The sequence below is a fragment of the Lissotriton helveticus genome, chromosome 9, assembly GCF_964261635.1.
Source record: "Lissotriton helveticus chromosome 9, aLisHel1.1, whole genome shotgun sequence".
NCBI classification, from domain to species: Eukaryota; Metazoa; Chordata; class Amphibia; order Caudata; family Salamandridae; genus Lissotriton; species Lissotriton helveticus.
In genome coordinates, this window is record NC_136070.1 from 55,859,139 (window position 1) to 56,003,317 (window position 144,179).

Consider the following 144,179-nt stretch of genomic DNA (forward strand, 5'->3'; position numbering starts at 1 on the left):
CTGATGCAGGGATGTAACACAGGCCCCCGCAGCCCCTGCGGTGCGGGGGGCCCCTGAGCTGCAGGGGGGGCCCTCAGCACAGTACTCCAGGTTGCAAGCTCCGGATTAAACCCAGAGCAGGGGGGCCCTCTGTGTACCCTGCAGGGGGGCCCCCCCAACTTTCTTTAAGCCACTACGCTGATGTGAACCACATTGTCAGTTTTGGCACCATCTCTAATTCGGTGTGTACTCCTAGATACCTTTATGAATTCTACAGGTGTGCAAACCTACACCAAACACCATAGCAAACCATCAGGTGCAGACTGACATGTCTTAATACTTAGGTCCTAAACACTCCCTCACATGCACCCTTGGTTATTTTCCTGCCTTGCTCATTTGCATGTCTCTGCCGCGCACTCTTTTGCCGTAAATTCCCAGGGCCAGGGCTGACGTATATCCATTTCAGACTTTCGAACTGAGTTTTGCTGATACCTTCCTAAGAGCATCCATCTCAAAAAGGTAACGCCTTTATTCTTGAGTCAAATACCTCAGTATGATGAACACTCTCAGCAGCACTTGTTTCTTTCAGAGCCTGATGATGAAAGATGGATACACCCTCTCAGGGACCATATTGAATTGATTTATTTTGCTATATTGGGTACGTACTGCTGCAAAATGAATGAACACTGTGTTTTATTGGTAAATTAATGGGTCACGGAATGCTACTATGATGTAACCAAGATCACACAATCTGATCAAGGCGAGAAACCTGGATTTGAGCACAGGCCTCTGTTTATTTACGCATGGGAGATCTATTAGACCCCACGTTCATCCTGTTTCCTATGTTAATTCCAGACATTAGGTCATATCTTTTGTCCCTCCCATGTGCACTTAAATATAGACTTCTGCAGCAGATGTCAGAGTACCAATACAAGGTCACAGCTCTTCTTTTTGCCAGTGGGGGGGGGGGGGGATTAAACATTTCAAATAATTATGACGGGGCTTCAGGATAGCAATGGTGGTGAAGGAAGAGGGGTGGGGTGGAAAGTACAGTCAGTAGAACAGAAAGTGTTTTTGAAGCCTTATCCTCATGCCAGCATTTGGGGTACACACAGCTGCCAAATTGTTCCACTTCGTATGGCACTTTCAGCCAGTTCTGGCCCTCTACAGGGGGGAACATCGTTTACAACGCGGTGTTTACACCGCAGTACCTTTACAACGGTGCCATTACAACGCAAGTCGTTACTACTGATAGAGCGCGCGAGGCCACCCGGCCAATAGTTTTCGCCGTTTCCGGCTTCAGGGCCCATATACTTTCCAAAATCACCATATACATCGATCGGGTGACTTCACGAGCTCTACCAGGTTGAGTGAGTGTGTGTTCCCTGCTACCAATTTTCGGTGCACCCGACTTACCATCCACCGATGCGGGTGCCTAATGACCACAATGAATCAGGGAGCTAGCTGTAAAAGAAAGGCAGCAAAATACAAACCCAACCAATAACATTCAAATACTGTTTAAATGACCACGGACAACTGGAAGTTTTAAATTGTTTATCTAAAGTTCAATATTTTCTTGCATGAGGTACAATAAAACAAGGCAATCAATAACCAAGATAACGTAAATCACATAAGCATAAAGAAATAATGACAGAGTAATCATCAAGGTACTAAATAAAATGTAGCGAGAAAATACTATGCAAGTCAGTATTATCTAGACAGGGATAGACTAAGTGTGGGTGACTATAGGAGAGCTTATAATGAATAACACGCTTCACTTAAGGTGAAGGGGCCTTTGAACAATCTAGGCAACGAAGTTCTAGACCATATCAGGAAATGACACACTGCTATGCAAAATATAATTTCTAACAAATGAGAAGGCATAGGAATAACTTTGCAAAAATTATAAATGACTTTCAATAGTTGCAGAAAGGCATGGAAAATATCACATATGCAATGTTGAACTTTATTAAAGCAAAAGTTAGAAATTCAGAAGGTGCAAGAATTTCAAGAGGTTCAGAGCAATATTTACCTAGAAAGGTGTGGAAACCAAACCCTGGCCACGGGTCAGTTAAGGACAGGAAACCCTCAAGGAAGGATACCCCTCAAAGGACAGCAGGTGCAGAATGGACACCCAGGACAGGACAGGATACCCTCGGAAAACGAATCAGGACAGGACCCTCAGGACAGGACAGCAAACCCTCAGGACAGGACCCTCTTCAGGACAGGACCGGAACCCACAGTTCGGAAGCAACGCCTGCGCTCCACCCGCTCTGCAGCTATCGATCAAGACCCCAATTGGGTCAGCAAACTCCCAGCAAAGTGCTTCGCCAGCACTTTAAGGTTCAGTAGAACCTTAGTCTATGGTCAAATTCGGACAGAGAGCTCCGCAGCGCTCTGTATCTTCAGTCACCTATTGAGTGCGTTGGGTCAGTGACAGGTCAGCTAAACCAGACAAGTCGGACGGTTCACTAAGTGAACCCAGGGTAGATATACAGTTTGGGGACAGTGTACCACCCCCCAATGTTGCAAAGTGTCAGAATCCCTCAATTTCGATTGGTCCTAAGGTAGGGTTTGGGTAACACACCAATCACAATACACGATTTGAAGCCTTCATTAACATATTTGGGTACCGCCTAGCAGGTTTGGGGTTTCTCATGAGAACTGTGCAGGAAATCAACAATGTAACACATGAGGAGCAACATTCGCCGTTCTAGTAGCGCAGAGGTGGCTTTCCCAGGCGCATCTTGACTGTGGCTGCCAGCTGGCTGAGTTCCACTGTCGAAAGTGGCCACCTTTCAGTGCTCCCTGGTCATGCGCAGAAGAGACCGTCAATATGGCTCCCAATCAGTTTGGACCCCCATTCCCCGCGGTACATGAAAAGTAAGCGAAAACAAATTAATACATAATAATGTCATCATGAAAACACATCACAGGGTTTGTACTTTTAACTCATCATCAAGAAATAAACTTATGCATTTAAATGTTAGCTACATTGACACGGACACAAGAGCAGTGGCACGAGCAGTACCACATGATAAGCACAGCTATGAATTACGCATGCGCATAACTTTCCCTCCACTTCTGCAGACGCGTCAGGACACGTGAGTGTGGCTGACGCATGCGCAGTAACTAAAATACAAGCGGCGGCCATTTTTTAAGGACACGGATTAATTCATTAGAAATACACATAGGCAAGCTTCGGGAACTTTGCCTAAACAAAATAAAGGTTAGTAAAACATACATTTTTGTTACCTTATTACACATAAACGAGGTTCTTGATTTCGGCAAGCCGCAAAATATGCGAAGCTTTGCTTCATCAATCCCCTCTTTGATGATATCTACTATCATCACAAATTATAATGGAACCAGATGCCAACTTTCTTTCACACTTTATAAAGTTCTATTTCTTCCAGCAACCGTTCTAACTTTTCTCTTTCAGTTTTAGCAGGGTGAGAAGTCTTCACCTTTTTGTATATCTGATCATTCACTTCCTCTAATTCCATCTCATCCACACTTCGTTTCACTCCTCTTGCATTTACCTCGTGCTTTTTGGTGCGCTTGCGGTATTTACAGCATAAGAAAATGGAAAGTATAATAAGACCTATAATACCAATTGGCATCAGAATTTTGAATAATAAGCTTTTACCTATGCTAGCAAGCCAATGACCTACATTTGAGAGACCATCTACCAGTCTCTTCCAGGCACTATCAACCTCGAGTGGTTTGAGTTCCTTTGCCAAATTAGTAATGTTTTTCACATATCTTTTGATCTGCACACTTTTATCCGGAATATAAGTGCAACAATGTTGCGCCTTCAACATCCGGCAGACTCCGCCCTCTTTCGCTAATAAGGTGTCAAGAGCAAGTCGATTTTGTAAAACCATTGATCTGATCGCAACCATTTCGGTATTGACCAGCAGAAATCCATGAGCTGTTTCAGTAGACAGCACATCTACTATAGTAGACAATTTGCAAATTCTGTGAGTATTCAGAACCACTCCCACTCCAGGTATCAGTGCACTGAAAATACTACCCATAATTTCACCTATACTTTCTCTTTTACTACGCACTAAGCCATTAGTATCTTCATTGCTTCCAGCTTTTCCATTCACATGGTATATTTTCGGGAAAACAATGCCAAAGTAGCAGCTCCCATACCAGTGATCCGGCAATTTGAAATAAGCCTTGTCCCCACAAATGTAATAAATTCCAGGAAACACAGGCTCTGACCCATTTTTGAAACCCCAACCTCCAATTACCTTGTAATTATGTTCGCATTCACTGGAACCAATGAAAACATTATTATAATAGCTAGTCTTCTCGCGGTGAAGACATAGCTTGCCTTTCTTTTCAAAATCCAGCAACAGAGCAGGACCCGCTCCACCAGATGAGGTGCCTTCCATGTTTTCTGCCCACTTTGGTTTTTTCTGACTTTCGTCATTAGCCTTCTTTTGAATTTTAATTCTCCTTTTCTCTGCCATGTTCAGGAACATCTTTTCCTGCTCACGCAAAGAACAAGTCAAGTTATCTCTGTGTGCGTCTGCTATGTCAATGTTCCCTATAGTCAGAAAGTAGTCTCCCATATATCTTATGGTGTCAGTTTTGGTATGTACAGGATTCAAGTTCCCACGTATAGGAAGTTCAGAAAAGATCACGTCATTGTTAGAGTAATAATACTGTAACGGTCCCCTTTTGTAAAATAAACTAGCTAAAATGCTACAGGAAATTCCATATGTCAATGGCAGATGATGGTATGTCACGCCTTCAGCCACAGAAGTAGGTAGCTTCATGCAGACATAGCAATCTTCAATTTCCATAGTCTCTACATAGTGTATTAACAAGTTTGCGAAAACATTTAAGTGTGTCTTGTTCTTAACTCCATGATAATGTAGTCCTCCCTCATCTGATGCTTCTAAGTCTCGTTTAGTTTGTCTCAATGCTCTCTCATGTCTTTCTACACTCTGTGTTGTTAGCTCCTCATTGTCAGTATTTACAACTTCAGCAGGGACAATGTTAGTATCTTTACTTACAGCAAAGGGAATGAAAATTGTTAATCCTATCCAGATAACTATCAGTACTACTACACTACATATACACACCTTGCAACACGTCTTAAAACGGCTGCAACTAGGTCTACCATTCACTGTTGAATCAGACATTTTGGCTCAGAAGGAGTGTTCTCACCCCTCTTTTTGGCTTTTTACACAACTAGCTTACTTTGTGCAAATTCACGGTGGTTCGTCTTCCTCTTCAGCTGAGTACTCTGGGACAGGCTCCCCGTCGCTCACGTCAGTTATATCAAGATCTTCAAGTTCTTCCAAAACCAGTGTCCATTCAGGAGACTTGTACTTTTTGTTTTGTCTTTTTATTCGCTCACTCCTTCTTTTGGAAGAGTCTTCTTCTTGCTCTGCTATCCGAGCACTTCTTCTTGCCTCTGCACGTTTTTCTTCCACTGTCTTTATCCTAAGTCTCAATCTTTTTACAAACCTAGGCTCAAGGTTGTTTCTTTTCTTTAGTCTCTTAGTCGGTACTTGGACTTCACTTTCTTTTCTTATTCTCTTGTTCTCTTTATCTTGTGGTAATTCTTCTCCACTTTCTTCTCCTACTTCCCTTATCTGACTAGTTCCAGGGCTAGCATCAAATTCTTCTGCCTGGTTGCTAATCTGGCCTTGTTCAGGAATATTTTGTTTTTGGCTTTCGATTGTCTTTATTTCTGTTTCTGTTTCCTGAACCCGTTCTTCTAACCCTCTCTGATCCTGTTCAAGCACTTCGATCTCTTGATTTTCTTCTGCTCGAACTATCACTCTTTTTCTAGTCTCTCCCTTATCTGCATCAGGTGTGCGCGGTGGTGTATCAAATACCTGCTCTGTCCCTGTCTGACCTTCTCCTTCCTCAGTTTTGATTTGAATCTCAAGCGGCTGAGGTTCTTCGCCTGTGCCTTGCTTTTCCTGACTAGTCCACTCTCTACCTTCACTAAGTCGTTCTCTTGTTCTGATAGGATCTTCAGTCAGATCAATCATCGGTATCCATTCTTCTGGCCATATGCTTGGCAGCTCGTCTTCAGCTACTCCTGGCTCAGTTTCCTGGACCTCTTCAGCAGGCTGGATTCTTGGCAGTTCGTAGTCAACTACTCCTGGGCCAACGTCTGCTGTTCCTGCAACCTGACTGGTGCTGGGCTGCTCGTTGTCAGTTGCTTCTGGTCTGGCTCCTTCAGGGTCCTCTGCTGGTTGCCCTTCTTCTTCAAATCCTCTGTCTGGCAATACCTTCTGGGTGTGTCCAGCGTGGATCCACTGAGGAACACCTGCGACCTTCACTGCAGTGGTTGTCACCAGGATTACTTGGCGTTTCTTTCCCCACCTTGGTGCCAGACAGCTTGATCGAGTGTGCTTCTTTATTTTGACCCAATCTCCTGGAACCAAGCTGTGGAGAGGAGTCGTTGGATTGAGGATGCCGTCGTCTCCAATCTGGCGAGAGATAGAACGCACTTGGTCACCCAATCTTCTGCAGTATTCAAGCACCAAATCATCAGTAATACTCAACAGTTTGCTTCCTGGCACCCATGCTTGTCTCATCACTCTTCCCATAATGATTTCATGGGGACTTAGGCCTGTCTTGCGGTCTGGAACACTTCTCAGTCCCATCAGGACCAGGGGCAGGGCCTTCACCCAGGTCATGCCAGTAGCATCTGTCAGCTTTGCTAGTCTGTTTTTGATAGTTCCATTTACTTGTTCCACTATTCCAGAAGCCTCTGGGTGGTATGCACAATGGAGTTTCTGCCTTATTCCAAAGGCCTTACAGAGTTCAGCCAGTATGTCATTCTGGAAATGTCCACCCTTATCTGATTCAATAATGCATGGTATTCCGAACCTAGGTATCAGTTCTTTTAGTAAACACTTCGCTACTGTCAGTGCGTCACTTTGAGGAGTAGGGTAAGCTTCTACCCATTTTGAAAATACGCAAACAATGACAAGGACATATCGTTTCCCTTCACAACGGGGCATGGTGATGAAATCAACCTGTATCTTTATAAAGGGACCCCCTGATCTCCCAATCTTGCTCAGTTCAACCATTGTCCTCTTGCCTGGGTTCATCTGTTGACATGACAGGCACCTCTGGCAAAGGGACTCTGCTACCTTCCTGAACTTTTTACTGTACCAAGTCTGTTGAAATACCAGAATCATGGCATCCCTACCAATGTGTGATCCTTCATGTATTAATCTAGCCATTGTGCCAAGCAAGTGTCGGGGTAACACAGGCATACCAGTTGGGCCCAAGATGACACCATCCACACGTCTCGGTCTACATCCATCCTCCTTCCATTTCTCTCTTTCTTGCCAAGGAGCCGACTCCTGCCACTCTCTCACCTCATCCCATGTAGGCACTTCCTCAAACACCTGAAGCTGGCAGCTGGTTCCTGGCCCCCCTCGTTTTGGATTTACAATATACCGATCTTTGGCACACCATTGAGCCACTCGATCAGCATAATCGTTTCCCAGTGATACTCTGTCCATGCTCCTTTGATGAGCGGTACATTTTACCACTGCCAGTTCTTTGGGCAACTGGATGGCCTCTAAAAGGTCATGAACAACTTTTGCATTCCGAATGGGAGTACCTGAGGAAGTCATGAATTCCCTCTGTAGCCATAATTGGCCAAAGTCATGCACAACGCCATAACAGTACTGACTGTCAGTATACACTGTTATGCGTAAGTCCTTCCCAATTTTGCAAGCCATTATCATGGCTATCAATTCGGCTACTTGTGCAGACTTGATGTTATATAGGTAACCTGCTTGTTCAATTTTTGTGAAAGACACTACTGCATAAGCAGCACTCAAGCCTCCTAATTCATGTCTTAGACAGGAACCATCCACAAATAGTTCTTTATCATGCTCAGGCAATGGTACTTCTTTTATGTCTGGGCGTGGCTTAGTACTGAACTCTGTCAGGTCAATACAATCATGTTCATCATCATCCCCACCTTCCATTTCCAAGGGGTCGGGGAGTAAGGTGGCAGGGTTCAGAATACCGCACCTAACAATGCTTACATTTGCTGCACCCACAAGAATCCTCTCGTATTTAGTCAGCCGACTAGGGGTGAGATACTGTGTTTTAGTTCTGGTCAATAGAATTACCACTCCATGTGAAACATACACGGTCACAGGATGTCCCATGACAATGGACTCACTCTGTTCCAAACTTGCACAGGTAGCAGCTACTGCTTTCAGACAGCCTGGTAACCCAGCAGCTACTGGGTCCAGTGTGGCAGAGAAATAAGCCACAGGCCTTCTGGTCGTGCCATGTTCTTGAGTCAGGACAGACAATGCGCAATTATCGCGAGTGTCACAGAAAAGGGCAAACTCTTTGGAATAATCTGGCATTCCCAACGCAGGGGCTGTACACAGACAGTTTTTCAGTCTTGTGAAAGCCATTAGACTTTCATCGTCCCACTGTACCACATCTGGCATTCCTCTCGTGGTCATTTTTATCAAGGGCCTGGCTAAGGCTGCAAATCCCAGAATCCACTGCCTGCAGTACCCTAATACACCCAGGAACATTCTGACATCTTTTTGAGTACGGGGCAACTGCATTTTTTGAATTATTCTCACTCTTTCTGATGTGACTTTTCTGACACCCTTTTCTATTTGGTGTCCCAGATATTTTACAGATTTCGCACAGAACTGTAGTTTGTCAGGGGCTACTTTATGCCCTTTCTCACACAGATGATTTAGGAGGGCAATGGTGTCAACTACACAGTCCCGGTGACTTTTAGACGCCAGTAGAAGGTCGTCTATGTACTGCACTAACACAGAGTTCCCAGGTAAGATCAAAGTCTCTAGACATTTTTTCAAGATCTGATTAAAGATAGAGGGGCTCTCTGTATACCCCTGAGGGACCCTGTTCCAACAATACACGTGACCCTCGAAAGCAAATGAGAAAAGAAATTTGCTGTCGGGGTGCAGGGGTATCGAAAAGAATGCATGACACAAATCAATCACAGTGAACCATTCAGCATCCCAAGGAATCTGGTACAATATCACTGCAGGGTTTGGGACAATAGGGCAGCAAGGAACCACAATTTTGTTAACCTTTCTTAGGTCCTGCACTACCCTATACTTGCCACTAGGCTTTTTGATGCCCATAATCGGTGAGTTGCATGGGCTGCTCATCACTTCCTGTATGATGTTTCCTTCCAATAATTTTTGTATTTCCAGAGTGACACCTGCTTTCACTTCAGCATTCATTCGGTAGGGCCTAGTGTTAGGATATACTGCATTGTCCTTGATGGCTATTTGTATGGGGTCCACATCTTTCATCAACCCCACATCCTTTCCAGTGAAATCCCACACCTCTGGCTTTACAGCTTCCTGTAGTTCTTGGGGCAAGTCCTGCAGGGTCAATCTTTTAATTTCTGAGTCAGGTCTAAGCAACAATAATTTATAAATGCCGTCTTCATCTGGGGTCTGTATTTCAACACCCTTTGGTGTGCAAAAGATGGTACAGTTCATTTTGCACAGCAAATCACGTCCCAGTAGATTCACTGGACTGGTGTCACAGACGACAAATCTATGCATCTGTTTAAAATTTCCAATTGAAATCTCCATTGGTTCGGTAACAGGAGTACTAATCAATTGATTAGATACACCTACTACTTGGATATTTTCTCCCGAGAGGGGTAGGTTTGGAACGTCCACTGTTCTTACAGTAGAACGGGTAGCGCCAGTGTCCAACAGGAAGGTGACATCATTTCCGTCAACCTTTCCTTCAATATATGGTCCAGACTGGTCTACCGGCAAGGAAGCGCCAAGTACGCACTCCTCGTCCTCCCCTCTCAGGCCCCGTCAGTCCTGATCGTTACAAAGGAAGGTATCATTTAGCAGATACTGCGAAGTTGCTGTATTTCTGTTCTCCCCGCTTTCCCAAACCTCTATCTCTTCATTTTCTGCCTGTCTTCCCCTGTATACCTGCTTGGGTGCTCGAGGCACCTGAACTGTTTTTACCTGGGGTTGAGTCTTTCTTGGTCTTTCTTTCTGCGTCTGTGGAGTTAAATCAGGAGTTTTCTCATTAACATCGACTAATTGGGGACACTCGTTTCGCCAGTGTCCAATTTCGCCGCACTGATGGCAGGGAAATTTTTTCATAGCCTCTTCCCTGCTAAATTTGGGCCGGGGCTTTCCTCCACCCCCTCCCCCAGGACCTTTGTTCTCAGCATTTTTAACCATGTTACTCAATTGTTTTTCCTGTTGTTCTGCGAGCTTCACCTGAGCCCACATAACCTTCTCCTTAAGGGCCTTTTTCTTTTCTGCCATCTCGTCCTCGCAGTACTTAGCGTACCGCAGGACCTCATCCATTTTCTTAGTATGCCAACAGATTTTATTGTCTTTTATCCACTGACAAATTTCAGGTCTTAAACCATTTACAAACCTGTAAATAAAGTGCGTCATATCCTTCAGGTCGATGTTATCAATACCACTGTATGTTTTAAATACCTGCAATAACCTCTCATAGAAGGAGTGCACTGTCTCGTCCCTTTCTTGTGTTGTTCTATCTATTTTTGTCCAATCAGTTTCTTTTGCGGGCACCTTTTCTTTCAAGTGCTGAATTACCTGCTCATATTTTCGCATGACATCCTTCGATGGCTCCCCAGTTTCCTTGTTTCTGGGATACGCCTCACTGGGCCAGTCTATGGCTATTTTACACTGGGTCCATAAATCTACTGGAACCACAATGTCGAAAAACCCATCCAGGTCTTTCCACAGACATTTCTGTACCTTCACGAACCTTTCCACCTGCCTGTACCAGTCAACTGGTTTCTCTCGTAATTTTGGAAAATCGTTCGTGAAGGACACAATATCCTGCCTAGACCAGGGAACATGTACATATTTCCCTCCTGGAACTTCGCGCATGGGACATAGCTGCTCAGGTTTTTCTACCTCTCTTAAAGCAAACTCGGGAGTCACTTGTCGGGAGCGAACCTCTTCCCTCTTTTTCGCCCACCTGCTTCTCCATTTTTCCACATCTCCCCATTTCTGCAGTACCCCCATTAATTCTTTAATCTGCAACTTCTTCCCTGCCACATTCAGGTGTTCTATATCTTTGTCTGAGAAGTCTGCTCTGTACGGTTTCTGTAAGGGCTTGGATTTTGAGATATCTACCCCCATACTAACTGCTGTTTCGGTCAGTTTTTCGTGGAGCACTCTGGTGTTCCTTGTAAAGCTTTTACATATGAACGACAATTCTTCTTCAGAGTAGGTATTCAATCGATCCAACCCCACATTTCCTGCCATTAATTCTTCTATTTCGACCCTCAGCTTGTAGAGGTCTAAAGGTTTTGTTTGCGGAGTCTGCTTCTCTAATTCACGACTCCAACTCTCAATTTCATCCGGAGTTACCAGAGAGACATTCCTAGTACCTGTTGCTGTCTCTAATTTAATTTCTTTTGTATTAAAAGGGTTATGCCTCTGCTGTATTCCCTTTCCAGTCTGTTTGTTTGGTAATTCCAAGAACGCAACTTCAGACTCGCACTCACTGGACTGATCATCTATGATGATCGGTTCCTGTCTCGGGGTTGCCATGACTGGGGTCATAACTGGAGTAATCGGATTTCCCTGACCATTTCCGTATAACGGGACCACCGGTCCAATAGTTACTGGAATAGTCAATGCCTCAGGACTGGTATTTAACTGGGAAATTTTCTGAATTATTTCTGTCCTTTGTCTAGCTAGAGCCTCTTGCTCCTTTTCCACTAGTACCCTTCTTAAAGTTGTGTCATGTAATATCTGTGGGGTCAACGGAGGAGTAAAACTCGGGGCAGTAGGATGCGTTTCACTTGGTCCTCCCCCATAATTTGGTTTCGGGAATAAAGTTCCAGTATTAAAGGACCTGCGCTCTTCCCCATATGGAGGTTGAACAAAAGGCAGTCCTGAATTCGATGGTTTCTCTTCGCTTTCATACAAGGGTCTGGGAAAAAAGATTTTCGTACGTGAATATTTTTCTTCCTGGCTTGCGGGCACTTTGGGATATATATCCCTTGTTTCCGTCGGTTCGGGTTTTTCAGGATAGGGCAATACTTGACCACCCCCTCCCAGTCCCAGGGACCTGTCTTCTTCCTTTAGGAAGTGGCGTCGGGGAACATCTCCTACACTGGAAGGTCGGGTTCCCTCATTGTAAGGTGGCGGACTTCTGGTACAGATGTCATCTATTAGTTCATCATCTGAATCCCCCAGGGCCCCCCAATGCTTACATTTTTCAGTACTTTTCTCACCCGCTCCAATGTTATGACATGCCGGCATCATGGGAAACAGACCCTCAACAATCATGCTCTGTCTCCACTGTTTCATCCTTTTATCCCTGGACTCCTGTTTCTGCCTGGGGTACCACTTGGTCAAACCCTTGTCCATTCGGGGTCTTTCTCTTTCAAAAGCCTCAATCTCCCATTCCTCTAATGCCTCATACTGCGTTAGTCTTGGTCTGGGATGCAGTTCATTCATTCGGGTTCTTAAATTAAATAAGATCCTACCATTGAAAGTACCATCTAACGGAAAAGCCAATACTCCGTCATCTTTTGTGTACTTCACCCAATTCTCCAGCCACACACAGGTATTGTACCCTCGGTCAAACATCATGAATGAGGCGGGAGTATTGGGTGCTGGGACAAGAACACCTTCTCTAGATTTAATCGGTTTGTCCGTTTTAAAATAATTTTTCACCTTACTTACAAGGGACATTTTTCTCTTGGTTCCGTACATAATATCGTATCTATTAGCCTTCCACTGATCCCTTTCAAACCCTAGATGCCTTGGATCAGGTCGAGTCTCTGTAGTCTGCGAGTGCCACATACGACTTCTGCGCTAACTTTGTTTACAAACTACCTCCAATCAGAACGCGCTTCAGAAAATTCGTGCAACCAATGGGTGCGCGACACAAAATAAGCTCCGCCAATGGGTGCGCGGCCCCTTCGTGAGACAGTTCCCACGCTCCGGCGCTCACCCCTCCTTTACAATTTCAGCTCCGCTACCCGCCCGCTGCTTCTACCAATCCCAGCGCGGCACAGAGTGACGTCAGAGGCGCTTCGCGACTGACTCCCTCCCTTCACAAGGTAACGGAAACTTTCTTTCTTTTAAAGTGCTCAGTGCTTGGTTATTTTACAACAAATACACATTTGCCACAGTGCTCAAGTGTCTAGACAGAGAAAGAATTCTTTTACTGCAAGTAAACTACTTCCATTTACTTTTCACTCGCTGCGGGCAGATCTCTTCCGCCTACCCTTCACTCTAGCATCGGTGAACCTGTTATTCCCCTAAACTCATCCACTTCTTTCCGGGATATATTCCGAGTTTAAGGTTTCTCAGCGGACCCCTCTGCTTTCACGCTAGCTCCGAGGAACCTGCTACTCTTCCGATGTGACCCTTACTAGGTTACGCCACTATGGGAATTTTGCCAATGAACCCCGTTACTGTCATTTATTCACACATGTATTCAGAAAACCCTAGTTAGTGCTTCCCGGTTATCCTAACCTGCACCTAACTTTCCTCGAACCTGTGACCTCAGGACAATGGATTCTATTCACCACTTGCCCTTTCAATTCCCCGGGGAGTTCGGACAACACCTAACGATTCGATTTACAAATGCATGGATTAGTACATATAACAATATAAGAACAAGAATAATGACAATACAAAAATTCATGAATTATTTTTTTTACAAGATATTATTCGTGCGTATTCACAAGAGATTGATCAGGTCTCTTAGAACAGCCGCTCTTATAGCAGCATTAATATAATAGCAGCTTCCGACTTAACTAGTCCAACTAATCCCTGCCTTACTCTCAACTAGTCCCTAACCATCCTCTAGCTACCAGAAAACTGATAGAGCGCGCGAGGCCACCCGGCCAATAGTTTTCGCCGTTTCCGGCTTCAGGGCCCATATACTTTCCAAAATCACCATATACATCGATCGGGTGACTTCACGAGCTCTACCAGGTTGAGTGAGTGTGTGTTCCCTGCTACCAATTTTCGGTGCACCCGACTTACCATCCACCGATGCGGGTGCCTAATGACCACAATGAATCAGGGAGCTAGCTGTAAAAGAAAGGCAGCAAAATACAAACCCAACCAATAACATTCAAATACTGTTTAAATGACCACGGACAACTGGAAGTTTTAAATTGTTTATCTAAAGTTCAATATTTTCTTGCATGAGGTACAATAAAACAAGGCAATCAATAACCAAAATAACGTAAATCACATAAGCATAAAGAAATAATGACAGAGTAATCATCAAGGTACTAAATAAAATGTAGCGAGAAAATACTATGCAAGTCAGTATTATCTAGACAGGGATAGACTAAGTGTGGGTGACTATAGGAGAGCTTATAATGAATAACACGCTTCACTTAAGGTGAAGGGGCCTTTGAACAATCTAGGCAACGAAGTTCTAGACCATATCAGGAAATGACACACTGCTATGCAAAATATAATTTCTAACAAATGAGAAGGCATAGGAATAACTTTGCAAAAATTATAAATGACTTTCAATAGTTGCAGAAAGGCATGGAAAATATCACATATGCAATGTTGAACTTTATTAAAGCAAAAGTTAGAAATTCAGAAGGTGCAAGAATTTCAAGAGGTTCAGAGCAATATTTACCTAGAAAGGTGTGGAAACCAAACCCTGGCCACGGGTCAGTTAAGGACAGGAAACCCTCAAGGAAGGATACCCCTCAAAGGACAGCAGGTGCAGAATGGACACCCAGGACAGGACAGGATACCCTCGGAAAACGAATCAGGACAGGACCCTCAGGACAGGACAGCAAACCCTCAGGACAGGACCCTCTTCAGGACAGGACCGGAACCCACAGTTCGGAAGCAACGCCTGCGCTCCACCCGCTCTGCAGCTATCGATCAAGACCCCAATTGGGTCAGCAAACTCCCAGCAAAGTGCTTCGCCAGCACTTTAAGGTTCAGTAGAACCTTAGTCTATGGTCAAATTCGGACAGAGAGCTCCGCAGCGCTCTGTATCTTCAGTCACCTATTGAGTGCGTTGGGTCAGTGACAGGTCAGCTAAACCAGACAAGTCGGACGGTTCACTAAGTGAACCCAGGGTAGATATACAGTTTGGGGACAGTGTACCACCCCCCAATGTTGCAAAGTGTCAGAATCCCTCAATTTCGATTGGTCCTAAGGTAGGGTTTGGGTAACACACCAATCACAATACACGATTTGAAGCCTTCATTAACATATTTGGGTACCGCCTAGCAGGTTTGGGGTTTCTCATGAGAACTGTGCAGGAAATCAACAATGTAACACATGAGGAGCAACATTCGCCGTTCTAGTAGCGCAGAGGTGGCTTTCCCAGGCGCATCTTGACTGTGGCTGCCAGCTGGCTGAGTTCCACTGTCGAAAGTGGCCACCTTTCAGTGCTCCCTGGTCATGCGCAGAAGAGACCGTCAATATGGCTCCCAATCAGTTTGGACCCCCATTCCCCGCGGTACATGAAAAGTAAGCGAAAACAAATTAATACATAATAATGTCATCATGAAAACACATCACAGGGTTTGTACTTTTAACTCATCATCAAGAAATAAACTTATGCATTTAAATGTTAGCTACATTGACACGGACACAAGAGCAGCGGCACGAGCAGTACCACATGATAAGCACAGCTATGAATTACGCATGCGCATAACTTTCCCTCCACTTCTGCAGACGCGTCAGGACACGTGAGTGTGGCTGACGCATGCGCAGTAACTAAAATACAAGCGGCGGCCATTTTTTAAGGACACGGATTAATTCATTAGAAATACACATAGGCAAGCTTCGGGAACTTTGCCTAAACAAAATAAAGGTTAGTAAAACATACATTTTTGTTACCTTATTACACATAAACGAGGTTCTTGATTTCGGCAAGCCGCAAAATATGCGAAGCTTTGCTTCATCACTACGACTTGCGCTGGATGGCACTGTTGTATAAGGAATATTGTAATTTTATATTCCAACACCTTCCCTACTGTTACGTGGGCTGGTGTTAGAATATAAAATTATAATAATCCACAATCCACGCACACCAACGCAAGTCGTTGTAACGACTTGCGTTGTAAAGGTAGCGTTGTAAAGTACCGCGATCTAAAAGATCGCGTTGTACTAACGTACATCCCTCTACAGGCATGCTGCATTCTTAAAGTTGTGTTTTATTTGTAACATTTACCAAGGAGTTAGCGCCGCCACAGCATAATTTTGCAGTGGCGGTGCAATCAGTGCTTCACACTGCTCCATATTTACAAACTGAAGTTTTGGGCACAATGCGTCAGTATGCAGAGACCTGCGTCACATTATACCTGCGCAGGTATAATGTATACAGAGTAGAACTGATGCCGTGAAATGTACAACTTTTCACTGTGTCACTCTACAACTTGACTGCGTCTAAATCCCTATGACTTCTCAAACCAGGCGTAAAGATTAATGCAGAGCTTTTAACATGGGACTCGCCTCTGTGTTCTGACGCATTGCTGGAGTTGCGTCAGTCTGACGGCCAACTGCAGCAATGCGCCACTTTAGCGTCAAAAGATGTGTCTGAATTTCTGATGCATCCATGAATCCTTGTGCCGTGGAGCACTGTATTGTAAATACAACACATCCATTGCGTCGTTAGGGCATGTGCGGCAGGCGTACGAAATCTGAGGCATCGTTGCTGATGCGTCATTTCTTGTAAATATACACCTAAGTATGGACTCAAAACATCCAGGGGCATATATGTACGATCCCCATGCACCTTCGGACCACCTTTTGTGATGCTCCGGCAGCGCACATCACAAAATCATATCAATGAGGTCAAGCAAAGCCACTGTGCATTGCTTTGAATGGCCTTGTAGATATGGAGCAAGGAAAGGTAGTGCAAGTCGCTGCATTGCCCTACTCTATGCAGGGGAGGTATTGCATGGGTGTGCAGTGGGTGTTCCTGCACAACTCGCATGGTTTTTGCGCATTCCCAGATTTACAAGAGCATGTCAGTCTGTGGATGCACCAAAACCTTACACCTCCCGAGGTGAGGCCTAACGAGGAGAAATGTCTTTATTTTTCTTTGTGTTTTCCTCTTTCTATGTGTGTTGCATTTTACAGCACACATAGAATGCGGAAATGCCTCTATGGATTGTTTTTGTGCAGAAAGGAGCCCCTTCCTGCACGAAGCAATCCTGCCCACAAGACAGGCACCCTTTCACTATGGTGCAAGGGCGTTTGCGTTGGTGCTATGCTGAGGAAATGGCGCCAACGCAGGGGGAAAGGACAGGAATGTGCCATACTGGATAAACACGGTGCATTCCTTCCTTTTCACTCTGATGTAGTGCAGCGCTGCGAGGTGACTTCCTGCGCTGCCCTACGTCAAAACCCCATAAATATGCCCCTTGGTGTCTATGGCCTGGCTGTTGGATTAGCCAGTGTGTCATGGTCCCTAGTTCAGGGAATGAAATGAGCCCCCTGGCAGCTCTCTGAATACAGCAATAATCAGGGTTCCGTGGGCCTCTCAAACCTCTGGGCCCCGGTGCCACTGAGCCTGCTGCACCAATGGAAGCTACACCCCTAGACCTGGCCTTTCTTCCCCCCTGCTCCCACACCTACTTTCATAGACACTACTTCACCCTGCACCCTGGACCCAGACATACGAGTCCGACAGAAGCCTTCATACCCGCGCCAGCCCCGTCACTAAAGTGCAAACTAAAGCATCAGCTTGCAGTGGGAGGCTGTGAGCTACCATCACACCTTCACAGCGCGCTCACACCTGCCAGGCAGGCGCCAGCATTCCATGTGTGCATCTGATCTCCCAGGTGCAGAAAGACTGTGTTAACACTTCGTGGCGCACTCGTCTCTATTTATTTATTTATAAAGTTTTACATAGCTCGAACTTGGCCCAAGAGGGTATCAGAGCGCTTTACATTTAGGATCGTTGCATTACAAGTTACATCAGATACAAGAGCATAGTAAGGTACAGTACACATAAACAATGTTTCAATAATTCGAAGGAGGGAGGGGAGGTAGGAGTAATAGCGGGGAGACGAGGAGGAACTATGCCCAATGTCCGGCTGGGTAGGTGACAGTCAAGGGGGGAACCAGGGCCAATTGGGAAACATCGTTTACAACGAAACTTTTTCCACGCAGTACCTTTACAACGCAGGAATTACAACGCAAGTCGTTACAACGACTTGCGCTGGAGGGCGCTGTAGGATAGGGAATAATTTAATTTACTATACAAAACCTTCCCTACTATCCACGGGGACTGGAGTTGGAATAGTAAATTAAACTATTCACTAACCAGCGCCCCCAACACAAGTCGTTGTAACGACTTGCGTTGTAAAACCTGCATTGTAAAGGCATGCGTGGAAAAAGCATGCGTTGTAGCGACATACATCCGGGCCAATCTCCTCATTAGCTGTCAAGCAGCTCCACTGCTCATCAGCCATGTTGCTCAGGTCTCAGCGTTCAGGAAAAAACAGTTGTTTCGTTTATTTGATTTGCGAAGGTTCTATAGCTCTATCTAGTCCCGGAGGTATCAGAGCGCATAACCAGGGCACGCGTTGCATTAGAAGGTACATCAAAAGGATTATAAAGCGCTTGCAGCTTGCAGCTCCTTACCCCCGCTCCCCACCCTTCCCCCACCACAGATTTTAGTAAAATAACAAATAGACGCCGGGACAGTGTGTGCTAAGGCGCAGTCACTGACTGGGCGCCTTCGCCACCCATGGATGACTCACGCCAAGCTGTTCCCTGCTTGGCTCCTGTGGCACCCGCTGGGCGCTTGGGAGGGGAAGCCAAGTCAAGCTGGCAGCAGGTCTCGTGCCATCAGAAGTGTGGGCAGGCTGGCACCCTGCTAAAGCTGCATGCCTTGACTCGAGGGACGAGGCCCGGCCAGGTGGTATGGTCGCCCTCAGTACAGGGGCAGCGCTACATTAGGGCTGCTGCAAGCAGCTCCTGTAGGGAGCCACCGCGAATGGCCACCAGAGGGCACCAGATCACACCAGATGTTCTAAAAAAACACATCTGAATGCGAGAGAAAAGAGAGCGCATGAACGGCAAAATATTATTTCGCCTGGGTGTTTTGGTGAGACAGCCTCGGAAAATCGTTGCGGTGGGGCTGCAGAGTTGTCGTGGTCCCTATATACCTGGCAAACTACGAAACTCATTCCATATATCTATATCTTTAACAATATCGAGATTTTACAAATGTCTTCTGTGAAAAATCATTGTGTGAACCAAACTGAACTAAATGAACATTGTTCTGTTTCACTGGACATACTCTAAACTGAACACACGTTTTGTTGTCCTGTGTCACCTTTGTGATGACCTTGATTTTTTCAACCACAAATCACACCCCTTGTTCTGAGGGCGCACATTTTGCCCTTCTGATCACATCTAAATGAAAGTGGTTTTACCATATAGCACGCACCCATTTGAAGCATTTCCCTCCCAAATCTCTTCGGGTGGGCCATTCTCCCCCCCTAACCCATGTTCAGCCCCTTCCCTCCAAACCCCTGCTTTTGATCCTGGGGCGCTGACCAACATTTGCCACATAACTGGCTTCCCCCTCCCTGTAAAGTCTTTGAGTGATATCTGACAACATGCTTGCCATATTGAGCTACCCTAATCGACCTTTAGAGGGCGCTGCAATACAAGGTCACCGCCCTTGATTCCAATCAGGACATCTATTCGATTCTTAATTTGCAGAAAAATAAATGCAGGGCCGGGGGTATTTTATAGGAAGCTGTTGCAGGTTTCACCCCCGTGCCCCTGCCAGCACGCCCGAAAGCCATAACATTCCCAAAAATATCCCCACTTGACCTGTTTCTGGTCACATAAAATAGTCCTGAGTGCACTGGTATTGAATTAATAAACTCTGTGATCACGTCCTGTGTTTCAAAATAGCCAAGCAGCACCACCATGTGGAAGACTGTCATAAACAAATGCCAGTGTTGACAATTAGGTGCCGAGCACCAGAAAACCCTGGCACAAATTAAGCACTGCATCTTTTGCAAACTGAATGTCTTCTGTTGAATCTCTCTTTGGCCTGTGTTACCTTTGATCATAATGCCCTCTTCATCACCTTGCAGACCCCGATGAGATTCACGAGGCCGGTGCTGGGATGTTATGCTTATGTCTTTGTCAATCTATCTCTTTGTGTGTCCCTGTTCCTTTTTTTTGGATCCATTCTCCATCCTGTTTGTGCATGGCACCAGAGAGGCGCTCAGCAGGTATGTCAGAGGTTTTCGTGGGTCCAAGATCAACAAACTGAAGCAGAGCCCCTTGTAGGATGAGTACTTGTTTTAAAGTTTAATAAAATCTCCTTTTGCAAAAAGATAAAACATGACTGGTCCATCATCTGGGAGCCATCTGGTGGCAATGGTACATTCATATCATCTAAAAATATAGTGCAAAGAAATATTGTCTGACCCAAATGTCGTCAAAATGACAGACAGCTCATGATGACAAGAATATCATAGGATAAAATATTGCATGCAAGGATATCTCATTACAAGTGTTTAATATCTCTGTTTGAAATATATTTATATATAACTGTTTCATAGTTTTTAATGTTTTACCACATTGTACATTGTAAAATTAGCGATTTCACTAATGGGGGCGCAAATTACCATGAAGTTGAACTTCATGGTAATTTGCAAAACATTTGAAAAATGCACTTTTGTGCATTTTTCAAAGTTTCATATTGCGCACACATGCGCACACACATGCCCTTAGGGCATGTGTGTGTGCAACATATGTGCACAGATCAATTTCAGGGGTGCAACAGGGTGTCATTTTGACACCCTTGCACTCTGAAATTGCATGTGCAATTTGCGAGGACCCTTTGATACTCGCAAATTGCGCATGCAATTTCCCATTCATTCCTATGGGCCTGAAGGCCCATAGAAATGAATGGGAAGCCATTCCTTATTTGCGACTCGCACTTTGCGAGTCGCAAATAAGGAATGTGTAAGAATCGCTATTTTTTACAGCGATTCCTACATGCATAGGCTTTTGCGAATCCTTAATTGCGATTCCTTAATTATCGCAACTAAGGACTCGCAAAATCCTACCTTGATGCATGTGCCTGTAAGTGATTTGCCCAGAATCACAGGAAGTTCAGCTTCATTGCCGAGACTCGAACCCAGTTCCCCACATTCGAGGTCGAACGCCCTAGCCATTCGGCCAACTCCTCGCCACAATATTGCTCTCTTCTACTGTGGTGTTGTTCGAACAGGAACAGACATCAGCACGCCTCAAATGAATTAGGAGTAGTGGGGTGCTTGGTCCAAATGGCACCTTCAGGACTGACTCAGATGTGTACTCACTCATACTGACTCCTCTTTATAATGAAATCATCTTGACTCAGACCATTTCAGAGTCATGGACAAGGACGTATCTTGTAACCCATCTATAAGAGCTGCCCACTAGGATCTCCATCAAATTATCGTTTAATTGCTCGAACAGATGTAAACGTGAAAGTTTTTGCCTCTCGCCTGTTGGAGGAGCTGGACTCCTGGGCAGCTGCAGCCCATTGTATTCCAACGAATCAAACTGGATTTCGCAAGGGCTAGTCAACTACCACAAACTTGCTCCCCCTGACGCTCTTGGCTGACTTCAAGTAGAAAAATATATGATATCCCAACTGGTATTATTTAAAGGCAGTTAGCAAGGATATGCGTACGACATTATCCGAAAGGAGGCAAGGAGACTCTGTATGACTATGACATGTGCTCAAGGCATCGTTTATACAAATGTTCAAGGGAAAAGGTAAAATAAAAGGAATAATTTGCAGTTATTGCAGCACTGCAGTATACAATTAACAGAAATGGAGAACAACCCAAATTGTATGTGGTGCTCTAGGTGTATCAGTGAAAACCAAGGTAGCGACGCATGGGGCAATGTGAAACAGCGTGGGTGGTGCAAGGTGGCTGCTGCATAAATATACAGTGAAACATTTGGTACACGGCGGTTCCAAGAGGCTTTAAAAGTTCATATTTAGTATGTTCAATGTGGTGAGCCGCTTCGTGCGTTGCGCCTGTATTTGCACTGGATGGTCGATGGCGTTTCGATCCAATTAAATCAGGATCTTCATCAGGACTGGGTCGAGGGCAGTGCTGAGGAAGGGGCTGAACGGTCGACTCAATGGTCGATAGGCATCAGGCATATATCAGACGTTGCTCTCGATCGGTAATTGTGCTTTGAGACCCGCTGATGAGGGGCGGGGGGCAGGATCCGGAAAGGCTTCCTTGTTAGGACAAGCAGGGGTTGGTACTGTCTTGGGGGGTCCAGATGGGCAAAGAGTTCCTTTAATCCGATTTGATTAGTGGTTGGCATGTAGAGAATAAATCTCGATGAGAGAGACAACCTCGGAGTGTGTCCGTAGGGATCTGAGTAACCTCTGAGTTCGCCATATCAACGAAACACAAGCTTTACCTCTGTTTCATTGCTTTAAAGGCAGCCTTTGACACTGTTCTCAGACAATTGCTATGACAAAAGTTAGCTTCATGGGGTACTACACCAAAACTCCTGGACCTCATAACATGTTTTTATTCAAACATTTGGGTCCAGATTAAGATGGGGACGAAACATCCCTCACTCAGAGATTAGAAACATCAAATGGCCTAAAGCAGGGGTGCATTCTCGCCCCCTGTTTATTTGCTGTTATTATGGCGGAATCCTTAGTCAATATTTGGAAATATCTAATTCTCATCCCTTAAGCTATCTAATATTCCCTTAACATTCCTTCCATATGCTGAGAATATGGTTTTACGTAGTCAGACACCTATAGGTCTGCAGCATCTAATCAACTCCTTTGACAAATACGTATTAGCCAACCATCTTGAGCTTAATGTAAAAAAAACAAAGATCATGACAACCAGAGCATCTCCATTCAAATCATGGTCCTGGTACTCAAGAGGCAAACCAATTGAAGTAGTTAAAAGCTATAATTACTTTGACTTCTTGTTTGATAGCAACTTTTTCTACAGAAATCACTCTGATTCACTAAGGGCTAAAACTGCTACTAACATCTTCACCTATAAAGCTCTTTGTGACACACTGTAGTACTGAAAATTCTGGACTCGTGTAATAAACTTTGTCGTAGCATGACGATTTTTATATCAAAAGACCGAGAATGGCTAGTACACTATGTACAAGCATTTTCGTCATATTCCAGTAACAATTTCACCTCGAAATCGTCATTTTCGTTCTGAAACCCTTGGCATCCATTTTGTGTTGCCCTTTACATAGGCTATAACACACAGCTAAATTCGATTCCAAAAGGCCACGTACACCTTGATTGACTTTCCCCTGACCTGAGCATGTTGGAACCATTGCCCCAGGCCGGACCTGTTTGGTCAGTTCCTCCCCCAGTGGCCGAGCAAAATAGCATCATGCCATAAATCTTTTCATCGCGCACACACCCTGCCTTATCTTACTTCCATCTGTTCCTGCTCCTGCCTCCACGAGCTATTCATGACATGGGCTGTGATCTTACTGTTTTGGGGTTAGCCAGCCTTGTCAGCTAAAGAATGTATTCATTATGTGGACATTGTTTATGGCCTGGACTTATCTTGAAAGTGGGTTTTGCATCTGTGTGCACGTTCTGGAAATGTACTTCAAATATGTGCCTAGGGCATAATAATTTGTATAAAGGGCCTGTGCTCAGACCATCCAGCAGGCTATCTCATTCAGTCGCTTTTAGGCGTGGCTGGGCGACGTAGCCTCACAGTTGTATGTAATAAAGATGTCTTTTCATATTTCAGATTCTCTGTTGATTTCTTTGCTGCTTTTTGAATGGACTACTTATGGGTAAGACCCCTGAGAAGGATATTGGGGATTTCTAGTACCACAAATGGCGCACCAACGAGGGCTTCATCAAGAAGTGACTATCTGGAGAAGTAACTTTTCAGAGGACAGAAAACTACTGGGGAAGGCAAGACAGAAATCTACTAAAAGAGGTACTCTGTGCACAGAGGTTCTGGGGGATTCTCTGTCTTTGCGGCCCAGTATATTTTTGATTTTTCTGACTTAAACTCTCCAAAAGATGTCACTCACGACTGAGCAACCCATTTTGGCTTAAGTGTGTTTTTTGCAGTTAGAACTTGGCAGTTAGAATTTGGACAACTATTTGTTTGCTATAGCTTTGAAGGTTTGTATAGGTTTGGATATGCGAATTGCAATTTGTGTAGGCAGGTAGTGAAGACTTTTTGTCTCCATCTGTTTTAGTTGAAGTATAAGTGGGTCGCTCCCAGTCCTTAGTTCTTAGTTCTTTTGGTCCTTAGTTTTATTTGAATATTGCAATTTTCAATAACCGAGGGTCTTGTAAATTTACGAGTGTATCGATAGAGATAGCCCCCTTGAAGTTTGGAAGCTAGATTAGTGAGCTATAAGATGCCTGATCTTAGCATATTTGGAGATTTGTGTTGGCCAACTTTGGTATACGTTTGGATTTGCCGGTTTCCCCTAGGGAATATCTAAATAGGTTTAGATATACAAACATATTTCTTCCTTGGTGATTTTGTATTCCCAGGGAATTAAAATATGACATAATGCAAAACAAGGATCCTTTGCTCTGGGCAAATTTTACATGCAAAACGATTTTTGGTGTTCTGCCACCTAAAGCTAGTGTATTGAGTGTATTTTTGGTTTCCTGCACATACAGTGGTCTGTTGAGCTGTTTATGCAGTCTTTTTGAACACTATTGAGAAGTGTTTCTTGTAAATATGGTCACAGCTACACTGGTTGGGTTTTGAGTACAGTCTGGGCTGTCCTGTTTCCGTCCTATGTATTGACCTGTGGGTTCCATGTGTGTTTAAATGTGGTTTTTGCCGTTACTGTAACTTCTGTTGTGAATAGCGTTGGCGCGAATTTATGAAACAAAATGCCGAAAAGCGCTGTATTGTGTGTCCTGAATGTTTTGAACACTTTCTGTTTCTGTTTGAAATGAGCTCATGTGTGTATTAAGAGTTTTGATGTTTTTCAGTTTGTTGAGTGAAATGTTGGATTAATTTATATTAGGTCGAAAATTACATGAACATGAAGCTGTTTACCATGCGACATGCTAAAATCGCTATATGTTGCTATTTAATTTATACATTAAGTAAAACGCATATGTGCAAAATGTTAAAGGATTGAAATTAGATAAAGTTAAAATTCGCATTTACTAGGAATATGAAAGGCCTCAAAAATAAATTGTGTGTTTTATAGAAAAACGAATTTATAGCATTTTTCGTACCTACATGCATTAGTATATGCACGCATACAAAACTGCCGTTACACGCTTAAAAAGGATAAAATTAGGAAAAACATTCAATGGATATAAATAAGGCCCCAAAAGGAAAAAACGAAATTGTCTATTTTTTTCAAAAATAAATAAATTTACTGCATTTTTTCCTTAGATGCACTGTATTAGATGGTCACGGGAAAACATCTCAGCTAAAGTACATTTTTTCCTTGTCAGATTTAAATGCATCTTTTTGCACGTGCATTTTTTAAAAAAAACTTAAAATGTCTGTTTTCAGTAAAACTAAAAGCGTGCTCAGGTTTCAGCATTTCTTTCAGGTTTTCAGCCTTTCCTGCCTTAAGGCAGCAGATGTTGTTTTTTCGAGGGCCATAAATTGCATTGGAACGTTTTAGCACAGTTGGATCTTTTTAATTTTTAGATTAGTGTTTTAGAGGGTTACAAAATAAGGTTCTGTGTATCACTGGAAAAGATCCAAATGTGGTTTTATTCTCTTTAAGCAATTTTTAAAAGTATATTTTTGGTTCTTATGCTAAATACTGATGGCCTTTTAAAATATGGCGCAGAAATGTGACGCAGGAAAATGTCATGTTTAAAGTTAAGCTTTTGTGCTTCGGCGCATAAATGAACTCATCTAAAATTATAGGCAAGGGATGCAACTTACCTTTATATGTGGAATTCTCATAAAAAGGTAATTGGTTTCGTTGAAAGGAAAATTATTAATTATGGAAAAATTATCTGAAGAAAAAAATAAATAAGTGCTTTTTAATATCGTTTTTTGATATTTATAAAGCTTAGTACTCATGCTATGACACCCTAGCATTAACATTTGATTTAAGTTATGTGTTACTGAAATAATTAGGTAATTTGCATGTTGGTTTTCGCTTGACGCAGGCGTAAAACATTTTTCCAGGATTTACATGAGAGATGCCCAATGTTCAACCTCTGTAATGTGTAAAGGACATTCTGGGATGATTAATATGTAAAGCAATAATAGGATATTAACTTTTAAGTTCCCTAAAATCCAAAGTCGAAAATGGGTAAATTAGACTATTTAAAGAGGCATTCTTGCCATTAGAGTAACTTTCACAGTGTCTTAGGCTTTAGTAAATACATACATTTAGGTATCATACAAGTTTGCCAGTTATTCTTATTTGGGCTTGCTATGCTGCCGCAGTGAGCCAATGTGACTGGTGCACGGGTTTTGTTTAATATCAGGATTGAAGGTTCTAGCTTTGGCAGGGCCTACTTGGACATTCATGTTTAGGGTTGATGAAATTAGTATCATTGCATAGGGTGGTAACAAGCAGTTGTTTTAAGCTGGTATGTTGTGTTGTTGTGCTCAGCAAATTCTTCACAGTGAATGTTTTAATAATCTAAGCATAAATGAATTTTTAGCCACTAAAAGAAGTCATTTATAAACATGTGTGAGGGTTAAAAAGAGTTGGACAGTTTTTGCCTTTGTCAGCACGAGAGACGAATAGGAGGGTGGTCAAGGAATGCACGGAGTATGTCAGGCAGAGTTTGACCTGAAGGTCAGTGAGGTGGGGGTTTAGGAGTAAGTGAAACAGGATGTTCTGCTGAGGGCCTTTCGGACCTCAGGGCATTCTGGTGCAGGAGACGTAGAGTGTCTGTGAATGTGTTTTACTTTTGGAAAGTTGGAATTTAGTATGTTTATGGAAGTTGGTATTTTGTATGTTATGGCAAGTCAGCAGTATGTTGAAAAGAGATGGGTTTTTTTATTATGACTTCTTTGCAAGGAAATGTTTGTGTTTTTTTCCATGATTTAGCATTTTCCCCTTTATGAACGGTTCCTGCTGTAAGTTTTATTTGACAGTTCAATCTCCAGTGCTGGTGATGATCTCCTGTCAAAAGGGTGGGAGTAGGTGAAAGTGTAAATTTTGAGATTAAATGAAAGTATAATTTTGGTGCAATTTTGATTTTTGATTCTAAACCTGACAAATTAAGCAGGCCTGCATTGATTGGTTTTGGGCTGCATGAATACATGCGTCACTGTTTCCTTACATGTGCTATTGTAATTTGTCCATGCCTTTTTGTGCTTGCTATACTGCATGTATATTTGATGGCTTGGTATATGTTGGTTGTGTTTTATGTTGCTACTTAAGAAATTATTACAAGTTTGCCTGTATTGTAAGGAGGCATGTATGACGATATGTGTCACTTTTACAATAATTGGGTAAAATTTGTATTGATACTACATTTCACAGACATGATGTTTGCATGCTGTGGACACGAATAGACAACACCTCACCAGTGTATGTCAAAATTTGGCCATAATAGTATTGAAGTAAAATAAAAGAGATATACAGGAGTCATGATATTGCCCTCTCCCTCATGGACCAGGTAATTCTAAATTGATGTATCCTTGATTGGACCTAAGGATGAAATTATAGATTTGTGGCTCTTGTTAAAGGTGACCTAAACTTTTCATTTTTTTCTCTGCAGAAGGAACTGGACCATTAACTGACATTACTGTATATGGTGTAAGGGCCAGTGGTAGAGTCCAAATTTCTGCACTATTTGTAACTTTTGTGTCCATGCTTTCCCTTTTTCATATTCCTTTCACCAGTCAGCCCATTTATTATTATGGGTGTATTGTTTATGCGCACACTTTTAGACTAGAGTGATGTATCAGGGATCCCCCATGTTATGTAAAATGTTTTTTTCAGACTGATTGTCGGGGTAGTGACATGCTGGTTAACTGACCCGATATTATAGTAAGACATGTTTTCCATCTCAATAGGAGATATCAAATACCAGGACTTTCTAGTGTTTGTCCTTTGTCTGCACATTTGATCATTAGCCTTTGTATTGCATAGTGCACTTAATGCACATTTTTAAAGGGATTTTTCTTCATGTCCTTGATAATCTGTATTATGTCATTTCTCTATTTGAGATGTTCTAGATAAGGAATTTAGAACACCTAGGCTTAATCATTGAGGAATACATGTATTTGCACCATTAGACAATGCCACCATATGTAAAAACATCCATTTAGATAGAATTTTCATGTAGTTATTTACCCTTCGATGATGAAGGATATGCTCTCACACGAAAACCCAATTGAAAAGCCCAGAGACACCATTTTGCCTACTGCCTTTATGTTTGAAAATTGCTTTTTGAAAATGACAGTGCATTCTAGACCAATGGCGTGTGGCCACTCCCTTGCAGATTGCAGGCCACCTGCTTGCAGCCCCCTTGTTAAAACCCATGAACTGTTTCTGTGCTTGATTTGAAGGAAACTAACAGTTGTGTCACATTTCCTATATCACTAGGTTCTGCGGGATCTTCCAGAGTTGTAGTGTAGTTCCTATTTTCCCAATAGGCTCTGCGCATTGGAATAGTACCTACAGCAGTAAAGGCCTAGGCCAGACGTTAACTAGGTCTACTACTGTTGATACTAGACTTAAGTTTTGGGTTTGCCAGCGTAGCTCAGAGTTCGCTAGAAACTTTCTCGAATGTTCAGGAAAGAATTAACTCCCCTGATTAGACAAGAAGGGATTTAGTTTCTGACAACCATAGAACATGACAACTTTGCTCTCCCCTAATCAAGAGTCAATCTCAAGAGTCGTGTGAGCACAAGGCAATTATTTTACTCAGTCAGTACGTGCATTCTTAGTCTCATCAGATTGTAGAGAAAAGGAAGAGACGGGCGTGTTCAATAAAAAGGTGTTATTTATTGATCAGTCTCTTTTCTCGTACAAGAGAAATGGATCGATATTATTGCAATACTTATAGTTAAGTAAAGTGCATACATTAAAAGCAATAGTATAAAATAATACTGTAAAAACATTGATATGGTTTCTGAGCCATATGATGTTTAAAATGATTAAAATATATTTACATACACATATACATTTGACTAAACGTACTCAACTGGTGTTTCTAAATACGCCTACCCCGTGTACCTGACCTAAGTCTAATGCGTGGGCGGGAATAGAAAGTTACAGTTTTAAGTTAAGTTTGTTTTTGCCAAGTGAATAACTAAAGAATTCTCTGTGAGGGGTTATTCAGTTCTGTACCTGGAATTTAGGATGAATGAGGAATGGTATCTCTTTCTCTGCTCTCGATATTCCAGGCTGCCTGCGAGGGCTGCCCGAAAGCGCCGGTGCTGGGTCTCTCGGCTTGAGATAGCAGCACGTCTCTCAGCGCGTCAGGAAGGCGGGGCTGCTGCCAGCGGGGTCTGCTTCTGCTCTCGGCTTCGGCAAGTATGGCTGCTCCGTCTCGTCACCACGCGTGTGTTTGCATAGGGCAAGATCGGCAATATTTATACCTTAAAGGTGCCGAGATTGACGTAAGGATGGACATAGATACGTCAATAAAGATGTCATACGACTTGCTCGTTAGCACATTCTTTTACTGAAGTTCTCTGTGAAATCAAAACAATGGCCGCACGGATTTTCCAGGTTGTCATAGGTTTGATTTGTTATGAGAACGTCGTATGCCTTATCAGGGGCTGGAGGAATGTCGCTTGTCTAATTAGATCTCAAGCGTTATGACCTAATCAGATAACACGTTCCTGTGCCGTAGTGTGACTGCGTCAGATAACGGTATCTGCATCATGGGGGCTGTTCTTGCCTCATGGGCTGACTGTTAGTTAACTTGATAGTTAGTTTAACCAGAATAGGGTCAGGAATAGGGGGATCGATTCAGAACCTATAGGAATACATGACAGAGTCAAAGGAAGAGTGATACCCTGCAGACCTGTGATCGAGACTAAGCCCACTCTCCATCAGTGACAGATGAAAGACAGACTTCTTGGCTCTACAATTCCTGCAACCAGAAAGTAGTGTGACAGCAATCGTCAGCGTGACAGCGATCATCAGCGTGCCCCCAATGGTACCTCCCAAGCAAGCCATTTTGTTTCATCAGAAGGCGTTGTACAAAGAAAAGAAAAGAGGAGCTGGTTTCAAAGATGCGAAGGATCCCTGTTGTTGATGGCAGGGCTGTCATCCAGTTTGTTCAGTTTGTTCAACTGTCATGTGCTTGAACCTCTGACAGCGCGCGGTCCCCTGATCCCCTTGGCCTGAGTCTTTGGCCCCCACACACCTCTTTTCCTTTGCTCCAACGGAAAGGCAGTGCACCTGAGGATAAAAAGGCACTACATTCCGGTGCCCATGAGAGAGCAGCTTGAGCGTCCTCTGACACTCTGATGAGTGTTGGAGTCTGAAAGTGCTGCTGATCTTGCTGGGTTGTTTCTCAGTAGTGCTTGGATCTGCATGAAATGCTTTGCGCCCTTGATCTATGAAGGGCACATCATTTGTAGTGTCTGCCACGAAGAAGAGACACTGGTGCACTGCCTTGAGACATTGAGACTTTGTAATTGAGCTATGAGTGTTTGCCAGGAGGGCACTCCAACGGATACTGAGTCTTGAAGAGCCTGAATGAAGAGGCCCAACGCGAAGAAGACACTGGAAGCGGATTTGATGGACAATAGAAGCCTGCCAGCAGAGGCTTTGACGGACTCTGGGTATTTTCTGTGAGCTTGTATAGAATTGGAGTTTGGTAACTAATTTTTTGCAGCTTTGCTGGCATTGTTTTAAAAGTACTATTCTGTTTAGTAAAAGCGGAATAACATCCATTTTCTGTGAAAGAGTATTCCCTTTTCACCTCAGAGCATTAATGAGAGTCACCACTGTTTCACTTGAGCATATAATGAATTACAGAAATGCTTTGGAAGACCTAAAATGTACAAGATAATTTTAGGATTTACGTTTGCTTAGGGTTGTGGAAAATTATGATTCATTTGTAATAGCGGTCACCACTTTGTCTATATGTTCTCAATGACGTGTTTTCTAGTGTTTTTAAACATGGCCTTGTCTTTTATGGGTGGGACTGTTTTTGCTGCCCAATTCACATCTGCACCCCCCTCCCAAACCTATGTCTTTTCCTACTTCTACTCCTTTGCATCTTTCCAGATTTTACCCCAACACGGATAAGTAGGAGATCAGAGTTTACTGATTTTCCTCTCGTCCTCTTGTGCAGTTTCTGCATCAACACCAGTTAGTAGTTGAACATCACTGATTGTTGGGCGTGTGGTCCTGTACCACATACTACAGATAGGCCTTTGTGCTACTGCGTGTGTAGGGAGACCTGTCCCGAGAGAGTCGCTAGGTAATAGGATTATGCTTCAGTAACATCTTGAGGATTTTTATAAAATATAGATCTGGACTCAGACTAGCGTGAGTATAGGTTATTGCCTATGTAAGGGCAAAAGGTGCGTCTGTAGTACTGAAAATTCTGGACTCGTGTAATAAACTTTGTCGTAGCATGACGATTTTTATATCAAAAGACCGAGAATGGCTAGTACACTATGTACAAGCATTTTCGTCATATTCCAGTAACAATTTCACCTCGAAATCGTCATTTTCGTTCTGAAACCCTTGGCATCCATTTTGTGTTGCCCTTTATATAGGCTATAACACACAGCTAAATTCGATTCCAAAAGGCCACGTACACCTTGATTGACTTTCCCCTGACCTGAGCATGTTGGGACCATTGCCCCAGGCCGGACCTGTTTGGTCAGTTCCTCTCCCAGTGGCCGAGCAAGATAGCATCATGCCATAAATCTTTTCATCGCACACACACCCTGCCTTATCTTACTTCCATCTGTTCCTGCTCCTGCCTCCTCGAGCTATTCATGACATGGGCTGTGATCTTACTGTTTTGGGGTTAGCCAGCCTTGTCAGCTAAAGAATGTATTCATTATGTGGACATTGTTTATGGCCTGGACTTATCTTGAAAGTGGGTTTTGCATCTGTGTGCACGTTCTGGGAATGCACTTCAAATATGTGCCATGGGCATAATAATTTGTATAAAGGGCCTGTGCTCTGACCATCCAGCAGGCTATCTCATTCAGTCGCTTTTAGGCGTGGCTGGGCGACGTAGCCTCACAGTTGTATGTAATAAAGATGTCTTTTAATATTTCAGATTCTCTGTTGATTTCTTTGCTGCTTTTTGAATGGACTACTTATGGGTAAGACCCCTGAGAAGGATATTGGGGATTTCTAGTACCACAACACTGACATGTCTATCCCACGCCCACCTCATGAATATAATGTCTGCTAATTCCAGCACTCACGTATGGCCTATCTGTTTTTCGAGGGAAAGATGCCAATTTATGGGGCCTGCAACAGGTAAAGGTGGTAAAATAATACTTTAAGAGTCCAACATATCTTTGCCAAGTGCAAATTCGACTAGAGTTTGATCTTCGATGGCAGGATCTAGCATGCCAAGCCCCATTTTTGTACTAATCTAATTCCTTCGCTTCATCAGACAGACAGGATCCCTTGCTAACATATGCTGGTTATCAATCACCAACTCTGTGCATACTGGCCATGGCGGGCTTATACAATGGACTTCCTTCAAGCCTTAGGCCTAAAGGGTCAATGAAGCTTGCTTCAAGCGCTCCGTGAATCATTCAAAAAAATGTTTTTCATTTTAGTCGGATAAAGGGGCTATTGCTGGTCAACTATCAACTGCTGTGATTCTCTGGATATTCAGCCTTACCTTTCCTTACCTCGCATTTCTCTCCATGCATGCATGATTAATTTCTGAGGCTAATATTTGGCTTTTCTCCAGCTAAGGAGAGGACCCCACTATGGCTGCATGGATGGTCAAACAGTAAACATAGACTCTGGACTCAATTACAAGTCTGGCGGTCCAGGGACCGCCAGAATCGTGGAGGTGCTTCGGCGGCGGTCTACCCACCACCCTATTACGATAAGGGCAGTTGAACCGCCATTGCCTCACTGCTGCCACCAGGGAACTGCCATTCCCTTGCGGTGTTGCGGAAGTAGAGACTACAATATGCTTGGCGGGACTGCTGCAGTCCATACCGTGCAGGAACTGGTTTTGTCGTTCCCTTTTTCAGGGCACCGCCGTGGGAACATCAAAAACAAAGCCCGCCAGACAGGAGGAAACTCCTAATCTGGCGGCGACCTGACCACAGCTTTGGTGGTGCGTCAGCGTGATGGACCTGGTGCCGCACCGCCAAAGTCTTAATCAGGCCGCTAGTGTTATTTGGAAGAAATCCTACGCATACAGTATACTTTTATCCAAACTTATTAAACTCCAGTTGAATTTTGCTGAGACCTTTTTTCTTAGAAGCAGGGGTAGGGACGTGCCCTCAAGCTCTGATTTTGATGTTTATCTGGCAATTCTATTCCCTTCTCATTTGGTTTGTTAAGTTTTTGGCTGAGGCTGAGAAAAAGCTGTCTGTTTCAGAGCCATAGCAGTAAGGTATGCTTTGTATTTTTACTTGCTTCCTAAATGAGAACTTTTTTCTTCTACTCGCTAATAACTAACTAGCTGAATGCATTATTTTCTCGGCTCATTAAGTCTCTGCATTTTTAGTTGAATTTTATGTTATTGTAGAGTCGAATAGAGTAAATCATTAAATAGTATGTACCTCAGCACATTTGCACATGTTTTGTGAATGTTTTGCACATGTTTTTGCTGCCAAGCAACGTCAGGATATCATTTAGTGGACTCAGAACTTTGGTCTCATTTGATTATAAGAACGGCCGCAAATTTGTATAATCTATTGTCTCAAGATTTAATTCTGCTGCTAAGTAATGTCTAGTTTATCCGTTGATTTCTATGTATTTGCACTTTCGTAAGTTACACTTGTTCTACTTACTTGTTGAGTTGGAACAATGGAAAAAAAATATTTTGCTCTTTTTATGTGATTGTAATGATTTTAATTAATCAAACAAAGAAATATTTACACCTCATTTAGCACCTTTTAATTTTCTACGCCTTAATAGGTCACTAAGATAACAGGCGATCTAGTTCTGATAAAACATGGGCATAGTGGAGAAGTGTGGCTCACTGGTTAGAGGCGGCAGACCCTGAAGCAGAGGTCAGACCCGGGACCAGGGTTCAATTCCCGACGCGGCAGGGTCTTGAGCCCAAATATCCACGGACTCGATAATTCTCGTTTCGGTGCCTACTCGAGTCACAGGTTCACACTCTGGTGCTCTGGGCATTAGCTTGCTTAATCTCCACTACGGCCCCCCCCGCGGCAAGATGCCTGGCTTTCACCTTGGGGATGCCCAGTACGGGTATCTCACAGGGAAAAACCAGGACGGGTTCCCAAGGCAAGCGCCGAGATGCCTACGGGTAATCGAGCGCTATATAAGAACGCTTAATAATAATAATAACATATGGTAAGCCCTGCTCCTGTGGGAGAAGGAGACACTTATAATGTGGAGTGGGGTGGGGACAGCCTCGAGATGTTAGGTCACTGCCACCCGTCTTGCAAGTAGCTTTAGCAGACGACACTTTCAGGTGTAATTGTGTGTTGTCAGTGTATTAATACATGGAAATGTCTTGTAGGCTGAGGAGGAAGCCATGTTGCTCCTTATATAGGTTAAAAAACGTATGAGCAGCAATAGACCCTGGTGGAAATCCCCACAAGCAGGGGTGGCTCCTCCGCTAAGATGGTAATAACGTAGTTATTCTCACTTTATTTTTTGTAGCTGCGGGGCTGGGTTAGGGTGCATGGGGCTGATGGCACAGGGGGAGGAGTGGCTTGCACACATATCTGTTTGGCCTCCCTCTTGGATTACACAGCCTGGTGAGGAACATGCAAAGCCTCCCTGTCTCCGCCTGAGCGCCGAACCACGGCACTCAGACCAATCACAACGCTGCAAGGCTCAGGGGAGCCCAGGAGCAGGGTGCTTCCTGCTGCCGGTACTGCAGAAAGTAGGAAGCTGAACAAGACAGAGGAGAGGCAGCAGCTGGTAAAAAAGTAAGTGGTATTTTTTTTCTTCTCTCTTCCCCCCTGCCACCCCTGCCACTCCACTGCCATTCCCTGACAGCCGCTACCGCACACAAAACCGGAAGTGGTGGAGATCTGGTGGACTCAAACAAGCCAAATTGACTCACTGGGCCTTCTTGGCAATAAACATGAGGATTTATTCTACGGAGGGAGGGAGCCGTCCTGGTTATTCAGTGACACTATAAACGGCGTGGGTCTCAGATGTCTCTCAACAAATGTAAGATGGATGAATTGCTTTGTGTTAGACTACCACTGCTCACAGCAGGATACGTTTGCAGTTTTAAGGGTGTGCCAGATTTAGACTATGTGTGGTACAGGAGTAAGTGTTGGTATGTGCCAGCTCTGACACCCTCTCCTACAACCCTAGTCTGGTGGGTTTCATTGAAAAGCTCCATCTAGAGAAGAATTTGCATTCTGTAAGACCACGCTTATAGATCTGGCTATTTGGGCATCATGAGTGCTCCTGCAAGCAATACAGACAAACATGCTTACAGACCTGGGCAATTAGGTCAAACATCCTTACGGCCCTGGGCAATGGGGTCAAACATCCTTACAGCACTGGGCAATTTGGACAAACATCCTTACATCCCTGGACAATTGGGTCCAACATCCTTACAGCCCTGGGCAATTTGTACAAACATCCTTACAGCCCTGGACAATTGGGTCAAACATTCTCATAGCCCCTGGCAATTGGGTCAAACATCCATAATGCCGTGGTCAATTGGGGCAAACATCCTTACAGCCCTGGGCAATTCGGTCAAACATTCTTACAGCCCTGGCAATTGGGTCAAACATCCTTACAGCCTTGGGCAATTGGGTCAACCATCCTTACAGCCCTGTGCAATTATGGCATACATCCTTACAGCCCTTTGCAATTGGGCCAACCATCCTTACAGCCCTGGGCAATTCGGTCAAACATTCCTACAGCCCTGGGCAATTGGGTCAAACATCCTTACAGCCTTGGGCAATTGGGTCAACCATCCTTACAGCCCTGTGTAATTATGGCATACATCCTTACAGCCCTTTGCAATTGGGTCAAACATCCTTACAGCCCTGGGCAATTGGGTCAAACATCCTTACAGCCCTGTGCAATTATGGCATACATCCTTACAGCCCTGTGCAATTGGGTTAAACATCCTTACAGCCCTGGTCAATTTTTTTTTCTAGAGTTTTATATAGCGCGAACTAGCCCCAAAGATATCCAGTTTCAGAGCGCTTTGCATGAGCACCAGTTTTGTTACACAAGGACACAGTACTTTTTGTTAAGCGCTGGGAGATTAAGTGATTTGCCCAGAATCACAGGATGTTGAGCATCGTTGCTGAGAGTCTAGTCTAGTTCCCCAGCTTCAAGTTCGGCCGCTCTAGCCGTAAGGCTACATCCTCTCAAACATCCTTACAGCCCTGGTAAACTGGATCAAACATACTTACAGCCTATGCAATTGGGTCAAACATCCTTACAGCCCTGGTAAACTGGGTCAAACATCCTTACAGCTTATGCAATCGGGTCAAACATCCTTACAGCTCTGGGCAATTGGGTAAAAAATCCTTACAGCCCTTGTTAATTGGGTAAAACATCTTTACAGCTCTGGGCAATTGGGTCAAACATCCTCATAGCCCTAGGCAATTGGGTGCTCAGAGCTCTCAAAGTTTCTCATGCCAGGTGTGGCTGGGTCACCAAGTCTTGGCTTTATTCCTTGCCCTTCTGTGTAGTCCTACATTTAAATTGGAGGAAAACAAACCCACAATTAGCAGAGTGAAAGGAAACTAGAAAGAGGACTGTGTGGACGACCCTCTCCTGGTACAAGTGAACCCCTGGGAGAGATTAGCATTGGCTCAATGAATAATATGGCATTTCCCTGGACAGTGCACACTGGAAATAAAGTGCTTCCAAGCACTCCAACGTTTTAGCAGGTACTAGAATGGAGACATAATTTATCTGTCTGTTCTTGTTGCTAGGTTTGTTTTTAAGTGGCTAAAAGCTTTGTCCTTCCAAGTGACCCGGCAGAGAATTGTTAACGACAACCCACAGCTCATCGCACAAGATGGGAACATGTGATAAATTCACAGAGAGGTGACTTCATATGGTAAATACAGTATTTTATGTTCTTTCCTATTGATGACAAAGTTCTTAAAAAACAGATATTTGCCAATTATCTTTATCTCTTCAACAAAGTTGGCATATTTCAGCAACCAATATTAGGCTAACACGAGGTTTTATATTGTTCCACTCTTTTTCTTACAATTTTGTGTTTAGTACTTGTAATCTCCTTAGTAGCAGTACTGTATTAGGTAAATCACGTACACGTGAAACGATTTTGCCGCTGCTGCTTTGCTTTTTTATTACATTTTGCATTGTGGGCCTAATCTCCAATTTACAACTTGTTTTCCATCATTTTCTGTGGGTCACAGAACAAAGAAAACTTGTCTTTATTCAGAAAAGTGAAAATGTGAAGAGAAAGGCAGATAAATAACTTTCAGAAATCAGTGTTTCAGTCATAAGAGGAATGTTGTTTCTTCTGTTCTTTCTCAATGTTTTAGATTGAAGCCTAGCAGACAGCTGCAGCTGTCTGGCTTACTAAAGACATCTTGGGGACATTCAGAAAGCTTCCCTGGGAATGCATTCCATCCATTGCTTACCATGCTGTGGGATTTGTAACTCACACTTGCTTGCTTTCCATTTGCTGCCTCTATTTATTTTAGGCTGTTCAGGTTGAGTTTGTCTCTTCCATGGCCCAAACTCAGTAAACAATGTCTTTAAATAGACCTTTAATTCTTGTTCTTATCTTGCCACTTTTGCTGCACATTCAAAGACAGAGGTCAGGCTTTTGTGGCACTCAAGCTGGCTACTGGGGAGGTGCTTGATGAAGGCTGTTGTTTTTGTAGCGCAGATCAAAATGTAAATGTCTGTAAATGAACTGTGCAGATATTTCAGAATATATCGGAATTAAAAAAGCAACAATGAAGCACATTTCTTTGTAATTCTGAAGTGTGATGGAAACAAATTCAATTCAATTCTATTCAAAGAATCTTTATTTCAGCGAAAAGCCATAAAAGAAGACAGCAGCAGTATATAAAAAACAGTGTAAACAAATGACAGTAATAAATAGTACAGTACAGTTAGCAGCAACGAAATAATTAAAAAAAACAGGTTGAATCATTACCTAGCAATGCGACACAATTTACATCATACGCAATTAAAAAAATAAATACATTTCATAGTGTCAAATAAAAGCAGATAAAAAAGCATTGTGGAACCGTAAGCAAAACCAGCACAAGATCAGGCAATTAGGAGCCTGCGCTTATGCCACATGGCAGCAAGAAATTTTGAGACGGCACATACAATTACGCCAGTTGTGTCGATTTTAAATATTCTAAGTGCGTGCAAACATTGTTTGAGGGCCAAATTTTTACAAAGTGGAACTAGCCAGTAGTTCCTAGCCTTATAATACCCTGGGCAGAAGAATAACACATGTAATTCATTTTCTTCTTCGCATTCACAGGCCGGGCAATTTTTGGGTGCGTTGGGTAGCCACCTACTAGTAAAAGCTCTCAACGGGAGCACACCATGCCTCCACTGGACATACAGCTTTTTCGCTAAGACAGGGTATATATCATCAAGAAACTGCTCAAATAAGTAAGAGTCTTTGACTTGCAGGAATGTAGCAGTGATTGAACCAATTTGAGGATTGGATAATGCAATATTCAGTCTGTCTGCACGAAATATATGCGTCAACTGGGAGCGAGACAGTCTTTTACATCCATCCTCGGGGTCAAGCCATAAATTAGGGATCTTTAGCCTAGAGAATTCCTTTTTAGGTTTTGCCTGGGGCACGGAGCTTTAGCTCCGCCCCCAGGAGAAATCTGTAGTCTTCAATAAGGGACACTTGAATCCGCCCTCTGTTCCATTGGCTAGCTCCATAAATGGAGGCTAGCCATTGGAACAGAGATCTGTCCGTCATTCACGGACCAGATTCGGGGGCGTTCCCGAGATTTTTTCCCTGGGCGTTCCCTCTGTGTAGTCATGCGGCGGTGGGCGGGGTTATTTTTTTGCTTTCCTCAAGTCATGTTTTTGTCATTGCGCCGAAGATGGCGCCGGGGCCCGTCGACTTCTCGTTGCTCCAAGAAGTCCAGGTGAGTGCTCTGCCTTTTGATTACCCTTTCCCGCCCCCCTCTCCCCGTGTGTCCGTTCCCGCCCCCCTCTCCCCGTGTGTCCGTTCCCGCCCCCCCTCTCCCGCTGTCGGCGTGCCCTTTCCCGCCCCCCCTCCCGCGGTCTGTGTCTCCGGCCCTTGTTTCTTCCGGCCGGCCAATCCCTGCGCGGCCGGCCGGAAGTCCCGCCCCCGCAGCCCGGGAGACAGAAGAACAACCATGGCGGGCGCTCTGCCGGGCTCCCGTGAGCTGAGGGAGCCCGGCGGCATCAGAGGCGGGAGAGCCCTGCAGCACCACCAGTCGTCAGTCGTGAATACTAGAGCTGCACCCTGACAGGTATTTCTAACGGCAAGAGCACCGAGTCTTTAAAACTCCACTGAAGTGCAGCACTTGGAGTCTGTCGGTGCCTCGATTTAAAGCGCCGTCGCCTTGAAGTGCAGGGCGGGCCGTCGACCTCTGCCGGTGACTTTACTGGGATGAATAAAAGGGTCACGCCCTCCCTCGGCTCTAGGATTGCTCGAGCAGTAAGCTGGGCCAAGGTCACTCCTCGGACATCCCGCGCGTAGGAAGCGTCATTGTTGTAAGTGCCCGCGCGAGCCAAGGGACGGGAACCGCTTCACAGGTGGGGCGATCCGTGCACGAACTAATCACACTGTACACACAGAGCACGTCAGAGACGGGGGGCCGGTATGGAACACGCTGTACATAAAGCACCACGCATCAGCCGCACGCCCAGTTCCTCACACCGGCTGGTACCGCCAGGCCCCGTGCAGCGATAATCCTTGATTTTACGTAGGACGCTGCAGAGCGACGCCGCTGCGCGGGGCAGATGTGCTTCTAATGGTGCAACACTACCTATACCACCGTAGCTATAAGGGCACAGCATCCACGGGGCAGCAGGGCTCAATGAAACACCAGTGCCGCAAAACACACCGGACGGCACCAGCACTACTCTGCGGGACTGCTGCTATACGTTTAAAGGGGTGGTGCAAGCACTTCTCAGCAGTCATAATACTTGCTATACATCCGTTTAGGTAGTCTCAGCACATGTCAGCGGGGCTACTGCTGTGCGTTTAAAGGGTAGTGCAAGCACTTCTCAACAGTTATGCTATACATCCGCTAAGACAGTCTCAGCATTTCTCACCGGGACGGCTGTTGTACACTTACTGTGGTGATACAGGCACTTCTCACCTATTATGCTACACCTCAGATCCAAGCGCTTCTCGTCGGACTCCTGCAGTATGTTCAAAGTGGTGGTTCAAACACTTCTCAGCAGTTATCCTATGCATCTGACAAGACAGTCTCAGCACTGCACTGCGGGACTGCTGTTGTATCCTGAAAGTGATACACAGACACTACTCACCTATCCTCCTACATCTCAGGTTCTTTGATAAAGCAGCATGAGCACTCCTCAGAGGGCCTGCCTGCCACTGCTGGTTTAAAGTGGTAGTGCTTGCACTTCCTAGCTGTCCTGCAACACTTCAAGTCCTTTTATAAGGCAGCCCCACTACTCATCGGGACTGCTGCTGTGTGTTTAAAGTATTAATAAAGGCACTCCTAACCTGCCCCGTTACGCCGCAGATACTTTGATAAGGCACCTCCAGCTATTGTATGTTTAAAGTGGAAGTGCACGCACTTCTCGGATGCCCTGCTACACACCTGATAAGGCAGCCCTAGCAGTTCTCAGAGGGGTCTGCTGATGTATGTTCAAAGTAGTAAATCAAGCACTTCTCAGCTGCCCTTCTATACATATAATAAAGTACACCCAGCACTTCCAAAGAAGGGCGCCATGTGCTTGGTGGGGCAGTTCAAGGAAGTCTCGCCTGAGCTGCCATATGTTTGGTGGGACAGATGTGAACCGACACTTCTCAGCAGCGTAGTGTACATACTTGTCAGTGCGGCTGCCTATACATCAACTAGTCGAGAGCAACAACACGTCTAATCAGGGTTTTTAATGCATAGGACAGAGGCGGCAGTGTTGCTGTGCTTTCAGGTGCCTAGACCCAGGGCTTCTGGCAGACAGCTGAGCTATTCGTTTACTGGGGCTATATACACTCAGTAGAGGCGGACAGTAGTCGCACTTTATAGGTTTAGTAGGACAGAGAAACCCTCCTCGCCAGGGCTGCTCTTTATCCATGGGTCACTGAATGTCCTCTCCAGCTGTCTTCGTCTGCTTTTCGTTCGATGGGAAGCCCGTCTCACTAAGATTAAGAACGTTCAGCACAGCAAAGCCTGACACCTCAGCAGGGAAGCTCGAATAGGATTTTTTAATGCAACAGTTCAACCCAGAAGATTTGCGTAAGCCAACGACGTAAAATCATTATTTAAAAAAAAAAAAAACGTGTTTATAATATACTGAATAGGTGTAATTATGTTGATGGGACAGAGTGAAAACTTCAGCGGGGTTGGTAAACGTTTAGCGGGGTAGGACTCGCACTTCATGCCAGTGATGCTTGGCCCCAGTGGGACTTTACCTGCGCTTTTTGGATGCCCTGTTATTAGTGGAGAGCGATAGCTGCTGCACACCCTACAGAGAAGTGGATATTGTGAGATGATGTACTTTATTCACGTTTCAGGGGTTGCATAGATAGAAGCCCGCATCGGATATAGCATGTCGACCGCCTTGCTGCAGAACAGCACTGTTCAAAGCCATACACCACTGTCGAACTCCCAGTAACGAGGCATTATGCGGACACTTCTACAGATTCAAGTTTAGCAGCGGAGGGTGGAGTTCACCGAGCGGCACAGGTGCCTGTGGTAGAGGAAGCACAGGTGCGCGGACGGCAATTGTCAGCTCAGGTACCACTCGCAGCGCAGGGCAAGCTCCTACCTGCTGCCGGACGGACGCCTGCCGCTCCTTGGGCCTCATTTATGAGGCCTTGCGTCAGTTTTGCGCTTCTGATGCGTCACTTTTTGTGACGCATCGGTGGCGTAAAACATGCCTCCTGTTGCGCATTATTTACAAAGTGACGCATCTAAGCAGATGCATCACTTTGTAAACCCCTGCGCTACATTATACCTGCGTCAGATATAATGTATGCAGGGGGGCGTTTCCCCGCAAAAAGCCTCGTAATAGTGACGCAGTGAAATCTATTTTCACTGCGTCACTTTTAGGACGCTGTTGCTTCAAAATCTTGCGCCTGCCTCACAGCAGGCGTTAGACTAATGCAAGCCCTTTCACATGGGGCTTGCCCCATGTGAACGGACGCATTGCTGGAGTTGCGTCACTTTTGTGACACACTCCAGCAATGCGTCACTTTTGCGCTTACAGATACGTCAGAAATACTGACGTATCTGTAACTCCTTGCGACATGATGCGTCATATTATAAATATGATGCATCAGGTATGTCGCAAGGAGGGCGCACTGAGAAGTGACGCATCGCTGCTTTCACGCAGCGATGCGTCATTTCTCATAAATGAGGCCCCTAGAGGGGGAGTCCCATGCCTGCCCCAAGGCTGCCGCAACTTCCCTGCCCGAGCCGCAGGAGCGCACCTCTGAACTGCCCTGTGATTCTAGTGAGAAAACGCCAGGGCAATTGATAAGCAGTGTAGAGATTGCTCATTTTATTTCATTAAGGAGAGATGGAAGAGCTGCTTGAATGAGTAAAAAAATCAAGACAAACATTAAAATATAAAACAAGTGCCATCCATCAACTTTAAGCTTTCTTCTTCCCTGGAGACAAACCGATTTCCCTTCCTTTCCTGCGCAGAATGTCCTACAGCCTCTGCTCACCCCCCTTTCGGATCACAGAAGCAAGACAAGCCTGCATGCATACACACTGGATTTATTGCTTTCGAGATTGCGGTGCTTAAATCTTTCTGTATTTTATCTGTGCATGTGATCGAAACAAATGCATTGAACTTCAATGACCCCCCACCTTCACCCTTTCTTTCCACATGAACAATCTGCTCCGGGCTCAACATTGGACATTGAGTAGAATAAATAACCATTCTTATTCTTAAAATGTGCATATCCACGTCCGCTAACGTGGCAGCAGTTACCAAGAGACTGCTAAGGGTTGACATGTTAATTCAGCAGTTCGGTAGAGTTCACTCCTACCTAGCACTGAAGTAAACAAGTAAAAATGATTTTTGAGCATGGGCAAGTTCAGGCCAGCCAAGGCTGTTTGCTTCTGAAAAGCAAAAATCACAGCAGCTCAGAAGCTGAGTATGGGGCCATAGTTGACTTTTTCGGCCTGAGTCCAGTATGCCTGGATAGGGACAATCTGCATTGGAAGGCCAATTCCAATTATCGTGAACCTCTCAATTCAGAAGATGCAGTAAGTGCCTCTTTGAGGACGGGCCTCCAACAAGGACTAAAAGCTCCAAGGACTGTTAGCAGTTCTCCTGCCACGGTGGGAACCTTGCCATTTGTGCAGAGAATTCTGTGCTGACTAAGCCTAAAGGAGGTCCTCAAACAATATTGTTGCAGCACTGGAAATTAAGAGTCATGCTTTAGTATAAAGATTGAAGAGATGGCTGATGACCCTGTTTTCGTGCCTCTGTTGCCTGCTTGTTGTGTATTTCTTCCCTCTGTCTGCCTGGTGTTTTGTGCCGTTCTATCCTCTGTTACAATCATCCCCCCCTCGTTTTTCTGTCCTTCTGCCCTGTCTGCCTCGTGATTTGTGCCATTCTGCCCTCCGTTACAATCATCCCCCCCCCCTCGTTTTTGTGTCCTTCTTCCCTCTGTCTGCCTGGTGTTTTGTGCCGTTCCTCCACCTGAACTGAGCCCTTTAAAATAAGGCCATGCTCCAAAAAGTACTGCAGCCCCCTGCCCTGAACCATAAAAAACTGCCCCCTACCTCCGTGAATTACTCTGACTCTGCTCCCTACCCTCCCTTGGCGCCTAAAACTGTCCCCTGCCATGCGGCCTACAAAGCCTCGACTTAGTAAACTGTCCCTTTTCTGTGTGCTTCGAGGCCGTAAAATGGAAGCCTAGGCACAAATGGATGGTTGGATTTGTGGGGTAAAGTTTTATTTAATGTGATTTTATGTAGCGCGAACTTTACCCGAAGGTGTCAGAGCGCTTTACAGAACAACCAGTTGCCAAACCTAAGGACTTTGATTTACATGCGTTAAGTAAAAGATACAAACAAGAAAACAATTGAAATGTACTACATGTAGTCACACAAAGAGACTGTTGATTCTCGTTATATTTCTATATACATATGGAAGGGATATGAATAGATGTACTGCAAGAGTCACATAGGAATGTTAGAGTAGAAAGGTCTACTGCATATACTAGTGAATACAGTCATCTCTATATACAGAAAAAATGAGTTATATTTAGAGGGGTCGGAGTGGGACACAGTGGGTGGATGGATGCATGATGGATGAATGTATGCATGATGCATGGATGTATGGGTGGATGCATGGATGGGTTGTTGGTTGGATGGGTTGGTGGATTGCATACATTGTTGAGGGATTGGCTGTATATATGCATCTATCCATCCATCCACCCATCTGTGCATCTATCCATAGACACATCCATACACCCATCCATGCATGCACCCATGCATGCACCAATGCATGCACCAACTCATCCATGCAAGCATTACAACAAGAGCCCGCAGCTCTCCTTCGTCTCTCCTCGCCCCCCCTTCCCTGAGCCCGCAGCTCTTCTTTGTCTCTCCTCGCCCCCCTTCCCTATGCCATGCCTTTCTATTGTAAATGACAATGCCATTTATTTATGTTAAAAAAAACATAAATAAAAAAAAATGTCAAGAACAATGCCAATAGCTCTAACTTTAACAAAGGCAAAACCATTGTATTGTAAATGCTTGTTTATATAAGCGAGCCAAGGAATATTTCCAGAGCCATTGGCGGCCAATATTTCCTTCAGTTCCTCTCTGTAGGGTGCCAACTCTGGGGTAACCCATAGCCTACGCCAGAATCTCAGCGGTTTAGGGCTAGTTCTTCATCAATAGGTCTAATTCCCATATCTAACCTTAGGGGCAACAATGGGGAACTGAGCGGTAGAGCCAAGAGCCCCCTTAGAAATTTATTCTCAGTTTTAACAAATACAGACCTGATACTAAAGCCCCATAGTTCACCCCCATACATTATAGCACCTCTTGCTTGTGTTTTGTACACCTCCAGTGGTGGACGCACAGGTTTAATAGTGGACTTATTTGATAACCTGAGAATTCCGCCAGAAAGTTGGGCCAATTTAAGTTGTGATTTTACCTGCTGGGGTTCCCATGTCAGATTTTCATTTAGAGTGACCCCTAGGTAATCAAAAGTATTAACCCTTTCTAGCGTTGCCGACCCAAGGTTTGGATTCGGGCGTGAGGTTCTTGGTGGATTAAAGATCATATATTTAGTTTTTGATGTATTGATCTCTAAACCTCAAGCAATACAAAACTCACCACAGCCGTCCAGAATTCTCTGTACACCCATTGGAGATTTAGAGAGCAAGAGGGTGTCGGCAGCGAACATAATCGCCGGAACCCTGTTCCCTGCCAGTTTCGGAGCATCAGTATTTTCGATCCTGTTAAGGTGCTCAATTACCCCGTTGACATAGAGGCAAAACAGGGTCGGCGCAAGTACGCAGCCCTGCCTTACCCCCCTGCCAACGGGGAATTTAGATGAAAGCCTTCTGTTTTTCCCGCATCTGACTTGACCATAATTGGCCTCATGCAGCCTTATCAAAATAGTCGGGAGATGAGTGGGGACACCGAGGTCTGAGAGACCAGCCCAGAGTTTCCCCCGAGGTACAAGGTCAAAGGCCGAACGAAGGTCGACAAACACCATATAGAGGCTGCCACCCTCTAGTCGCACCGTTTTCCAATATAATAGTTGTAAACGGAAAATTTGGTCCACGGTGGAGGTGTTCTTTCTGAACCCTGCCTGGTACGGACTGAGAATGTCTGACTCATCGATCCAGTCCTGCAACCAGTCCAGTATGAGTCTTGCAAAGATCTTTTGTGGGACATCAATAAGGCAAATCGGTCAGTAGTTGGAGGGGAGCAGAGGAGAGCCCTTCTTAAAAATGGGCACTATCTCTGCGCCCAACCAAGTACCCAGAACCGACATACCACTCAAGACCGCATTAAACAATATTTGAAAATATGGGCCCCAGATTTTAGGCTTTTGCTTGAAAATGTCCCACGGAAGTTTATCCAGCCCGGGGGCTTTCCCTGCGGCAAGCTTAGAGATGGCATTGCAGACTTCAGATACCGTGAACTCTATGCCTTCCGTGTCCACAGACGCTGTCGGAAGGGCAACTGGATCCTCAGTACTCTCACATAGTCCCTCCGTCGAGTATAGGGCCCGATAGTGACCTTCCCAGGCCTCTGGGGATATGTTCGATTCTAGGGCCGCCTTTGGTTCACTAGACCCATTATTAATGATGGACCAAAATTTACGAGAGTCTTTAGTTACAAGTGCCAACGATAGGTTTGTCCAATTCTCATGATCCCACTCTACCTTGGCACAATTGGTCAGATGTTTATATTGCTCCCTTCTAATTTTAATTGTTGGTCTGTCATTCTCCTTAATAGCCTGCAACAACTCTGTTTTTGCCTTCCTGCATGCTGTATTGTACCAAGTGTGGGGGGGTGGCTTTTTAATTTTCCCTGTAACCCGGGGGTTTAAAAACTCAGCCAAATCATCCAATAGGGTCTCGTGAAGAGACTCTAATTTAGTGAAATAGTCGGGTATTGGTGGTTGGCTGATTAATGCCACGACCTCCGTAAAAAGGGGAACTATAGTGCTATAAAGTTTCCCTAGTTGCTCCGGGTGTTCCACTAGGTAATGCCATTTGACTCTACGCCTGTTATTAGAAACAGTGAGATTATCATCATTAGCTCTGGAATCCGATAAGTCCTTTCTACCGCTGTAAGGTGAATTGAGTTCTAAAAATAATGCATTATGGTCACTGTCTGCTCTAGTAAGAACAGTGAAATCCTTAACTAGTGGCCATAATCTTGTTTCGACTAAGATATAATCGATGAGACATGTGCCCAGATTTATTATACGTAAATTTCGCTGGGTTATCAGAATGAGTTCTGCCATTACATGCTCTTAGGGAATTATTTAGGGTCAGTGCCGTGATTTGGATAGCCAGCGGCGTCCATGCCTTTGGTGGTGGGACTTGAGACAGGGTTACAGACCAAAGATCGTCCTCTGCTGATAACGCTTCATCGTTTATGCCCTTAAGGGATTCAAAATGGCAGTTAAAATCACCGCCAACCAGCAAGCGAGTATCACTCGGAATAGTGGGGATAAACAGAGCTAGATCCTCGATGGTAATGGACTCGCTACACAAACCTACGGGTCGCGAGTAAACATTTATCAATGGTAGTTTGAATGCATTAGGCCAAGTAAGAACTACACATAAAATGTCTCTGGAGTGGGTGTCTATTAGTTTAGCAGTGCATCCGAGGTGTGTGCCAACCCAGATTGCTAGACCCCCAGAGGGGCGACCTTTCCCTCCCCAGGTGGCCGGTACATCAAACGTAGCAAACCCGACCCGGTACTGCACAGTTCGAGCCCATGTCTCCTGGAAGAGACACACATAAGTGTTGTCAACAAAAGAACCCCATTCTGGACAGCTCATCTTGTTAAGGAGCCCTGCCAGATTCCAAGATAATATTTTAAGTGAGTCTGGCTCAATACCAGCATCATTGTCTCCAATTGGATCCATATTTCCTACATCTGTCAGGGTATCTGGACGCACTAAAGAAACCAATGGATTATCGACAGATGTAAGAAGAATTCCAGGGTCTCTTCCGCTGTCAGAAAAGAGTTGGTTATTAGTATTAATTAATGGGGTTATTCCAGAAAGCCCATTCAAACCCGCCTGCTGGGCCCTACCAATGCTCTCGTCATTCCTTTCTTGTGGGCGTCCTCCCAGCATCACCCCTGCCCTGTCCTTTTCAATCAATGCCCAATTTGATTCTCCCAGGGGATGCCCTAGTCAGTCGACAAAGTCCAGGCCGCTGTATCTATTGCGTAAAGGTATTACAGCAGGGCCTGTAGGGTCGCCCGTTTCACGATGGCTAGGTCCTTCACTCTGGCGACCTACCAGGGTCCATGATTGGCCAGAGCTAATATTGGTATTAGTATGCGGACGCCCTGGGGGATAGAAATGTGCCAGGGGAAGTGGCTGGATAATTGTGGTGGGGCAAGAATGGGGCATTGACAAATGAGGTGCACTGCCCGTGGGTCTCTAAAATTTACCAGGACACAATCGCCCTTTATATCCTTTGGCCTTTATCCCACCCAGGTCACCCTGCGGACAAGTAATATTTCGCTGGTCACAGTAGGTGGAAGAGGTCTGTTTTTATTTAGCCAGTCTGTGACCCTATTCTTAAGTGAGGTGTGGGATTCCTCACTCATATTCTTCAGCTCCGCGACTGCAGTTAAGACCACAACATATGGGCTGGATTGGGGCGGTAGGTCGATTGTTGGAGGCTTTGGGTTATTAGGGGGATATGTCTGGTTGGGTATGATTGCTATCCGGGTATGTGGTGGAATTATGTCTAGGGTCAGAACTCAACCCCATATTGAAGGGCGTGTCTGCTTTCCCAACTCTAGCCAGATCTGCTCTCACAGCAGTCAGTGCTGTAGGAGCTGATGCAGCCAAAGTGCCCATCCCCGCATCACTGCGATTTATTAGGGTTGGGGTAGGTATACCCTCGTTATTGCCCCTATTATTTAAACCATCAAAGACTGCGGGTGCAGATTTGTCCTCAAGTTTAGAAAGTTTAGCTACATCCCCAGCTATGCAATTAGAGACATTGGTTAGAGATGCTAGACTGGCTTCAAGAGCGGTCAGTCTACGAGTAAGGGGCAAAAGAGAATCAGCAAGCAGAGACCCAAGTTTGTCCCAGAATACATTATTCCCAAAAGATATGTGGGGAGTTAATGGATCAAGTGTCACTGGTTGTGTTACTGCTGCCACCGCTTCCGAATCTTCTGGGCAAATTGGAGCCGCCCGCACATCCTCATCCGTCTTTTGGTCAGTGGGTTTGCTGCAACAGTGTCTCTTTATGGGTGCCTTGTCTCGTTTCTTTTTAGTCACTCTGGACAAAGGAAGTTCTTTCTTACGTGTTGGGTCGGTGGTCATAGACTTTGTTTTGGGAGGAGAAGCCTGGGTTAGAACGACCATCTCGATAGCTGGCTTTAAAAAGGAATCCACTGTTGGGGTGGCCACCGTGGAAAGGGAGTTACTGACACAAAGTATATTGTGTGTAGGGGAACTATGCAAGGAACATGTACAAGGGGTACATGAACGTCAAGAGATAGCCTACGTTCTGCTACCGCTATCTCGTGCTCCAGCACGTTCGAGGCTCTAGTAAAAAAATAGTCCAAGGTTCCCATCATTCCCGCGCTTTTAGGCACTTGGTTATCCTTGAATGAACCTAATGCCATCGCAGGTATTAAACAGTTATTCTCCACAATGCGTGTACTTAGAACGGGGAAGATCAACTTACCGGGAGGCAGACATTTGAGGATGGGCCCGGTCCGGTCTGCTCTGGTCTCGAACGGGCTCAAACGGGCCCGCCCTTGGCCCGGGCTTAGCCCGGCGCGGCCCGCGCGCGGTCCCGCGCCGCGGCAGCTGTCCTCAGTTTAAAGCGCCTCCCGGCGCGGAAATGGCGGGGGCGGCTTCCGCCACAAAGGAGCCTGGGGGGTGTAGTCCCTCTCCGCACTACGGCCGCGAAAGATGAAGAGCTGCGGCGGCGGGCGGGAGACCAGGCAACCAGCGGCAAAGGCAGGGAGCAGAGGTAGGTTTCAGAATGCCCCCACGAGTGTCCACGAGTGTCCAGAGGGCGCCCGCGGCACCGGGGCTGTCCTCAGTTTAAAGCGCCTCCGGGCACGGAAATGGCGGTGGTGTCTTCCGCCGCAAAGGAGCCTGGGGGGTGTAGTCCCCCTCCGCACTACGGCCGAAAAGATGAAGAGCTGCGGCGGCGGGAGGGAGACCAGGCAACCAGCGGCAAAGGTAGGGAGCAGAGGTAGGTTTCAGAATGCCCCCACGAGTGTCCAGAGGGAAACAAATATTTTATTATGATCAAAGCAAATCAATGCAATAGGTAATGACATTTTCACACATTATGCCACTCTACGCCATTGTTCTCTACTTCACTGCACTCTATGTCACTCTATTCTATTCTGCATCACTGTACTCTACACTACTACTCTCTATGCCAGTCTACTCTGCCCCACTCTACACCTCTGCACCACACACCAATACACTGTACACCACTCTATGTCATGCACTCTATGCCACTGGGCTCTATGCCCGTGCTCTCTACTCTGAAAAAATCTACTCTATGCATTCCACTCTATGCCACTCCACTCAACACCTCTGCAATCTATCCTGAGCCACTTCAAGCTATTCTATGCAGCTACACTCTACGACACTGCACTCAACACCAATGCACTCTACACCACTTTATTCAAAACCAATGCACTCTGTGCCACTGCACTCTACAACAATCTACTCTGCACCACTGCACACTATGCCGCTATATTCTACACTGCAATACTCTATCCCACTTACACAGATCCACTCTACTCTACTCTGCACCTCTCTGCTCTATGCCACTCCACTATAAACCACTGCACTCTATGCCAATGCACTCTACACCACTTTACACAAAACCAATGCACTTTACACCAGTCTACTCTGAACCACTGAACTCTACACCACTGCATTCTATTTTGCACCCCTCAACTCTACGCCGCTCTACTGAACTATACGCCAATGCACTCTACTCCACTACACTCTGCATCACTTCACGCCACTCTAAGCTAGTCTGCACCACTGCACTCAATGCAACTGCACTTTACAACACTCTGCTCTATGTCACTGCACTCTTCACCACTCTACTCTACTCCTCTGCATTCTACCCTGCACCACTCCACTCTACCCTGCACCACTCCACTCCACTCCACTCTACCCCACTCCACTCTACTCTGAAACAATCTACTCTACACCACTAGATACTCCATTAAACTCTACTCCACTCTAAGAAACTTTACTCCACTCTATGCCACTCCACTTTACAATACTCTACTCTATGCCACTCTACAACACTACTTCACTCTAGGAAGCTCTATGCAGCTCCTTCTATGCCATTCCATGCCACCTTAATCCACTCTATTCTACATCACAATACTCCACTCTATTCCACTACTCCTTTCTATTCCATGCCAGTCCAGTCCACTCCACTCCACTCCATGCCACTCCACTCGATTTCATGCCCCCGACTCTACAAAACACTACCCCACTCTATGCCAGTCCACTGTACAGCAATCTACTCTGCTCTATGCCACTCTCCTCTGCAACACTTTATTCAACTCTACGCAACACCCTCTATGCCACTCCACTCCGTTCTACACCACTACACGACACTCCATGCCACTCCACTGTATGCCACTCCACTCTGCTCCACTCTATGCTCTTCCACTCTGGGACACTCTACTCCCTCCACAACACTCTGTACCACTCCACAACACTCCACTTCACGCCACTCCACGGCACTCAGCTCTACGCTACTCCATACCAATCCATAACACTCCACTCTGCTCCACTCTATGCTCTTCCACTCTGCGACACTCTACTCCCTCCACAACACTCTGTACCACTCCACAACACTCCACTTCACGCCACTCCACGGCACTCAGCTCTACGCTACTCCATACCAATCCATAACACTCCACTCTGCTCCACTCTATGCTCTTCCACTCTGCGACACTCTACTCCCTCCACAACACTCTGTACCACTCCACAACACTCCACTTCACGCCACTCCACGGCACTCAGCTCTACGCTACTCCATACCAATCCATAACACTCCACTCTGCTCCACTCTATGCTCTTCCACTCTGCGACACTCTACTCCCTCCACAACACTCTGTACCACTCCACAACACTCCACTTCACGCCACTCCACGGCACTCAGCTCTACGCTACTCCGCACCAATCCATAACACTCCACTCTGCTCCACTCTATGCTCTTCCACTCTGCGACACTCTACTCCCTCCACAACACTCTGTACCACTCCACAACACTCCACTTCACGCCACTCCACGGCACTCAGCTCTACGCTACTCCGCACCAATCCATAACACTCCACTCTGCTCCACTCTATGCTCTTCCACTCTGCGACACTCTACTCCCTCCACAACACTCTGTACCACTCCACAACACTCCACTTCACGCCACTCCACGGCACTCAGCTCTACGCTACTCCATACCAATCCATAACACTCCACTCTGCTCCACTCTATGCTCTTCCACTCTGCGACACTCTACTCCCTCCACAACACTCTGTACCACTCCACAACACTCCACTTCACGCCACTCCACGGCACTCAGCTCTACGCTACTCCATACCAATCCATAACACTCCACTCTGCTCCACTCTATGCTCTTCCACTCTGCGACACTCTACTCCCTCCACAACACTCTGTACCACTCCACAACACTCCACTTCACGCCACTCCACGGCACTCAGCTCTACGCTACTCCATACCAATCCATAACACTCCACTCTGCTCCACTCTATGCTCTTCCACTCTGCGACACTCTACTCCCTCCACAACACTCTGTACCACTCCACAACACTCCACTTCACGCCACTCCACGGCACTCAGCTCTACGCTACTTCATACCAATCCATAACACTCCACTCTGCTCCACTCTATGCTCTTCCACTCTGCGACACTCTACTCCCTCCACAACACTCTGTACCACTCCACAACACTCCACTTCACGCCACTCCACGGCACTCAGCTCTACGCTACTCCATACCAATCCATAACACTCCACTCTGCTCCACTCTATGCTCTTCCACTCTGCGACACTCTACTCCCTCCACAACACTCTGTACCACTCCACAACACTCCACTTCACGCCACTCCACGGCACTCAGCTCTACGCTACTCCGCACCAATCCATAACACTCCACTCTGCTCCACTCTATGCTCTTCCACTCTGCGACACTCTACTCCCTCCACAACACTCTGTACCACTCCACAACACTCCACTTCACGCCACTCCACGGCACTCAGCTCTACGCTACTCCATACCAATCCATAACACTCCACTCTGCTCCACTCTATGCTTTTCCACTCTGCGACACTCTACTCCCTCCACAACACTCTGTACCACTCCACAACACTCCACTTCACGCCACTCCACGGCACTCAGCTCTACGCTACTCCGCACCAATCCATAACACTCCACTTTACTCCACTTTACGCCACGCCACTCTCCTTTACCACACTAACTTTTAGTCATGTTGAACAGCAGCCACGCTGGTTTACAACATGGCTATGTATTGGCAAACCTAATAGCTCTTGCATAGATTTTTAGTTATTTATTTTTATTGATGTAATGCGATTTTATATAGCGCGAACATTACCCGAAGGTGTCAGAGCGCTTTACATAAGAACCTGTTGCGATACATAAGGACTTAGGATTACAAGCGTTACATAAAAGATACAAGCAGAAAAAAATTGCAAATGTACAAGTTATAAAGTCACACAGGGAAGAGATATAAACAGAAATAAATTGCAAATGTACAAGTAGTAAAGTCACTCAAGGAAGGGATACGAATGGATAAACTCTAAGAGTCACATAGGAATGGTAGAGAGTACAAAGGTCTACTGCATATACTAGTGATTAGAGTTATCTCTATATACATATATAAACAAATAGTGGATTTTCTCAGGTCAAGACCCAAAAAACCAGGAGAGCAGAGTTCCATCAAGTGCGGTCGAAGGGGGGACGCAGTCACAGCACCAAGGGAGGGCTTTGCCAATGCTTGTTAAAAACAGCAGTCTCGTTGGCTACCAACAATTCCTTAAATGCTCACTTGACAGCGCATGCTCCTCTGTTAATGGCTCATCACACAGGTTACATCACATCTCTGGTTTTCAGGGACTTTTTTTGAACATGACGTCACGGGCCCTGGCACAGGCAAGCCTTACTGAGCTTCCACACGCAGCAGAGCCAAGCCAAACAATGGAGCTTGGCTGGCAGGCGACTGAGCCCTTTGTCCCCAGTGTCCGCCCACTCAGAAATCTAGTGGGGGGAGGAGGAGGGGGGAATTCTTCTATCTCCTGGGGAGCCAAGGTCTTGCCAGTCCCCTCCCTCCATCCTCAGCCTCCTCACGGTCTCCAGCCCTCTACCTAGCAGACACAGGTTTCAGACTCTGCCCAGGATCATCCGGGGAGCTAGAGGGAGAGCTAGGAATGGGAGTAGAGAAGCAGGGAGAGGGCTAGTGTTACACTGAGGCAGGCAGCTGCCTTCTGCACAAGAGGATACCAGCGTCCTAGACAAAATTGACTTGTTCCTAGGAGAGAAGGAGCACCCTTAGGGTAAAATGTCATTTTGCCTGGGCCTTTAAAGTTCCTTGTACTGGGGCTGAGCAGGTGCTTTATCCAAAGAAGTAATTCCGAGGAAAGGGAGGGAGGTGAGGCGAAGGGAGAGGGGTGAAGAGAGCTAGGGAGAGGAGGTGGTGGGGAGAGCTGGGGGGTAGGATAGCTGAGGGGAGAGGGAGCGGTTAGAGATGGGGGGAGAGGGAGTGAGCAGATCTGGGACTTGCCAAATACACTGCCTTGAATGCCTGTGAAGAACTTTGTTCCAGGCAGTGACATACCATCGTGAACTTTTGATGACCTCCTCGTCCATCTTGCCTTCCCATTCCTTATCCATGAGCAGCTCGTCTGCTCGTTTACCTAGGTAACGACAAAGTAATTCCCCCAATGTGGCACTGCCTACGCAGCAGGTATACAGGGGGAAAAACAATCTCTTTAACCAGAAACCGGGGAGGAAGGGACGGGCCCAGGAGTGGAACCGGAAGACCAGGACTCAAAGGGCCCAATTCACAAAAGTAATCTGAGACAAAATCCTAACTTTACGACTTTCGGTATTCACAGAAGACATTTAGGAGTACTAACGTTAAGATAAGGGTATTCACAGAAGGCATTTAGGAGTACTAAAGTTAGGATTTTGGGGTATTCACAGAAGGCATTTAGGAGTACTAAAGTTAGGATTTTGGGGGTATTCACATAAGGCATTTAGGAGTACTAAAGTTAGGATTTTGGGGTATTCACAGAAGGCATTTAGGAGTACTAAAGTTAGGATTTTAGGGTATTCACAGAAGGCATTTAGGAGTACTAAAGTTAGGATTCTGGAGGTATTCACAGAAGGCATTTAGGAGTACTAAAGTTAGGATTTTGGGGGTATTCACAGAAGGCATTTAGGAGTACTAAAGTTAGGATTTTAGGGTATTCACAGAAGGCATTTAGGAGTACTAAAGTTAGGATTTTGGGGTATTCACAGAAGGCATTTAGGAGTACTAAAGTTAGGATTTTAGGGTATTCACAGAAGGCATTTAGGAGTACTAAAGTTAGGATTCTGGAGGTATTCACAGAAGGCATTTAGGAGTACTAAAGTTAGGATTTTGGGGGTATTCACAGAAGGCATTTAGGAGTACTAAAGTTAGGATTTTAGGGTATTCACAGAAGGCATTTAGGAGTACTAAAGTTAGGATTTTGGCGGTATTCACAGAAGGCATTTAGGAGTACTAAAGTTAGGATTTTGGGGTATTCACAGAAGGCATTTAGGAGTACTAAAGTTAGGATTTTGGGGGTATTCACAGAAGGCATTTAGGAGTACAAAAGTTAGGATTTTAGGGTATTCACAGAAGGCATTTAGGAGTTCTAAAGTTAGGATTTTGGCGGTATTCACAGAAGGCATTTAGGAGTACTAAAGTTAGGATTTTGGGGGTATTTACAGAGGGCATTTAGGAGTACTAAAGTTAGGATTTTAGGGTATTCACAGAAGGCATTTAGGAGTACTAAAGTTAGGATTTTGGCGGTATTCACAGAAGGCATTTAGGAGTACTAAAGTTAGGATTTTGGGGTATTCACAGAAGGCATTTAGGAGTACTAAAGTTAGGATTTTGGGGGTATTCACAGAAGGCATTTAGGAGTACTAAATTTAGGATTTTAGGGTATTCACAGAAGGCATTTAGGAGTACTAAAGTTAGGATTTTGGCGGTGTTCACAGAAGGCATTTAGGAGTACTAAAGTTAGGATTTTGGGGTATTCACAGAAGGCATTTAGGAGTACTAAAGTTAGGATTTTGGGGGTATTCACAGAAGGCATTTAGGAGTACTAAAGTTAGGATTTTAGGGTATTCACAGAAGGCATTTAGGAGTACTAAAGTTAGGATTTTGGGGGTATTCACAGAAGGCATTTAGGAGTACTAAAAGTTAGAATTTTAGGGTATTCACAGAAGGCATTTAGGAGTACTAAAGTTAGGATTTTGGGGGTATTCAGAGAAGGCATTTAGGAGTACTAAAGTTAGTATTTTAGGGTATTCACAGAAGGCATTTAGGAGTACTAAAGTTAGGATTTTGGGGCATTCACAGAAGGCATTTAGGAGTACTAAAGTTAGGATTCTGGCGGTATTCACAGAAGGCATTTAGGAGTACCAAAGTCAGGATTTTGGGGGTATTCACAAAAGGCATTTAGGAGTACTAAAGTTAGGATTTTAGGGTATTCACATAAGGCATTTAGGAGTACTAAAGTTTGGATTTTGGGGGTATTCACAGAAGGCATTTAGGAGTACTAAAGTTAGGATTTTAGGGTATTCACAGAAGGCATTTAGGAGTGCTAAAGTTAGGATTTTGGCGGTATTCACAGAAGGCATTTAGGAGTACTAAAGTTAGGATTTTGTCTCAGTCAATCTTAAGTTTTGGTCTTCAGTTAAATTTAAGACAAACTTAAGTTTAACTGAGACAAAATCATAGTCTTAAAGTTAGGATTTTGTCTCACATTACTTTTGGGAATTGGGCCCACATTAATGAAGATTACTGGTGAGTAACTGGGCAATCCAGGTTTATCGTCAGACGGTACTCGTGACAATAGTGGGGTGGAGTGAGTGCTACGTACAGCTGAGTCATGACGGAGGAGACCAGCTGCCCAGAGAGCCTGAAGAAGCCCTTGGCAGATGTAGAGGGCAGTGGCCGAACACTGCCCGGGAGTAAGAGTGCCCTCCGCCCACCTTCATGCAGAGACACCACCATACAGGTCTGTGCACCCCCATGGATACAGAAGCATTCTAACAGTATTCACTTCTGTATATAGTGCTTACTGCCACAGCCTCGAGGCTTCATTGTGCTAGAAATGAAAGGCAAATTAAACGGTTTGCTATTACCCAACCAAGAGGAACGTGCCTGAGAATCTGAGATATTCTATAGGATTCCAGCCTTTGAATTTCACGCAGCAACAGCGGTATAACCCTCTGAGCTATCTTGCTACTTGCCAATCGCTGGTGTGTCACTGTTTGCCGTCAACAAGCACCTGTTGCAAGTACAGTTGGGTTCATTTTGTCTCAACCCCCACTGCACTCCCTAGGCATGCCTCACTAGTCGAGAAGGCACACCTGGGGCATTTGTAGATTTCTATAGGATTAGGGCCCAGTGAAGGAAAGACAAGTGTGAAAATAGCACCTGAGCCCTCAAAAATAGCCAGAGTGTGTCTGCTGTTCCTGTAATCTTGTCTTAACTGAGCTTTACTTGGGTGTGTGGAATGGAGAGTTCTACCCAATCGGAACTGAAGGTGAAAGGTCATCCCTCGCCAACGGGAGAGCCCCCTCCCTTCAGGGAAGGGCAGCATGTTCTTGCAGGCAGACTGCTCATCCATAACTTGGCACTTTGCTAAAACCTCGGGAAAGGTACTTGCCACCCCATGCCCGATAACACGACCCTACAAGGAGGGCAGAGTCAGACACTTAAGAGGTGACCCCACTAGGGTTCACGGTGAAGGAGTAGCTTTTGAGATTGATATGGGTTTGAAAAGAGGGTGACTCAAGTGAGGATTACTTGAGAGATATTCTACCAGGAGGCAGTTTACCGGTTACCAGGTCATGAGCAGGCCTGGTTTCTTTTTTAGAAGTAGAGTCCTTCGTATTGTGAAAAAGAACCCCCTCAAGGGGACACCCCATTAGTTTTCAAAGTTCTGGGGCATATTTACAGCAGATTGGAGAAGCATGGCGTTAAGCAAACATTGCTAACGCCACGCTTCCCCATTCTGAAAACGCAGGGATGCGCCGTATTCACAAGAATGCAGCGCACCCCTGCGTTTCCCCTAGCGCTGGCGCTGAGTTCAGCTGCCTAGCGCTGACGCAGGCACCCTTGCACCACAGTGCAGGGGTCTCTGTGTTGGGGGATAGATTGTTTATGTGCAGGAAGATTTTCCTTCCTGCACATAAACAATCTTTAAATGCATTTTGTAACTTCTATGTGTGCTGCTTAATCCAGACCGTCATGCTCACTGAATAGCAGTGCAACCACTCCTCCACCAGCCTATCATCCCCCTGCCCCCGCCTCCAGGCCATGGCTCTGAGAGGAAAAATAAACAAGGGTTCATTATCATTTTATTTTGTATTTTTTTGGCTGCTGGCAGGTGGGGTGCCGCTGGAAGGAAGAGAGATGGAGAAGGAGAGGGGGGATGAAAAAGCCTGGTCTTGATGCCGATGTTTTGGCCAACTATAGGCCAATTTCACTCCTTCCGGCTCTGGCGAAGATCACCGAAAAGCATGTCCATGGCGTCTTGTCGAGCTTTTTTGAAACAAACAATTTGCTCCATCCTTCCCAATCCGGATTCCGTCCTAATTTTAGCACGGAAACGGCGTTGTTGGAGGTCTCAGAGATCATCAGGGAGACCTTGGATGTTGGTGGCAAGGCCATGCTAGTCATGCTGGACCTGTCGGCGGCCTTTGACACCGTCCCCCATGTGGCGCTCCTCGCCAGGCTCCATGACATCGGCATTAGGGGGACGGTGTTCAAATGGTTCACATCCTTTCTTGAGGGCCGCCGCCAGACGGTCTGGGTCTCCCAGAGCTCCGCCGAGATGCCGCCTTTGGGAGTTGGGGTTCCACAGGGTTCTGTGTTGAGCCCGTCGTTGTTTAACATCTTTATGTCCCCTCTGGCGGCGGCGGTGGAGGCTTATGGGGCCCAGATCGTGTCCTACGCTGATGACACGCAACTCCTCTTCACATGCGGTAAAGATCTGGCATTTGATGGAGAGAGTATTCGGGGCTGTCTGGGCATGGTCTTCGATTGGCTCCAGCGGAACAGCCTGAAGGCCAACTCCAGTAAGTCGGAGGTTTTATTCTTCGGCTGTGTCACCGACCCGGAGTGGCGGCTATGGTGGCCGTCTGAAATGTGCCCTCCCGCTCAGTCATCATTGGTCGCCAAGAATCTTGGTGTTAAACTGGACAACAAGCTTTCGTTGAGAGCGCATGTCCTGGGTCTGGCCGGCACCTGTTTCGGCATTCTGAAAATGCTCCGCAAGTTCCTTCCATTGCTTTCTGCGGAGCACAGGCGGATTACCGTCCAGGCGCTTATCGGATCCAGGTTGGATTATGCCAACGCCCTTTTTCTTGGCCTCCCTGACTACTTAGTCCAGCGGCTGCAGGTGGCTCAAAATTCTGCTGCCCGTGCCATCTTTGGCTTGCATAGGCGAGTGCGAGCTTCTGGGCTGCTGCAAATGCTTCACTGGCTGCCCATCCGGAAGCGGATTATGTTTAAATCCCTGACGCTGATGCACAAAGCACTGTTCGGCTCAGGGGCCGGGTACTTAAGGCGTAGGCTGGCCTTCTATCGTCCAGCCCGCTCACTGCGGTCCGAATCTCTTTTTACAGCTGTGGTTCCGCGTGTGAGGAAGGCCCGCACTGGGGGCCGCTCATTCAGCTGTAAGGCACCCCAGCTGTGGAACTCTCTTCCACTGGCGCTACGCAGTACCCCCAATCTGCTTCAGTTTAGGAAGAGCCTGAAGACTTGGCTTTTTAATCTCTAGTTTTTTTTGGGTGTTTTTTTTTTGTCTGTTTCTTGTATTTGGCTTTCCTTGTTATGCTATTCTGTATTGAGTTGCTTGTGGAAAGCGCCGGGACACTCTCTCAGAGTAGCCGTGCGCTATATAAACTTATTTTAACATAACATAACATAACATGCCAAAGAGATAGACAGAAGTACATGCAGGACAGAGTGAAAGGACAGCGAGGAAGTGGAAAATTCCCTAGGCTATGTCACTGTAGTAGTAAAAAGCGTTCAAGGGGTTCAAGGTACCAGTTCCAAGAAGAGGCAAAAATGGAATTGATATCTCAAAATTATTCGGAAAATGATAAAAAAAACCTTGCTGCAAATTGGAAAAGAATTTACAAATACCTCAAAGGAAGTGTAGAGTGTGGGAAAAATGGAGCACAAAAGTCGTTGGAAGAATCTACGAGGATCTTATTAAATAATGTATTTTTCTTTTATCTTTTTGTAAGTCCCTTTCTGTCATGCAGGAGACTGATTTTTCTGTCTAAACATATGGTTTGACCCAAGAACTATGATATGAAGAACCATATAATATGTTCACTATAGGCACTGTGTTCTTTGATACACACATGCATGCATGAGGAACATTTAGGTTTTTTTTTTCAGTGTGTGATCACAGTTTACACTGAGCAACTCTTGCCTTATTTTGTAATGTATTGCCCGATTTTCTTAAATATATCAACGCATTAAAAGATATAAAAGAAGTTTAGGAAAGTGCATGACATATTTATTTCATTTCATCACTGCATCTATTGTTCCTCCTATTTGTCAATTCAGTGGACTAACACAAAATCTACTGTTTATATTGTGAACTTTGTAAACCTTGGTATACCTAAGGGGAGCCACAATAGGGCTCACCAGAGTGCTTTCTATTTTGTACCAAAAGACACACAAATGATGGGCGGAATGCGGAACAGATCAAACATTCACCCCCAGGCAAGAGATCTGGGTGAAATCCAGTGTTCTTTTGCTCACCATGCTATCCCAGTTTGGACCCAGCCATATGCAAATCAGTCTTGACCCTGTTCCTAATGGGAACAGTCCAGACCGAACTGCCGGGCCAGGTCCTCCCTAAACCAGAAACAAGCATCCTGGGACCGGTTTCGGAGTATGTCACCCTTCATCAGCCAGGCTAGTTTGAATCCAGTGACACCGTGAGCCCGGGACCCATGTCTGGGCACACCTGGGTCCCTCATCTGCCTGGGCTTACCCGCCGCACTTAGGGTGAGAAAGCAAAAGACACGCAAATGATGGCCAGAATACGGAACAAATCAAACCGCAGCACATTTTTACCATCACTTGCCAGAGATGCTACATGTAGATGGCACACTATCTTGATGAAACCTTCTGGTTTTTTTTTAATGTTACCTTTCAGACGTTGAGCCATTGCTTCGGCTTCTCTTGTAGGTTGGCGGGGAAGCCGAACATGTTTTTCCATGAGTTCTCTTGTTAGGCCTTGGTCGCAACTTGAAGGATTGGGTCATCAGCAGACTCTTTTGTTAGCTCCCCCATGGTAAGGTGGCCTTTACTGCCATCTACACTTACTCCTTTGAGAATCCCCCTTCAATACATTTTGTGGCCAGTTGAAGATGTTTTGTCATGTTATCGTCAGGAGTTTCATCCCAGGCTGATACTCAAAGTCTAACTAGGATTCCTGGTACTGGAGTATCCATTTGTTTTTGCAAGGTAAGAGGCTGACCCTTGCAAGAGCTGTACTTTTGGCTTATGTCCCACCAAAAACCGCAAATGGAAATTTATGATCTACATGTGGAGTTGTCTCTATACCCCGGGTATGGGAATGGACGCTTTCACTATTTAGGAGCACCTCTCCTTGGGCCCGATTCACAGAACTAACTTAAGACAAAATCCTAAACTTACTACTTTTGGTATTCACAGAAGTTAGGATTTTGTCTTAAGTTTTTCTTGAAACAGACTAAAGACAGACTAAGACAGACTTAAGACAGGGTTATGTCTTAAGTCCGTCTTAAGTCTGTTTTAAAACAAATTTAAGACAAAATCCTAACTTCTGTGAATACCAAAAGTAGTAAGTTTAGGATTTTGTCTTAAGTTAGTCCTGTGAATCGGCCCCAACGTTCTAAGTGAGCCCCTGCTGGTATAAGTGTCACTCTTGTCCTTGTGGTTTAAGGTGGCCCCTATTGTGCATCTGAAGGGTCTACCAAGAGCTCAATGTTGGAAGAAGGCCATTATCATTTTCCCTTGTAGGGCTTCTTTGGTTGCCCTGACGACTTCTTCCTTGCTCCAGCCCCTGGATCTAAACTGTATTTATCTTCATGATCTCTCTCAAGGGCTTGGTGGTGGTAGCAACATTAGGAATGAGCTGCCCACTGTAGTTGGTTACACCTAGAATATTGCAGATCTTGTGCACTGTTTAAGGAAAGGTGATGATACTCCTAATGTCTTCAAATAAAATGGGGCCCACCTTGGTGCCTTCAGCCAGTAATACGTGCCCAACCACTCCAAGTGGAACTTCAGCAACCCACATTTCTCCTGGTGGAGTATCAGGCCCTCTTCTTACAGTTGCTTGAGGGTAGCACTTTGCCTAGGGAAGTCCTTCTTTGTTGTGGTGCTGTGAATGAGAATACTTTCCCTCACATTGAAGACTCTTGGAAGCCTTGCTAGTACTACTCTGATTTGTTTTTGAACACCTGGACTTCTGACAACACTCAAAAGCAGTATCATCAGAAATCCATGTGTGTGGAGAAAATTATGTTCGGGGTGTACAGGTGCAGGTTCAACGGGGGTATCATGCGCTGAGGCCTTGTTGCAGAATCTCTGCACCCATTGAGGTCTTCAAGGTTCTCATTCACCTTAAGAGTGTTGTGTCATTTATGCTGTATAGCCATGTTGGGCGGTCCCATATTCACACATATGCTCCCTTTGCATATTGTTAGAGCTTGTGGGTGGTCACAAGGGACAACAATCAGTGGGTGGACCCTTAGACTATATTGATTAAGCTCTGCTTTTTCAATTTGTCAAGCAGCTTTGCCACTTGTGCTGAATGTGGTTAGTTTCTTGTTGCTGAGACACCCACAGTGCTTCATTTGTGCCAATGTTTGCTGGTGCTCAGCACCAGCACTTAATTTGTTACACCGTCACATTATTATGACCATCCACCACATGGTGGTGCTGTCAGTCTATGCGTATAAAAGCACATGGGAAAAGGTTTTAAAAATTCAATAACAAATTAAAAGTAAAATACTATCAGGGTGCTCCGACCATTCTTACAGTATTAGGTCACCCAACTGGAACATTCATGGGACTGAATTGGTTTTTCCATTACCCATTTGCACAGAATATGGCATCTCTGGCTCTCCCAACATCCATCAGCAGAAGGAGTGGCATCACTGGTTTCCCTTCCAAAATGTCTTTATGGGAGGAAGCCAAGTAAGATGACTTAATTTTTCATCAGCACAGGCAGTGCCATCATTGGATGTCCCATGATCCATCACCAAATGAAGTCACATGCTGTCAACTCTGTCCCCTTTGCACTGCTGCCCACCACACCACACACCGCAGAAGTTCTCAGGCACTCTCCCACACACCAGGTCACAACTCCCCTGCCAACAGAACCCAGCACCCCGCTCGCCCAAACACACACACCAACCACCTGCTCATGCTCACACAAACCAAAGCAAAACAAACCCCTCGATACTCTCATGCATGCTCAACACCGGCATGCTCACTAAACACACCATGGAGATATGGGACCTACTGCATAACCATGTTTCAGACCTGCTCCTCCTCGTGGAAAAAAGGCTAAACCCAACCTCTATACTGCACATCACTACAGCCATCCCCATCAGCTACAAGATTGCCAGACAAGACCATCAGAACTAAGGGTGGGTGGAGCTGGCGTAGTTCCTCTACGCTTAGCTCCAGAGTTTGAAAAAACTCTGTGGAGCTATGCTTAACTCTGTGGAGCTATGCTTCGCTCCGCTCCGAATCCTCTCTGCTCCCTCCCCCTCCCAAATTCTTTAAAAATGATAAAAGAAGGCACTTACCTGCTTTTCTGCGCTCCCGCAAGACATACAACGTAGTGTTTTTTTTTAATAAAGAAGGTTGCGAGAGGAGCGGGAAGGAGAGCGGCCAGGCAGGGGAGGCAGCAGAAACACAGGTAAGTGCCTTCTTTTATCATTTTTAAAGAATTTGGGAGGAGGGAGGGAGCGGCTAACTCCGCTCGGCCACAGAGGCAGAGTTTTGCCTACCTTCGTGTTCACAACTCAGCGCGGAGTAAACAAATCTCTGCAAACTCCGCTGGCGGAGCGGAGTTACCTGCCCAGGGTTAATCAGAACAAGCCCGGGGGTGGAGTCGCTGTCATATTCAAAGATCCCATCAGCTGCAGTACCATCAAGGACACCCCCACCAGCTACATGGAACATCTCATGTTTCAAGATACACATCACAGCCATCTTCTCCCTGGGAAGAACCATCATACACAGACTACAATGACCCTGTACCAAATTTCCCAGGGATATCACAGACTTTGTCGCACCCCTCACCATCAAAGCTAGCACCATCATCTTTGTTAGAAACTTAATCTTTCACCTAGAAGACCGTACTGACCCAAAATCTATGGCCCTCCTAGAAAACCTTGCAAACTGTGGCCTCACCAAGGGGCAGATTTACAAGCCCCGTACGCCACATTTGCGCCGCCGTTGAGTCACTTTTATGACACAGCAGTAGCGCAAAGCCAGTGCCATGCTGCAGGGTATTTACAATGTGACGCATCTAGGGAGATGCATCACGTTGTAAAGCCCTGTGCCACATGTGGGCGTTCCGGCACAGGGCTGCGCAGGAACGCCTCGGAAAAGTGGCTGAGTGAAATCTACAAGATTTCACTCAGTCACTTTTACGGCCATGCTGTGTCAAAACCCTGTGCCTGCTTGAAGCAGGCGTAAGGATTGACGCAGCATGTTAGGAATAGGGACACCCCGAGCCTTGCTGGAGCTGCGTCGCGCTTGCGACGTATCTCCAGCAATGCGCCGCCTTTCCGCCGGGGTATGCGACACACATCTGCCGATCCGTGCACCATGGTGCGCCGCATTGTAAATGCAGCACATCAGTGGTGGCGCACGGGTGGGCTGATGCGCCGCAGCTCTTCTGGCGCATCCCTGTTGATTAGCAGAGATGCGCCAGAAGTTGTAAATCTGCCCCAGCGTACTTTACTGAATGCGCCCTCACTGCCGGACACCTATTGGACATGATTTTATCCTGAATCAGCAACATGACAGTTGACAATCAGCAAATATGACCTGGACAGACCACACCCTCATCAGCTACAGCATACTCATCTCGTCCTACCACAGACCTACCACCTCCGGAACCACCTGCTGCAGTTGGAAAAGCATCAGAGAACAGAAGTGGGCTTCCACCCTCTCTGCACACTTGCCCAAGCACACCAGCAACTTGTGGAAAGGCATCAAGAACCTCAACAGTTAGATCACTGCATGTGCCGACATCCGGGCTCCTACCAAGAGCAACCCAATGGCAAGAGCCCATCTAAAGGCCAGTTGGAGCACAGAGTAACTAACGCTGGTGAAATGCCACTTCAAGCAACTGAAGCACAATGGAGAACAAATTAACCCCGGGCGGAGACCTCTGCTCCCCACGCGGAGTGTGCGGAGATTTGCCTTCTCCGCGTTCCGCAGAGAACGCGAAGAAGGCAAATCTCCGCACACTCCACAGCGGCGCGGAGTTGGTCAGCCCCGCCTCCAACCTTCATTATAAAAGGAAATTAAAGATAATTAAATAATAATTTTAGAATCACTTACCTTTTATGCAGTGTCCCCCCCGGGCTTCCCTCCTCTTCTTCTTCGCCGTCTCGCTAATCCTTGTGAGAACTGCGCATGTGTCCGCGCATGCGCATTCCTGGCATGCGCAGTTCTCACAAGGATTTGTGAGACGGCGAAGAAATAGATGAGGGCAGCCCGGGGACGCCGCATGCCAGGTAACTGGTTTTAAAATTATTTTTTTATAATGTTTAGTTTCCTTTTATAATGGGGGGGGGGGGGGTGGAGGCGGGTGGCGTGGCAGAGTTCCAGAGAGTTTGCTTTTCACTCCGTGAACCTCCGCGTAGCCCCGTAACGCACACTACACCTGGGGATAGAACAATTCAAGACACCACAGATAAGAATTCTTCAAATCACCCCTAAGACATTACTACCAGCAGCTATGGAACACCAAATGCACAGATCTTGCACATCACATTGACGCCGGCACTAACAGCAGGAAGGAAATCTTCACAATTATGAAAGATTTCACCACACCTTCTGCTGCCTCCAGCAACATCACTCCCTCACAAGACAAAATCCCAGCATTTTTCCTATAAAAAAATCACCTGCATATACAACATCTTTGACCCTCAATGGGACCCCATCACCATTGCAACTCAACTTACCATCACAGTCGAAGAATGAACCCTGACCTGGTGGCCCGCCATCACTGCCATCAAAATCACTGCTGCCACAAAGATCATTTACTCTAGAGCTCAATTTAACTCATGACCTCACCACACCTTCACCAAAGGACTCCTATTGACTGGCAAAGCAGTAACACCCGTTCTCAAATCCTCCATTGACTCAGCCACATTCCTAGACACCGGGAAACATGCCACCATCATGGTCTGCTCAAGAAACCAACCTTGGCTCTGCCATGCTTTCCAACAACAGACCCATCTCCATCTTACCATACCCAGCAAAGGTCTTAGAGAAACTAATCAATTGACGCCTTACCGACCACTCAAGGAACAACCAGTCCCACAGTGCAAAGCAGTCTGGATTCAGGCCCAACCACAGTATAGAAACAGCACTCATTGCTGCCACAGAGATCCTTACTAGAGGAGACATGGCAGATGTCACTCTCCTGGACTTCTCTGCAGCATTTGAAATGGTCTCACACCCCATCCTCATGAGGCGCCCACATGAGATTGACATCCAAGGACCTGATCTGCAGTGGATCTGATCCTCCGTAACCGAGATAGCACAAGATGTCCGCCTGGCACCTTACACATTGGAAGCCCACAAACTCATCTGTGTAGTGCCTCAAAGTTCATCGCTCAGCCCCATCCTCTTCAATGCATACACAATCCCTCTGGGCAACGTCATCCATGCACATGACATCAACATTCTCTCCTATACTGATGACAACCACCTCTTACTCTCTCTGTCTTGGATAAGACCCCCAACACAAGTTTACCGCCTGCATGACATAAGTCACTAACTGGACTAAAGTCAACTGTTTCAAGCACAACACTGACAAAACAGAAGTAGTGATCTTTGGCAAGAACACTTCACTATGGGTCTCTAACTAGTGGCCAGCTGAATTCGGACCAAGACCAACACCTAGAACCCACACCAGGAACCTTGGAATAATCACTGACTGCAAACTGGACATGACTGCACAAGTCAGTGCGTCACTGTATCCTACTTCCACACCCTAAAGATGCTGAGTAAGATCTTCCACACCCTAAAGATGTTGAGTAAGATCTTCCACACCCTAAAGATGCTGAGTAAGATCTTCCACATCCTAAAGATGCTGAAGAAGATCTACCACACCCTAAAGATGCTGAGGAAGATCTACCACACCCTAAAGATGCAGAGTAAGATCTTCCACACCCTAAAGATGCTGAGGAAGATCTACCACACCCTAAAGATTCTGAGGAAGATCTACCACACCCTAAAGATGCTGAGTAAGATCAGCCACACCCTAAAGATGCTGAGTAATATCTTCCACACCCTAAAGATGCTGAGGAAGATCTACCACACCCTAAAGATGCTGAGGAAGATCTTCAAATAGCTCCCAAGCAACACAAGAAAAACTGTTACGCTCTAGTCACCAGCAAGTTGGAGTATGAGACACTAGACTACAAACCATCCATCCTCAACCTCTCACACAGAACTCTCATCCCATCACACCTCAGGGAGCTCCACTGGCTCCCGATAAACTGACGCTCTCATTTCAAGATCCTCACACACACATTCAAGGCACTACACAACTTAGTCCCCACCTACCTGAACATTCGCTCCTCATTCCACTAACCACCCAGATACCTCTGTTCCGCAGCACTCCTGCTTGCACACATCTGATGCATACACAGAGTCAGATCAGGAGGACAGGTGTTCTCTTACTTCGCATCCCTCAAGCATGGACAGACCTCCCACTCCACACCAGAGCCTCCTCCTCTCTTCTGGAATTCTGTGAGAAGCTGAAGACCTGTCTTTTCAATTCACCCACCTTGCATCGGATACTCTCAGCCAGGATACCCTTACAGGTGATAGTGCACTTTCAATTACACATAACATAACAAGTAGATGTCCTTGTTATTGGTGTTTGGCAGTGCTGGCAGGGACAGAAGGAGGGTGCAAGCTTCAGTGCCCCTCTACAGAATATTATGGGCCTGGCTCTTCTTATTATAAAAAGTAAGCACTGCAACCCAGTCTCTAGCGTAAGCCTTTGATATTCCTTCAGATGATCTCGCACTGGCTCATGCTGATGGCAAGGTGGATTTGCTGCAGTTCTTCGGAAGTGCTGAAGCTGAGCACTCTGCTTTCTTCTGCTTCAGTGGTGAATACTTAGGCTCTTGAGGAGTTTCTATCATGCTGGATGGTGCCTTCTAAGCATCCTTGTGAGTAGTATGAGTTCTAGGTCTCATCTCTGAATATATGAGTGCATGTGGGAACAAGCATGGGTTAGAGTTACAGCTGGTTTAAGTGCTATGGCATTTACTGTTGGTCCAGAGTCAATTATAGATGTAACATCAAAGCTTTACATCAATGCCCGGTGTTTAGGTTGTGTCCTTCATGGCTTCCAATCACTTTGCATGATGGAGATGATGAGCAGCTCGTGTACGTCCCTCCATTGACTGGGACTTGCCTTAGTGCTGCCTTTCCCCCAGTATTTTAGTGGTATGCACCTTCTCCTAAGTGTTGGACATTGGTTACCTTGCCACACCTTGAGCATTGCTTGCATATTCCTGGGAACTTATCCTTGTGAGATAGGAGATTGCCATAGAAACCGCACAACTTGGTGCTCCTCGAGCCGGAGCACTTTCGGTTTGGCCAGATAGAACCTTCCTATTTGAACATCTGGTAAACTCACAGAATTCTCTTTCACCGTGATGGAGGTAACCCTGCTTGCATGTGCACCACTTTGGCCTGGGATAGTTCTGTGAGTTCACCAGCATGTCATACAGTTGTATCCGAGATCTTATAAAATGTTTTGTCATGGTTCTGAAGACCAGCAACCCATGATTACCTAAGACTTGATATCCTTCTCAGAGTCATCCGTGGTTCTGGTACTTATTAGTTTGTCTGTCGCATGTGGAAGTTCAGTAGGAATTGTTTCATAGTCTGGGTTGATCTCGAGTGGGAAACATGTATGTACTATGATAGTCATAGATGCTTGGTAGTTATCTTTGGCCCCACCACTACGTTTTTGCTGGCTTTAGGACTCTGTGCACTTTACCACTGTTAACCAGTGCTAACGTGCTTGAGCTTTCTCCTTAATAAATGTTAGAATTGGCTTACACCCAATTGACATATTTAATTTACTTATATGTCCCTAGCAAAGTGGCACTACCTGTGCCCATGGCCTGTAACTTAAAGGCTACTAGTGTGCTTGCAGCAATAATTTCATTACAAGAACGGAGGCTACATTATGCATAGACTTTTAATGCAGTCTCTAAGCAGCCGCATACATCATAGTTAAAAGGTTCCATAAAAGAACATTCAGAATAAATAAAGGGCATGAGCCAACCAGAGTCTGCCTCTTTTAAATGCGGCTCTGAGCAGATAAGTTGTCTTCTTTTCTTACATTATTTATGTCTTTTATTATCAAAATTCGAAGGGTTGGGCTATTTCTCCCCCCCCTCCTTCCCATCTGCCTTCACCGATTTCCAATTTATGGAAATCCCCTTCCTCTCTTTCCTTGTGGCCTACTCGTGCCTAATTTCGTAATTCTTAACATTGTTTATTATGTGTTTTAGTTTCATGATATTTTCCTAATGGTTTTTTCCTTCTACAGCAATACGTAAGTATTTCGCTTTTATATTTCTTACCGATTTCAGCTTCGCGCCGTTTTTTCATGGTTATGTGCTCCCTTTCTATGCGCTTGTCACTCCTTCTAATACCGCTTTGATTTGGATCCCGCTTTGATTTGGACCCTTAAAACTCCTTAAACGTGGAGTTTAATGCCTCATTTCATTTCGCGCTCGCACGATCCTTTAGCGCGAGTGCATAACACTCGCATTTGGAGGAAAGGACCGCGGCAGCAACAACAGCGCGTACATGCATTGCTAAGGTCCTTTCCTCTTCCCCTAGAGACGAGCATTTCTTGATTGTTTCTTTCGGGCGCGAGACGCCGGTTACCATGGTTTCTCGGGACGCAGCTGTTCGCGATCGATTCAGAGTTTGTTACTCGACCTTCGCGATCAGCTGTGCTTCGATTACCGCAAGTGATTTAACTCTTTCACTTTCTTTATAGTTTCAATATTTTATCCACTAAGGAAGCCCTTAATAACTTCCTTATCGTTTTGGGCTTATTGGAGCTCTCTACTATTTACTAGACTAGCCATGTCTGAAAGTGACTCTGGGGGTCCTTCTGCCCCCACTGCAAAGATTGAAAATTAGCATTTTAAAAAGGTTTTGAATGATGAAATGCAATCTTGCATGCTTAATAACTTTAAAAAAGGTGATGTCCTCAAAAAGGTCTTTTTCTTCAGATGAAGATGAATTCAATGAGGGTCATAATGTTAATGAACTGAGGGGTAAAATATCTAGAAAAGTTAGAAACATTGAACAGTTGGCCCCTAAGAGCACTATGGGAGGTCCTAGCACCTCACAATATCTGTGAGGTCCTTGCACCTCAAGTACATTTGGAGTTCCTCGCACCTCAAGACATTTTGGTGTCCCTCGCGGCACGACCAATCGTGGTGTCCCTCGCGGCACAAGATATCCGGGTGTCCTTAGCGGCACACAAAATCTAAGTGCTCATGACCTTATGGGAGAGAAGGAATTCTGGGATGATGATTCTTATTTATTTATTTATTTATTCAGAGTTATATATAGCGCGAACAAGATCTTTACAGATATCAGAGCGCTTCACAGAAACAAGGGGTGAGGATAGCATGAGGGTGACGCAACATAATATTGGGTGCAGTATAAAATTCAGTAGCATGCTCGGATAGCAGTCATGTGCTGATAAAATATCAATAAACAATCAGTTAAGCGATAATATAAGACGATACTGAGTCTTTCATACAACTACGATAGAAATCAGGAAAACTTAGGCTAAAGGGATGGCTTATGACAGTATCTAAAAGTTACAGGGAGCAGGGGAAGGGACATCGCGAATCAGCAGGCTAACGTGAATAGTCTAATAATAGGTAGTGAGTGAGTAGCATAAAAGGATCGACTAACCATCATAGAATTATGGCAAACAAAAAGAATAAACAAATCTAAATCAGGAATAATATGACATTATTTGACATTAGACAAACATGTAGCCAATGAAACCAAAGCGGTGAGAAGTCTCTGATCAACAAACAATAAAGTTCAGGTGAGCTTAGCCATGAGGATGGCTTTCACCTCTTTCTTAAAGAGGGCCGTGGAGGAGATAAGCCTGGTTTCGGGAAGGAGTGCATTCCAGATCCTCGGTGCCATTCCTGAGAAGGAGCGTTTGTATGTTTTTTCCTTCCGGAATCTGCGAGGTTTCAAGAGTAGATTTCTTGTACTTCTATTGGATCTCGAACCTCCTGATATAATCAACTTTTGAGTGAGGTAGTTAGGTGCCTTGTGGTGTACGGCCGAGTGTGTCATAACAGCAATTTTCAGTTGTATTCTGGCTTCAAAGGGCAGCCATTTCAGGGATTTCAAGTCAGGGGATATATGAGAGTGTTTTCTTGAGCCAGTAATGAGTCTCGCGGCAGCGTTCAAGGAGGCTCTTAGGGGTGCAGTTGTTGCTAGAGGGAGACCACTGAGGGTCACAATTCCATAGTCTATGCGGGGGATGACGAGGGCTTGTACTGCATTTTGGAAGTCTTTGGCTGGGAGGAAGGGTTTCAGCTTCCTCAATGTGTTGATTTGGAAATTAGCTCCTTTCGTTGCTTTGCTAATGTGCTGTTGCATGTTGAGCTTTGCGTCAAGTGTGATACCTAAGGATTTCGCAGAATCCACGATGGTGGGCCGGACATTGAGTGCTGTTAGGTGGTTGAGCCAAATTTGGGTGGTGGTAGTTTTCGCAGGGGGTGATATCAGAAGGAACTCAGTTTTCAGAGCATTTAGTTTGAGGTGATTGTCGGCCAACCACGATTGGGTCTTTATAAGAGTGTAGTTCAGGAGTTTGATATCATCCGGGGATTGTACCTTTAGGTAGAGTTGAGTGTCATCGGCATACATATGGAAGTATACATTGGATGCTTGGAGCAAGGTGGCAAGTGGTTCCATGATGAGGTTGAACAGTGTGGGTGAAAGGGAGGATCCTTGTGGAACGCCTAAGTCTACTGGCACAGGCGAGGACAACACATTGTTGATCTTGAACTTCTGAGACCGGTTATGTAGGAAGGAAGTGAACCATTTGAGAACAGTCCCGGATAAACCCATTCTAGTGTTTAGCAGCTCCAGGAGGTTCTCGTGTTTGACCGTGTCAAAAGCTGATGAAAGGTCGAGAAGGATGAGGAGGCATGAATCATTGCGATCAAGGATTTGGAGGGCGTCATCAATTATGTGAGTCATGGCCGTTTCCGTGCTGTGTTTCGCTCGGAAGCCTGATTGATGAGGGTTGAGGAGCTCAAACTTGTCAATGTGTTTTGTTAGTTGGAGTTGTACACATTTTTCCAGCAATTTGGCCAAGGTGGGGATGTTTGTGATGGGACGGTAATTGTTTAGGTCAGACGGGTCAGCAGTAGGTTTCTTGAGTATGGGCGTGACTTGCCCCACCTTGAGTGAGTCAGGGATGAGACCTTGTTGAAGGGAACTGTTAATGATTTTAGTCCAGAGTGGGAGGAGCATGGTGGTGAAGTCTTTTACAGCGTTAGCAGGTAGGGGGTCTGTGAGGTGATTAGAGGGCTTCAAGGTACCGAGCAGTCTGTGTATTGCTTCTTCAGAGTAGGTGTCGAAGGAAGCCCATGATGCGCTGTTTTTAGGCTGAGTGTTAGACATTCTGATGTGACCAGGGTATTGGCTTACATCATTGAGGAGATCAGTTCTTATGTTGTCGGTCTTTAGCTTGAAGAAGGCGGAAAAGTCTTCACTGTGTGGGATATGGCTTGTTGGGTTGTTTGATTGTAAGGGTTGCGGCTTTGTTTGACTTTTGACTAGTTCGAACAATTTTCTTGGTCGGTTTTTCGCTTGGTCAAGCTGGAGGCTAAAGAAGTCAGATTTCGCACGCTTGATTTTCCTAAAATAGGCATTTCTCTTGTTCTTAAGCTTTTTGCGATGTAGTGATGAGGGGTCAGCTCTCCAAGTGCGTTCTGCCGATCGCATAGCACGCCTGTCTTCGCTGAGTCTGCCGTCATACCAAGGGTTCGAGCTCTTGGTGGAGACTCTCTTTAGTTGCAGTGGGGCGGCTTCGTTGATAATTGAGGTCATAGAGTCAAGGTAGAGGTCAGTCAGTGATTGAACATCAGAGGCGCCAGCAGGGGGAAGGAGGAGCCTGTAGGTGTGGGGAGGTAGGGAGTTAGGGTTAAGATTGTTCATGTCCCTTTTCCAGATCTTGGATTTGGTGGGTTGAGCCGGGGAGGGTTTGACATTTTCATTGATAAAGAAGGCGATGATGTGGTGATCTGACCAATCACAAGGTTGGATTGACCCCAGTTGGGTAGAGTCCTCTTTGGCGATGATGAGATCGAGTATCGAACCTTTATCATGTGTTGGGCTGTTGCATATTTGGGTGAGGTCAAGCGCATCAAGGAAAGTTTTGAGACTATTCACCACTGCGTCTTTCTGATCGTTCCAGTGGAGATTAAAGTCACCCAGGTAGATTTGAGTGATCTGCCGACCGGCGTTGGAAGTGATAGTGTCCATGAGTTGTTGAAAGAAGATGAGGTTGTCCCCAGGCGGGTGATAGATGAGATGTAGAGCACATACTGGTTTTCCCTCGCTGGAGATATCGAGGCAGAAGAGTTCACAGGAAGTGAGGGAGGGGGAGGTGACTTTGGTGACGGAGAGATTGCTCCTGAAAATGCATGCGATTCCCCCGCCCGTCTTGCCGGTCCTGTCGAGTCTGATGATGTGGTAATTGGGGGGAACTAGTATGTCCATAATAGGCGTGGAGGCTTCAGTGAGCCATGTTTCCGTCATTATGGCTAGGTCAAGATCCATTGATGTGACGAGATCTGCAATGTTGGAGGAGTGTCTCTGGGCCGATCTGCAGTTGAGAAGGATGCATTTGAGTCTGGGGGTGAGAAGGGAGGTCGAGTGTTCTAGCGATAGGGGGACTTTTCTGAGGTTGTTTGGGACAGAACTTCTGTTGCTTAGAGTTGGGTGCCTAAGGGGATTTGTGAGAATAGTGGGTATGGGGAGGTGAGTGGGGGTTATGTGTTTTACCGGTCCTGGGCCAAAAGAGCGGAGGAGGGTGCATAAGTCGTGGTCCGACAGGGAGTTAAGGGCACGCCGGGGGCGGTGGGTGTTGTTGCGGGCGGGGATAGTGGGCCAGTGTGGAGAGAGTTGAGTGCGAGGGACTGTGGGGAGAGTGCGTCGTTTGTTGGATACGGTGGTGGTCGTTGTGTGTCGATGTTGTCTGGAGGGTGTGTAAAGAAGTTCTTTGATGGCGCGGAGCTCGTCTTTGAGTTGTAGGAGGGTGGATAGAATCAGGTCAAGAGGTGTCTTGGGGTTAGTGTTCGTGATGTGGGCCATGGGCGAGAGGTTGAGAGGGGAGTTAGAGGGCGAATTTGGGGCGGTGAGGTGGGGTATGCTAGCGTTAGTGGAGGGCTCTGCGGTAAAAGTGGGTGGGGTGGTATTCGGTGGGTGCGATGATTTGTAGGTGAGGGGTGTGGGTGAAGTAGGGGGAGGGTGGGATGTAGTGGTGGGGTCGTCGGTGGGAGGCGGCGCCGGTGAGTTGAGGGATGAGTGAAGGTCGAAGATAATAGGGGTGGTAAGAAGGAAGCGGGGGCTGAGTAAGGGGGGGGAGAGGAGGGGGGATGTTATTGTATGGGAGGAGGCACGTTCTGGGGTGCTAGTTGGGAGTGTGGGGGAGTGGGGGGTGAGAGTGGGGGGGTAGAGAGGGAAGAAGATCTGCCGCAGGGGGGGGAGTTATACTCCTGGTGGTGTAGTATTCAGCGAGATTCGTATGAGGTGTGAGATGTGGGGAAGGGTGGGTAGGGGTAAGTTGGATGTATGAGGGGGAATGATCTTCGTCTGTGGATGAGGGGAGTGGGGGGGTAACGTCAGGTGTGTGACTAACTATAACACTGGGGGGATGGGAGGGGTGTATGTCATTCCGATGTTGCAATGGGCAAAGCGGGTTATTTTGAGGATTGGTGTTGGGGGGAGTTGTGCAGCTTGGTGTGTGCTGAGTGGAAGTCCGCCGTTTGGCGATGTGTTTTAGGAAGGTAGGGAATAGGTTGTCTAGTCGGTCGAGGTTCCTATCAGTGGCTTGGAGTAGAATGGTCCCATTGTTGTAGATGGTGATTGTGGCTCTGCCTGGGAAGACTGGGGATGGTGTGATAGAAAGAGTTAGGCCATGATCGGATTTATTGGTGGTGTGAATAGTGAGAGTGGAGAGGAACGCTTTCCTCCATTGTGCTCTACGTGGAGTGTAAAAGATGATATCGTTGTTTGTGTATCCGTTGGTCAGTGAAAAGTAGGTGTCCACACACGGTAATTCGGGGTGTGCCTTCAGGAAATTGTGTTTGTACCGTTTGGCGTTTTTTTTGGTGAGCTCAGGTGGGTAGATGATTTTGTAGGTGTGCTCGCCCAAGCGTTCCATGGCGGAAGAGGCGTGGGTAGAAGAAGTGGGGAGCTTGTGTGGTTGCGGGGCATTGAGCCTAAGTGGTAAAGTGTGGGCAGTAGGTATGGATGACTAGTCTAAGATGGCCCCTCCAGTGGTGAACTATTCAAAGATGGCCACCAGGGTAGCATATAGGGAGCCAGAGGTAGTCCTTTCTCTATTGTTGATGTGCCTTAGAGAGATAGTTTCCCTTTCCGGGGCAGGTCGAGTTAGTCCATCCTCTGTGTTGTTAGGAGGGGAGGGGAGAGATTAGATTTCAAGCTGTTCAGGAGGCGAGGAGGGAGCCTTATCTCTGTTATGGTGACCTGTGACCACGTTGGTATGCAGCTTCATGGTCATTTGGTGGGCAGTGGAGGCGATTTATGGCTCCGGTATATGGCCCCCGCCATTTTAGGTAAAGGAGAGTGAGACAAGTGAAAGGATCGCCATGCCGCGTGAATAGCTTGTGAGCAGACAGCTTTGTATCTTTTAGGGCAGAGAGTGTAGCGCCGGCGTGCTCAAGATAGAAATTAAATAGTGTGCTTGTAAATACCTTCAGGATAGTCAGGCTGCGATGCGGCTGTCCAAATCAGACTCACTATACCCAATTGTACTGAGGCAAATCCACTATTCCAGTTGATTGGTTATTAAACACGAGGAAACTCCAATGCCTGACAAATACATCCTTGATTTAAATGAGTATGATCAAGACCTTTTTGATCCTCCAGAACCTTCTTCTTCTCTAAAAGATATCATTCTTGACCCTCTAGGAGAAGAAATGTTCTCTCCCCTCAACCTTAAACACCCTAGGAGCTCAGAATGGTGGCTTCACGACCACGTATCGAAATTCATTAACAAATGGCTGAGATACCCACTTGAGCATAACACTCGCAATATTCTGAAGGCTGAGTGCTCAAGACCCTCTATTGATGAAAAGGTTTGCCAAACCCCTAATTTGGACCCAGAATTGATAAACTTTCTTTTCAAACTTGGGCGTGATCCTCGCAAAGGCATGGAGAGATCACTTAAAGGATGTCAAGACCGCGTTATTGATGTCCTAGGTCCATTGGCTAGAATTATTGATGCAGCTGAGGACAGCCATATTAACGGCACTCCCCTTAACACTGATTTAATTAGAGGCTGGAGCCAGAGTGCTCTAATCCTCCTTGGAAATGCTAATGCCAGCCTGAATGCAGAGCGGTGGAGAGTTGTATTAACCAAAATTAATCCTAAACTGTCTGACATGGCTCAGAACCCTAAAGGGTTGCTTTTTGGTGAGGATCTTATAAAATCTCTCGACAAGTACGTTTCAACTTTACGGCTTTAGATAAAGCCCAACAAAACATGCATAAGGTTTTTAACAATAACCTTTTTGGTAGGGCTGGAAGAAGGGGTCTTTCTTCCGGACGATTTAACCATAGGCCCTCCTCAAGGTCACGCCGTTTCAAAAGTGGCTTTCAGCAATTCAACAATTCACAGTTTTATCCCCAGAGAGGACGAGGCATGTGCTCAAGAGGATTTAGATCTCGCGGTCAATCCTCCTCCGCCATTACACAAAGTGAGTATTACTCCCCTTCCTTGCCCTCTTTCTTTCCCCCTAGAGGTGGGAGGGAGACTCAAGTTCTTTTTTCAGAACTGGAAGATGATCACTCAAGATCCTTGGGTCTTGAACACCGTCAAGGGTTTCAAGATAGATTTTACAGAAATTCCTACTCAGTCTTCTCTTCCGAAAAAATGTCCAATCTCCTCAGAACAGGAAAAAATAATAGAAGAAGAGATCACCTCTATGCTCAAGAAAGGTGCGATCGTGGAAGTTTCCCCAGTTGAACTGAGATTCATAAGCACCCTGTTCCTGGTGGAGAAAAAAGACAAAGGGTAGAGTCCAGTTATAAAGTTAAAACATCTCAACACATTTTTGGTGTACAGGCACTTCAAAATGGAAGGAATTCATCTCTTGAGAGATCTTCTTCTGGAAGGAGACTGGCTGGTAAAACTAGACCTGAAGGATGCCTATTTCACCATACCTATGGCCAAAATCCATCAGCCTTTTCTCCAATTCATTTGGAAAGATCGACTGTACCAGTTCAAAGCCCTCCCATTGGTCTTTCTTCAGCCCCCTAGTGCTTTACCAAGGTCATGAGGCAAATTGCCTCTTTTTTAAGAGAAAGGGGAATCCGTTTGATTATCTACCTAGACGACATTTTAATCATGTCTCAAGATCTTTCACAAATCTATCAAGATCTAAAGACAGTTATAAACATTCTGGAGAATCTAGGCTTCATCATCAACAAAGAGAAATCAGTATTGATCCCTTCAAGATCAATGGAATTTTTGGGTTTCACTGTGGGCACATCCCGATGTCTTCTCCTTCTTCCTTCCAAAAAGATTACCAAAATCAAAAAAGAAATTCGTCATGTACTGAAACAAGGAGACTTTCCCCTCAGGGAGCTGGCCAGACTTCTCGGTTTTCTCTCCTCCTATATCCAAGCAATCTTTCCTGGCCCTCTGAATTATCGAGCCCTACAAAGAGTGAAAGTGAGGGCCCTAAGATCCGGTCTTTGGTACGAAGATCATGTTTCTCTAGACCCGGATTCCAAACTGGAACTAAATTGGTGACTGAAAGACCTGGAAGCTTGGAACGGAAAAGCGATTTTCGGTTCGAAACCTGAATTCGTTTTGGAGTTAGATGCCAGCCTGCATGGCTGGGGAGCTTGCCTTCTTGGCCAGAACACCAGTGGGACGTGGTCTCTGGAAGAATCCTCTCTACACATAAATTACCTGGAACTCACTGCTGGTCTTTATGCCTTGATGAGTTTCAAACACTATCTTCAAGGGAGGTCTGTGGTCCTGAAGATGGAAAACATCTCTGCTGTGGCCTATATAAATCGTCTAGGTGGCACCAAGTCTGCGGACCTTTCAAATCCCGTAAAAAAACTTTGGATGTTCTGTTTAGAACAAGAAATCGCTCTGAAAGCAGAATACCTCCCTGGGAAATCCAACATCTCCGCGGATTGGAACTCGAGATTTCTCCCAGACCGCAGCGATTGGAAACTCGACGTTTCCATTTTCAATTGTCTCAACAAGATTTGGGGACCCTTGGAAGTAGACCTTTTCGCAACCAGACTGACGTTTCAACTGAAAAAATATTTCAGCTGGATGCCCGATCCCGGAGCCCTAGCTGTGAAGGCCTTTCTCCAACCCTGGAAAGACCTGAGAGTTTATGCCTTCCCCCCCTTTGCCATGATCCAAAGGGTTTTACAGAAAGTGAGGATCAAACGATGCTCCCTTGTTCTTAAAACTCCCTTCTGGCCTTCCCAAGCTTGGTTTCCAACGGCTCTGGAACTGGCTTGCAACATCCCCTTCCTGATTCCTTTCTTGGATCATCTTCTAACAGACGTAGATGGCAGAATTCACCCTCCGATCCAGACAGGGAGTTTGAGCCTTCTTGCTTGGAGAGTGTCAGGAGATCAAACGAGATCTCAGGACTTTCGTCTATAGCTTCAACTCTCCTCTTAGAGTCATGGTCTCCTGGCACCCACTACAGATACAACAACATTTGGAGAACCTGGGTTCGTTGGTGCGTGGAAAGGGACCTGGATTCCCTTAAGGCACCTACTGTTGACATAGTTAATTTCCTCTGTGAACAATTTAATAGGGGTCTTAGCTATAGAACCATCAATTGCTATTGATCAGCTATATCCGCTGGTCATACTCTCGTGAATGGTAAGACGGTAGGTAAAAATGTTATCATTTGCAGAGTTATGAAGAGCATCCGCCTAAGAAGAACCCCTAAACCCAAGTATGATTCTCTTTGGGATGTTACATTAATTTTAGACCTTTTCACTAGCTGGCCCCTTAACAGAAAATTCCTCTCAATCAAACTTGCTACTCTTTTATGTCTCTTTTCCTGTCGAAGAGTCTCCGATGTCAAAGCTTTGGAGATTTGTAATAGGTCCTATAACATGTTTGGTGTGAAGTTTGAAATTTATAGAAGAACTAAGACTATGTCCGATTCTATTTTCTATCCTCGTTTTGACTCCTGCCCTAAACTTTGTGTGGTTGATTGTTTAAGAGAGTACGATAAAAGAATGTCTCTTCTTCAACCCTCAGATGTCAATCAGTTGCTTATTTCCTTTGTTAGACCCCATAAAGCTATTTCTTCTACTTCCATCGCTAGATGGGTTAAAACAGCCATGAGTTTAGCAGGTATCGATTTACGAAAATATCAGACTCACTCTCTTAGGGGTGCCATGGCCTGCAAATCCCTCAAGTCTGGTGGTAAGTTAGATGATATTCTCAAAGCTGCTGATTGGTCAAATGCTAGCACTTTTGCTCGTCAGTACTGTAAGCCAGTAGAACATATGTCTGACGCAGTATTAAAAGCTGCCAACATGCATAATGTAGCCTCCATTCTTGTAATGAAATTGTGATTCTCCTATTACCATGACTAGAGAATCTGGATTTCTTTAAAGACACGGAGGCTCACATTATCCCACCCATCCCTCCCTGGGATATGTTCCTTTATATTTGCTTACTATGTTTACAGCTTTACCTCTGTAATCTATATTACTCTTTATTATCTGGCTTACAGTTCTAACATGTTGTTTTATATTTATTGTGATATGAATCTTATTGTTTTTTACTTGATTTGTTTTGCTCCAAATTTACGTCTTCTCTTCTTTTCAGATAATACTTCTTAATTTCGAGACCATCTTCGGATATTTCCTCCTGAAGTTCTTCTGATGTTGTTTGGATTTCGGTTGTTCCCTCCTGAAGTTCTTCTGAAGCTATTTGGATATTTTCAAGTTTATTGCTCTTTTTCGGACTTCTCTGTATTTCCACATTTAAAAGAGGCAGACTCTGGTTGGCTCATGCCCTTTATTTATTCTGAATGTTCTTTTATGGAACCTTTTAACTATCATGTATGCGGCTGCTTAGAGACTGCATTAAAAGTCTATGCATAATGTGAGCCTCCGTGTCTTTAATGAAATCCAGATTCTCTAGTCATGGTAATAGGAGAATCGCAACTGTTCCACCCACTTCACACCCTCCTCAAGCCTGCATCAAACACCACCAGGCAAGCTCTTACCTGTAACCCTCAAGTCAAAGCGAAAACAGTAAGGCCAAGAAACACTTGGCGCCGAGGCCTCGAGGCTGAATGCAAGGAGTTAAGTTATACCTGGAATCATTTGAAAGAAAAGCCCAGGACAGCGATGGCTGGAGAGGTCTAGGTGATGGCCTAAACCGCAGCAGGGGTAGTCGAAATAAGTAAGAAATCGAAGTACTATTTGAATGAGTGCAAATCTACTGCTTTTTGGAATTCACAAACATTGGCAGTAGTTGGCTTTGAAAGGGGTACCAGTCTCAAGGTTCCCAAGCATACTACTGGTAATCAAACCCCCAAACTTTGATGGAATGAATTCTTGCAAATATCCTTTTTTTTAAGTTCAAGTTTATTGAAACCAAATACAAAGAGAAGTACAACAGGATAGCATCATATAAGATAATATAAATATAAATATAAAAGCATACATTAAAGATGCACAAATAAGGAATCAATAAACAATAATGTCTGAGCGAAAAAACAGGGAAAAAGGGGAAGGGAAAGGGAAATAATAAATTGAAGAGAAGCAGAAAACAAAGTAACAATTTTCAAAAAACTTACATTGTATGCGTATACATAACAATAAAGATGTAGGTATAAAAAGAACTATAAAAATAGAGGAAACAATGATATTGTACAGGATGCTAAGAGAGAGACAACAGAGAATTATCATGGAGGTTTACGAACTTCATCAGGTTTATTAGCCTGTGTATTAGTGGAGGGACGTGAGGAAGAGAGAGTGGACAGAAATGAAGTAAGAGGGATCCATAGTAAATCTCTCTTAATTGCCAGGGAAATAGGGGTGATGTAATTTGTATCTAGTCTATGATGAAAACATATGGAATGCCACCAAGCTGAATAAGTAACTTTTGATGAATCTTTCCAGTTCGAGGTTATCAAGTGTAATGCTATAACTATCAGAAGGTCAATTAGTTTAAAATGGGAAGGGGATTGAGGACCTGAGGAAGATAGGGAACCTAAGAAAACAGTTGGAAGTGAGAAGGGGACATTTGTGTTAAAAATAACGTTAATACGAGACCAAATAGATTTCCAGAAAATAAATATGTTTGGACATAGGAAAAGCATGTGTAGTACATCGGCATTAGGGGATGAGCAAGACCAACATGTAGATGAAAGGTCTGGGGAAAAGGAAGCCTGTCTTGCAGGGGAGTATAGTAAGCGTTGGTAAATAAAATAAATGGTTTGGGTGGTATTAGCTGTCCTTGAGGTTTTATGAATTTTTAACCAGAGTTTGTCCCAAAGGGAAACCGACCAGGAAGAGGACAACTTCTGTTCCCAAGCCAATTCAGTCTTTGTCTTGAGCCGTTCTGTAGGAGAAAAAAGACATTTGTATATACTAGAAGCAGAAGAAGCCATAGTCAGAAGAGGAAAAATAGCGGAGCATAAAGGAGGAAGAATAGGAGAAGAAGGTAATGATTGAAGATAATGCTGAAGGGCAGGGAGCAGAAGATCATATTGTTTTTTACAAGAGTTAGAAAGATGAAAAAGAGATTGCAGATCGGAAAAGGATAAAGGTCTATTTGCATGCAGAAGTTGAGAAATCCATAGTAAACCCCTAGATTTCCATGATTTCCAATAAAAGGTGCGGTTCTTAATGCGTAGTAATTTGTTGTGCCAAATAGGCTGTTGAGACAGCGAGATTAAAGAAGGATAAGAGGATGGTAGATGGGGAGTTAAAAGTTGACGAGTATGAGCAATAACCGAAGATTGCAAAAAAGAAGAGTTGGCAGAAAATGCAAGAGTTTCAGGTAAATCAAAAGGGGAAACAAAGTATTTTTCAATGGATAGCCATACTGGAGGATGGGATGGGAGTTCAATAAAAAAATCGAGCACTCGACCGGTCAAGACCTTATGGGATCTCCCTCCAGTCACTGGACATTATAGATGTGGCTCTTGTGTAGTATGCCCCCAAACTATCCAGGGGAAAACTATTGAACTGCAAGGGGACTTTACTTGGACCATAAATAAACACACCAATTGTAACAGCTCGAGGTGTATCTATGTCCTGGTGTGCCCCTGTAGGATGCTCTACATTGGGATGACGATGCGCCCTGTGAAACAGCGCATCATGGAGCACAATAGTAATATCCGTTTTGCAAAAACACATACAAGGCTATATGACCATTGTAAAGAACACAACCACTCCACTGAGAACATACGTTGGACTGTCCTCGAGTGCCAACCTGGAATGAACCAACAAGCCCTCTTCAGATTGGAGCAGAGATGGGTGCATCGTCTGCACACCGACGAACTCGGTCTTAATGATGCGGTGCCTTGGACAATGCTAGCCAGATAGCTCAGTACTTGGACTTATTGTCCTTATCCAAGTTACCTCCAATACTAGTCAATACACTGTCCTCCCGTTCTTGAGACGGCGCTAGAGAGTTCGGTGTACGAACTCATTGCCCCTTCCCTAGCATTAATTTTTGCCATCAAGTAAACTACCTCCCCGTTCCAAGATGGCACCCACCTTTTACCCTTTTTGCAACCTGGGGTAATCATCGCTTTTCACATCGGCGTCACGTTGCCTAGCAACACGCCTTGGACACGCCTCCACGGTGCCCGCGCTTCCCGGTCTCATCTGAGGCAGCGGCACTTCGCGGCTCCACCGGCTGTCCTGCGGTAATACCGATGTGGGAGGGGTAGGTGACTAGATGCCCTCTGCCAGCAACGAACAGGTAAGGCGCACTGATTCACGTAAGGACCTCCGCGAGCGTTTCCTCCTGATCGCCGTGGCGAGGATCCATGCGGGACTACAGCAGACGGTAAGCCGCGCCGCTAAATAACTCCCTGACTCGGCGGCGCTGTTTACTCGTTCTAGGTTATTTACACCCAGTTCTGGCCCCACCAGGTCAGCGTGAGGGATTTCCAACCCTGGGACTACGGGTAAGGCTTGCATTGTTACCGTTTTCCCAGCGTGTTGGGTGTTTCACGATAAGGCCTTTCTACTACACTGGCGCCAATCTGCGGTTGCCATTTATTCATGAGCCAGAGTGATAATATGTTTCTCTCCCTTCATGTTGTCTCGAAATAATTTTAATTTCACGTGTGTGAATGTGCACACTCACAGTTGTTTGTAGTACAAAGATACAAACGCATGGCATGTCACGGCATACGATACAGGTATAAACCACTGTGCATGCCATTTCCAGGGCACACATGTCGCATGCCGACTCAATGAGCACTGTTTACACATATAGAACGCGGTAATCCCTCGTTCACACTATTCTCTAACCGTCTCTCTCACTCGAATGTCTCTTCATGATGGGGTTTTCATATACCCATCTAAACCCCGAAATGCATCACCAGCATGTAATTTTTTGCATCTAAAGATGGCTGGGGTACACAGACATATTTTTGACTATACTCTTCTTCTTCTTTTTCCTGCCTAGTTCTGGGGAGGGACTGGACGAAGGATTGCCCTACGACACACACCAGGTCGTATACTCGATTCCTCTGACCACTGAGGGATCTACAGCAATTATATGAGCACTTTTTTGGTCCTGATGAATTGCCTTAGTGGCAAGAAACATGTTGACCATACGTTCACTAAGGGTTGAATGAGGCTCGATTACTTTAATTGTCTCGCCTCAATACCCCTTATCGTTCCTTTTAATAAAGCAGTGAGCCATGCCATTAAAATTTTGCCCTATGGACTCTACTGACTTTTTTTAGACTACACTCACGCTCACTATTGCACTTTTTTAGGCCCCTCACACCCACACACCCTTTGGCTAAGGAATAAAAGATCCCCGCCAAAGTGCAGCATCCGTTGTTGCCCGACAGGCATTGCACCGCCAGTCTGTCGCAGGGGCAGGATACCGATGATGACGCTGGACGATCACCGGGTGGGATGACAATAGTCGTCCAACCGGTGACCTGTGTGAGGTATCCCTAAATTCCGTAAAGGGTTCACAACATTCACTTTTTCTGTTGAACTCAATGAGAGAGAGGTTAACGTTAGTCATTTAGTTGACTTTTCCCGGGGAACTCTGTATTTTTTGTTGTTGATGGGAGTTCAATAGACAACCATTTGGAAGCTTGCTTAAGAGAGAAAGCAAGGTGATAAGATTTAAAATCAGGAAACTTGAGACCTCCATTAATTTTATCTTTCTTAAGACTTGATCAGGCTATCCGAGGAGGTTTATTTTTCCACAGAAATTTCAGCAAGATTGAATCTATTCGTTTAAAATAATAACTTGGGTTACAAACAGGAGAATATAGAATTATAGGGGCTAACATCATTTTAATAGAGTCTAATCTGCCCCACCATGAAAGAAAAAGGGGATGCCATCTGGTAATTAAGTCAGTCAATTTCTTGGTAATGTATTCAAAATTGAATTTTAAAGTGTCATAAATATTAGCGGAGAACCATAAACCTAGATATTTTAGTTTAATTGGTTGCCAGGAAAAGCCCGTTTGATCAAAGTAGTGGTGGAGACATAGAACGTTGAGGGGTAAAACCTCACATTTGTCCCGATTGAGGCGATAACCTGAGATTTGCGAGAAAAGATCAACTTGTTGAAGAAAGGAAGGGAGAGAAATATCTGGATGAGAACAGTATAATAGGATATCGTCAGCATAGACAGACAGTTTAACATGGTCTGAACCAAGCTGAAACCCAGTAATTTGGGCGTCTTGTCTTATTTTCGTGAGAAAGGGTTCTATTGCCACTATAAACAACAAGGGGGACAGGGGACAGCCTTGACGAACACCTCTGGAAAGAGAAAAGTAATCTGAGATTTTACCATTAGCAAAAATAGAAGCCCTAGAGCCACAATACAGTAAGGAAATAAGTGAGATTAATTTGGGGGGAAAGCCTATCCATTTGAGAGCGTGAAACATAAAATCCCAACTAATCCTATCAAAGGCTTTCTCTGCGTCAAGGTTAATGGCCGCCAGGGGATAATGTAAGGATGATGCTTTACTAAGAACATTAAAGAAAACTCTAGAATTGTCAGAGGATAAACGCCCTTTGACAAAACCAGATTGCTCTGGGCCAATAAGTTCGGGTAAAATGGGATCAATACGTAGTGCGAGTATTTTTGCAAAAATCTTATAATCTGTATTTACAAGAGATATAGGGCGGTAGTTTCTGCAAAAGGAGGGATCTTTATTATCTTTGGGAATTAGACAGACCATAGCCTCTTGAAAAGTTCCTTGGGAAGAATCATTCATGATGAAGAAATTAAAGAGAGAAAGGAGGTGAGGAAGGAGAAGCTGTGAAAAACGAGCATTAAATTCTATGGTAAATCCGTCGGGGCCAGGTGCCTTACCACGTTTTAAGATTGAAACGGCATAAGAGAGCTCTTTCAAAGTTATAGCCACTTCAAGTGAGTCAAAATTAACATGGGCGGAAGAAGGAGAAGTAAGAGTTTGAAAGTAAGAGGATATGTCAAAAGCGGTTGTGATTCAGGAGTATAGAGATTTTTATAGAAAGAGACAAATTCTTGTAGAATATCATCATCTTTAAAAAGAGAATCATCATTAGAATTAGTTATGGATGTAATCCTAGTTCTGTCACGGTGGGATTTTAGGTAGTTGGCCAAGAGCTTTCCCATCTTGTTCTGACCTCCATAATATTGTGCGCTACTTTTCAAGAGAAAAGAAGCTGCAGCATCAGTGGATAATTTATTTAAAGTGACTTTAGCAGAGATGAGGTCTTTGAAAGAAGAGTCAGTAAATGAATGGTAATAGGCATATTCTAATTGTTTAATGTTTGTAAGAAGTTGGGTGGATTGTTTTTCAAAATTCTTTTTCTTCTGAGAAACAAAATTGATTATGAAGCCTCGTGCAGTCGCCTTAAAAGAATCCCAGATCATGGTAGGAGAAGAGTCGGAAACCGTATTAGTAGCTAAAAAGTCAGCAGCAAAAGAATGCTGGCTGGAGAATTTAGGGTCTGCAAGAAGGGAGTTATTGAAACGCCACCTGCCAGAGGATGGTGAAAAGGGAACTATATCAAAATCAACGAAGACCGGGGCATGGTCAGAGATTAGGATAGAGCCTATGTCTGAGTGAAGAACATGTTGGGTAAGGGATTTGCTAAAAAAGAGATAGTCAATACGGGATTGTGTTTTGTGTGGAGGGGAGAAATAACTGTACTCCTGAAGATCTGGGTGACAAAGTCTCCAAACATCAACTATGGTAGAGGTGAATTGGGAATGCATTTTAGAGTGCACAAATTTAATTGAGGAGCGTCTATCTAAGATGGGATCATGAATTTGATTGCAATCGCCGCCAAAAATAATATATTCATCATCAATAGTAAGTAATTTGTCTGAAACAAGTACCCAAAAATTGTTATCAACAGTAACTGGAGAGTAAACATTAAACACTACGATTGGTACATTATCTATTAGTAACTTGATAATTACCCAACGAGCATTTGAATCAATTTCCTGATGAACAAGAGAAACATTAAACTTTTTGTGACACAGAATCACAACTGCATTCTTTTTGCCTAAGGCTGGAGAAGAAAATACATTGCCTACCCAAAATCTTTTCAATTTAGATGTTTCAGAATCAGATAAATGGGTCTCCTGTAACATGGCAATATCTGTTTTTAACCTAGCTAAATGAGATAATACTCGTTGTCTCTTAATAGGGTTATTTAGACCTTTAACATTCCATGTAGTGACTCTGAATGTTTCTGAGATGAAATAACATTGATAAGCAATAAGCATACAGTGTAATGAACAAATCTAAGAGAAAAACTAAGCATCTTAAAAAAGAGAATAAATTTAGGAGTAACAATACAATAAAGAAGATACAGACGAAAAGTAATGAGGAATGAGAAAAAGAGAGGGAAGAGAAGAGTTAAAAGGAGAAGACCTCGTAGAAAAAATGGATATGGAGAAGATAGGAGAGAAGGAAATAAAAGGATGAAAAGGGGTAGAGGAAAGGCTGAAGGAAGAGGGAAAGAGGGGAGAGGTAAAGGAAAAATGATAGGGCAAAAGGGAAAAAATAGAAAGAATAATGAGAACTTACATAAGTTCCAGATCATACAAAGGATGGAGGGGTGGGAGGCCACACGGAAGAATGACGCCATCCAAACTCACAAGGGAAACGGGGAGGAAAACAGCACCAACGAACTGCTGATAACATGGGGAAAGGGAGGAGGGCTGGACGAAACATCCTGTTAAAAAGAAAAAACGGGGTTAAACAAGTAATATAAGAACAATAAAGTTAAAAAAAAAGAGAAACATGTTTAGAAAAAAAGAAGAACAAACCCAGAAGGGAAAACTGGAAGAGTATAAGAACAAGTTATAGAGAATCGTAATCACATTAATACCAGCGATGAAATTCAGAATGAGAAGTCTGATATCTACATCACAAGCAAGGTGAAGCATATGCAAATAGCAAAAAAGCAATAAGAACAAAAAGTGACTAATTGGAAATAGATGCGGATAAAGTATCCATGGAGTCAGTCTGGAAGGAATAGAGGAAACTCTTGAGTTTTAGTGGATCTTCATAAGTGGTAGTCTTATTGTTGATGGTCACTTTAAATAGACAAGAGTGAAAGAGGCCGTATCTTGCACCAATCTAACGTAACTGAGGTCTCAGCGCCAATAATTCCTTTCGTCGGTCAGCTGTTGGTTTAGCGTAATCCTGGGCGAAAAATAACGTAGTTCCTGACCAAGTAATTTTGTTCAAAGCCCTGGCAGCAGCCAGAATTGTTAATAAGTCAGTATATTCCAGGAAATACAATATCATTCCTCTTGGCTTGCTCGTGGAGGAGGAAGAGGCCCTGTGTCATAAGGAGCCCAATCTATGAGCTCTTTGAATGTTCAAGTTGGTGTTTTCCTGGAGTTTGAGAAGTTTGGGAAGGAAGGACTTGAAGAAAGAGATCGAATCTGACCCTTCTGTCCCCTCCGGCAAACCATATATGCGGAGATTGTTACGCCGGTTCCTGTTTTCCAAATTCTCAATCTGTTTGTGAAGGTGGGAAACTTGAGAACATAAGGAATCGATCTTAGAAGTAGAAGAACTTAAGGATTCAACTGTATGTTCCAGTGTAGTGACGCGACTTTCCACACATGACCACTTATTGGAAAGTTCCTGAAGCATAGAAGTAGTTTATTGGAGGGTGGTAGTAGTTTCCTCAACAAATGGACGTAAGGCCCTAATTTCCTCTAGTAATAGGTCCATAGTAACTGAAGAAGTATGTGCAGGAGGAGAAGGAGGGCCCTTCTTTAGCCGTTTGGTTGTTGCTTTAGTGCCAGGCGGATTTGGAGCATTCGCTGTAGATGACACATTTTTTTGGCGAAGAGGATACTGGGTCCTCCATAGCTCAACACTGAAATCTTGAGCTGGTGTGAATTAGGAATTTACGTGAAGAAGGTTTTGAATGAAGCACTCCTTTAAGTTGTTTCCCCATATGCAAGATAGAAGATAGGATAGGAGACTGATTATGGAAATTTTACCAGATAAAAGGTGCACGAGGTAACCTTACAATGTGATAGTATATCATATAAATAAATAAAGGCATCAAATGTACATAGTGTTCACAACAATGCAAGTAAGGGAGTGCAAGTATGTAAACATACATGAATCAGTTAAACATGAAGAGATACTGGCAAAGGGTAGCATGAGAGAAATACATCACAAGAAATATTTCGCAAATAGCAAGAGATATGGCTGTAATAGGTTATCTAGGCATGAGGTAAAAAAGCATATAGCAAAGGTTGGTTCAGCATGAGAAAACAAGCAGAGCAACTTCATAAGACAATTGGAGAAAAAGGTGAGAGTCTCTCCATCAGATAACCTACAGTCCTTGCTTATCTCCGTAGATGTGAACGCCTTATCCATAGAGAATATCAATGCCTATATTCATAATTGCTTGTAAATATGCGCAGTCAAAATTCGAAGTTGATGAAGCGCTACAGTGAGATATCAGTTGTTTACTCAAAAATGGATGTCAAGCATACCAGACATGCAGCGTCATATTTTCCTTGTGTAATAAATTCCTTGGTGGTCAGAGTATCAATAACCAATAACTGAAAATTGAAAGAAGGCAATAAAATCCCCCAGTCAGCACTGAGAAGCTGGTTATGAGAGTAAACTTGAAAGGTATTGAACAGCGTGTTTCAAAAATTTGTCAAAATCCAGTAGTTATTACTAGGAAATTTCATTATTGAAGATCCTGTGGACAAAGAATTAGGCACTGAAAATAGAGGGAAAAATATCGCTAGAAAAAAGTAATACGTTCTGTGAGAGACTCAGTCCAAAGCTGATTTCCCAAAATGGTGGTCAAAAGTGTTGTAGAATCACCATTTAGTTAGGACATTAGTGCTTCCCAGTGCCAGAATTCACACATTCGCCGTTAGAAAGAGATTTTGAGGAGCTAGGAGAACACAGCGTAAAAGGAAAGAAGCGCCGTGAGGAAGAAGCCGCTTCGCGACCGGCGTCACAAAATGGCGGCCGGGCGAAACACAGAGACGTGGCTGGAGTGAAGATAATGCAAATAATCTACCTTGGCTCCGTAGATAGTCAGAAAGAGCTGCAAAACGTTCACGGCATGTTCAGAATAGATGTCCTCCAACGTAGGCCCCGCCAGCGAGGGTTAGACGCAGTGTTGGTCCGTGTCCGCTCGCCTCAGAGACCTACGGACGCACCGCCATCTCCGTCGGGCGTTAGCCATGCCCCCTCTTGCAAATATCCTAACCAGGGGCAATCGCTCAGGTAGGATTCCAGCCCATTGTTTCTGCACATTGTGCCAATCTAGACAGAGGCATCCACCTAATGTGAATCAGTACTGACGCTGTTCATTAGAATAGTCCATCCTGAACCCTGATCATCTCACCCCCTTCACCCTGCATCCCACTGCCTTTTTAGTTGGGAAATTTGAGATACACACTCCCAGTATCTCACCAACTAAACTACACTTGACACAATCCTGTACTACCAAAGAGGTTATGGACCCGGTAGAAACAGTACAAGCTCCGCTCTGATGGTTTCCCAGACTTAGGAATACTCCCTTTTACTGGAGTCAATTTCAGTAGGCCTGGCGATAGTGGTGCATATGTAAGCTGGTGCAAGGACACTAGTGAAAAGGCACAGCCATCTGCAACTTAAAAACCTGTAGGATAGAACAAATATAGAAAAGTGTGAAGGACTCAAAAGCAGAGCAGATGTAAGCAGAAACAAATGAACAACAGCTGGGAGGGCCCAGGAACGTGACTGTTGGGTTAAGGTAGGGCATTTACAGTAAGACAGGGTGAGGCAAGAAAGAGGAAAGAACTACAACGACAGGAAAACAAGGAGGGCCAGAAATGACGTACGAATACGTGAAAAAAATAAAGCGAGTAGTGCCCAGAAGGGCCCAGAAAAATGACAGGTGCACAAAGGAAGAACGAATGGAAGTAGGTTAGTAGGGCTGAAAACACACAACTTTTTGAGCAACAAAGACAAATACAGGAAGCGACGGGGGCCCAGAAACATGGCAGGCGTATGAAGGAACGACAAACACCGGAAGGGAGTGAGAGTCCAGAAATACAACATGTGTAGGAAAGAAGAACAGAAATAAAAGCAGAAAACGAACTGTTGTTGAAAGGAACGATAAACAGTGGCAGGCGGTGAGGGAGACCAAAAAAAACACGACAGGTGTAGGATCGAGCGCCAAACATGGCAAAGGAAGCAGGGTCCATAAACACGACTTTCACAGGAAGCAACAACAAGCACAGGAAGGCGAGGGTAGCCCGGATCCGAGCGGAAGTGCAGAGCTGCTGCTTCCGCGGCTCGGGCGGGAGCCAGGTTCATTATGGCACCTCTTCTGTGCGCTTGACGTGACTCACACGTTTAGATGCCGCGGAGTGGGGCGCAACAATGCCAGAGTTGCTAAGAGACACGAGCCGAGCACGCTGTTTACAGAGCAGCTCTCAGAATCCTTTCATTTGGGGCGAAACACGAGCACAGGGAGGGAGCCAGAGCGGGGTGAAAAAAACTTTCCCTTTTTTTCTGTTTTATTTCTCCGAGCGTCAGAGGCACTTATGCAAAGCAGGCTGACATTTGCAAAATAGCACCCGGAGTGCTCTAGATTTTTGAGGGGAGCGTTTGGCGGCGGAAAGGCCGACCGGTGACGTAGTTTCCGAGGTGCATTGGGTTGAGGGGGGGAGTTCCCCCGTGGAGCATTGTCCAAGGTATGGTTTTCGATGGGGGTCTGCCAACTCATGCCACAAAGGTGCTATTAGCTATACTCGCGCAGAATAGGCACGGATGTCGACTCACCAAAATGCCAGAGATAGCGGAAGTGACATCACATATTCTTTGACCCAGAAGACAGAGACTCTGATGGCATGGGCACAGTGGGTCATTGCCCAGGGCCCTACCTGTCAAGCCCACACCAATAAAGGTGATCTCTCCCTACTGTCTATTTATTAATTGCAACCTCTCTCAGTTTCTTTATCTCCTCCCCCTTTCACTCTGTATCTCTCATTTTCACTCACCATGTGTAAGGATTTTAGGAATCCCTGAAAAGGATATTTTGGCTGTTTTTGTGTGACTCCATGTCAGAAACTTTAGTCAGTCATTTAGTATTGCCTGGCATCCTGTGTCTTAAATCAGCAGAAAATGGGTAGTACAATTCAAATTTGCACATAGATACCTTCTGTTAGATGGAGGCTTCTCCAACTGCCCCAGCATCTTACCCAGCCTTCTGTCGGCTGCACGAGTCCTCGATTGCTTCTCCTGGGAGCTGTGGCTTTTTATGGAAGCCTCCTTCTCGCTGTTACCTCTACCTTTTTATTTTATTTATTTATTTATTTTTAAAGTTTTGTATAGCGCTAGCTAGACCCGTAGGTATCAGAGCGCTTCACATACATATTGTGCAAAGCCGAAGGGCCTTACATTACCTAGAAGGCTGACAGTAAGTAAGCAAACCACGGATAAAGAATCCGAAAGATGAACAATAAGTAACTGTGGAGCCGAGGGGGAGGGGAAGAAAAAAAGAAAACCAGGGAGATTAGCATAGTCCGTTCACCAACAATCCTTGAATGGGAGTCAACTCGGGGTATTGAGGTCTAGGTTAGTTGACGTTGTTCAGGAAAGTATTTGTTAAGGAGATGGAGTTTGAGGTCCCTTTTGAAACAAGAGGAGGGGTTGCATCTGAGGACTCCCGGGAGAGCATTCCATATCCTGGGAGCGTTGCCAGAAAACGATCGGTATTGGGTGGTTTTCTTTTTCATTTTTGGAGGAATGTGAAGGAGTGAGTTGGAGCTTCTCAGTGTTCTGGTTTGACCTGCTCTTACCAGTTTGTTGTTTAGGTAGTTGGGAGCCGGAGAGTGGAGGGTTTTGTGTGTGATGCAGGCCAGCTTGTAAATACATCTCCCTTCCATGGGAAGCCATTTGAGGGAGTTAAGAGCTGGAGTGATGTGATCAAATCTTTTTTCTCCAGATACAAGTCGAGCGGCCATGTTCAGCAATGTAGCAAGCTCAAATGATAACCAGAACAAGTCCTTTCATGAGTAAATAATCCAATTTATTGAAAGATAAAACTCCACCCGTTCATGAAGCGTCTGATCCGCGGTCAGCCAACGGTGACAATGACCAACTGTAGAACAGGCGTCCATGCGCGAGTGTAATCATTTGATTAACAACATGTTTATCACACGCGCCAATGCGCGAGCATACATCGCGCAACAGACCGCGCGATGCATGCCATATAATTACACTACATCACCTTTCCCCTTACAACAACAATCAAAAATAAAAGACACAGAAAATAAATTTTAACATCTAATAAATTCATTATATCTTTCAGGTGCTCTAATTGGCCTGCCAAAGGAAGAAAGAATTTGATTATTAGCAACATTTTGACAATTAACAACATTCCTAGTGCATTGTTGGCTACCTGATTGAACAGGTAAGGATTCAGGACAAGGAGATCTTTCTTTATCTTTTGAATCATGCAACCAAAAACTCCAATCTAAACCATCCGAAAGATCTTTTTTATGTTTTTCCCCAATAATCTCAGCTTGTTGATCCGTCACTTTCACCAATTGACGTTTATTCCACCAACCTTTCTTGCCAACAAAAGCAGCTCCCTTACTGACTTTCAATACCTGAACAGGTGCAAAAAATGTCGAACGCCCTTTGTTAACTTTCCCTGGATTCTTAATTAAAACCCAATCACCTACAAAAATATCAACCACTTTACTATCCATTTTACCATCAAAATGTGATTTCATCCGTGTTTGCTTATCCTGAATGTTCTTTCTAATAGAGTCTAAATCCACAACATTTCTGGTCGAATTCTGAATTAACCAGGAAGGAAACAGAAGTGAACGATTTTCTCTCCCTCTTAATAAAGAGAATGGAGACACCCCTGTAACACAATGAGGAGATGTGTTATAATGCCATACTTTCTGTTTGATTAAAATTCTCCACATCGTAATGACATGAAACTGCAGTCTGAACACCTTCTTTAATTACTTTATTCCCTCTCTCTACTAGGCCATTAGATGCCGGTGAATATAAGGCCACTTTCAACTGTTTGATGTCCAATTCTTTCAGAAATCTACACATCTTCTCTGAGACAAAATGTGTCCGATTGTCAGTGACAATTATTTTAGGAGCTCCCTCCAAGTCAAAGATCTTTTTTAGAAAAGAAATAGTTGAATCCGAATCTGGAGACTTCACAAACTCGAAATACATCCCTTTAGAAAAATAATCAACTAACAAAATTACATATTTATTTTCCTAATTCAAAATGGAATACGGACCAGAAAAATCAACTCCAACTTTCTCCCAAGCTGAAACAGGGAATTCAGTTGGATGTAAAGGGACCTTCACTGTGCGCCAGTGTTTGTCAGACATCAAACATTCTGGACATGAATCAATTAAATTCCTGACCTGACTATCTATCGCGGGCAACCAATAATGTTGTTCAATACGCATAACACTTTTAGTCACCCTAAATGACCTTGATGTGCCTTATTGATGATTGGACTGCGAAGTTTGAAGGGAGGAACACATTTTTCCCCTCTGCGAACTATACCATTCTCCACAGAAAGTTCCTCCGCAACTTGTACAAATCTGCACAAATCTCCACTCAACCCTCTGGGTTCTGGCCAGCAATGGTTCGAATAATCAATAACTTTCTGTAATACATTATCTTCCATGGTGGCCGCCTTCCAGTCTTCCTCAGAAATAATATCACTTATCTCATTTACTGCATCCACCAAAGTAACACATTCTACGTCCTCCACCAGAAAATCCTCCTCATCATCCTTAGACATAGCTAACCTGGACAAACAATCCGCTCGAAAATTCTTGCCTCCTTGGATATGTTTTACCACAAAATTAAATTCCTGTAATTTCGAAACTAATCTCATAAGTCTTGCTGACATAGAAGCCGAATTAGATTTATTAAAAATGTAAACTAACGGCTTGTGGTCAGTGACCAACTCAAATTTTCTTCCCCAAATATACATTTTGAATTTGTGAACTGCCAAAGCGCATGCCAGCGCCTCTCTTTCTATAGTGCTGTACCTTTGCTCAAACTCTTTAAGAGCTCTAAAAGCAAATGCGACGGTTTGCTCATGGCCTTCAACTTTCTGGGTAAGTACAGCACCAAGGCCGGATATGCTAGCATCTACTGTGATAATGGAAACAGCATCCTCTCTAAAAGCATGTATGGCCTTAGCTGATACAATCATTTTTTTAACCTCGCAAAAAATTCTGTCTAATTCATCAGACCACACAAAACTGGAACCTTTCCGCAAGAGAGACCGTAAGGGTTCGACTAACTGGGAATAGGATGGAACAAACAGCGTAGTATTCTGCTAAACCAAGAAAAGACCGTAAAGCGTCTTTATCTGTTGGATGTTTAGCATCCTCAATGGCTCTAATAACAGAGAACTTAGGGGTAATACCTTGATCTGATACCGAGTGACCTAAATAGTCGATCTTGTTAACAGCAAATTTACATTTGTCGCTGTGAACAGTCATGTTCCTGGACAGTAAAATTGAAAGAACACATTTTAAAATCTTATTGTGTTCTTCTAAAGTTTTTGCAAAAACTAAGATATCATCAAGATATGCTTGCACCCCTGTAATGTCCTGAAATAAAAGATCCATAAGTTTCTGGAAAACGCTTCCGTCTGAAGCTAAGCCAAAAGGAAGTCGTAAAAACTTAAAAGCCCCAAAAGGGGTAATAAAAGATGTTAGTACTTGTTTTACTCTTCGTGTTGATTGCACAAATAGTTCTGTCTTGTTCACAGTCAGAAAAGTCGACCATACTTACTCCTTGTTTAGGAGAGTCCATTACAACCTTACTTGTTAAAGTAGATTGCTCGATACTTAAGGCGAGATCAATTACCTCATTTAAAGATGGATTCTTACACCCTAAAATCCTTTGTTTAATTTTTCTTGATGCACAATTAAACACAAATTGATCTCTAATGAACTTATCTGGTGATGGTTCAAAATCACATGTAATGGCTAGGACCCTAAGAGCAGAAATATACTCTTCCACTTTCTCCTCCTCCTTTTGTTTTCTTGCATAAAAATTATGACGTTCCAGCATAATATTTGGTTCATCACAAAACTGTTTCTTCAACCTAGCAATAGCCTCAATGTAAACGTTCCATGGATTATCACCACTTTCATCATGAGTTGGAGGAGGAGCGATAGGAGTAATGCTTTTAAATATTCTCCGTGCAGCTTGACCAAGACATCCAAAAAGAATCGCAAACTTGCGTAGAGGAGAATATTCTGAAGCATCAATTGCGACTAGATGATTTTCAAATAAACCAAACCATTCAGTCCAAATAATGTCTGGAGTCCCTGGTTTACTTAGGAAAGGGAGTGGTTGAGTAATTTGATGCCATTGGTTGTTTGCCATAATCACAACTTAAATAGACTAATGTAATTATTATTTGTTAAGATCAGAAAAAAAATGTTACTCACTTAACCTTTACCAAAAATTTAAAATAAAAATGAAATACAACCTCAGAGTATTTTTGATGGCAAACTATAATGGCACAATACATTGTAAGAACAGTGAGTGAATAGTAAACAGAATACCCCCTAAATTGAACTAATCAAACTGTAAATCAGTGAAACATAGCAAGAATCAATCAATTAGTAAATAAGCGTGCATATCGCTGAAACAATATGCCACTTATTCAAAGTCAAGTGGATTTAATTTTAGACAAGCATGCGCATCGCTGAAAAGATACGCTATGACTTTTAATTTGAAAGGTCTCTTTTAAAAACAAGCATGCGTATCGCTGTTTAAAATGCACTGAATCCAAAATTGTTTCCAAATAAATTAATCGTTTCCAATTCAATTAAGCGTGCGCATCGCTGTAGCAATGCGCCGGTATGAAAACATTCACACGATATCCCAGTAACTTATTTATTCGTTACTGCTGATTGCCACAACCAATTATGAAGGAGATCTCATAAAAGTCAAGAAGTCATCCAGTTAAATGTGATGATTTCTTCCGACACGCCTCCAAAATCCGAAAGCCAATAGGAAGTTTGTGGCTTACCAATCATGCTTCATCTTGTATACACAACATACCTCCTCCGATACTCCTACCAGATTGATATCCAGGAGCAGACGATGTTCGTGAAATTCGAAGTAGGTAATCCAGATAAATTAAATTCTTGAGTGGGTGCGGGTGGAGCGATTTCCCGATCGTCGCCAAATGTAGCAAGCTCAAATGATAACCAGAACGAATCCTTTCATGAGTAAATAATCAAATTTATTGAAATATAAAACTCCACCCGTTCAAGAAGCGTCTGATCCGCGGGCAGCCAACGGTGACAATGACCAACCGTAGAACAGGCGTCCATGCGCGAGTGTAATCATTTGATTAACAACATGATTATCACATGCGCCAATGCGCGAGCATACTTCGCGCGACAGACCGCTCGATGCATGCCATACAATTACAATACAAGCACTGCTCTTAGAGGGGCTAGGTGAGCTTTTGGAGTCCCTGTAAGGATGGCGTTCTCGTAGTCGATTTTAGAGAGAACCAGGGATTGAACTACTGTCTTGAGGTCATCATGGGAAAGAAAAGGTTTAAATTTCTTGAGGCGTTTTAGAGAGAAAAGAGCACTTTTAGCAAAATTTTTGATGTGGGCCTCCATTGACAGGGTAATGCCTAGAGACTTAACTGAGTCGGATAGAACGAGGGGGCAGTTTAGGGCAACCAGATTCTTGAGCCACTCTTGGATAGGACAATGGTTACTTTTTGGAGAGAATAGGATCAGTTCCGTTTTATCTGGGTTGAGCTTTAAGTGATTGACGTTGAACCAAGTTTGGATCTCCGTTAGAATGGTATTGAGGTGTTGGATGTCATCAGGGGACTTTTTTTTAAAAATAGATTTGGGTGTCGTCCGCATAAAGGTGGTAACTCACTCCAGCTTTTTTCAAGATGATTGTGAGGGGCTCCATGAAGACATTGAAGAGAGACGGGGAGAGGATTGAGCCTTGTGGCACCCCAAGTGTGACCTTTCCATCTCCCACTCTGAAGCAGCTTCCAGCAGCATGTATTGTGCCTTCCAAATAATAAAAAAAGCATTGGCAAATCCAATAGTTCTGGGTTTAATGTATGCAGCATCTGCCTATTTGAATGAGACACACAGGCGGGATCAGGTCAGAGGGGTTACAGTGAACTATAGCTGTAAAGGGGTTCCTCATGCAGTCCGATGCAAGTGCTTGAGTAAAGGCGGTAAGATACAAACAGCCAATAGCATATAATGAAAAAGGACTATTCCACAGGGCTCAGCTAAGAAGTAATTGACAAAATCTTAAGCGAATGTCAGAAAGATACCGATTGAGAAAGCTAGTGGTTAAAAGGGGCAGACCCAAAGGCCTCGCTATGTATATAGTAAATAATAGGCCGGTTCAACAACCCAGACATAATAAAAAAGAAATACACTCATTGTAGTGGTGACAGTCAATAATAATAACAAGAACAGGCTGTGATTGACTTCTGGCTTCACAGCGCTGTAATGAACAGGTGGTACTTTCACCAAAAACAACATTACTCATTTCATCAGCCTTGTAAGGGTGTAAGGGCTGAGTAGGCCACGTGCCTTAGGATTGCAGATCTGTTCTGCAATTGATGCACTATCCACCTGACCTACGTTACCAGCTTCTTCGTTGCAGATGAAATGACTTTTGTTTGTCCAGTCCACAGTGTGAATTGAGCAGCTGCCAGGTTCTTAAGAGAATCTAAGACATAAGGGGTGCCAGACTGAGACATCAAGATTGTATCACATACTTAACCAGTGAGGGGGTTCTTCCAACTCAGTGCTCATTCAGTCCTGGGGCTCTCTGCTGAGACAGCCAATGCACTTAATCATTGTATTCCTAAAGCATTGTTCACACTTTTTCCAAAGGGTGATATGTGTAATTAGCTGCAAACGTTGTTAGGGACCTAGCTGCTGAGGGGCCAGTGGGCCCTTGTCGCGGGTGGCATGTTTGGTTAGTTGTGGCCCTTTAGTCAACTGCACTTTATGAATTATGTAGGGCTGGTTTCATGGCAAGATTAATTTGCACGTGTTTTTAAAAAAAAGAGTTTTATATAGCGCGAGCTAGACCCGAAGTTATCAGGTATCAAAGCGCTTTACATGAGCACAAGTTTTTCTACAGATGTGGACACATTCATTTGTGTTAGGCACAAGGAGATTAAGTGATTGGCCCTGAATCACAGGATGTTGAGCGTTGTTGCCAAGATTCGAACCCGATTCTTCTGTTTCGAGGTCGACAGCTCTAGCCGTAAGGCAACATCCTCTCCCCAATTGCAGATTGTCTCTTTGCGTCGGTTGTAAAAAAGGGACGAACACTAGATGGACAAGGAAAGTCATCAAATAAGAAGGAAGTATCAATCAATCAATCAAGAAATTTGTATAGTGCGCTACTCACCCGGAGGGTCTTAAGGCGCTTTGGGGGGGGGGGGGGTCCGCTACTGCTCGAACAGCCAAGTCTTGAGTTGCTTCCTGAAGGAGAGGTGGTCTTGGGTAAGACGGAGGTGGATGGGGAGGGAATTCCAGGTCTTGGCTGCCAGGTAGGAGAAGGATCTTCCTCCCATGGTGGCTCTTCGAATGCGTGGAACGGCGGCGAGGGCGTGGCTGGTCGATCGTAGTTGGCGGGTGGGAGTGTAGAAGGTCAGGCGGCTTTTGAGGTACCTAGGGCCTAGGTCGTGGAGTGCTTTGTGTGCGTGGGTGAGGAGGCGGAACGTGATTCTTTTGCCGACGGGGAGCCAGTGCAGGTCTCTCAGGTGTCCGGAGATGTGGTTGTGACGGGGGATGTCCAGGATGAGTCGTGCGGAGGCGTTCTGGATGCGTTGAAGTCTTTTCTACAGTTTGGCTGTGGTTCCGGTGTAGAGAGTGTTTCCGTAATCCAGTCTGCTGGTGACAAGTGCCTGGGTGACCGTCTTCCTGGTTTCGGTGGGGATCCATCGGAAGATCTTACGGAGCATGCGTAGGATGTTGAAACACGATGGCGTGACGGCGTTGACTTGTCTGGTCATCGATAGGGAGGAGTCCAGGATGAAGCCCAGGTTGCAAGCGTGGTCCGTTGGTTTGGGTGCGCTGCCTAGGGCTGGGGGCCACCAGGAGTCGTCCCAGGTGGACGGTGATGATCCAAGGATGAGGACTTCCGTCTTGTCTGAGTTCAGTTTCAAGCGGCTGTTCTTCATCCACTCGGCTAGAGAGACTATAAAGCCAACCAATCGTAAGCACCTTGGTGACTGTAAGCCCCCATAAGTTCTTGAGAAGCACACAAGAGGACTACACATGTGTTTAGTAAAAATCATTGGTAAATACTCTGTCATTGTTTTGTCCTCCCTTGATATCTGGGATGACAATCATTCTTGAACAACAAATATTCTAAAGAGACACTACATTAAGGTCTCTTGGTGTTGTCTTGCTGCAGTTTTACTGGAAAAGATAGGGTTTTAGGTGGAAGCTGGTGAAGGTAGACAATGAGCTGAACTGTCCACCAATCACCCAAAACGTGGTTGTAGGAATGTTTGCAATAAGTCCAACCACTGGCAATCGCTCGAGGTACTACTCCAACCCATCATTCTCATGCCACCTTAGTTTGGACCTGTATGCAAATCAGTGTTGACCCTGCTCCGACAGGAACAGTCCAGCTCGACTTGCCAGACCTTGGCCCCCCAAATCAGAACACAAGCAGCCCAAGACCAGTTCTACCTGTTTAGGGCTCCTATGGCAGGTCTAGACTGGCTCCAAGTGGGTCAGTGAGCATGGAGCCCACGTCTGGGCATGGGCATGGGTCCCGTGCTAACTGTGCCACTGGAACCAAGTTGCATTCATCTGATGAGCCACAATCAGGGTGAAACCGGTCTCGGGTTGCTTGAGTTAAAGACCTGGCATGGTACTCCTGGCTGGACTATTCCTATTGGAGCATGGTCAAGATAGATTTGCATATGGTGTAAGGTTGGTGCAGGGCTGGAGTTGTGTCACGGGCGCGACGCAACTCCAGCACAGTGCCAACCAGGCCTATCTTCCACAGGGTGCGTCACACCTTAAGCCTGCTTCAAGCAGGCGCAAGGTTTTGACGCAGCGGGGTCGGAAAAGTGACTGAGTGATATCTTGTAGATTTCTCTCAGGCACTTTTCTGAGGCGTTACGCCCCCCACTGTACCAGAACGCCCACATGAAACCTGACGCAGGTTTCATGTGGCGCAGGGCTTTACAACGTTATGCATCTCCCTAGATACGTCACGTTGTAAATCCTCCGCAGCATGGCGCTAGCTTTACGCCGTCGTTGCAACGGAGGCGCAAAAGTGGTGCATGGGGCTTCGTAAATCTGCCCCCTTGAACTTTGGGGGTGGGGTTCATGAGAGAGAAGCACAATAGAGTGGAAAAGCGGGTGCTCAGAATACATTCAATGTATCTCTTGACACAGGGTAGAGAAAAACCAAAACTATCTTCAAATGACAGAAAAGCACTCTTAGCATCAACAGAGTCCGGGCGGATATATCAGCCTTGGCCAGGTCTGCAATGACTCTATTCATCTTCTATCTAAAGAATGGATTAAGAGCCGCACACACTACAGAGGATGCTAGACATTTGACAATCAACTCATACATTGGTGTAGACTTATGAACCAAAGAGGCAGCTCTGCATCCTCAGGTCTGGAGTCAAATCTTCCAGTTTCTTCATTTTTCATACTTAGTTTTACTTCAGCCTTTCCTTGCTCGCTTGGGCACGGGGCACAGTTGTCATTCTTGCAGGCAGGGCAGCTATTAGTGCCTTCCAAAACAGGCATAGCAAGAGCAGAATCCTGCCTGTTGGCTAGAAGCGTATAGGACCTGTTTCACGATTGGATGTCGAAAAGTAGGGCACGCCTTTCGCATTCTGAGCGGCCATACAGCCTGATTCATGAAGCTAAATTGCACTCGCAAAGGGCAAGATTCTCAGAATCTTGCCTTTTGCGAGTGCAATTTTGGCATTTGGGATTCACAATCCCAAATGCAAAAATCGCTAATGAAGAATTAGCTAATATGCGAGGATTAGCATTTAAGGAATCTCTATTAGAGATTCCTTAAATGCTATTCATGACACTTTCACAAATTGCGATTTTGCTAATTTGGGCCGCTATTTACCGAGAGGTGAGACCTCTCGGTAAATAGCAAAAACTCAGAAAAATGCTTTTAAAAGCATTTTTCTAAGTTGCATGTTGCACACACACATGTCCTTTGGACATGTGTGTGCGCAACACCTGTTCAAATGTGCATTTTAGGGGTGCTACAGGGTGTCCTTTGGACACCCCTGGCACCCTTAAAATCGCTATCTTATTTGCGAGTAGTAAATTGCTACTCGCAAATAAGGGATACTCCCCATTCATTCCTATGGGCCTTTTGGCCCATAGGAATGAATGGGGAGTTATTCCTTTTTTTGCGAGTAGGAAATTTCTACTCGCAAATAGAGAACATGTAGGAATCGCTATTTATTTAGCAATTCCTACATGAATGCCGTTTTGCGTGTCCTCAATAGCGAGTCGCTATGATTCGCTATTAGGGCCACGCAAAACGTCCCGTACATGAATCAGGCTGATAATCTCCAATGTTGCCTGCAATATGAATCACAGGCTGTGCAGGAAACTGCATCACTGACATTTTCGCGGCAGACAAATTCTACAAGTAAAACCTGCTAAAATATGCACCTGGAAAAATGGGCTTGAATATAAAAAAAAACATGTGGGAACTGATTCGGAAACAGCGACTCCCAGGTATTGCTCATTCCAGGCACTTCAGCTTGTCTTAGTAAGAAATAGCTGCCCTCTGGCACACCCTTGCAGTACCAGCAACTCCCAGGTGCAGGAATTCCATCCTGATAAGCAGGGCACTCACACGAGGGCCTTGAAGCCGCACTTCAGGGTTCACTGGTTCCTCCTCCTGTACCCCACCAGGCGCCAGGGCTTGCAGAAGCATTACTGGCACCAGCTCAGACCCGAGAATTGGAAGCCAGATCACAACTTATCAAAGAAAAGGCAGTTTCAAAATAGATTTATACTTTGTTTGCAAAGGAGGGTGTGCACTGTTTCTGGTGCTCATTCGGGTTTCCACTTACATAAACCAGGCAAACATTATCCTGTAATCTTTTCAACTGAAACGCAATTTTCGGTAAATAATTCGTATTATCCTTTTCAGTACTCGTGTCTAAAGTGAATTCAAGAAACAAATTAAAATCGCCTTCAATTATACAAGCAAGGAGTAGGGCTCTGGCAGCTTTTCTATAAAAAGGAGAAAGAGAAAGTCACGCCAGGCTGTTGAGGCAAAGAAAGAGACAGTCATACCAGGATATTGAGGCAAAGAAAGAGACAGACACATCATAGAATTGAGGTGAAGAAAGTGACAGTTGCATCATGGTATTGCGGCAAAGAAAGAGACAGCTGCATCATGGAACTGAGGCAATGAAAGAGACAGTCACTTCAAGATACTGAGGCAAAGAAAGGGACAGCCACAACATGGTATTGAGGCCATGAACGAAATAGCCACATCATAGAATTGAGGTAAAGAAAGAGAGAGTCACATCGTAGTGTTGAGGTAAAGAAAGAGAGAGTCACATCATAGTGTTGAGGAAAAGAAAGAGAGAGTCACATCATAGTGTTGAGGTAAAGAAAGAGAGAGTCACATCATAGTGTTGAGGTAAAGAAAGAGAGAGTCACATCATAGTGTTGAGGAAAAGAAAGAGAGAGTCACATCATAGTGTTGAGGAAAAGAAAGAGAGAGTCACATCATAGTGTTGAGGTAAAGAAAGAGAGAGTCACATCATAGTGTTGAGGAAAAGAAAGAGAGAGTCACATCATAGTGTTGAGGAAAAGAAAGAGAGAGTCACATCATAGTGTTGAGGTAAAGAAAGAGAGAGTCACATCATAGTGTTGAGGAAAAGAAAGAGAGAGTCACATCATAGTGTTGAGGTAAAGAAAGAGAGAGTCACATCATAGTGTTGAGGAAAAGAAAGAGAGAGTCACATCATAGTGTTGAGGTAAAGAAAGAGAGAGTCACATCATAGTGTTGAGGTAAAGAAAGAGAGAGTCACATCATAGTGTTGAGGTAAAGAAAGAGAGAGTCACATCATAGTGTTGAGGTAAAGAAAGAGAGAGTCACATCATAGTGTTGAGGAAAAGAAAGAGAGAGTCACATCATAGTGTTGAGGTAAAGAAAGAGAGAGTCACATCATAGTGTTGAGGTAAAGAAAGAGAGAGTCACATCATAGTGTTGAGGAAAAGAAAGAGAGAGTCACATCATAGTGTTGAGGAAAAGAAAGAGAGAGTCACATCATAGTGTTGAGGTAAAGAAAGAGAGAGTCACATCATAGTGTTGAGGAAAAGAAAGAGAGAGTCACATCATAGTGTTGAGGAAAAGAAAGAGAGAGTCACATCATAGTGTTGAGGTAAAGAAAGAGAGAGTCACATCATAGTGTTGAGGAAAAGAAAGAGAGAGTCACATCATAGTGTTGAGGCTAAGAATGAGATAACCACATTATGGAACCGAGGCAATGAAAGAGACGGCCACATCATGAAGTTAAGACAATGAAAGGGACAGCCAGATCATGGTATTGAAACCAAGAAAGAGACTGCCACATCATGGTGCTGAGGCAAAGAAAGAGAGAGAGCCACGTCATGGTATTGAGGCAATGAAAGAGACTGCCACATCATGGTGCTGAGGCAAAGAAAGAGAGAGAGCCACGTCATGGTATTGAGGCAATGAAAGAGACGGCCACATCATGAAGTTAAGACAATGAAAGAGACAGCCAGATCATGGTGCTGAGGCAAAGACAGAGACAGAGACAGCCACGTCATGGTATTGAGTCAAAGAAAGAGACAGCCACATCATAGCGTTGAGGCAAAGAAAGAGACAGCCACCTTATAGTGTTGAGGCAAAGAAAGAGACAGCTGTATCATGGAAAGGGGCAATGAAAGAGACAGCTGCATCATAGTGATGAGGCAAAGAAAGAGACAGTCACATCAAAATGTTGAGGCAGAGAAGGAGACAGCCACATTATGGAACCGAGGTAAAGAAAGTGACAGCTACATCATGGTATTGCTGCAAAGAAAGAGACAACCACATCATTTAACTGAGGCCATGAAAGAGACAGACAGATCATAGTGTTGAAGCAGAGAAATAGGCAATCACATCAAGATATTGAGGCAAAGCAAGAGACAGCCGCATCACGGAGGCAAAGAATGAGATAGCCACGTCAAGGTATTGAAGCAAAATGACCTCTCACTTAAGCTTGATAGAGGGAGAGACCTGAGTGCTTAATTTGTGCCGGTCGTTGCAGGTGGTGGACACCCGCATTCATTTTTGGGACAGGGACTTATTTTTCATCATCAGACTTTGAGAGAGAGATATGAAGGCAAAAGCAAAGGGAGAGGGAAGGAGCAAGATTATAAAACAGGGAGAAACGGAGAAAAAAATAAAGGAAAAGGACACACAAGAGTGAGATAAACAGACAGGAAGTGAAGAATGGGGCAAGAAAGCGACATGTAGTGGATTCATGGATTATGGACATTTAGGTATTCAGCAGGATCAGTAATGAACTCCTAAGAAAAACTTTGGACCTAAATATTAAACAAAAAACAAATTAAGCACAGCCCGAGAACCCGGTAGGACAAGGTACGAGGGGGAACAGCCTTTACGACGCGGCTGTTACACCGTGTGCTGTTACAACGCGTTTTTTTCAACGCAAGTCGTTACCACGACTTGCGCTGGAGGGCGCTGCAGGACAAGGAATTTTTTCATTTACTATCCAACACCTTCCCTACTGTACGTAGGCTGGTGTTAGAATAGTAAATTAAAAAATTCCTAAGTCCGCACCCCTCCATCGCAAGTCGTGGTAACGACTTGCGTTGAAAAAACCCCGTTGTAACAGCACGCGGTGTAAAAGCACGCGTTGTAAAGCCGTACAACCAGGTACGAGGTAAGCCGCGAGAAAGGAATAGCTGGTTCCCCCAATGTACATTGGAAGGGGGATCTGCCATTATCACGGTTGAGCAGTAGCAGACAGCCATGATTGAGTTTAATGGGTCTATAAGCCCTGAGGACCTGGTGTCACTGCACCTGCTGTGCTATTGAACGCTACACCCCTGTTCAGACTGGCCACCATGTTGAAGTTTGAAGTGCTTGCTGAAGAGCAAAGGGGAGGCCCAGGTAGTCCCTGTCCCAATCTCAGCTGATGAGACACCCGGTAATTCTGCTGAGGAAGTATCCCTGCTTCTCGTAGGTCTTTTCTGAGCCCCTAAAGGACAAGGGACTCCCCGAATCCAGTGAGCAATACCAGTCAAGGGCTTTCACCCAATGTTTATGGCGTTTCTTGGCAGGGTCAAAATTATCCAAAAGTTCACCTGATTGTCTAGAAAATAAACCCTCTCAAGGTAAATTTGAAGTGTTATATTTAGGTCTAAAGAATGGAAATTCATTTTCCCAGAGGAGGAGTGAGATGGATAAAATTCAGCAAAATAATCTCTTGCTCCAAATGACAAGTAGATTAAACTGTAGGAATAAAGGGAGGTGCCAGGTTTAAAACTATTCTATCAGGAAACATCCTGCAAAAAAGGGTGTTTAGAAGGCAGGGGATCTGGTTCTCCTAATCTCTTGCAAAGGTGAATGCGACCAGACACAAACCTTCAGATTTTGGTGCCCAATATCCACCGATTGTAAAGGTTCAAAAGGAGGTCCCTTCAAGACATCTTAAGCCAATAAGAGATCACAGTTGGGTACTGAAGGGGCATTAGTAAACCATGGAGGAGGCGTAATGCAAAGTATTCCTTGACTCAAGCCCAAGAATCTCCATAAGCCTTAACAGGGGCCCATTGAACAATGGGGCCCTCATTATGGGTTGGCCCTTTAACTCGTTCCATGCTGGTGACGGAACCGCTCCGTCATCAGCTGCGGTGGCGCTGTGCTGATGACGGAGCGGTTCTGTCATGTCCCGCTCGCCGCGCCTGCGCAGCGTGGATTCTGCGCCTGCGCTGGATTCCGCGCCTGCGCTGGGCGTTCCATTGAGCGGGCGGGGCCATGACGGAACCGCTCCATCATGAGCACAGTTCAACCGGGGCTGGTGACGGAGCGGTTCCGTCACCAGCATGGGCCCGCCGCTCGACCCACCGCCCCCTTAGCGCTGCGGCGGAAAAGCCACCGCAGCGATGTGGTTAAGAGTGCCAATCGACCCCTCCTCCAAAAGGAAACTCTGAGGGTCGTGAACATCTGTCCCCCTACGAGGTGGACCCTGAGGGTCCACTTAGAACTGTTTAGTTGGCGAGGGAATCAGGAATTTCACATCTGAATCTCCCATTAAGTTCCCCTTTTGTGTCGGGTTTCTTCCAGGTGTTTTAGCTGCTTTAGCAGCCGAAGATTGGGGGTAAAAGTCAAGAGATCTGTGAAGCTCCCGCGAGTCTCATCATTCTCATGGGGTTGGTAAAATGCTGTTAAAAGCCCCATAGGTACTAAGGGACCACTCGTAATCAGGGCCTTAGTGTAGCAAAGCCTACAAGAAACCCTTCCTGAAGTAATGAAAGAATATGAGGTCACTCTGTACTGACCGAATAGAGATATCAAACCCCCCTCTATGATACAAAAAAATTCTAATGAAGGGAATAAGATTTTTAGGTTGGTTGCCTTCTGAAAGTCTGTACTGCCACAGCTAACTCTTGTAATAATCACTTTCTCTTTTCAAAGTGACCTTTTATGCTATGTTATGTTGTGTTATGTTATGCAGATATGTGGAGTGCACTATCACCTGGTTGGAGATCATGGTGCTGAGTGGGTGTGAGTCTAGCCACACCCAGGACTTAGTGGGATTACTTCAAAAAGCCAGGTCTGCAGGTTCTTGCGGAATTCAAGAAGTGAGAAGGAGATTCTTATGTGTAGCAGCAGGTCGTTCCATACTTTAGTAGCGATGCAGACCACCACATCTGGTTTTCCATACGCGATGGCTGAGATTGTTCAGGTATGCTAAGCCGGTGTTATGTAGTGCCCTGAAAGTGTGAAAGAGTTTGACATGTGCTTGTTTGGGTGTAGGGTGCCAATGGAGCTCCTTCAGGTGTGGTGTGATGTGAGTACGGCACAGGAGGTTGAAAGTGATTCTGACCGCCGAGCTCTGAATAGTCTGCAGCCTTTTGGTGAGCATTTTATTGATCCTGGTGTAGAAAGTGTTCCTGTAGTCCAGCTTGCTTGTGACTCGTGTGACTAGTGTGTGTGTGTGATGGTTTTCTGGGTGTTCATTGGGAGTCAAGTGCAAAGCTTCCTCAGCGTCCTCAGGGTACGGAAGCATGAAGCAGTGATTGCGTTTACTTGGGCAGTAATATAGAGTTTTCTGCTATAGATGATGATCCTGGGGTTCTTGCCCTGGGTGTGTGGGGGGGTAGGTGTGGGTCCTAGCTCTGCTAGCCACCTGGTGGAGTTCCATGGTGATGTGCTCTTCCCAAAAATCAGGATTTCGGTCTTGTCGGTGTTCAGCTTTAGACAGTTGACTTTCATCCAGTGGATGATTTCAGTGGTGCAGGCATTAAACTTGAGCCGGGCATCTTGTCCATGACTGAGAGAACGAGTTGCGTGTTATCAGCTTAGGAGCGGACGTTGATGTTGTGAGAGCCGGGGATGCTGGCTAGAGGGATAATGTATTTATTTTTATGTTTTATTTTTACAGAGTTTTATATAGGGCAAACTTGACCCGAATTAGGTAGAAGAGGAGGACCCTTGCAGTTGAGGTTGCAGGCATCTGAGGAGGATGGTGCCAGGTTGACTGACAGGGCCCTTCTAGTCAGGAAGGAGCAGATTGACTGTAGTGCGTGTCCTTGGATTCCGATGTTGTGTAGGCATTGGATGAGGATGGGGTTGGAGGCTGTGTTAATTTCTGTGGAAAGGTCCAGGAGAATGAGGGCCACTGAGTCAAGTGGATGTCATCGGTGGCAGCAATAAGGGCACCTAGATGTCATCTGCCGCGGTGATAAGGCCATCTGAGTGGTATATAGGAGTTGGTGGTCGTTGAAGTATTCAGTAAGGTATCTGTTGATGATTTTCTCTAAGACCTTGTCTATGAATGGTAGCAGGGAGCTAGGTCTGCAGATGGTTTTTTTCAGCAAAGGGAGGACAGTTGCATGTTTCCAAGCTTTTGGGAAGGCCATGGAAGAGGTAGAGGCATTCAGAATGTGTGTGAGCATGATGCTGATATGTTGCAGTCCTTCGAAGTAGGCATGGTGGGGTCCGATGGGGCCCCACAGTGGATGGACCCGATGGTGGTTGTGGTTTCCTCTGGGCGATGACCATCTGTAACTCCCTAATTATTCTCTGATATAGGCTCCTTGTGATTGTGGATATCACCCTTCTCCTCGAACATCAGGACTTCTAATTTTGTCTTGACACCTGTGATCCTGGGTCTGCCTTTTGACTGATCTTGGCTGAAAATGCTTCTTATCTGAGAATCTTGATAACTGAGAATATTGTTCAGAATCCTAGAAAAGCTTGTAGAGGAGGAAGGCATGCCTTTGTGAAGTCTTGTCCTTAAACCCTTTGGGTATGCTTCGATTCAGCTGTTTTCCAAACAACTTCATGCTAAGAAAATAATTCAGAAGTGTCTGGTTTGCGATCCCTCATCCACATATGGCGTCTAGCCGGCGTAGAAGGACCTGCCACTGACCACAGCCGCCTGATTGCATCACACACAATTTCTGAGAGGAAGCAAACTTGTTACTCTGTGAAAGAGGGTAGCTTTGAACAGTCCTCGCCCTCTTGAATGGCTCCTACTAGAGACTCAAAGGGTCACATTTATCAATCCTTTGTGCCAATGCGGTCTCACTAAAAGCGACTCAAACCTGCACAAATGCTTGAATTTGGATTTGACTTTTGAGCACAAATCTCGATTTGTGTGGGAAAGTAGCCCTAAATAATAACCCTGGGCGGAGCAGGTGGAGCGGCACTACACAGAGGTCTGCAGAGTAGGGGACCAACTCTGTGGAAACTCCGCTCAGCCGCCCGCCCACCTCCACCCCCCCTAGGCAGAATTACAGTAAATATCCATTAAAGGTAAATAAAATGAACACTTACCTTGACTGCCGGGTCCCCGGGCTGCCGCCCTCCTCTTTCTCGGCTTCACGATGATTAGCGCATGCGCGCCCGCCCACGCATGGGCATTTCTCGCAAGGAATGCACATGCGCAGGCACGCGCGCAAGTGCAGATCATCGTGAAACCGAGGAAGAGGAGGACGGCAGCCCGGGGATGCTACAGTCAAGGCAAGTGTTTATTTTTTTTACCTTTAATGTAATTCTTCCTAGGGCGAGGTGGAGGCTGGGGGTTGCGCAACTCCGCTCTGCCGTGGAGTGTGCGGAGTTGTGCCTACTCCGCGTTCTATGCGGAATGCAGAGTAGACACAACTCCGCACACTCCGCGGGCGGAGCGGAGTTCTCCGCCCACGTTTACTAAATAATGCAAAGTAGCGTTTTGCAATGCTGTACGTCAAGGGGTCATCCCATAGGTGGTATTTGTGAGTTCCCTGCAACCACCCATGGTTTATGATGGTAAAATGTGTATACTAAAAAAGGTAGACAGGGCTTTGCACCAAAAATGACTCCTCCTCGAGGCATAACGTTTGAGAAAAGTTGTATTTTCTCAAAAGGTTTCAGACTTTGTATGTGTGCTGTAACGTACAGTACACATACAAAGTTAGAAATGTTGTAAACTCTGTCTATGTAGCATAGCATTTTGTAGTAGAAGGTTATCCTTCCAGTACAAAACCTAAGATGGACATTTATTTACATTGCCAACTGCCTCCATTTTATCCCTGAAAAGACTTAGATCACCTAACAAAATGTACTTTGCTATGTATGGCTCACAAATAGGACTTTTGGAAAGAGCACAGGATTCTGAACTTGGTTATTCACTGCTATGACATCACTACAATTGAAAAACAAAAGTTGTCTTTCCACTGTTCTGACACCACGGAGTAGGGCTCACCTCCCACTTTTTCCCCTGCCTCCCCTGGATTTACAGAGACCCAGGTGAGGCAGTAGAAGGGTGGATGACAGCCCCACCCACCTCCTTCTGCCTTTCTCTGATCTTCACAGACATGAAGGTGGTGGCAACACGCTGCCACCTCAGTTACCCAGTGAATTCTCAGCGCCAAGACGCCCACGGGCATACGTATGCGCTTTATAAATTGTAATAATAAATAAATAAATGAGGGAAGCGGGAGAATTGAGGAGGTGCGGGTCCACTGCCATCTGACCTATCAATCCAGGTCTCGAAAGACCCCCCTTCCTAACGGGGCTGTCCCACACTGAAGAGTGGCTCTCACTCAGTTGTTCGTCAGCATGGTGCAGACTCTCAGCTTGAAAGCACAATATTGGTTGGGGAGGAGAGCAAAAAAGGTGGTAGGGGTGCGCGGCCCAACACCAGCCAATTGTACATATTTGGGTGAGGAAGGAAACTCAAATCTACTGCTACATGATCTGCCAGAAATAATCTCATTTATCATACACCAGAAGATAACACATCATTTGTAGAACAATGTATGGCACATATTACTTCACAGCTATCTCTTTAATACCAATTATATCTTGTTGGGGACTTCAGTTTACAGAGGAAGAACCATAACGAGACTTAGTTCTCCTAATTATTTTCCTTCTTACTTAAGAACAACTTATTCAACATTGTATCAATCCCACCCATATAAAAGGGTGGACCCTGTATCTCGTATTCTCTAAGCATGACTGCTTACTTTTAACAGTCCATTTACAGTTGATTGATCAGTCATCTCTAGATTCCCTTCTTGTCTGCCTCTAAAACCATGAGATGTGGTCAACAAAAAAAAGACCAAACGCATGATTGTTGGACAAGAGAAATATTAGTATGAATAACTGTGATGGTCAACTAGCATCCACCTCTTTTATGGAAGATAAGGATGCCAATGAAGCTACCAAAAATCTCAATGTCATCATAACATTTGACATGACTGTGGGGTCCCCCAGGGGTCCTCTCTCAGCTCTACACTTTTTTTTTATATCTATGTGGCCCCTTTAGCCAAGCTGATTCATTCATTTGGCTTCGTCCATTAGCGTATTGTTGTGTCGATCTCAAGCAATGTGGAGGAAGCCGCTGACTATTTCAATAGGTGTATGAATGTCATTGTCAGCTGGATGAGTGGTGACTGTTTAAAGCGGAATTCAGAAAAAACAGAGGTCCTCCTCTATGGGAAAGATCTTGCTTTCTGGAACTGATATTGGTGGCTTCAGTCTCTTAGCACTCCTACGCACCAGTTTCTAAAGTAAGGAGCCTAGTGGTAATGTTTGACACCGAGTTGTCATTTGTGGAACAGATCAACAAACGGAATTTGTCTTGTTTTTTTTGTTGAGAATATTGAGGAAGGTGTTTTATTTCCTTTGGTCTGCAAAAATCAGTCGTCATCGCTCTAGTCGTATCTAGACTTTATTATTATAATTAACCCTGGGCAAAGCACTACGCTAGGCTCGCGTACTTTGCGAAGTTTGCGCTACTTCGCACTACGCAAATTGCACATAGCACAGTGCAAACACGCGTAGAGGTCATTTTTTGCTTGTTCGCGGTCCTCAACGTCAAGTTGGTGACCGCAAGCAAGCAAAATGATATCCCGGCGAGACTTTTTCTTTGTTCGCGATCTGCAACACCAAGTTGCCGATCGCGAGCGTGGAAAATTAACCTCCCGGCGAGATTCTCAACGCGGAGAGGTCAGGTTTCTCATTGCGAGCGGTTGCTTATGCTTGCGACCGCTCACGATGAGAAACTACCAGTCCGCGTTGAGAAAGCTGCTGCTCGAGTAGAAATCTACTCGAGCAGCAGAAAACGACCGCTTGCACTGTGCAAGATGCAGTTTGCACTGCTTGCACAGTGCGGACAAGCGTCCGGCACTGTGTAATCAGTGCAAACAGCATTTTGCACAGTGCACTACACGCAGTTTGCGTAGCTACGCGTAGCTCGGGTAGTGCGAAGTGCACTTCGCGTAGCTACGCGTAGCGCTACTTTGCGAACTACGCCCAGGGTTTTTATAATGCTCTTTATTTGGGCATTAAACACCGGGCATTAAACAGGCTCCAGATGCTGCAGAATGCAGCTTGCCGCCTACTTAAGAAAATGCCAAAGTTTAAGTCCGTATCAGGTGCCTTTGTACTCTGTTTTGACTCGTAAGTCCAGCACGCACTCTAATATAGGTGACTGGCTTACTTCACGACCAGAGTCAGATTTGTATTCTTGTATGGATACAGCTAACGGCACACAGCCCTGATGAATGCAAGTTGTTGTGTATGCATGGTATAATTTTCACAATGTTTCTTTGTGGTATACCTTGATGAGAACCGGATCATGGCCACATGTACTTTTAATGCTAATGGCACTCAACACGCGTGGATATTATTTGAGTTCTGTGCATGGCCGCCCCATTGTGGTTCCAAAAACAGGTAACCCGCGGAAAATATCCCGATCACTGACACTCATGGCATTATATATATATTTTTGGTGGCACACAGTCCACATCTATGGCAGAAAGGGGTTTGCTCTATGTGTTTCTCTGGGTGTTCAATCATAACATTCTGTCACCTTGAGAAACAACATGGGGCTTGAGGTGGACAAAGTGATATAAAGTAAACCACAACATGCATGCAGTAGTATTACCAAACGTGTGACAGAATTACAGTATGGACATTTAAATGTTTTTTATCCTGTTTGTCCCTTTTGTTTTCCAGGTCAGATTGCAAGATAAGGTACAAGAGTGCTTTGTTATTTGTTATCTGATTACTTGAACACTTACCGCTCATTTGCGAATCAGTCACATAGTAGTCTAACAGCCAGATTCATCAAGCCGAAATCGGCTCGCAAAGGGCCAGATTCTGAGAATCTTGCCCTTTGCGAGCGCTATTTGTGCATTTGGGATTCATCATCCCAAATGCAAAAATCGCAATTTTAGAAATCGCTAAATTGCGAATTATTGCATTAAAGGAATCTCAATTTGAGATTCCTTAAATGCAATTCATGAACCATTTTAAAATTGCGAATTCGCAATCTGGGGCCGCTATTTACCGCGAAGTCTAACTACGTGGTAAATAGCGAAAACTTAGAAAAATGCACTTCAGTGCATTTTTCTAAGTTGTATGTTACACACACACATGTCCTTTGGACATGTGTGTGCGCAACACCAGTGTACCTTACCATTTCAGGGGTGCTACAGGGTGTCCTTTGGACACCCTGGCACCCTTGAAATCGCTTCCTTATTTGCGATTCGCTAATTGCTAATCGCAAATAAGGAATGACCCCCCATTCATTCCTATGGGCCTTTAGGCCCATAGGAATGAATGGGAAAGCCATTCCTTATTTGCGATTAGCAATTACTGAATCGCAAATAAGGAAGCAGTAGAAATCACAAAAAATATTGCGATTTCTACATGCATCCCGTTTTGCGAGCCTTTAATAGCGATTCCTTAAAAATCGCTATTAAGGACTCGCAAAACGGGACTTTGATGAATCTGGGGGTTAGTTACATCACTTCCGTCTTGAAGAATTGCCAGCAGATACCCTGTGGACTAAGTTAGGCAAGAAACATGTATCTGCAGATTATAAACTTCAATCGCTGAAGCTAAAGGCGCTTTTTTGTAAGAGAATGGACAGTAGCTTGAAAGATAGCCAGAGCGCCTACATTTCATCCTTATACAAGGCCAAGGGATGTTCCTAATATTATTTCTAGGCGGAAAATGCAAGGTCCTGCCATAACACTGTATTGTTTCTGAAACTGTGATCTGGTATGGCTGGCTGGGTTTCAACCCACAATAAGCAACATTTGTTAAAAATAAATATGAGCCATTATATATAAATTCACAATGTGTGGGAATAAATGACCCTTTATCATATTGATATACACAAGGTCATCTTCATTCTCTGTTAAAACAGATATGTGAAATAGGAAACTCCCAAAAGTGGAATAATTGTGAGGTGTGCATGGTTCCATACCAACTAATTGATTTATAGTTTTGACAATCTATAAAATGAAACATTTTTATGGGTAAAGATATAATACCTCGTATTAACCAGGTAATAGGTGGCGTGGCACTGAATGTAAATGGTGCATCTTCAATTTGTACTATACTTAATACTTTATGGAGAATTCTTTTTAGCCATTGTTTTCAGCGTAAGCATTAAGTTATATGATTCGAACAGGGATATTTAATTGAGAAGTTGCCAAGGTATAAAAGCTGCTCTAAGTGCTTGAAGTGCCTAATTTAGGTGTATAATTGCTCTCCACTGAGTCTGTTAATGCTGTAATACATTCAAGTCTCCTTTCAGAAGGTCTAAGGCTGAGGATAAAATGTGATTAAATAAGTACACTCCTATAGAAAACATGTGCATTTCATTGTCGATAACTTTAAAAAACTGTTTGCATATTCTCTTGATTTATATGCCTAATTCTTTCTGCAGCTTCTTTTTCTGAATATTTATTTATTATAAACGACATATATTTCTGTAGCAAGGAATAATTTATTTCTTTTATGACGTGGAACCAGAAAAATCCATGTTTTCAATAATGGAAGGGAAGTGTTCTTTTCCAGCTGAGAGACTAGAGTGTTCTAGTTACCGTTGGCATAGCTTGCCTACACTGTACGTGGTTACCACTGCAGGTGTTTGTGTATTGTGCCGTGGAATAGGGCAATTAAGGGGCCTATTAGGATGGCGGACGGACCTGCGTCCGTCCGCCACCCCCGAGGTGGAGGGACCGTCCGCAGGGGCAGCGGCGGTCCCTCCGTGCGAATTAGGATGTGACCGCCACCCTGGCGGTCACATCCCGTATATTTTACATTGCGGCGGGTGCTGCTTTAAGCAGCGCCCACCCAAATGCAAAATATGCATGTGTAGCCTTGGCATGCACAACTTGGCAGGCACAGCGTGGTGCCTGCCACCCTGTGCATGCCAAAGCAGGGGGGTACCATGGGTACCCCCCATGTGCACCCGCCCACCCCCCAACACCCTGGAGGCTCGCAACAGGCCCCCAAACAACAAATACCACATGCTTTTCCATGGCGGAAAAGCCGCCGCGGAAAAGCATGTTTACTGCCCCATCCTAATATGGCTGGCGGTGTCTGATAGACAACGCCACCATATTAGAGCTTTTCCGCCACAGTCGGAAGGCGACCACGGCGGAAAAGCGGCGGACGGTCATCCCGTCCGCCGATGACACCCCAGCCATCCTAATCTGGCGAGGGGTCTTTGGAGGCACCGCAGCGGTGAATCCGCAACCTCCGGGCCGGCGGTGGCTTCCGCCGGCCCGGAGGATGCGGATTCACCGCAATCCTAATCGGCCCCTAAGTTTGGGTCCAGGCGAGTAAGACAGGAAATGACCCATGCAGGTATCATAAGGCCATAGGGCAAGACCTACAACAGAAAAATGGGTTGAATTATAGATTCCATTCTGTATTACATTTATGTCTTAATTCAAACATATTAATTTGAAATTGGCAATTATTGAACATAGTCAAATTGTCTTTTGGAATAGAAGGTTTCTTTAAGTCCTTCATTGTTCCGAATCCCAGACAAGTAGTTCACTGGAAAATTTTGTTTTGAAAGATTGTTTCTTTAGCTATTATGCAGGCTCAACATAAGGCTTCTTTGCCTTGGATATGTCAGAATTTGGTCCCCCAAATGCTTTTCTCATCAACATTTGCTTTCATATACTCATATCCTTGAATATCTGGGTTTTCACTGAACGCTGTGGAGTAAATCAGCTTGTTGGTTGTGATTAGGTTTTTTGGAAGCTGCTGTGGGTTCTGTGTAAAATAGAAGGCTGAAGGATGTGAGCTGTTAACACTCTGAAAGTAAGGGAATTTCTTTAAGAAATTAGGATGACTCTCAGGAGGTGGAGCCTCACAATGTTCCAATTGTGTGTATTTATGAATTTCTTTATGATAACTAGTCCTATATATGAAATAATGTTCATAATGGTGATAGCAATACGTCTCTTTGTAACTTGCAGAGTTCAAATAAGAATCCTAATTATCCAAAGTAGCAGATGCCTGTAAGTCCAACATCATGTGGACGGGAAGGGGGGAAGGGCGGGGGGGGGGGGAGAATTGGGGGAGGGTGGGGTTCTTTCTTTCTCCTTTTTTTTTTACCTTGGGCGGTTCTTGTCCGTCTCCTGTTTGCAGGCCCACTCCTTGCTATTTGCCTTTGGTAATACAATTCATTGCACCCTGTTGGGCTTCTATGTACTATTAATGGAGCAGAGTGCCTATGTTTTTTTCTGCTTGTTGAAACCAATAAAAAGATTTAAACCATAAATCCAACATCATTCTTTTATCATACATAAATCCAACATCATTCTCAATGTCCCAATCATCTGAAATATAACTGGGTATTATTGCATTATTTATTGAAACGTTTATCACATAAGGCGATGGCAAAGCCTCAGTGGGTCCCATAACCAAATGTATAACCTTTTCCCAAGCTATGGCCCTCAGGCACAAGATAAACTGTATTATTCGCAGAAGGGAGACCTCTTCGGACTCCATTGGATGAGAAGTGTGGTTGCAGCTCATGAACCGCAGGCGAGACAATTGCTCTTGGAAGGAATTAATGTCCATTCAGAGCAGCAGAATGATGAGTTTATTTATTTATTTGTTGTTTTATATAGCGCGAACATGACCCTGGACAGGGTATCAGAGCGCTTCACATTTACATAGTCTTAAACTTCGAACAGCATGTTTGATGTGCAATTAAGTTACAATGACAATCGTACAGCAATTTTGTTTGTGTTGAAATTTTTTATTGAAAAAATGTAGATGAAAATTCAAATGCATATACAAATGGAGGGCGAGTACATCAGAAGGAATTGATAAATAAAACATAGTACATGTGAGAACATTGTACAAAAGATATGGCATAAGCAAGAGAGCAAAAAAAAAAAACTCTAGAAGGTGATGAAGCAAGGAGTATGTGAGTAAAAATATAAGAGAAGAGAAGAAAAGAGAGAGAAGAAAATAGAAAAGGAAAGAAAGGAAAAGAAGAGAGCAGAGAAGAGAAGGAAAGAAAAGAGAAAAGGAATAAGAACCCCAGAGTAACAAAAACGACTAAGAAGGAAGATAGAAGCAAAGGAAATGGAAGGAGGCGGAAGACAAACAAATGAGTAGGAAAAGGAGGATGCTGAATAGGATAGAATTAAGAAGGAATGGTAGTCGTAGTAGAGGAAGTAGAGGAGACAGAGTCGTTATCTACTGTGGTGTCCAGGAATGGGGACCAAATTTGCAGAAAAATGGAAGGCTGATCCTGCACATTATAGATGATACGTTTATGAGAAGCCGTTTGTACCATTGCCACCAACCATTCTTCCTGGGAAGGAGACAAGGGAGACTTCCAATGACGCAAGATACAAATTTTGGCCGTAGCCAAAGCAATATGGAGAAGACGAACCTGTGGCTTGGAGAACCTTGTAAGGCCACGAAAATCGTGTAAAATAATATTTGCAGAAGTAAAGGGCAAAGGCAGCGACATGGTGCTAGCCAAAGTCTTACGTATAAAAAGCCAAAATGGTCTAGTACGGGGGCATTCACAAATAATGTGCGTAATATCACAACCGGAAGCAGAGCATCTCCAACATAGAGAGTGCGAGAGTAATTTAGCATGATGTAATTTGACTGGGGACCAATGCCATTCATGGAGGATTTTAAAAATAGAGAATTTGAGGCCAGCTTCTCGGGCACTCTTATGCAATCCTTCTAAGATTTGATCCCATTGAGTATTCGAGTAAGTAACTGACAGACGTGATTGCCACTTCAATTGAAGAGCTTTTGAGAGAGGTTGCGAAAATAGAGGATACAGGAAAGTCTTAAAAAGACCAGAGGTTACACCTTTAATATTCCCCCATAAATGCAGATATGACAGAATAGGAGAGGCAGATAACAGCTCAGGTGGGGAACCTAGGTGTTTGGTGAGAGCTTGCTGAAGCTGAGAATATTTATAAGATTGTGTGGGTGGAATTTGTCACTAAGTTGGGGGAAGGATTTAAAATAGTCACCATGAAACAGTTGCTCTAGAGAATGAATGCCAGCTTGCTGCCACGTAGACCAGGACAAAGTACGGCAGCGAATACTAATAGCCGAGTTGAACCACAGAGGAGCTTTAATATGAAGCCGCGGATTGGATTTAAGTATACAATGACTTCTTTGCCAGGATTTATACATTGCAGATAATACAGGATTTTTAGGATCAGAAGAGCTGGTACCCTTACCATATAGAAGGGACAAACCGGGGCCAGAGGTCAGTAAGTGACGTTCGAGTGGGACCCATTGAGGAATGTCTTTAGACTTAGGCAAAAAAAAGGAGAGTTGTGAGAGGTGAAGGGCAAGATAATAATGTTTAATAGAGGGAAGTCCCAAACCTCCCTGTAATTGGTGGGATTTCAATTTGGCCAAAGTGAGACGTGGTTTAGCCGTACCCCAGATAAATAGTTAAATTTTCGAGTCAATGCACCGAAGAGTGGTTAAGGGAATGTTCAGAGGAAGCATACCCAAAACATACAGAAAGCGCGGTAAGGTAACCATTTTAACCGCCTGAACTCGCCCCCAAAGGGATAAGCCAAGGGCCTTCCATTTGTCAAAGTCTCTTTGCATTTGTACGATTAAAGGAGCTAAATTGTCCACTACAATATTATCCAATCCTCTATTAATGAATGTCCCTAGATATTTGAGCAGAGATGGTTGCAAATGAAATGGAAAACCAGAGATAGCATCCTTTGTAGTACCAATGGACATGGGTAGTGCTTCACTCTTATCCCAATTTATCTTATAGCCAGAGAAGGAAGAAAAATCATAAATGACGCGGAGAAGAGCAGGAAGGGAGCGGGGAAGATCAGTAAGTGTGAGAAGAATATCATCCGCATATAAATAAATTTTAGAGTGACCAATTGGAAGGGGAACACCTACCACTGCATTCGACTGAAGTATTGTAGCGGCCAAGGGTTCCATAGCCAAAAGGAAAAGGAGAGGGGAAAGGGGACAACCTTGACGAGTACCCCACCGAATCGGAAATGGAGTAGAAAGAAAACCACCACAGTTAACTTGAGCTGATGGGCTATCATAAAGCAGTCGCACTTTAGCTATAAATTGGTCACCTAAGCCAAATCTATGCATGATGGTAAAAAGGTATTCCCATTCAATGCGGTCAAATGCTTTTTCAGCATCTAAAGAAAGAAGGAGGGCATCATCAGCAAAATGGTTGGCTGACCATAGAGCATGAGAGAGAGTACGTAGATGATTCCGGGAGGAACGACCTGGAACAAAACCCACTTGAGAGTTATGAATTAAAGAAGGTAAAACTTTACGGCGACGGGATGCGAGAATGCTAGCAAGAATCTTAACATCAGAGTTTAAGAGAGATATAGGACGGTAACTACCGCACAACAAAGGACCTTTACCAGGTTTTGGCAAAACCGCTATGATAGCCTTGTTGGAAATAGAACCAAGAGAAGATTCCTCTACAGTTTCCTCAAAGGCAGCATGAAGAGTATCAATGATACTCTGACCAGTCCACTTAAAGAATTCAGGAGGAAAACCATCATCACCCGGAGCTTTATGGTACGGTAAGGCAGTTATAGCTGAGGAGATTTCTTCTTTCGTAATAGCACCCTCAAGTAGGGCTCTACCCTCATCTGAGAGTCGTGGAAGATGTACCGCATCAAAAAAGTTGGACATCGCTTGTATGTCTACGTGATTACTTGGAGAGTAGAGAGATCTGTAAAATGAGGCAAATTCCTCAACAATTTCTTGTGGTCGAGTAATTATATCACCACCACTTGATTTAATAGCAGGAATCGCCACAGCGGCTTCTCTCTGACGCAACTGCGCAGCCAGTAACCGACCAGCCTTTTCCCCTTGTTCATAGTGATGGCCTTTCATCTTTTGTAAGGCATATTCAGCCTTAGTAGTAAAAGAGTGTTAAGAGACATGCGTGCCTGTTCCAATAACTTACGGTTTTGGAGAGTCGGTTTTGAAATATACAATTGAGAGAGCCGGCGAATGTCGGTTTCTAGATCTACTTGTTTGGCAACGTTTTTCTTGTTATATAAAGCAGCATCCCGCATGAGTTGACCTCTAATGGTTGCCTTAGCAGCCGCCCAGACCATCCTTTTAGAGGAAATAGAATCCTCATTATTAATAAGGTAATCACGCAAGTGTGACTGTAAAAGAAGTTTACCTGCTGGTATTTTGTATTTGTTTATATTTAAACGCCACGGCTTGCGTCCTGGACTCGAAAGACCCTAATCAAGAGATAAGAAAACAGGAGAGTGATCAGAAAGGGCAGCTTCTAAAATTGTAGAGTCTGTAACCAAGCGGACCGAGTGGTGCGAAAGGAGGAAGTAATCGAGACGTGAAAACGTACCGTGAGTAGAGGAAAAGAACGTGTATTCTTTATCCTGTGGGTGACTGAGTCTCCAATGGTCCACAAGACCAGTGTCGGTGAGAATATCACGGAAGATGGCTCTATCCGAGGCATTGATGGTATCGATGCAACCGGTTCTGTCAAGAACTGGGTCCGGAGCCAAATTCCAATCACCTCCAATGAGAAATTGAGAAGCATGTATTTCTGTAAGAAGACGATTGAGGCGAAGGAAGAATTGTTTTTGGGACCTACTGGAGCGTATACAGAACCGAGACAAATGAATGAATTCCCAAGTTTCAGTTTAACGAATACATAGCGACCTTCCGGATCAGACCATGTCTTGGAAATTGTGAAAGGAAGTGACTTCCGAAAAAGGATGGCCACCCCACATTTACGAACTGGATGAGGGTTGGTGGGATCAATTTTAGAGACACTACTATGGATGACCTTACCAACCCAGTCTCTACTGAGTTTACTGGAATCAATATCATCCAAATGAGTCTCTTGCAATAAAGCAATGTCCACATGCTTAGATTGTAAATAAGAAAGAACTTTCTTGCGTTTTATGTAATGGGTGAGGCCATGACCATTCCAAGAAATCACAGATAACGGATGAGTAGAAGACATGATGACAGGATTCACAAAATCAGGAAGTAGGAAAAGAAGAAACAAATAAATATAGAAAAAAGAAGAGAGATGTTACCCTGGGGAACAAAAGAAAAAAGATGAGTAGAAGGTGGAGAGACCATTTGGGGAGAAAAAAAAAAGGAAAAGGAGAAAGGAAAAATAGATTAGAATGGCAGAGTGAAAAACTGGAATAGACAAAGTAAGTAGAAAAGAAGTAGTAGAGGTATAGAAAAAAGAAAAGAAGAAAGAAAAGAGAAGAGAAAGTAACCTAGACTGTGAACTTAGAGCAACGCCAAGGGAGGCCGGACCTCCTTCGAGGAAAGGAGAATAGGGATCCAAAGGACAGATGATAACATGGAACAGTAGCAACTGAATATAAGAAATTTACCATATCATAGTTGCAAACCTCTCCCTCTCCCTCCATAACACAATGTAAAATATATATGAAACGACAACATGAGTATGTATTGTATGGGTGCAGAACAGTCAATGAAGTAAATATATCAAGCTGAACATTAGTAATTGCACTATAAGGGAAGGGAGAAACAGGGAAGAAGCTCCATTAGGGAAGCACTATCTATGAGCGAGACAGGCAAATGCACATATACTCTTAGGAGGCTGAAAGTACCCAATACAGAATATAAATAACAATTAGATGGGAATCGCAATATGAAGCAAAAACGGAGTGATCATAGTACAAAAACGTGACACTAGAACAAAATAAGAAAAGAATGATAAGATAAGAAGAAAGGGCAATAGAACAAGTGCAGAAAAGAGGGGGGGAACCTCCAGATGTAGGGAACATGAATGAGACCAGCGAATTGAAAAATACTCTAGAAGATAACAATGAAACAAAAGGAAAACCAAACAGGAACTGAACAGCTAAGGAATGAATGAAATGTAGATTGATAGACAGAACAACAAAACAAGGGCCAAAGAAAAGGGAGAACAGAGGAAGAACAATCCCCCATAGAAAAGGCAATAATCATGCAATATGTAGAAACAGTTCCTAAAATTTGAAGAAAGAACTGGAAAACTGAGAACAGTAGTCAGATAGAGAATATAGAATAATAATGAGGCGAAAAACATTATGGAAATCATGTAGTAGAGGTGACCACATTATATAGTAATGTAGATTCTTGACTGGCGAATCAAGTAGCAAAAACATGACCAACAATAGAAATTGCTACCAATGTGTGAAATAAGAAAACAGTAGAACAGAGAAAGTGAAAGTCAGTCAGCATCAGGGGGCTTCTTGAGAGGCGATCTAGATTTGTCTCTCTGCTGTGTGTTAGTGAGAGAGGAGACGGAACGCAGAGCTGAGTCTCTATCCTCCTGGGAGCGAAGCAAACGGGTGATATCCCTGCCACGTTGTCTGGAGTCAGTAGAGTCGTTCAAAGAAGATGTTGACACATTTGTAACTGAAGTCTTGGATTGAGAAGGGGGCGCATGGGAGGAAGATTGAGTCTCCATATCTTCGGACCTGAGATCATCCAAGAACTGCTGAAGAAGCGCAGGATCATAAAAGTCTTTAGAATTTCCATTCCTAGTAATACGAAAGTGCGTGGGCTCAAATAACCCATATTTGATGTCCATTTGGCGCAGTTGGGGCGGCAAAGAAAGAAACGCCTTCCTCCGTTCATTCGTTTCCTTAGAGAAGTCTGCAGCCATGTGAATGGTATGACCTTGAAATAGACAGGAGCCTCGTGAGAGAGCCAGTGATAAGATTTGGCGGACTTGTTCATGACAAAGAAAACAGGCTATAATTGGTCGGAGTCTTGCAGAGGCACCAGAGCGAGGTGGACCCAATCTGTGAGCCCGTTGAAACTCAAGAGGGGGAGCAAAGGAAAGTCCAGTCAAAGTGGGAAGAGTGACACATAGAAATATCTTCATGTCGTGTTTTTCAACATTTTCTGGAAAGCCGAAAAAACTGACATTGTCTCTACGACTGCGATCTTCCAAATCGATGATCTTGCTGTGTAGAAAAAGGAGATCTTGGTCCGAACCTTGAGCAGAATCCAATCGACTTTCCATAGCCACTATTTTTAGTCAATGTCGTCAATCCATGTATGAAAAGTAGTGAGTTCAGCCCTAATTGACTTAGTCTCCGCAGCCAATGATGACATGGTAACATCTAGACCCTCCAGTCGACGATTAACTCCAGAAAGTTCTTGTAAAATGTGTTGCATGGTGCTAGATAAGGACTTGTCACTCTGAGGCGACGCAGCTTGCGATGAAGGAGGCGACGCAGAACCATTACCTTTAGGTTGCGAAGCGGAAGGTTGTTTCACTACTTCGGTAAAAAGTGGCTGCTTAGATCCACGACCACCATTCCTGGCAGCAGACATCTCAGCGTACCGTTGTATAGGCAGTCTACAGTAGCGAATAGATGGGATAGTGGAGTAAGAAGCAATGATGGGACCAATGACGTGTCAAGCACCCAAGAGGCAACGATACATATGTAGCGAGTAAGGGACATGTAGGTAGTGCTTAAAAGTAGAGAACAGCACAATGGTGTCTCCAAACAGCAAGTATTGTTTCACCAGATCAGTGTAAAATTGAAGTGACAAATGTCGCGCGCCAAAACTGTCTCCTCAAGAAAGCATGCGGGTATAGTAAGTGAAAACAGCAGCAGGCCAACTATACCACAGTGATAAATTGGGCCACACAGCAGAAGTGCAGTTATTGAGCTAAAGGTGAAAAGGCAAAGACATGCAGAGCAACAGAATGAGGTGACCGAATGCAATAACGAAAATTGTCACCAACTGACACTTGGGGCCAACATAACAAAGCACGTAAATCTACTTTGAAGAAATGCAAGGCAATTGTTTTTGGCACTGTGGAAAATACTTTAAAGTCATTGAAAAATGCAAAAGGCGCCGTGAAAAATCATTCCTTAGAGTGCTGCATTTCAGTATGTGGAGAAATCCCCTCATAAATGTATTGGGAGAGGGCGCCGTGTGTTAAGAATACACACAATGTTAAGTCCCAGCGTCTGTCTAATTGTAGGAGCGCGGCCTCGCCTGCTGAGGGGGAGCGGCCTAAGGCATGAGAAAGCCCGGCCCTGGAGTTGCTGGAGGCGCGGCTTACCCTGACAGGAAGTGCGGCGTCATAAGCGCGGAGGTCCCGGTATAGATGACGGCGCAGACAGTCACGTCTTCATGCCGCCAAGAACGAAGGAAACCAGCGCTGCAGCAGCACAAGAAAAACGTCGCTGCATTCCTGGCAATGTCCGCTGATGGTGGAGCTCCAAAAGCAGGATCCCGGCAGACAGGTAGGCAAGGGAGGCTCGTTGGGGGTCCGTCCCTCAGTGGAGCTCTCCCCTCAGGCGGCCATCTTCCTGCGTGGCCAGACCACGCCCCCAATCGTACAGCAATTTGTTGGAGACCGTTATGCCACAAGATCCTATGTAAATATACAACGATTTTGAGAGAGAAACATTTGTTCTTTCATACTCATATATACAAGTCCAAACGACTGCTAGAGGTCGAATTGTATTAACAAGGTGTGTGAAAAGAAAGTAATCTACCAAAATTATGGAAGGAATTTGCTCATAAAAAAGGACTTGGCTTCTTTTTTGAAGGCAGAAACTGACAATATTCTTCTAATGTTCGGGGGGAGAACGTTCCAAATTCTTGGTGCTGGATCAGAGAAAGCTCAGTCATAAGTTATTTTCTTTCTGAATAGGGCGGGTTTCAGTAATAGATCTCCATGACTCCGAGAGACTCTGCATCCTCCCGATAGTGTGATTTTCTGGGCTAGGCACATTGGTGTTTTGTAGTGTATCGCTTTGTGAATGATGCATGCCATCTTTAGTTGGATTCTTGCTTCGTAGGGTAACCAGTTGAGTGCTTTCAGATGAGGGGTGATGTGGTCAAATGTTTTGGAGCTTGTTATAAGTCTTGTGGCCGCATTATGACAAGCTTTTAGTGAGGCTGTTGAAATCTTGGGTAGACCGGCTAGAGTTGTGCATCCGTACTCGATCCTCGATATGACTAGTGCCTGGACTCCTGTTTTAAGGTCTGAGTTAGTTATGAAAGGGTTCAGTTTTCCGAGGTAGCTTAAATGGAAAAGGGCGTTCTTTGTCATCGTGTTAATGTGTGTGAGCATGTTCAGGTTTTTGTTTAGCATAATTCCAAGGGATTTAGTTGAGTCTACATACCTCAGAGTACAGTTTAGCGCCGTGATCAGCTTGGTCCATTCCATGATATTTGTAGCGCTTGTCTGGGGTGAAATCAGGAGGAATTCAATTTTATGCGGGTTAAGCGTGAGATGATTTCTAGTTAGCCAATGGACTGTCCTCTTTAATGCCTAGTTCATGATGCCGATCTCTTCCATCGATGTAATCTTGATATAAAGTATCTTTGACAACCACATGATGAGAAGAAAAGTTCCCAGAATTGTCTAGGCATAGGACCATGGAGGAATCAAATACTTATCACGAAACCACTGACTTTGAGAAATCTCCTTTGAAATCTCCAGAGTCATTTTCACTATCGTTGGTCTCTCAAGGCTCTCAAAAGGGTACCAGTTGAAATGATGTAGTGTCTGGTGGAATTTTATACTAAACCATGGAATTGTGTTGGACAGAAGCCACTGTCACATTGGCAGCATCAGCTGTGTTTGCTGCACTCAAAGTTCTGCATAGAGTGCTAAGCTCCATCACCACCCCCTTTTGTACCGCTTTGTTCGCCATAAGTTGGCAGGGTATGCTCAGACGTGAGTCCCTTGCTCACTTTGCCACTGGATTCAAGCAAACCTGGCTGAAGACGGCTGAAATGCCAGAAACCGGTCCTAGGAAGCTTGTTTCCGGTCCAGGGAAGGCATGGCTTGGCAGTTCGGGCTGGTCTGTACCCATGAGGCACAGGGTCAGACTGATTTGCATATGGCCATGTCTGAATGTATGACAATGTTCTGCATTCTGTCCATCACCTGTTGCTTTTGCCTTTGTCGCCCCGAGTGGGATGGGTATGCTCAGACGTGAGTCTCATGCTCTCCACTCCACTGGAGTCAAGCTATCCAGGCTGATGACGGCTGATAGCCAGAAACCGGTCCTTGGATGCTTGATTCCGGTCAAGGAAAGACATGGCTTGGCAGTTCGGGCTGGACTGTTCCCATGAGGCATAGGGTCAAGGCTGATTTGCATATGGCCATGTCTGACCTGGGGTGGTGTGGAGTGCAAAAAAACGATGGATTTAGGCCCAGATCTCTGTACTGGGGTGAATGTATGACAATGTTCTGCATTCTGTCCATCACCTGTTGTTTTTGGGACTGTTCACATGAGGCACAGGGTCAGACTGATTTGCATATTGCCATGTCTGAACTGGGGTGGCAGAGTGGGCTAAAGATTGGTGATGGATTAAACCCAGATCTGTTGACTGGGTGTGAGTGTATGATTGGTTCAGATGCTCCGTCCATCACCACCCCCTTTTGTACTTCATTGACACTAGGCACTGCAAATCTTTTACAACTTCTGAAGCATTTACATTTCTCTGTGGCCAAACCCATAGGAATCAGGAACATATATCAATAGCTATAAATATGCACTTATATCAGTTAGCTGAATTTAGGGCACCAATGTGGTCAAAATTAATTTCCTGGAAGGGAATATTTTTGAATCATGAGAGGAGCAAAGGTCTTGTTACAGTGGAGGGTTTGATTTGATCCCAAATTTAGCAATCTTACATAGTCCCAAGTCTGTTTATATGAACTGGTCTAACAGTAATGTTGCTGTAGCATTGCTACAGTTGTTTTAATTCCTCCTCGTGGGCTTCTTTGATTAATGGCCTTATTATGAGTTTGGTGGAGCGGGAGCAAGACTGCCCCGCTCCCGCTCCTGCACACCAAACCCATGTAGGAACTGCCTGCCAGATCAGGAGTTTTCTCCTTGTCTGGCAGGCGGTTCTTTGGCGTTGTCAGGGCGGTGCCTAAGTAGTAGGCACTGCAATAAGAACATCAAAAGCAGGACCTGCATGGTATAGACTGCTGCAGTCTACGCCATGCAGGAACCGTTGTGCATGCACACAGTGGGGGCACATGTTGTGTCCCAATGTGTACATCCACATGGCGTGAGGCACCAGGGGGCCTTCTTGTGTCCCCCTGTGTTTCCTCGCCGCCACACTTTTTATGGTGGTCGCACTGCCATGAAAAGTGTGGCAGTGAGGAAACTTGTAATATGCTTGACGGGCCGCTATGGTAACGCCAAGCATACTGTGGCCTCAAGACCGCTCCGCTACCACCAGATATCTTTGATCCCTGGCAGTTGCGGTAGTCCCAAGGTGGCCTGTCCGCCCTAGTCCTAATAGGGCTGTTGGAAGACTACCACCGCCATGCCCCAGTGAGTCTGGCGGTCCGTGGACTGCAAGATTCATAATTAGGCATGGGTGGTAAATTCTTTTCCGCTCGCGTAATTTGCGTAATTTTGCATTCCGAAAATTGCCAAAAATTCCACGATACGCGGCTTTGCTGAATTTTTTGCTTGTTTGTACTGTCAAAATGTGTGTTTGCAAGATATTTCTCCCCGAGCACGCAAACAGCGTTCGTGAACCGGAAAAAAGCACTCCGAACGGGCGGAACAAGCAATTCCGCGTGTTCAAATAACTTTTGAGTTCTCACGGAGATCTTTTACCGTTTCGCGGAGCTTTGCTTAGTGCGACTACGCACATTCCGCCCACCCCTACGAGTAGTAATAAGCCCCTAAATTTAATCTGGACAGACTATTAGGTATTATTCTGTCTCCCACTCCTGGCATTCTGGCATTGTAACAACCGGAATGTTGGGTGTAGGAGTATTTGGGAGGATAACCAGGAAGAGGTTTGCTAGCTTGCTTTCCTGCATTTATCACTGTTAAAATATCTGTGTCAGTTTTTGTTTGAGATCTTGTTTCAACTGCTACTTAGACAGACAGAATTGCAGCTTTTGCCACTAGGTCAGCTGCACAGTTCCCTTTAGAGTGAATGTCATTACACTGATGTCCCAAATTGTGATCCACATGGACCAATGTAAGCTTGACTTATACGACAGCTACCTTTCCTCAAAGCTGTTTATTCTTTGTAGGTTTTCCCTTTGAATCTTTGAATCCTTGATTCTATTCAATCTCCAGGGCTGCAAATCAACATTGTAGCCTAGCACACCTAAAGCTGAGTCAGACACAATGAGTGTGGGAACTGACGAGTCAGTCTTTTGTAATGCATGTAACAGAGCATGTAATTCTGCAAGATCTGCAATACTATCACCTAAGAGTTTGGTGTGGGTGCGTTGTGAAATGAATTCAACATCCTTCACTTCACCTTGCACTGCAGCACACGTTGCAGAGTACTTGCATTTGGTTCCTGCTGCAGTTTGGGCAGAATCATCTTTGTAAAAGATGCTCTGATAGGACTCAACAGGTAAAGTGTCTGGAGTGGTACAGTACAGTACAGTAGCCTGTTCATATTGGAGAAAAGCTTGTGTACAAAGAGAAGTATCGTGTTGAAACTTTACATCCACTGCACTTAAAGAAGAAGCCCACTGTACCAATCTCAGGTGTAGGACGTGTACATTAGGAATTCTTGACTTTGTGGTCGCTTCTAGTGCTGGTATGGGAGAAACAATAATAATATGTTTTCCCTGGACCAAAGGGCGCTCTTTCAATGGAATCAAAACACGCTTCTACAGAGGAATACAAGTGTGACTTGTAAGCAATAGGAGCCGTTTGTCTTTTGTTGTAGGTCACATAGGTATAACCATAGTGACTAGGTATGACTCTGATAAATAGGTTGGTTTGGTTGACCCTAGTTTGTAAATATTTAGTCTCAAGCATGTCTGCTTTTAGAGCATGCAAGATATCCATATATGCGTTCAACCACTGTTCAGAGGAAAACATAGGAGAAATAAGGTCAATACAAAAAAACTTAACTCTCTATGCGTAGTGAGGCAAATAAGTGCGCCCAACAGCGTTTGCAACTTTTTTTATGTGTTGGGATCTTGCAGGGTAGCATACTTCTAGAGGAAACCGGTCAAATAGTAACTTTCAAGCACTTTATTTTTACTGGAAACCATTGGAAATATCCAGAGTTGTTTTGTATTTTCTACAGACCTGTGTTGTGTGCATTTTGTACTGCGTATGTACGGGTGTGCGAATTCAAATTTCTATAGTCTAAGACCATTTTCTAGGAACCGTCTGGCTTAGAGATGGGAAAAAGGGGCATGTTTATGGATGAGAGGCAAGGTGCTATGATGCCTTGAAACTTCAGCTGATCTAATATCGCTTTATTATCACATTTTTCTTCTGCTTTTAAGAAATATTGTGGTTGTGGTTCACAATGTAGGGGAATAACATATGGACTAGAGTGTTTGCCCCATCTGCTTGTTTTTTGTATAAGCCCGGAGCTCATCTCGCAGTTCATTCGCTGGCATAGATTTCACTGATATCTTCAGGTCCTATGGAAGTGAAGGCTACCCATATGACTTTCTTGCCCCTGGAGTGCTTCCCTAATAGGCTGGTGGCCAGGCTTTTTCTGCCAGAATGATGCCATAATCAGTAGATAATTTTGTCCAGAAGACTGCTTTGATTATGTGTGGTATATCCCTTCAGTTTGTATGTTAATATTATAAACCCTATTGGGAGGATTCAAATGTTAATATGGAGTCTCTATCTAAATAAAGTCATCAGTTGGATTCACATCCAGAAACCTCTGAAGAATCTGATGCACTATTGTGACTTATACGGCGCTGTCTAGAAGTGATCATGCCCAAGTCCAGGAGGACTCGCAGTTGGATCGGCATGTTTTTTTAGAGTCCTGCTACTTTCTATTTTTTACTGGGGTTTTAGAGTACAATCCTTTCTTTTTTTACACGGACATTAGTCTCGAGTCCTCCTTCACTTTTCCTACTGTATTCTTCTTTTCTTTGTTACTCGGATTGGGTCCCTGTTTCTGTTCTTTTACCTTCAGTGCCCTGAAAACAATGTGTAGAATACTGATACTGGTCTGGTTTTTAATTTTCTCTTAAGTTATAACCACCCCTGACAGATTCCGAGAAGCAGTTGCTCCAGCCCATCTTTTATCTTTGTCTTTTTGTTTTTTATTCCATTCCATCGCAGATTTACCCTTAACGGAAACTTCAGTATCATTTTCGGCTTTAAATGTGGCTTAACAGGTCAAGTTTCTAAGGTATCACTACCCACAGAGGTATAAACGTCCACCATTATTTTTGGTAGTTCCCGTTCATGGTCTGGAACCGGTACTGCTTCCAGTCTCTGACGTATAACCAGATTTGAAGCCTCTCCCTTTATGTTGTTTTGGATAATAGAGGAGCCTGTAGAGAATTTCACCATTAATGTCACTCCTAAACCCAGAGCTGGTGTAGCTTCATGCTCATTTTGTACCTGTCTCAGTACATCAGGGGGGACAGCCAATGAAGGCGTACCATACGCACTGGTATAAAAGCATGAAGAGATGCTTCCCCAGGAATTACATTCCTCTACTGGAGGCACCATCCCAAGAGGAAGACACATAGTCAATAAAATGTGTTTATCTTGAGGGGTAGTGTATGAATACACTGCTTCTAACTGGTTGGTCTTACGAGCAATCCAGAAGCCATTTCATCACGCTGCTCGGGTGGTTGTCCCATGATAGCGTTAATAGTCTGTGGACTAATGGTTTATATGTATGCAGGAGCAGCAGGCCCTGCTGTGACAGCAGGTATGGAGCTCAAAGTTCATTGTACAAGCTGTACAAGCCACCTGTATAAGGCAGTTGTGTAATTTAATACTCCTATGACCTCCTCAAGGGGTAGATTGTCAGGGTGAGGAACAGGAGTGTAACCAGCCAAGACTGGCCACGTAGCCCCATCATTGCCTAGAGGCCACAAATGAACATGTCTGTGGGATGCAGCAATTGACCACCAAACCAGGCCTGGTGTTCCTGATAAGTTAAAGGGATTTTCAAAACTTGGTAGGCCTTATAGTGTGCTACCGCTGTATATTCTTGAAACTGCCCTGAGGATGGATCAATAGACTCAAACCCCACACAGGAGTAAAAGGTCTCAAAAGCATACACTGGATGTGCAGCTATTCCAAAAGTAACTGGTCCCCTCAAGTCATCGGGGACACCTCAGGATTTGAGATGTTGAGTGACTGCATCTCTGTAATTGACCCTTATAACAATAGATGCTGCCATGATGAATGGATTCAATTTAAAATTTGGAATCAAAGAATTAGAAAACCCATGGAATGGAGAATAACCGTTTATGAGTCTAGCTTTATAAACCTACGGAAATAAGTGCTCCCTCATCTCCAATAAGAGGTAACCGTGATTACTATGGACGTCTCTGTAATGATATAATAATGGTTCAGGTGTGTGTAATAAGTACAAACTACCCAAGGCATAACTGTAAGATACATGCCCCACGTTGGGTGCTGACTGTTCCGTAAGTTACGATTTTGGTTTAACTCTACAAGGTGTACTTTCCTACCCATGGGTGACAAGGGTGAACTTGGATCAATGCACCAGTGATTAATATTAAAGGGAAGTTATTTCAGCATGTAATTGATATATAGGTATTGCTTTTGGGTTACTAACACTCCCATAAAGGGATCAGGGACCAGTGGAAACAGAACCAAACCTTATTTCAATATTCACAGTATCACACACTCAGTAGTAAGAAGAAGGAACTCCTTTAAGTAAAAAATGTTTCTTCCTATAGGAATACTATACAAGAAGGCACAATTATAAATAAAGAGAATTAAATGAACGATTTAGCATTGTTAAAATGTAATTTAAAATACAATCCAGACCTAACTCCCTAACGTGCTTCTATGTGCTATACTGTGGGAGCAAGGAAGTCAGAGCAACTTGCAGTCTAGAGTTTCTTAAGTATAAGAGACTCACTGCATACCTTGTTGAAAACAAAGCCTGTCTTTATCAGCGTAGGCGCAGACATTACTCCCTGATTAGGGCAAACACACACTGCAGTTGTAGCCAGTTAATCTTCCTCCGAGACTCAGTGTTAAAAATATCAGGCTTCAGATGAGATGTAGCATGCGTGAAGTATGTCAGCAGTAGGTGAGACCATCTCTGACAGAATCTCAGACAATAATCTGGATGTAGGCCCTCTCCTAACCAGTGGTCATGAAAGCGTCTTTATACACTAACATTTAACAGAAGTTGGAATTTCTAACATAAGTTTAGGAATGTCTGTCATAGATTATGTGCATTTAGGCACACGTTCTAGACTTTTATGAACATATAAGGTTAAAAGGACGTCAATTCAAACAATACAATTTTGGTTAAATGTCTGTATGTATTCTCAATTATCCTTGACATGGTAAAAAGTAGACATTTGACCAAACAAATGTCGCATTGATGGTCAAATCTATGTCATTATTCAACTGGCTTGATGCTTTCCTGGATCTTAGAAAGATAAGGTCAAGCAACATCTGCGTTGAATGGCAGACATGACAATGAGCCTGCATAAATTGAGAAAGATGGCGACTCCCTTTGCTTGAGAAAGGGAAGATGGCGACCTCCTTTAGTCAAGATGGAGTCAGGCCTATAGAAGATGGAGTCAGACCTTAGGGACTTTACATCAGTGGGAGGCCAGGGGTAGGGAGAAGAGGATGTCATGTGCCAATGTGATGTGCAGCCAGGTTTCTGTGAAGAAAAGCAGGTACAGGGCTTAGTCGTGCAGCAGGTCCCAGATCTCTGTGGCTCTTTGATGAGTGAGTGGGTGTTGAGGAGCATGCATGTGAGTGCAGAATGGTTTGTCGGTGGTTTCAGGACAATGTGAATGTGAAAGAGTGAGTTGTTGGTGCTGTAAGTCTGCATGCGGTGAGTGATGGGTATGGGTCAGTGCATGAAAATTTGCAGGAAGCACAAGAGAACGCTCCCTTGGTATCGTGTCATGCAGCAAAGCAACAGCATTGGGAGTGGTAGCTGAAGTTGAGGACATGGAGGGCCGCAGCTGGGTAGTGGCGGGAGGAGGAAGGACCAGGGTTCCTAACGCTGGGTGTGGTCCAGACGCAGACGGGTGCAGACAGACATGAATTTGGTGCGCTTTTAGCATGATAGTGGCACTCCTGCTGTGTGTCTGCACTATGACCAGCTGCTCAACTGTGAGGGTCTCATGGCACTTGGGAGGGGGGAGGAGGCAGTGGGTCAGCCTAAGTACTGAGTTCATCCAAAGAGCCAGATCTTGAGGTCCTTCCTGAATTGCGTCAGCGAGTGTGATTTCCTGAGGGGTATAGGTAGGGTGTTCTATGTCTTGAAGGTGAGGTAGGAGAAGGACATTCCTCCGGTTCTGGGCATGTGGATTAGTGGGACGGTAGCCAGGAAAAGCTGAGCCGAGCGGAGGTGTCTGTTGGGTACATGGAATGTGAAGCGGTGAATCAGTGTTGGGGATCCGGCTTGTGAAGGGCCTTGTATGCATGGGTGAGGAGTTTGAAGGTTATTCTTCTGTCAACTGGAAGCCAGTGGAGGTCGTGGAGGTGTTGAGTGATGTGCCTGTGATGGGGTATGTTGAGGATTAGTCTTGATGTGGCGTTCTGAACATTATGGAGTCTTTGGAGGAGTGTCAGGGTGATGGTGGCATAGAGTGCGTTGCTATAGTCTAAGCATGGGCGGATTTTGCGAATTGGCAATCCGCGAACTTGCGTATTTACGGATTCGCAATCCGCAAAATCCGCGAACTCTCGCGAATTTAGCAGATTTTTATTTTTTTTTGTTTCACAAGTGTTTCTGCCGTTTCGCGAGGGTTTTTTACCAGTTCGCAAACGCGAACTTACTTGTCGGGTAGCAACGGTCACGACCATGTTGTTTCTACGTCTGGTTCATCACAGCACCCTCTTTTTCACCACTGCCACCCTCTGTTTCACCACTGCCACCCTCTGCCTCACCCATGCCACCCAGTGTTTCATCACTGTAGATTATGGGGGGAAAAGCACACCTGCCCTGCCTCAACTGACATGAATGAATTAGGGGCTGATTGATTAATGTGTCACTGAATTTGAACTTCCAGTCTGGCACCTGCTTCATTATCTGTAATTGCTTTCTGTTGCAGTCTAATTTTTTTTAGCAGGACCTTTGGCATACTTGTAGCTATTCTCCGAGCCTGCTGTGAGGGTCAGAGCAGGGTCATAGAATAGTTGCAAGTAGGCAACTGAACTCTGGAGGGGCCCCTCAGGAAGCACTAGAGGGAATGGTTACTAATGTTAAGATTGAACTTTTGCACCTGCTGAGTGCTTTCAGTTTTGCAAAAATCGTTTTTCTGCTATTTCGCGCGATTCGCGGGGCGCGAATTCGTGCGAGATCGATTTCGGAAGCCGAGAATACACGATTTGTTTTTTTTGCAGCGTGTTTGTTCGCGTGATTTTTTGCGTGTTCGCAAGCCGCTTGTAGCGCAACGTTTGCGAAGTTACCCTAGCGGTCGTACATGGGCGCGGCCATCTTGTCTGCGTGACGTAATTCCGTTTCCGGGCGCTATGTGTAATCTCGCAAAGTGTGCGGCTCGCTAGTACATGTTCGCGTGTGATCGCGGGAAAAATCTCGCCCGAATTTACCCACGCGGTCGTCAACGGGCGCGGCCATCTTGTTTTTCATTCATAGCTATAGTTCTGGGCATGCTTTCTGTATCCTCTGTCAATCCCTGCCATCCTTTGCTTGTTTGAAGTTTTTTTTGTTCTATTTTACTTATTATCTATCCCTCTATTTTTCTAGCTCTATATTTTTGTGTTTTCTGCTACTTTGGGTTAAATTTTAACTACTTTTTTTTAACTCTTTTCTTTTCTTCTTCCCTATTCTATTTCTTCTTTATTATTTACCTTCCTTTCTGCCCAGACCATGGTAAAGGGAGCCGGGAAGCAGCCCGCGAAGGGGAAGGGTCCCGCACCCCGTGCCCGGCTCCCGTGCGGGCGTTTGAGGGGGGAGCAAGTAATAGCTCGGGAGATTTTTAGTGCGGAGGAGGTGGCTGCACTAGTCTTTCATGTCCAGCGCCGCCTCCCCAAGACCATCATGGGAGGCGGCAAGATCGCTACCGGCTACGGGATCCGGGAGCGCCGGAAGCGGTGGGAGAAGGTGTGCCGGGCCATGTTTGAACACTCTGGGGTCCGGCGCACCTACAACCAGGCCACACACTGCTGGACGGATGTCATGGACCGGGAACGCGACTTGCTGGACGTGCTCGGCATCGAGATCCCCGGGCTTGGTGAGTAGTAATAGCTATTTCTAGCTATTTCATCACTACTCTGTTTTCTCCCGCTCTGTGTGTTATTATATTGCAAATTTGTGTTTTTTACCAAGAGCAATAATGCTGCCGATTACATTGTAGGTAAATTATATTTCAAAATCTTCTGTGCATTTCAGGTGCACTGCTCTCCTTCTCAGTAGCCTTGCTACTATGCTTATTTTTTTTCTATTTTGTGTTCATTTCATTGGCCTGAGAAATTATGTATGAGTGTAGTGTAAAGAACTGCATAATGCTAGACACTAAGGGTCAGATTTTCAATTACCGGCGCATCCCTGCAAAGTAGCAGGGATGCGCCAGTAATTGTGTGCCACGCCACCACCACCCATGGTGCGCCGTATTTACAATGCGGCGCACCATGGGCCCAAAACGTCACAGAAGCCTTACGCATCTGTGCCGTAAAGGCGGCGCATTGCTGGAGTTGCGTGACAACGATGGCGCAGCTCCAGCAATGCTCTGGGGTGCCCTATCTCCCCAATGCTGCGTCAAGCCGTACGTCTGCTTCAAGCAGGCGCAGGGTTTGAGTCACGCATCATTGTCCTAAAAGTGACTGATTGACATCTTGTAGATTTCCCTCAGCCACTTTTAAGATGTGTTCCTGCGCAGGAACGCCCTCCCTTGCTCCGGAACGCCCCCTGATGACGCAGGGCTTTACAACGTGATGCATCTCCCATATGCGTCACGTTGTTAATATATGCCGCACCATGGCGCCTCTTTTGTTATGCCTCTGCGTCACAAAAGTCACGCAACAATGGAGCAAAAGAGCCGCAAGGGGCTTGTAAATCTGCCCCTACAGACTCCAGTCCAGTCCTTCCTTTGTACACCTGGCAATAAGAAGAAATAGTGGTGGTGGATTGATAGTTTGAGTATTTTAATGACTGGTTAATGTAGTAGGAAACTTTTTAGTGTTGTCGCTGATCTGCAATCACAATGGAGTTTGTCTGTCACTTCGCGTGCTGCGGACTGCTGCCTGCCAGTCCTAGGCGAACCTTTTTAGTAGTTTGTTTAGTGAGTGGCATAACTTTCCAAGTCGACGGTCCGCAAATCAAGCAATACTAATATCGTAGTAGACCACATGAGATAGGTCAATATATCCCGTTCAATAGTTGTCTATTTGCTATTTCGCCAAAAGATTTTGTTATTGTTCTTTTGAAATGTTTGATTTGTTTGACAACAATCATCCATGTTTTTGGGTCTTTCTTTCTTTCATGTTGTACATCAGCTCCCCCCAGGGGCAAGAGGACATTGGAGGAAGCTGCTGCTGCTGAACAAGGCCAGGATCGGTCAGGCGAGGGCTCCTTTGCTGGCCCCGGTAAGTTTTAATTTTAATATAGAGTACCTATTTTTTCCTAGCGTTCCTCATTCGATTTTTTCTAAATCGTCTTTGATCTTCTTGTAGACTGTATCTAAATTCTTATCCTGCCTCGACTATGACTCCCTGTGGTATTACTAGATTATTCTTATTTGTCTGTCTGTGTAGCTAACTAAGATTGAACATTTGGCAAAAGGTGTAAAACGAAACTCCCATTCTAGTCAGCAATAGCTCTATGCACTGAGTGCAGTCCTCTGGGATTGTCCATAATGTCTTTTCAAGTCTTCTAAATGTTTATGCTTTGACAATTACCAACAATAAAAAGGTGAATGACCACCAAGAAAGAATAAGATACTACTTTACTTTTGGTTTGGATAGGAGGACAATCCATACTACTACTGTTGCAGGGACAAATCTGTACAAACAGAACTATGGACACTAAAGTGCATTGTTTATCAATTATAATAGGCGCAGGTAGACTTTCCACATACCTCAGTGATATCAGACTTTGAAGAACCCCCAATCTCCTTACTGACTAGATAGTGTGGCAGAATCATTTAGCTCCCGAATTCATTGATGATTGATCCCCAATGGTGATTATCCAACGCAGGACAAGAGTACGGAGTCAGAGTCCAGAAGTGTTAGAGGCACGGGCTCATGCATTGCAAATTGCAAAACCTTTTGCTCATTCACTCATGACCAAAAACCACAGAGTCTATTTAAGTTTTAAAGCTTTATTAAAAGTAAAAATATTTATTAAAATCAAGCTTGTCATAAAACATAAACGGTTGATTAAAAATGGAAAAGTGCTGATAGTGATTTATTTCACACATTTATTGTGGGCGAGCCAAGCCCTCACCTGGTTTGAACTTTAATTTTTCTTTTTGGTGCTGAATCGTTGGTCCCTCCGTCCTAGTGATGATGATTTGTTCTTAGAAGTGAAGATTCTGTCTGTTATGAGACAAATGGTGCGTGTTAAAAAGCAAGCATTCATCAGTTGTGCCAAAAAGTGCAGCAAGACAACACCCTTCCCTGGAAAACGGGACATCTTTACTTTAGAGTAGACAGTCACAAATTATTAGATTGTTTTCGGTATTCACATTTCTTCATTCCTAGACAAAATACTAGTGATTGGTGTATGTCTATGACATCTAACATTCTTAAATGTACTTTGTAGGTGGAACATCTGGTGCTGGGCCCAGCGCGGAGGTGGAGTAGGAAAGTTCTGGGGAGGAGGCGGTGCAAGTGCCGGACAAAACTGCTGTGCGAGTTGCCACGGTAGTGGCGGGCAGTGGTAAGCTCTTATATTCCTTACTTATTGAGATTGCAGACTGCATAGTGTGCTCCCCGTGAGAAAACGTAAGGTTTGTCCAGATGAGAGACATGAAGAAGAATGATTGACGTATAGTTTGAATGGATGGATGCCTGGATCATGGTACTATCTGACTCTTAGATAGCATATGTGTATCTCGAGAGAGTAGACGGTCACTGGGTGAACCAAGTGTTACTTTGAAGAGCATGTAACACCGCACCCGCATGTCCATCCCAGTGTAGGAAAGGCAAGGAAAAGAAGTTGTAATTTTGTCCGAATACTACCATGAATAGTAGCAGTAGTTTGTATTGCAAGCACAGCATATATCCGGCTATTACAATGGCCGCTCACTACCTCTGTTAATAAGTTTAGTAGAACTCGGTCATTCTTGTGTGGATGTATCACTGTTCACTCAATAAAAAGCAAAGCACCTAAAGTCATCCCATATGTAAGCAAATACATACCATGTGCAGTGATAGATAATCAGATTATTTATCTTCTTCATTTTCCTTTTCTAGTATCTATTCATTGGCACTGTAGGGTGAAAGTTAAATTAATTAAGCAGTAGCCCTTGTAACAGAGTATTCTCAGTGCCACCCTTAATAGAAAAGTAAGAGCATCACCACCTGCATGTACTGGACTGGTACAGTAACGCAAGTCTGTCTCACTCATCATGGCGGGCGTCTGTTTTTCTCGGGTGCAAGTTGACTGCGCTGGCATTATGCCGGCTTGCAGAAGTTAACGTACCAATTTTGCTAAACAAGAGAGGAGAAGAAGAATAAGACTGGTGTACTGTCATAGTCGACTCTAATAGAGTGAGTCCATAGTGCTCGTAGAATTGATTCCTTAAACTCCCACTAATGTTAGAGCAAGGATGAAGAAGTGGGAGCTTAGATAGATACTGGCCACAATAGTTATGTACTGTGCTTCCAAGTTGCTAGTTCTACTTTGACACAACTTTCTGCTGAATCATTTTGTGTTAATCTTAAAGAGCATTGGTTACAGACTATGTCTTTCTTTCTTCATATAGATGCTCCTTCCAAACCAACAAGGAAGGAGCTGGCTGAAAGGGCCCGGCAACGGAGGCTGGAGGCGACTGTCGCCGAATATCGGCGGCTGGTGGCCCAGGAGGAGGAGGACACGCAGAGTACGTCAACAACATCCACGGCGACAACTGCATCCTCCTCCGCGCTCCCTGGGTCAGCCATTCAGCGCAGGTCTCCAGCGGTACGGAGCCGGGGTACCGCAGCCACTCGCCACCACCGAGCAGCAAAGAAATCAGCTGCCCCCCACAGCAGTTGCAAAAAAAGGATGCACCGCCTTTCCCTGAGAGTTTCCTACCTCGAGCAGGAGCTCCTCAACACCAAGACCCTGCTCGAGACCCTCCGCAAGGAGCATGCTGACCTGGCCCGAAAAGTCAACAGCAGCCAGAAGGAGGAGACTGTCCCTTGCCCCTTTTTTAAAGACTTCTGGGGGGTGGGAATTGGGAGTTGGGTTTTCTACTTTTTTGGACTTCGTTTTCAGGGACATTCGTTGGGGTTCGGGGGGGGTGGGTTGGGTCTTGCGGGAGATTTATGTTACTGGATATATACTTTAAACTTTATCTTAGCATACGTGTTTTTTACTGCTTTTGAGGCTGGTGGGTGGGGGTTTAACACTAGTCCTGAAACTTAAGTGGCATCTTGATTCAAGTTGTGTAAGTACTAATGGCCCAAATGTTTACAAAACTAAGTGCCTCTCACAGAGTAAGTGAATTCAATAGTCCTAGGACTAGTGTCAGTCTCTCGTCTCTCCTAATACTTCATTATACTACCTCCCCCCAAACGCTTATCTTACCTGTAATTTGTGTTTGGAAATAGGGCTAGGCACAGGGCTGGCTGCACGCGAAAAGGCGATTAAGGTTGGCAATCCTGGGCGGATGAAATGTCATCATTGCGGTGGTACTTGTGGTGTTACACAGTGGCAGTTGCAGCATCTGAAAAAAAAGAAAATGAAACCTTGTTTGTCCTTACCGTAGCATTAGAACGGTACGATAGAGAATATAGGAGGTGACAGTACACTAGAACAGTGCCACAATGTAGCCTAACAAATGGTAAAGTATTTAAAGTATAACTACTACTTGCGTTGAATTTCTTTGACATTGGCTACTATTACAAGAAATAGTACTGAAGGTGAAGGACACAGCAGCGTAATAATTTCATTTGCCAAGTCTAGGAGGAGGATGTTCTTGATGACCAATCAAGTTGATGGCGCACATGAAAATCTGCTTTCATTTGCCAATAGTGACTCGGTGTCAAGCTGAGTAAGAATATATCCTCGGATTCCTTCACCAGCCTGTTGCTATGAACTTATCCTCCCCAGCAAGTCTGTGGAATTATTGCTGTCATTTATTCACACATCAATCAAAACCACAAAGCCCGGGGGAAGAGGGTTAGGGTTTGGAAAATGGATGGGAATGGGGTTTTTTGGGAAAGTTTTGTTGAGAGAAGAAAAAAAAAGCACAGCATGGACAAACAATAATTGAAGATAAACAAATCTTTGGGTACAAAGCTAACCATGAATCTTTTAAGTGACATAAAGGAAGTGCATGCACTACTGCTTGCATGGTTACTGAAAAGTAAGTAGTACTTTCGACAACCGTGAATGAAAGAATGCGACAGTACAGGGCTGCAGTAATAATTATGCGTTTTCACTTGCCTATCTCTGCACTCAGAGAAACACTTCGTACATTAAATTAGGTTTGAAAAATAGCAGCAGTAAAACCTATCCAATGGCTGTAGGGATGAATTTTGAAGCAGAGATCAAAGAAATGCAGAGTCACACTCATAGAAGTTCACAGCAATAACATTACTTAAAAGATAATTAGAAAAGAACGGATACTGTATCTGTATGTTGTTGTAGTTGTCCTGTTGAATTTGGGAAGTTGTAAAATGCATCCAAACATTCCTCTTATTAGCGGGACTCCTCCATTCCATCTGACGCCCCGTCCATCAATGTTGGTGACCAGAAGACACCCTGTCCACTGCCTGCCGGAGGCTGAATTGCGGCTCGCTAATGTGAAGCCTGACTTCATCCTTTTTTTCCCATTGCATAGGCTGAAACCCGGCCTGTAATTATTGATGGAAAAACAGGAAGTGATATTAGAACACCACTGACAAATAAATATAAGGTATGTACGCTGTGTAGTGCAAAAAGTGACACTTTGAGTTTCCTAATAGACAGTACAATATTTTTGAAAGTGCCTACTCTGTCTGAGTACAAAAGTACAAAAATGGGCACTTAGTCATTTTCTCAGCAATTTCCAAAATCACTCCGCGCGCGCTCTGCAGCTAGGCCCTAACTCCCCTCTGCCAACATGGATTTTCTTCAAACCTCTTGCTATCAAAACTATCCATACCCAGCAGTGCTGCCACTGCCAGACCCCGAAACCCACCCACAAACACCAGGAAGCCCCCCAAACCGGCCCCCGAAAACGCTAAATTGACCGAAATGTTAGAAAAAGCAAAAACTTTTTCCTCATGGATTTGGTCCAAACCAGTTTTATCCGGTATTAGAGCTTCCCAGCAATGGCCCCAGAGCCGTCAACCCAGGCGAAAACAAGTAGAAGAAGACCCCCAAACAGCCAAAAAGCAAAAGTACAAAAATGGGCACTTAGTCATTTTCTCAGCAATTTCCAAAATCACTCCGCGCGCGCTCTGCAGCTAGGCCCTAACTCCCCTCTGCCAACATGGATTTTCTTCAAACCTCTTGCTATCAAAACTATCCATACCCAGCAGTGCTCCCAGACCCCGAAACCCACCCACAAACACCAGGAAGCCCCCCAAACTGGCCCCCGAAAACGCTAAATTGACCGAAATGTCAGAAAAAGCAAAATGGATTTGGTCCAAACCAGTTTTATCCGGTATTAGAGCTTCCCAGCAATGCCCCAAGACCGGCCAACCCACCCGCAAAAAAGCACAACACCGCCAAACAGGCATAAAGCAATAATGGAAAATCTCATACTTACAATATTTTTCGGCCTTCTGTCCAAACGCGCTGTGCAGCTAGGTCAAAACTCCCATTTTCCACCATGGATTTCCTGAAAAACAAATGCAATCAAAATTAGACTGTGCCAGCAGTGCTCCCAGACCACAAAACCCACCCACAAACACCCGGAACCCCCCCAAACAGCACCTCAAAGACAAGCAAGTCAGCAAAAAAGCAAAGAAAAATTCGCCTCCGATTTTGTCCAAACCACTTTTTTTCCGGTATTAGACCTTCCCAGCAATGGCCCCAGAGCCGTCAACTCACCCGCAAAGAAGTAGAACACCCCCACAAGTGCAGAGTCTTTCTTCATTGGGCGTAATCCAGCCCTCTGCTTTGAGGGAAATAGGAGTCTGGAGGAGGAGGATAGAGGAGCATGTTCTTGTGAACTTGTGAACCTGAGGAATGTAGACTGAGGCACCTTCAAATCAATAAGCAAATAAGTGAAGACAGTTCTGCTGATGGGCTTGTTTTTGTGATTGGGTGATTACATTTTTTATTTATATTGACTTTGCAAAACAAAGAAAGACATACACACAGGAATAAAAATGAATAAGGACGAAAAAGAAAGTTATTGATTCATTGGCTCATTTTCAGGGCTCGGTGTCAGGGAAGCAGAGTTCGTCCTCATACTCTGCGAATTCAGGCGGGAGTAGGTCACCTAACACAGAAGAAATTCCCTCATCTAAGTTGGTGTCCTCCTCG